Genomic DNA, 125462 nt, shown 5'->3' with positions numbered 1-125462 from the left:
AAAAAGGAAATAACAAGCTGAGAGCAGGGAATCCGAATGTCAGCAGAGGAACAGTGCGGGGGAGTCAGAGCGGAACGTGCATGAAAGGGTTAACCGTTAGAGGACAGAACCTAAGTAGAAAGGATGTTAAATGAATGTTTTTGCAATTGGGTTACATAACTTTTTATTTTCCCACCGCCTATAAGGTCTTGGGTTTTATTGGCGAGTTGAGTTGTAGATCTGAATAACTTTATTCATTTTTGTTATATAATGTACTGAAAAAATGGAATAAGAGATTCCAAGAGCGGTGAAAAGATGAATATAAACTCAATTCCGCTATTGTTTTTAGGGCACTTTAAAAAAAGAGAAACGTTGTATCAAAAATATTGGGGTTTGTGTCGCCATTTTTTAATTTTTCCATCAATGCACCTTTTTGTGCGCTTTGTTCTTGCATGACGAGCTGTAGTTTTTCGTGGTGTCATTTTGTCGTATATGCAAAGTTTTTCTTTTATTTTAAATTCTGCTTTTTTTTTGGGGAGGAGGTTCGGCGCTCAAAATAGGCAATTCTGAAGTTTAACTTTTTTCTTTACAGTGTTTACCGTACAGATTAAATAATGTATATTTTCATAGATCGGACGTTTACAGATGTCACGGTACCAAATGTGAATTATTGATTTATTTGTTTCAAAATTTCTTTTAATCAATTAGGTAAAAGAGTGAGTGATTAATAAAAAAAATTATCCATTTTTTTTAAAAATCCTTTTATTTTGATATTACAATTTTTTATTTTTTTTTCGTTGACTTAGGGGACGTAAACCTCCAGTCGTGTGATCACTAGTTGTGTTACAATACTGCAGTGTTGCAATATATAGTGTAAATTATTATTTCCTATGGGTCCCATAAATGCAGTGACTGTTACCATTGCAACCCTTCCTCACACCGCCATAATATTGTCCAGGAATCCCATGGACGCACCTTAGATATTACCGTCAGTCATTGACTGGGTCACTTAAGTAGCGATCAGAGGTATCTCTGATGAGAGCAGCACTTGCTGGCTGTATAACACAGCTGTCACTTGACCGGTTTACAGAGCGGGCTCACCTCCTGATCCTGCTCCACACACTCCGACCCACACCATGGTGGACAAATAGAAATAAAGGAACATCGAGAGGTCAAACGATCCCCTCAAGAAGGAACGGTGTGCTCCCTTAGGCCGGTTCCACACGTCAGTGGCTCCGGTACGTGAGGTGACAGTTTCCTCACGTACCGGAGACACTGACTCACGTAGACACATTGAAATCAATGTGTCTCTGCACATGTCAGCGTGTTTTCACGGACCGTGTGTCCGTGTGCAAAACAAGGAGACATGTCAGTGTTCGTGGGAGCGCACGGATTACACGGACCCATTAAAGTCAATGGGTCCGTGTAAAACACGTACCGCACACGGACGCTGTCCGTGTGCAGTCTGTGTGCCGTGCAGGAGACAGCGCTACAGTAAGCACTGTCCCCCCTACGTGGTGCTGAAGCCGCCATTCATATCTTCTCTCCAGCAGCGTTCGCTGGAAAGAAGATATGAAAAATCCTTTTTTTTTTTGTTTTTTTTCGTGTTTTAAATAAAGATCCCTGTCCCCACCCCCCTCCAACCCCCTGTGCGCCCGCCCGCTGTTAATAAAATACTCACCCGGCTCCCTCGCAGCGTCCTCTCCTGGCCGCACCTTCTCCTGTATGAGCGGTCACGTGGTGCCGCCCATTACAGTCATGAATATGTGGCTCCACCCCTATGGGAGGTGGAGCCACATATTCATGACTAATGGGAGGCACCACGTGACCGCTCATACAGGAGAAGGTGCAGCCAGGACAGGACGCTGCGAGGGAGCCGGGTGAGTATTTTATTAACAGCTGGCGGGCGCACAGGGGGTGGGAGGGGGGTGGGGACCGGGATCTTTATTTTAAACATGAAAAAAAAAATGATTTTTCATATCTTCTTTCCAGCGAACGCTGCTGGAGAGAAGATATGAATGGCAGCTTCAGCACCAGATGCAGGGGACAGCGCTTATCTCTAGCGCTGTCTCCTGCACGCTCCATGTGGTACCCAGTCGGCACACAGGCGGCACACGTGTGCCACACGGATGGCCTACGTGAGCTCACGGACACGGATAACTCGTACCGATTTTTTCGGTACCGGAATTATCTGGACGTGTGAGACTGGCCTAATGGCGTACTGGCTGCCCGAGTTGGACATTTTTTACCTTCTCGTCGTCCAGGGTCACCTCTGCCATCGCCAGCTCCGGCATTCTGGGTATGGATCCCTTTTTTTTTTTTTTTTTTTTTTTTACTTATTATTCCAGGTTTTATAATCCAGACGACCACTATAACCATCGCCCTCAACTCGGGAAAGTTTCTTCTAACGCATTTTGTGATTTATTTTTTTTTCATGTTCTTGCAGCTGTTACATTTGAAAAATTCCCTTCAATTCTTGTTCTTAGAGGCAATTTTAATCGCCCGGCAATTGTCCTATCCAGAGGGGCTGTAGTCTCGTCTCACCATTATGGATGTCTACGCGTCAATGTCTCGTAATCATCGTTGTAGGTTTTAAAACTCGGTGATTTCTTGCTAAGTGCCTCCGTGCGCGAAAAAAACGCAGCGCTCCCATGGCTGCCAGGATCATAATGATTCGGAGGTAATGTACCTCTGTGTAATTGTTTCCATTTCACCGTGATGATGACTAAATGTTCCCAGCGTAGATAATACCGTAGATTTCGGGTCCCGTAGATATCGCAGTATTCGCAGTAGAAGCCGAGACATAATGTCCCCGGACCTGGAGACAAGAGACTGATACACGGCAAACAGATGGTAATTTTGTACATTTTAATTGAAATCATATTTCACGTCAGATAAAGGAGCGTGAGACTAACTGCTCCCCCTAGCTAAATCTCCACCAGACTGGAGCGTGTACTGTCGATGAGCGATGCTGCGCGCCCAGACTCCGCAATATTCGCGCACTCCGCGGAACTGTAAGGTGCTGCGCCGTCTGACTGATGGCGCCTCCCTCCAGGGCTGCACCTGCCAAAATATAGGACTTTATGTGAATGCGTTCCTTGCAAAATAATTAGTCTGGATACTCTTATGAGCAGATGCACATTCCTGTTATAACTGATGGAAAAGGAAAGGCAGAACTACAATGCGCCAGCTACACGGCATCCTCAAACCTGTCATTTCAGGTGTCTGATCAGAATAAGCTGTGTGCATGAGGGAGAACATCATCTCTGGCCATTATATGACTCGTATTCTGCATTTTCCAAGAGTTCACCGCTCTACAGGCTTTACCTTTAAATGTTAGTTGTCTCTGAGCTACTTGGTGGAGATGAGCTGCTATGGTGTCCCCCATGAATAGGAGGGATTCCAATCCTGCTCTCCTCTATGTAGCACATGTTCACAAACCGCAGCATGAAGGACATTCTACAGAAGTAAGTCCAGCTACACCGTGAGGTAAACACTGAGCATTATAGATGTGAATCCAGCTCTGTAGTGAAGTACAAACTTTACAGAAAGTATCAGCATGAAGGACCCAGTACTGAGCAGTGTAGATGTGAATCCAGCTATGTAGTGAAGTACAAACTTTATACAAAGTAGCAGCATGGAGGACCCAGTACTGAGCAGTGTAGAAGTGAATCCAGGTATGTAGTGAAGTACAAACTTTATAGAAAGTAGCAGCATGGAGGACCCAGTACTGAACAGTGTAGATGTGAATCCAGCTATGCATTACAGTAAAAATTATCTAGAAAGCGGTAGCACCAGGAGGACATTATAAAACAGTACTCAACAGTGGGGATGTGTAGCAAGCTATGCAATGAGATGAAAACTTTCTAGAAAGCAGGAGCAGCATGGAGGACATTATACAACAGTATTGAGCAGTGAAGCTGTGAATCTAGCACATGGGTGAGATAAGATACCTTCTAAGACCAGCATGCAGGACATTTTACAGCACTACTGAGCAGTACAGCTGTAAATTCAGCATATAAATTGGATAAAACACTTGCTAGTTAGCATCAGGACTTATGAAATTATGCAGCAATGCTGAACAGTGTAGCTGTGAGTCCAGCGCACCAGTGAGGTGAAACACTTACTAGAAAGTGGCAGCATGGAGGACATTATATAGCACTACTGAACAAAATAGCTGCGAATCAATCTCTAGGACGAGGCAAACACTTTATAGAAAGCCATTGCAGCATAGTCGCATTAAACTGTAGTACTGAACTGCACAGCTGTGAGAAATACCATTACCGCGAACAATATCAATATGGAACGATAAGGATACTGAACAACAATAACATCAAGAAATATTATTATTGACAGCACCAATATGAATTGATAAGAATATCGCACGATAATAATCCTACATAGACTGGCGAGTCAGGGTCTTCATGTACGGTTAGCAGCAGCCAAGGATTTTATTTTGTATCATTTGTGTTTTCCTGATGTATATACAGGGCCAATAAAATTGGTTGTGGTGACGAGTGTCAAACCTACAACTTACCTGATGTGAACCTGTAAATATTTAGAGAACGGAACGTTCTATAAAACCTTCTGAAGCGCCTGATTTACCTATGTGATAAATTTAGTGCAAAATCGTTCCGTCGTCTGACCGTGCAAAAAAGAATAGGCAGCCAAAATGTATATATATATATATAATTGTAACTTTGCTTATAGTCACCTGAAATGACAGCGACCACTGGAACTATAAGTTTCTCCCGTTTATAATCACCATTAATAGTATCCCATTAGCTCTTAGTCAGTTCCTAATTATGAATGGGATAGACAAACCAAACCCGATGCCAAACTTTGCATGAAAAACTTTATTAAGTTCCACAATATAATTTCATATGTATTTTTAAAGAAGCAATAGGTCCAAAGATGTTTTCTAAAATGGATGTGAATATTTTGGCCCTTCCATGTTTCAAAGTCGTGAGTTGCTCCATGGGGAAGGTACATATAGTGCTGGAGAGACTGTCTGCTCTAGGCCTATAGTGCTGGAGAGAATCTCCACTCTAGGCCTATAGTACTGGAAAGAATCTCTGTTCTAGGTCTGTAGTGCTGGAGAGAGTCACCGCTCTAGGTCTGTAGTGCTGGAGAGAGTCTCCGCTCTAGGTCTGTAGTGCTGGAGAGAGTCTCCGCTCTAGGTCTGTAGTGCTGGAGAGACTCTACTGTAGGTTTGTCGTGCTGGAGAGACTCGGTTCTACGCCTATATTGCTGGGGAGATTATCTGGTCTAGGTCTGTAGTGCTGGACAGACTCTCTGCTCTAGGCCTATATTGCTGGATTCTGCTTTAGGTCTATAGTGCTGGAGAGAGAGAGAGACTCTCCGCTCTAGGTATATAGTGCTGGAGAGAATCTCTGCTCTAGGTCTGTGTTGTGAATTCCGTTCTTGGGCTCCCTCCCGTGGTTGTAAATGGCACTTTTGTGAATTCTGCCCTTGGGCTCCCTCTGGTGGTTTTGAGTGGAACTGCTGCTCCTTGGGTTTAGCTTTAGCAGCTGCTTTCACTAATCGTCTCTCCTGGCTCTGCTATTTAACCTGGCTCTAGTCTTCAGCCTGTGCCACTTGTCAATGTTTTCTGCTGGATTCACATCTCTGCTTGGATTCTCGTGGTTTCCTGACCAGTTCTGCAAAGATAAGTTCTGGCTTTGCTCATTTCAGTCCACATGTTGTGGACTTATTGTTCTGTGCATTCTATATTTGTCCAGCTTGTCAGTATGGATTATTTCTGTTAGCTGGAAGCTCTGGGAAGCAGATTTACCCTCCACACTTTTAGTCAGGTGTGGAGATTTTGTAAACTCTGTGTGGATTTTTTGTAGTTTTTATACTGACCGCACAGTATCCTTTCCTGTCCTATCTATCAAGCTAGACTGGCCTCCTATGCTAAAATCTGATTTCATCTCTGCGTATGTTATTTTCCCCTCCTCTCACCGTCAATATTTGTGGGGGGCTATCTTTCCTTTAGGGATTTTCTCTGAGGCAAGATAGGTTTCCTGTTTCCATCTTTAGGGGAAGTTAGATCTTAGGCTGTGCCGAGGGGTCTAGGGGGCGTCAGGTACCCCCCACGGCTATTTCTAGTTGCGCTGCTAGGTTCAGGGTTTGCGGTCAGTACAGATACCACCTCCTTCAGAGCTTGTCTCATGTTGTTCCTAAACCACCAGATCATAACAGGTCTGTAATGCTGGAGAGACTCTGCTCTAGGTCTGTAGTGCTGGAGAAACTCTGCTCCCTGTCTAAGAAAGTATAGGGCTAAAGTTTACATATAATTTCATTTTACTTCCTAGATAGGCCATAAAATATCTTTACAGGGGTCAGATTCTATATTTGTGATAGACCGCGCCAGATCCTCTGCTTCCATAATGGTGCTAGAAATCTGCCTTTAGACAAGTCAGGACAACAGCTCCCCCCACTGGTGGCTGCAGACAGGACGCATTTTAAAGGGCCACTGTCACCCCCTCCAGCCGTTATAAACTAAAAGAGCCACCTTGTGCAGCAGTAATGCTGCATTCTAACAAGGTGGCTCTTTTAGTTTTTGGTGCATTTATTCCCAAAATAAAGCGTTTTATAACTTCTCCAAAATACCTGTCTTTAGCCAGGGAGGCAGGTCCTCACCCCCCTGCTTGAACCGCCACACTGCCGTCACTCAAATCTTCAGGGGCTCCGGGCGCCGCTCCCTCCGCGCTGTTTTCGCTGTGTAGTACTGTCTGGTGCAGGTGCAGTGAGCTCTGGCCGTCTGACGTCACAGCCAGGCTTGCAGAGCTCCGGCGCAGAGCATCTAGGCCTGGGACTTCTGGGAGCTGCGCCGGGCCTACCGGAAGTCCCAGGCCTAGACGCTCTGCGCCGGAGCTCTGTTGTTTGGGCCTACAGACCTCCTGCATGGCATGCGATCCGATAAAAAAAATCGGAACGGCTTGCCATACAATTTAAGGATGCAATTTCTATGGGGCCGCGGCCGGCGGCCGCGTGTCGCTGAAAATGACTACGCGTGTCAGCACTGACACGCGTGTCATAGGTTCGCCATCACTGCCCTAGTGTAAATGGAGCAATAATGAGCACGTGCGACCACCACTCCTATAAATTCTGAATGCAGAGGTGGTCGCACCTACTCACTGCTGCGCCATTCACATGGGGGCGTTGGGCCCTCTATTCTTGGGATCAGTGAGGGGCTCCATAAAGCTCAAGCCCCTTTGGTACATCATACACTACTGTGACCACTTTACCATCTCACGCTGATCTGATGGGGATAATAACTACATTTATGACTTCCCCTTTAAGTATAAAAAAACAAACTTCCCCTTTAAGTAAGCAATGTGACTATTTCAATGGCAGACACAATCTGTTGTAAGATGTGTCCCCAGAGGAGATGATGTAAACTAAATGTTGGGCAACTTATGTGCATATCTGTGATCTTGTAGCGAGGAGCCAGTAATCCCACACAGACCTCCCGACGAAGCTGTAGCAGACAGCAAAACGCGCGTCGAGGTTCCTTGTGCACACGCACCTTTGCCACCATGTCTACAGGTATGGTTCTATTACAGTGACATTTACTGGGGTTATTTCTTGCATTGAGGCTGGCCGTTTTTTTTCGGTTTATTGAGTGTCATGAGTGTTATATGGTGACAGCCATATATGCAGCCTGCTGTACCTTTGGTATTAGTGTATTTGGTGGATAGCAGGTTAGGTGTATTATTTTGAGCTGTGGGTGGATGTTTTTTGATATTCTATCGTGATATATGTATATCACCCATGCTCTATAGGGAGTCACCGTTGTTAGTATTATACACTGCTGTCCTCCTTTTACTTACATGGTGACATCTGTGTACCGTGCACATATTGGTTTATGTACTATCCCATCTGTCAAGTATCCATATTTTTTTGTACTTGTTATATGTATTATATTTATTAATAAAATGTGCTGTTGAAATATTTTTATATATTGGATTAGTGGTCCTTCTTTGTTCTCCTATTTTTTGAATCCCATACAGTTAGTATGGCCATACACCGTGCTATGAAGAGTGCCCCAATACCAGTGCTATGAAGAGTGCCCCAATACCAGTGCTATGAAGAGTGCCCCAATACCAGTGCTATGAAGAGTGCCCCAATACCAGTGCTATGGAGAATGCCCCAATACCAGTGCCATGAAGAGTGCCCCAATACCAGTGCTATGGAGAATGCCCCAATACCAGTGCTATGAAGAATGCCCCAATACCAGTGCTATGAAGAGTGCCCCAATACCAGTGCTATGGAGAATGCCCCAATACCAGTGCTATGAAGAGTGCCCCAATACCAGTGCCATGAAGAGTGCCCCAATACCAGTGCTATGAAGAGTGCCCCAATACCAGTGCTATGGAGAGTGCCCCAATACCAGTGCTATGAAGAGTGCCCCAATACCAGTGCTATGAAGAGTGCCCCAATACCAGTGCTATGGAGAGTGCCCCAATACCAGTGCTATGAAGAATGCTCCAATACCAGTGCTATGAAGAGTGTCCCAATACCAGTGCTATGGAGAGTGCCCCAATACCAGTGCTATGGAGAATGCCCCAATACCAGTGCTATGAAGAGTGCCCCAATACCAGTGCTATGAAGAGTGTCCCAATACCAGTGCTATGAAGAGTGCCCCAATACCAGTGCTATGGAGAGTGCCCCAATACCAGTGCTATGAAGAGTGCCCCAATACCAGTGCTATGGAGAGTGCCCCAATACCAGTGCTATGAAGAGTGCCCCAATACCAGTGCTATGGAGAGTGCCCCAATACCAGTGCTATGAAGAGTGCCCCAATACCAGTGCTATGGAGAGTGCCCCAATACCAGTGCTATGAAGAGTGCCCCAATACCAGTGCTATGGAGAATGCCCCAATACCAGTGCCATGAAGAGTGCCCCAATACCAGTGCCATGAAGAGTGCCCCAATACCAGTGCTATGAAGAGTGCCCCAATACCAGTGCTATGGAGAGTGCCCCAATACCAGTGCTATGAAGAGTGCCCCAATACCAGTGCCATGGAGAATGCCCCAATACCAGTGCCATGAAGAGTGCCCCAATACCAGTGCCATGAAGAGTGCCCCAATACCAGTGCTATGGAGAGTGCCCCAATACCAGTGCTATGAAGAGTGCCCCAATACCAGTGCTATGAAGAGTGCCCCAATACCAGTGCTATGGAGAGTGCCCCAATACCAGTGCTATGAAGAGTGCCCCAATACCAGTGCTATGAAGAGTGCCCCAATACCAGTGCTATGGAGAGTGCCCCAATACCAGTGCTATGAAGAGTGCCCCAATACCAGTGCTATGGAGAGTGCCCCAATACCAGTGCTATGAAGAGTGCCCCAATACGAGTGCTATGGAGAGTGCCCCAATACCAGTGCTATGAAGAGTGCCCCAATACCAGTGCTATGGAGAGTGCCCCAATACCAGTGCTATGGAGAGTGCCCCAATACCAGTGCTATGAAGAGTGCCCCATTACCAGTGCTATGGAGAGTGCCCCAATACCAGTGCTATGAAGAGTGCCCCAATACCAGTGCTATGAAGAGTGCCCCATTACCAGTGCTATGGAGAATGCCCCAATACCAGTGCCATGAAGAGTGCCCCAATACCAGTGCCATGAAGAGTGCCCCAATACCAGTGCTATGGAGAGTGCCCCAATACCAGTGCTATGAAGAGTGCCCCAATACCAGTGCTATGAAGAGTGCCCCAATACCAGTGCTATGAAGAGTGCCCCATTACCAGTGCTATGAAGAGTGCCCCAATACCAGTGCTATGGAGAGTGCCCCATTACCAGTGCTATGAAGAGTGCCCCAATACCAGTGCTATGAAGAGTGCCCCATTACCAGTGCTATGAAGAATGCCCGTATACCAGTGCTATGAAGAGTGACCCAATACCAGTGCTATGGAGAGTGCCCCAATACCAGTGCTATGAAGAGTGCCCCAATACCAGTGCTATGGAGAGTGCCCCAATACCAGTGCTATGGAGAGTGCCCCAATACCAGTGCTATGAAGAGTGCCCCAATACCAGTGCTATGAAGAGTGCCCCAATACCAGTGCTATGAAGAGTGCCCCAATACCAGTGCTATGGAGAATGCCCCAATACCAGTGCTATGAAGAGTGCCCCAATACCAGTGCCATGAAGAGTGCCCCAATACCAGTGCTATGGAGAGTGCCCCAATACCAGTGCTATGAAGAGTGCCCCAATACCAGTGCTATGAAGAGTGCCCCAATACCAGTGCTATGAAGAGTGCCCCAATACCAGTGCTATGAAGAGTGCCCCAATACCAGTGCTATGAAGAGTGCCCCAATACCAGTGCTATGAAGAGTGCCCCAATACCAGTGCTATGAAGAGTGCCCCAATACCAGTGCTATGAAGAGTGCCCCAATACCAGTGCTATGAAGAGTGCCCCAATACCAGTGCTATGGAGAGTGCCCCAATACCAGTGCTATGAAGAGTGCCCCAATACCAGTGCTATGAAGAGTGCCCCAATACCAGTGCTATGAAGAGTGCCCCAATACCAGTGCTATGGAGAATGCCCCAATACCAGTGCTATGAAGAGTGCCCCAATACCAGTGCTATGAAGAGTGCCCCAATACCAGTGCTATGGAGAGTGCCCCATTACCAGTGCTATGAAGAGTGCCCCAATACCAGTGCTATGAAGAGTGCCCCAATACCAGTGCTATGAAGAGTGCCCCAATACCAGTGCTATGAAGAGTGCCCCAATACCAGTGCTATGGAGAGTGCCCCATTACCAGTGCTATGAAGAGTGCCCCAATACCAGTGCTATGGAGAGTGCCCCAATACCAGTGCTATGGAGAGTGCCCCAATACCAGTGCTATGAAGAGTGCCCCATTACCAGTGCTATGGAGAATGCCCCAATACCAGTGCTATGGAGAATGCCCCAATACCAGTGCTATGAAGAGTGCCCCATTACCAGTGCTATGAAGAGTGCCCCATTACCAGTGCCATGAAGAGTGCCCCAATACCAGTGCTATGAAGAGTGCCCCAATACGAGTGCTATGAAGAGTGCCCCATTACCAGTGCTATGAAGAGTGCCCCATTACCAGTGCCATGAAGAGTGCCCCAATACCAGTGCTATGGAGAATGCCCCAATACCAGTGCTATGAAGAGTGCCCCATTACCAGTGCTATGAAGAGTGCCCCAATACCAGTGCTATGGAGAGTGCCCCATTACCAGTGCCATGAAGAGTGCCCCAATACCAGTGCTATGAAGAGTGCCCCAATACCAGTGCTATGGAGAGTGCCCCATTACCAGTGCTATGAAGAGTGCCCCAATACCAGTGCTATGGAGAGTGCCCCATTACTAGTGCCAGTAGTGAATCCCCCAATACCAGTGCTATGGAGAGTGCCCCATTACTAGTGCCAGTAGTGAATCCCTCATTACCAGTGTGAGCCAGAGAATACCCATTAACACTGCAAGACAAAGAATACATTACCAATGCCAGCAAGAGAAATAATGCACATCATCTCTGCCAGCCAGAGAATGCCCCATTATAAGTATACGTCAGAGAATGCCAGTTACCAGTGCCAGACAGACAATGCCCCATTACCAGGGTCACACAGAGAATGAATGGGCATAAGCTAAGCAGTGCAAGACACAGAATGCCCCATTAGAAGCATCAGAAAACAATATTTCCATTAAAATTGCACAAACTATTCTACACACACTGCTGTCCTCTGTATACACCCCAGGCTGCACACACTACTTTCCTCCACACACACCCCAGGCTGCGCACTCTTCTGTCCTCCACACACTCCCCAGGCTGCACACACTGCTGTCCTCTGTAGGTCTTTTATTAAATAAAATAGAAATACTTTACATGACAATAACTGTGATACATTACAAATAAAACACAACAGAACATAAGAACAAAGCTCCAATCACACGACAACAAACCACAAAAGCCACAAAGTAATAAACCGGAAATGGAACAAAAATGGAGAAAGTTCATGACCTCCAAATCAGGGACGAGAAAGAAAAATTCCAATAACATAAAAAAAAAACAACTAAAAGACAACAAACAAAATACTCATAACTTACGTGAATACCTGTAAAAAATTATAAATAATAAATAGTATAAAATCATGTAAGACCCCCGGCCCAGCTTCATTCATACTACTATATACAACCCCAACTACATTCACACCGTCCTATATACAATATTATATACAATATATACACCATAAACACATTATACTAAACCAAACACTATACAACACCGCAAACACAACAAAACCCTACTGGTCCCACTGCCGAACCTTACAGCCCCCCTTACACCACCACATTCACCCTACAACAAACCTAAATACAATACAGTGTACAACATTAACATTTTTTTGTTTGTTTGTTTTTATTATTATTATTTTTAATTTTTTTTTTTTTTTAAATATATATACACACACCTACTCTAACTATCCCGCCACCCCTGATCCAGCTCTGGCCACAAAGTTCAGGAATCATCCGAGCTAGGATCAGGCCCCAAAGTTTTTCCCCAGGCGGGGCCTGGGCCAGGCCAGATCAGTCTCTTATCACCGCCGTTGAACCCCCCAATCCCCCCACCCAACCTAACTAAGACCCTCTATTAAACACACTATATACACTATATACAATACACTATATACAATATATACATAAACCAACATCACAGAACACAACCTACATTCTCACCACCCGAGGCTCAAGTTCGATGCCTGCAAACCTTCTATTCAAGGAACAGAAATACAAAACAAAAATCTAGGGTGTAAAGACATCAGCCCACCACCAGGACATAGGAGCGCTAACGGACTAAGGCACCCTGAAGGAGAAACCCCTCCAGAGATGGGCCGCCCTCCGGGCACCCAGTCCTCCGCACTCCAGAGAACGCACCTTCACCAGGGCACCTAGGATGCTGCTACAAACTTCATCTACATGGAGGATTTTACTCTGCGTCGAAACTAAAACTCGTGCGTTCCACGTGAAATACCTGACCACTGCGCTGACTAAGAATAAAGTGGCTCGGTCCCTTCTCCCGAGGTCTCTGAACGCTCCATAGGCCAACTCGGCATAGGACAGAGTGGCCAGCCGCGGCCAACCAATGGAAGCGCCCACCCCGTTGTACACCTCTGTATTAAAGGGACAATGAAGCAGGACGTGCTCCATGCTTTCCAGCATGGTAGCGCAAGCCTCACGGGGACAATTCCTGTCCACGGAGCTCCTGTGCTTCAAATTGTCCCTCACATACAACTTACCTTGGAAGCAGCGCCAAGTCAAGTCCCAATACTTCTTGGGGATCCTGCTAGAATTTAACAAACTCAACCCAACCTCTAGATCCCGACTCGGGCAGTCCTTGAGGACCAATGGTCTCTGAAAATGCGAAAGCAAGACCCGCATGTCGAGGAGTTTCCTCGGGAGGGACCTCACCTCCCACATTCCCAGACCCCACCGGCTCATCATTTTCAGAACCGGGGTAACATAAGCCGGGAGATGCCCGTGGGGTGTGCGAAGATCCTTCAATCTTCCCCCTGTCTCCCATTCCTGGAAGAAAGGCTGAAACCATCCCTTGCAGAAGAATACCCACGGAGGAGCCCTCTCTTTCCAGAGGTTTGCCACGTTAACTTTCAAAAAGGTGTTCACTAGAAACACCACGGGGTTCACCATATTCAACCCCCCTAGTCTCCTCGTGCGATAAGTGACCTCCCGTTTGACTAGGTTTAGTCTATTCCCCCATAACATCTGGAAGAACAGACTGTAGACCCGTGTCCAGAGAGGCTCCGGCAAGACACAGACGCTGCCCAGGTAGATTAGCAAGGGGAGCAGGAAAGCTTTGTACAGGTCAACCCTCTCCCTCAGGGTCAAAGACCAACCCTTCCATTGGTCCACTCTTTGGGCGACACCTTTGATTCTGCCTTCCCAGTTTTTCGTGGGGTAATCACCCTGGCCAAATTCGATGCCTAGGACTTTGGCATGTTCTTGGGGTTCGGGGAGGGTGTCCGGAAGATCAAACGTGGGATCCCCGCCTCCCAGCCAGAGACTCTCACACTTGTCCTGGTTGACCTTGGACCCGGATGCCTCCGAGTAGCTCTCCACTTCTGACATCACCACCATCGCCTCCTCTTGCAAAGAAACAAAGACGGTAACCTCACACTGCTGTCCTCTGTATACACCCCAGACTGCACACACTACTTTCCTCCACACACTCCCCAGGCTGCACACACTGCTGTCCTCTGCACACACCCCAGGCTGCACACACTGCTGTCCTCCGCACACACCCCAGGCTGCACACACTGCTGTCCTCTGCACACACCCCAGGCTGCACACACTGCTGTCCTCTGCACACACCCCAGGCTGCACACACTGCTGTCCTCCGCACACACCCCAGGCTGCACACACTGCTGTCCTCTGCACACACCCCAGGCTGCACACACTGCTGTCCTCCGCACACACCCCAGGCTGCACACTGCTGTCCTCTGCACACACCCCAGGCTGCACACACTGCTGTCCTCTGCACACACCCCAGGCTGCACACACTGCTGTCCTCTGTACACACTGCTGTCCTCTGCACACACCCCAGGCTGCACACACTGCTGTCCTTCGCACACACCCCAGGCTACACACACTGCTGTCCTCCGCACACACTGCTGTCCTCTGCACACACTGCTGTCCTCTGTACACACTGCTGTCCTCTGTACACACTGCTGTCCTCCGCACACACCCCAGGCTGCACACACTGCTGTCCTCTGCACACACCCCAGGCTGCACACACTGCTGTCCTCTGCACACACCCCAGGCTGCACACACTGCTGTCCTCTGCACACACCCCAGGCTGCACACACTGCTGTCCTCTGCACACACTGCTGTCCTCTGCACACACCCCAGGCTGCACACACTGCTGTCCTTCGCACACACCCCAGGCTGCACACACTGCTGTCCTCCGCACACACCCCAGGCTACACACACTGCTGTCCTCCGCACACACTGCTGTCCTCTGTACACACTGCTGTCCTCCGCACACACCCCAGGCCGGACACACTGCTGTCCTCTGCACACACCCCAGGCTGCACACACTGCTGTCCTCCGCACACACCCCAGGCTGCACACACTGCTGTCCTCCGCACACACCCCAGGCTACACACACTGCTGTCCTCCGCACACACTGCTGTCCTCTGTACACACTGCTGTCCTCCGCACACACCCCAGGCTGCACACACTGCTGTCCTCCGCACACACCCCAGGCCGGACACACTGCTGTCCTCTGCACACACCCCAGGCTGCACACACTGCTGTCCTCCGCACACACCCCAGGCTGCACACACTGCTGTCCTCCGCACACACCCCAGGCCGCACACACTGCTGTCCTCCGCACACACCCCAGGCTGCACACACTGCTGTCCTCCGCACACACCCCAGGCTGCACACACTGCTGTCCTCCGCACACACCCCAGGCTGCACACACTGCTGTCCTCCGCACACACCCCAGGCTGCACACACTGCTGTCCTCTGCACACACCCCAGGCTGCACACACTGCTGTCCTCCGCACACACCCCAGGCTGCACACACTGCTGTCCTCTGCACACACCCCAGGCTGCACACACTGCTGTCCTCCGCACACACCCCAGGCCGCACACACTGCTGTCCTCCGCACACACCCCAGGCCGCACACACTGCTGTCCTCCGCACACACCCCAGGCTGCACACACTGCTGTCCTCCGCACACACCCCAGGCTGCACACACTGCTGTCCCCTGTGCTGTCTCTCCTCCCCTCCATCCTCCTCATCCCTCCCATTTCCAGCCCCATCAGCTCCTTTCTTGCTGCTCATAGACTGTTGGTGTCAGGCAGAGACCCTCACATGTGTGAGAGCAGAGGAGACCCCTGACTGTGCGGAGACCATCTCCAGCCTGGGGACGATGGGCAGGAGGGGGGGCGCCCACACCTCTCCATTTGGTAAGTGCTCTCTGTGCTGGGTGGGCTCAGCCTGGCTCTGGGGGTCTGCCCTTTCATACATTGTATCCAGTTGTATCTGCAGTGAGGAAGCTGCTGCTGTTTATTGCCTCTGGTGCATTGTGCTGCTTGGCTTCGGGGGTCCTGATGGGGGGGTGTTCTTTGCATCCAGTGCATAGATTGGATGGGGGTGGGGGGTTTGCACTATAGCTGGGCCTATGCCCACATCTCCTGTGTGCCAGTGCCATCCCTGTACCCTCCTGGGCGCCCCACTTGCTGGGCGCCCCCATTGCTGTCGGTGCATCGCTCATTGATGAGGACAATACATTGTGATGCCAGCGCCAGACTGAAATGTGAAAGTTCCCAGCACCACAACAAAGAGCCTGTCTGCTGTCACCGCCGCCGCTGGCAGGACCTGGCACCGGCCTGCCTGCTCCATAGCATTCCATGAAGGATACTATTATTATTCCAAGAAGGGTCCCATTGTCAGGTGCAGCGGGGCGATCTGAGGTCACGTGACGGACTTATAGGAAGCTATCCCTGGGCGCAGAGTATTTCAGATAGGTATCCACTGCCATACTGGACTGAAGAGCTGGCACTCGCAGGAAGAGCTGTAGACGCGTGGAAAAGTCACAGGGACGCGGTGATTGGAGGGGTTGAAGTGTGGCATGTTCATTGTGCAAGGTAGAAACACAAAGCTGTGATGTGGGACTACAAGTCTCAGCAATACGGTGAATTTCGCTCTCAAATGTTTTGTGCTCATTCACATAGCAAAGAGGAATATTCAATATAAAGCTTCAGAAATTTGCTCAAAACATGTAACAATGAAAATAAAAGATAACGTAAGCAATTATCGCCATTACAGCTACAAGAAATACAATGAAGAAGTAAAAAAAAAAGAGGGACATACTGTATATATGTAATTTTTTAAATTTTACAAATTATGAAAAGGAAAATGGGTTGTTGCAAAAGTTTGGACACCCTTGGAGATTTGTGTGTTCAGGTAAATTTGACCAAGGTTTCAGACCTTAATTAGCTTGTTAGGGTTATGACTTGTTCACTATCATTGTTAGGAAAGGCCGGGTGATGCAAATATCTCAGCTTTGTAAAATCTGAGCCTCCTCTAACCTTGTGCCAAAAAGCACTGCAGCCATCGGTACTTCTAAGCAGCTGCCTCGCACTCTGAAAATGGTGGAGGCCCACAAAGCAGAAGAAGGCTATAAGAAGATAGCAAAGCGTTTCAACGTTGCCTTTTTCTCAGTTCAAAATATAATTAAGAAATGGCCATTACCAGGAACAGTGGAGGTCAAGACAAAATCTACAAGACCAAACAAAATTTCAGTGAGAGCTGCTCCTAGGATTCTTAAGGTACCTTCACACATAACGATATCGTTAACGATATCGTTGCTTTTTGTGACGTAGCAACGATATCATTAAGGAAATCGTTATGTGTGACAGCGACCAACGATCAGGCCCCTGCTGGGAGATCGTTGGTCGCTGAACAAAGTCCAGAACTTTATTTCGTCGCTGGATCTCCCGTGGACATCGCTGGAACGGCGTGTGTGACACCGATCCAGCGATGTCTTCACTGGTAACCAGGGTAAACATCGGGTTACTAAGCGCAGGGCCGTGCTTAGTAACCCGATGTTTACCCTGGTTACCAGCGTAAAAGTAAAAAAAAAAAAAACACTACATACTTACATTCCGCTGTCTGTCCTCCAGCGCTGTGCTCTGCACTCCTCCTGCACTGGCTGTGAGCGTCGGTCAGCCGGAAAGCAGAGCGGTGACGTCACCGCTCTGCTTTCCGGCTGCTGTGCTCACAGCCAGACCAGAGAAGCAGAGCGCCGGGGACAGACAGCGGTAGGTAAGTATGTAGTGTTTGTTTTTTTTTCACTTTTACGCTGGTAACCAGGGTAAACATCGGGTTACTAAGCACGGCCCTGCGCTTAGTAACCCGATGTTTACCCTGGTTACCAGCATCGTTGGTCGCTGGAGAGCGGTCTGTGTGACAGCTTTCCAGCGACCAAACAGCGACGCTGCAGCGATCCGGATCGTTGTCGGTATCGCTGCAGCGTCACTTAATGTGAAGGGGCCTTTAGGCAAATCAGAACCCCCGCTTCACTGCAAAAGACCTTCAGAAAGATTTAACAGACTTTGGAGTTGTGGTACATTTTTCTACTGTTCAGAGACACCTGCACACATATGGCCTTCATGGAAGAGTCATCAGAAGAAAACCTCTCCTGCGTCCTCACCCTAAAAATCATCATCAGAAGTATGCAACAAAAGAACATCTAAACAAGCCTGATGTATTTTGGAAACAGGTCCTGTGTACCAATAAGGAAAAAATAGATCTCTGTGGCAACAATGATCAAAGATATGTGTGGAGAAAAAAGGGCACAGAATTTAAGGAAAAGAACATCTCGCCGACCATTAAGCATAGAGGAGCATCAATCATGCTTAGGGGTTGTGTTGCAGCCAATGGCACGGGAAACATTTCATGGGTAGAGGGAAGAATGGATTCGATGAAATTTCTACAAATTCTTGATAAAAATATAACACCATCTGTAAAAAAAAGCTGAAGATGAAAAGAAGGAAGAGGATGGCTTTTACAAATGGATAATGATCCTAAACACGTCACAATGCACAATAGACGACCTCAAAAGGCGCAAGCTGAAGGTTTTACAATGGCCCTCACAGTCCCCTGATCTGAATGTCATTGAAGTGAGAAAAATATAGGCAGAATTCAAATTGTGGGTTGAAATAACTAAAATTTGCCATGTGCATTTTGTATTCATCCCTTTTTCTATGAAGCCCCTAAAAATTTATGGTGCAAGCAATTCCTTTCAATCTAAGTGTCACAAGACTGTCGGTACATAAACTTTACTTTTTGTGAAAGGCCACAGAGGCTGCAGCATCATTAACAAGAGGCATCACTAACCAAACACCATGAAGACCAAGGAGATCTCCAAACAAAACCATGAAGACCAAGGAGATCTCCAAACAACACCATGAAGACCAAGGAGATCTCCCAACAACACCATGAAGACTAAGGCGATCTCCAAACAACACCATGAATAACAAAGAGGTCTCCAAACAAAACCATGAAGACCAAGGAGATCTCCCAACAACACCATGAAGACCAAGGAGATCTCCAAACAACACCATGAAGACCAAGGAGATCTCCCAACAACACCATGAAGACTAAGGCGATCTCCAAACAACACCATGAATAACAAAGAGATCTCCAAACAACACCATGAAGACCAAAGGAGATCTCCAAACAACACCATGAAGACCAAGGAGATCTCCAACAAGTCAGGGACAAAGTTGTTGAGAAGAACAAGTCAGAGTTGGGTTATAAACAAATCTCTCAATCCAGGTGCGGACTGAGGCTGAAAATCAGCCCTGGCATTTGAAATCACACAGGCCCATATTGTCCCCGTCCCCAAGCACCAAATGAAATATATTATTAATATTACTCTGGATGGAGGAAAGGAAGATATTCTACAACACCAATATTTCTAACTAGATGGTGGCCCGATTCTAACGCATCGGGTATTCTAGAATATGCATGTCCACGTAGTATATTGCCCAGCCATGTAGTATATTGCCCAGCCACGTAGTATATTGCCCAGTCACGTAGTATATTGCACAGCCACGTAGTATATTGCCCAGACATGTAGTATATTGCCCAGCCACGTAGTATATTGCACAGCCACGTAGTATATTGCCCAGTCACGTAGTATATTGCCCAGTCACGTAGTATATTGCCCAGTCACGTAGTATATTGCCCAGTCACGTAGTATATCGCCCAGCCACGTAGTATATTGCCCAGCCATGTAGTATATTGCCCAGCCATGTAGTATATTGCCCAGCCACGTAGTATATTGCCCAGTCACGTATATTGCCCAGTCACGTAGTATATTGCCCAGCCACGTATTATATTGCCCAGCCACGTATTATATTGCACAGCGATGTAGTATATTGCCCAGCCACGTAGTATATTGCCCAGCCATGTAGTATATTGCCCAGCCACGTAGTATATTGCCCAGCCATGTAGTATATTGCCCAGCCATGTAGTATATTGCCCAGCCACGTAGTATATTGCCCAGTCACGTATATTGCCCAGTCACGTAGTATATTGCCCAGCCACGTATTACATTGCAAAGCCACGTATTATATTGCACAGCGATGTAGTATATTGCCCAGTCACGTAGTATATTGCCCAGCCACATAGTATATTGCCCAGCCACGTAGTATATTGCCCAGCCACGTAGTATATTGCCCAGTCACGTAGTATATTGCCCAGTCACGTAGTATATTGCCCAGCCACGTAGTATATTGCCCAGCCACGTAGTATATTGCCCAGCCACGTATGTAACAGGTTAAAAAAGACTTAAAATAAAATATAAGCATATACTCACCCTCCGAAGAGCCCCTTGTAGTCCTGGCCCTGTGTGCGGTGCACGCGGCAGCTTCCGGTCCCAGGGTTGGTATGAGCGCAGGACCTGTGATGACATCATGGAAGGTCCTTCTCACATAGCATCTTTGGAACCAAACCTGCCGCCTGCACTGCGGAGGACAGGACGTGACGGCGGAGAGTGAGAATAACCTTTTTTTTTATTATTATTATTATTTGTAACATTAGATATTTTTACTATTGAGGCTGCATACGCATCATCAATAGTAAAAAGTTGGTCACACAGGGTTAATAGCAGCGCAATCGGAGTGCGTTACACTGCGCTCCGGTAATGCTGGCATTAACCCTGTGTGAGCGCTGACTGGAGGGGAGTACGGAGCGGGCACTGACTGCGGGGAGGAAGGAGCGGCCATGTTGCCGCCGGACTGCGCCCGTCGCTGATTGGTCGTGGCAATGGTCATGGACGTTTTGCCACGACCAATCAGCGACTTGAATTCCATGACAGACAGAGGCCGCGACCAATGAATATCCGTGACAGAAAGACAGAAGGACAGACAGAAGGACAGAAGTGACCCTTACACAATTATATAGTAGATGATACCTGTGGTCTGCTAGGGTAAGTGACGTAGTCAGTGACTTTGTGCTCCATTACAACTCTTAACAGTATGGGGGTCTTGGAACACCCATTCTGTTAACAATGTAGCAGACAAGGCAGCCCATGACCACAAAGGCCCTTCTGGCATTTGCCAGAATTGCCAGATGGCCAGTCTGGCCCTGTCTCATTCTCTGAGCACCATCAAATCCTTTATCATCAAATGGAAAGAACATGGTACCACAACAAACCTGCCAAGAGAGGACACCCAGCAAAACTGTCAGCCCGGGCAAGGATTGCATTAATCAGAGAGGCAGCACAGAGACCAAACGTAACCCTGAAGGAGCTGCAGAGTTTCCAGGCTGAGACTGGAGTATCTGTCCATACGATCACAATAAGCCGTACACTCCATAGAGGTGGCCTTTATGGAAGAGTGGGCAGAAAGAAGCCTTTACTTACACACAAAAACTGTAAGGCTGGTTTTCAGTTTGCCAAAAGACATGTAGGATACTCCTCAAATATATGGAGGAAGGTGCTGTGGTCAGATGAGACCAATATTGAACTTTTTGCCCTTCAAGGTAAACGCAATGTCTGGCACCAAACCAACACTGCTCATAACCCCAAGGACATTATACCCACAGTGAAACATGGTGGTGGCAGCATAAATGTTTTGGAGTGGCCAAGTCACAACCCAGACGTTAATCCAATGGATCATCTGTGTTCAGGCATGAAAATTGTTTTTCACCAAAGATAACATCTAACGTGAAGGAGCTGGAGAAGTTTTGCCCTGAGGACTGGGCAGAAATCCCAGTGGCAAATCGTGGAAAACTCATGGAGACTTATCCAAAGTAACTTGCAGCTGTAATTGCCACAAAAGGAGGCTCCACAAAGTACTGACTTTAGGGGGATGAATAGTTATGCACACTGAAGCTTTCAGTTATGCAACAACAATAGAAACAAAACAAAATGTTCCCAGCTGTCGGCATGTTCTTTACTTGAACTGATGCAAAACCTCCCAAAAAAGAAAACCGTGAAATTCCAGGTTGTGAGGTAGCAAAACACAAATAATGCCAAGGGGGTGGGGAGTGTTGTGAATACTTTTGCAAGTCACTGTATGCTGCAATCATTGCAGAAATATTGGCCAACATCAATGTTGTTGCAAGCAATGACTTCACCAGCCACATAGATATATCCTATAGGGCTTATATGAAGTGTTATTTTATTCAAGTTTTTAGTAAAAGTATTGTTTTACAATTTTATGTAGATGTATTTTTTAATTTTGTGACTATACATATAAAAACAACTCTGAAAAATGTGGCACAGACAATCGGCAGCTAATTTTTTAGCCTTGCTGGGTGGACTATCTGGTTAGTCATCTCATTATCAGCAGAGGGTAGGGTCAGCAGAGTCGTCTCATCAATAGAGGACAGAGTCAGGAGAGTAATCTCACTATCATTGCAGAGCAGGGTCATGTATCGTTGGGACACGCTCGGCAGAGTCATCTCATTATCATTGAGGAAGGGTTAGCAGAGTCATCTCATCACTAGGGCAGGGACAGCAGAGACATCTCCTTATTGGGGTGGGTCAGCAGAGTCATCTCCTTATCATTGGGGTGGGTCAACAGAGTCATCTCATCATTGGGCCAGGGTCAGCAGAGTCATCTCATTATCACTGGGGCTGGGACAGCAGAGTCATCTCATTATTATTGGGCCACGGTCAGCAGAGTCATCTCATTATCATTGGGGCTGGAACAGCAGAGTCATCTCATTATCATTGGGGCTGGAACAGCAGAGCCATCTCATTATCATTGGGGCTGGGACAGCAGAGCCATCTCATTATTATTGGGCCTGGGTTAGCAGAGTCATCTCATTATCACTGGGGCTGGGACAGCAGAGTCATCTCATTATTATTGGGCCGCGGTCAGCAGAGTCATTTCATTATCATTGGGGCTGGAACAGCAGAGTCAACTCATTATCATTGGGGCTGGGTCACCAGAGCCATCTCATTATCACTGGGGCTGGCACAGCAGAGTCATCTCATTATTATTGGGCCGCGGTCAGCAGAGTCATTTCATTATCATTGGGGCTGGGACAGCAGGGTCATCTCATTATTATTGGGCTAGAGTTAGCAGAGTCATCTCATTATCACTGGGGCTGGGACAGCAGAGTCATCTCATTATTTTGCCGCTGTCAGCAGTGTCATCTCATTATCATTTGGGCTGGGACAGCAGAGTCATCTCATTATCATTGGGGCTGGGACAGCAGAGTCATCTCATTATCATTGGGGCTGGGACAGCAGAGTCATCTCATTATCATTGCGGCTGGGACAGCAGAGTCATCTCATTATCATTGGGTCTGGGACAGCAGAGTCATCTCATTATCATTGGGGCTGGGACAGCAGAGTCATCTCATCATTGGGTCTGGGACAGCAGAGTCATCTCATTATCATTGGGTCTGGGACAGCAGAGTCATCTCATTATCATTGGGGCTGGGACAGCAGAGTCATCTCATTATCATTGGGGCTGGGACAGCAGAGTCATCTCACCGTTGGGTCTGGGACAGCAGAGTCATCTCATTATCATGGGGCCAGTAACGTTTTACCATCTTCCATCTAATGTATGATATCCCTGATCTCTTCCCGCAGGCCTCTTGTCCCTTACAGAAGGATGCAGAGACTGATGTATATTCTCATGGGACACAGGTCGTGTGTGTATGGGGCAGGGGCGCTGTGTACAGATCAGGGTGTGTATGGGCAGGGGCGCTGTGTACAGATCAGGGTGTGTATGGGGCAGGGGAGCTGCGTACAGATCAGGGTGTGTATGGGGCAGGGGCGCTGTGTACAGATCAGGGTGTGTATGAGGCACGGGAGCTGTGTGCAGATCAGGGTGTGTATGGGGCAGGGGAGTGTGCAGCTCTGGGGTATAATACAGGATGTAACTCAGGATCAGTAATGTAATGTATGTACACAGTGACTGCACCAGCAGAATAGTGAGTGCAGCTCTGGAGTATAATACAGGATATAACTCAGGATCAGTAATGTAATGTATGTACACAGTGACTGCACCAGCAGAATAGTGAGTGCAGCTCTGGGGTATAATACAGGATGTAACTCAGAATCAGTAATGTAATGTATGTACACAGTGACTGCACCAGCAGAATAGTTAGTGCAGCTCTGGAGTATAATGCAGGATATAACTCAGGATCAGTAATGTAATGTATGTACACAGTGATTGCACCAGCAGAATAGTGAGTGCAGCTCTGGGGTATAATACAGGATGTAACTCAGGATCAGTAATGTATGTACACAGTGACTGCACCAGCAGAATAGTGAGTGCAGCTCTGGAGTATAATACAGTAGGTAACTCAGGATCAGTAATGTACTGTATGTACACAGTGACTCCACCAGCAGAATAGTGAGTGCAGCTCTGGAGTATAATACAGGAGGTAACTCAGGATCAGTAATGTAATGTATGTACACAGTGACTGCACCAGCAGAATAGTGAGTGCAGCTCTGGAGTATAATACAGGAGGTAACTCAGGATCAGTAATGTAATGTATGTACACAGTGACTGCACCAGCAGAATAGTGAGTGCAGCTCTGGAGTATAATACAGGATGTAACTCAGGATCAGTAATGTAATGTATGTACACAGTGACTGCACCAGCAGAATAGTGGGTTCAGCTCTGGAGTATAATACAGGATGTAACTCAGGATCAGTAATGGAATGTATGTACACAGTGACTGCACCAGCAGAATAGTGGGTTCAGCTCTGGAGTATAATACAGGATGTAACTCAGGATCAGTAATGTATGTACACAGTGACTGCACGAGCAGAATAGTGAGTGCAGCTCTGGAGTATAATACAGTAGGTAACTCAGGATCAGTAATGTAATGTATGTACACAGTGACTGCACCAGCAGAATAGTGAGTGCAGCTCTGGAGTATAATACAGGATGTAACTCAGGATCAGTAATATAATGTATGTACACAGTGACTCCACCAGCAGAATAGTGAGTGCAGCTCTGGAGTATAATACAGGAGGTAACTCGGGATCAGTAATGTAATGTATGTACACAGTGACTGCACCAGCAGAATAGTGAGTGCAGCTCTGGAGTATAATACAGGATGTAACTCCGGATCAGTAATGTAATGTATGTACACAGTGACTGCACCAGCAGAATAGTGAATGCAGCTCTGGGGTATAATACAGGATGTAACTCAGGATCAGTAATGTAATGTATGTACAGATACTGCACCAGCAGAGTAGTGAGTGCAGCTCTGGGGTATAATACAGGATGTAACTCCGGATCAGTAATGTATGTACACAGTGACTGCACCAGCAGAATAGTGAGTGCAGCTCTGGGGTATAATACAGGATGTAACTCAGGATCAGTAATGTAATGTATGTACACAGTGACTCCACCAGCTGAATAGTGAGTGCAGCTCTGGAGTATAATACAGGATGTAACTCAGGATCAGTAATGTAATGTATGTACACAGTGACTGCACAAGCAGAATAGTGAGTTTAGCTCTGGAGTATAATACAGGAGGTAACTCGGATCAGTAATGTATGTACACAGTGACTGCACCAGCAGAATAGTGAGTGCAGCTCTGGGGTTTAATACAGGAGGTAACTCAGGATCAGTAATGTAATGTATGTACACAGTGACTGCACCAGCAGAATAGTGACTGCAGCTGTGGGGTATAATACAGGAGGTAACTCAGGATCAGTAATGTAATGTATGTACACAGTGACTCCACCAGCTGAATAGTGAGTGCAGCTCTGGAGGATAATACAGGATGTAACTCAGGATCAGTAATGTAATGTATGTACACAGTGACTGCACAAGCAGAATAGTAAGTGCAGCTCTGGAGTATAATACAGGAGGTAACTCGGATCAGTAATGTATGTACACAGTGACTGTACCAGCAGAATAGTGAGTGCAGCTCTGGGGTGTAATACAGGAGGTAACTCAGGATCAGTAATGTAATGTATGTACACAGTGACTTCACCAGCAGAATAGTGAGTGCAGCTCTGGGGTATAATACAGGATGTAACTCAGGATCAGTAATGTATGTACACAGTGACTGCACCAGCAGAATAGTGAGTGCAGCTCTGGGGTATAATACAGGATGTAACTCAGGATCAGTAATGTATGTACACAGTGACTGCACCAGCAGAATAGTGAGTGCAGCTCTGGAGTATAATACAGGAGGTAACTCAGGATCAGTAATGTAATGTATGTACAAAGTGACTGCACCAGCAGAATAGTGAGTGCAGCTCTGGGGTATAATACAGGATGTAACTCAGGATCAGTAATGTAATTTATGTACACAGTGACTGCACCAGTAGAACAGTGAGTGCAGCTCTGGGGTATAATACCGGATGTAACTCAGGATCAGTAATGTAATGTATGTACAAAGTGACTGCACCAGCAGAATAGTGAGTGCAGCTCTGGGGTATAATACAGGATGTAACTCAGGATCAGTAATGTAATGTATGTACACAGTGACTGCACCAGCAGAATAGTGAGCGCAGCTCTGGAGTATAATACAGGATGTAACTCAGGATCAGTAATGTAATATATGTACACAGTGACTGCACCAGCAGAATAGTGAGTGCAGCTCTGGAGTATAATACAGGATGTAACTCAGGATCAGTAATGTAATGTATGTACACAGTGACTGCACCAGCAGAATAGTGAGTGCTGCTCTGGAGTATAATACAGGAGGTAACTCGGATCAGTAATGTAATGTATGTACACAGTGACTGCACCAGCAGAATAGTGAGTGCAGCTCTGGAGTATAATACAGGAGGTAACTCAGGATCAGTAATGTAATGTATGTACACAGTGACTGCACCAGCAGAATAGTGAGTGCTGCTCTGGAGTATAATACACGATGTAACTCAGGATCAGTAATGTAATATATGTACACAGTGACTGCACCAGCAGAATAGTGAGTGCAGCTCTGGAGTATAATACAGGATGTAACTCAGGATCAGTAATGTAATGTATGTACACAGTGACTGCACCAGCAGAATAGTGAGTGCTGCTCTGGAGTATAATACAGGAGGTAACTCGGATCAGTAATGTACACGATGAGTCTTATACTTGGATAGCTGCTCTGCTTCCCGTGAATTGTACCAGCCTTATGTGCGGCCATTTGTTTTCTAGGGAATATTTTTCTCCTTAGTCGGAGACTTGCACATCAGTGAATTCAGCCCTTGTCTTTCTCCCACGCTGTATATGGGCAGGAATTCAGGGCACAGAGTGGGCACAATGTAGAGGATGATGGGTGAGATGAGTAAATGTGTTTTCTGGTCTAGTCGTCAGTGTCAGATTTGCTTTTATACTGTGGATTCACATGCGGCAGATTTCTTGCAGAAGTCACTTTGACTGGAATTAGTTTCTGCTCGTCGGAGGCGGCGCGCTGATTTCTGCACTGAATGTGATGCTTGGGAATCGTCTGCACTGCATTCACACACCGCGGGCCGTGCCGATCTGTATCAATCACATGCAGAATTGTGCATGAATCCCTTGAATTTGATGCAGAATAAACCAGTGGAAAAGAAAAGCTTTGTGTGACTGCCTTAAAATGCAGTGGAAAATTCCATAGAAAAAAAGTGGCAGGTGCAGTGATAATTCTCTCCTGTTCAGTTCTGTGCGGTGTCCTGATTATTTGGTCACTGAGTGCAGTATGGCATCGTCTTGTGTTGTAGATTTCTGAGGATCCTCGATTCTGATGAGGCCAAATGAGCGATGTTTTAGATAAATGACGGTGTAGTACAGGCTTTCGCCAGTAGATGTCGCTGTTCTTGGACTGTAGAATCACTGCCACCTGCTGACTATTATCGGTATGACATGTTGTCCACCTTATAGGAGGTTTACATTTCCTTGCACGTATTATGGGTTAAAAATAAATTTTGCATTTGGGTTTAATAAAAAAATATGCACTGTTTGGCTTTACAGGTTTTTTTGTTTCCCTGCATATTTCTGGCCTCAGAATGAGTTTACTAAAAATTAATCAGTGAGCTCCTGCTTATAAATAGATAGTATCTCTTTTACTAAGCTTCTTGCTGCTGATTTGTGACTACAGATCACATCTAATGTGGTTATGAATCAGCTGAAAAGAGCTCAGAAAAAGACGTTACAAATAATTATCCTGCGAAAAAAAGATAAATCAAAGATTTTGGGGGCATCTTATTACATAACCAGCAATGTGTGTGTGTGTGTGTGGGGACGGGGGGGAGTTTGGGGGGGGAGGGAAGCTGTAAGACAAAAGGTGTACAAAAATAAAAAAAAAAGTATTGAAAATTTATTTTTGTCCCAAAATACATGCAATTAAGTAATAAAATGCCTCCAAAGGCAACGAGAAGCACAGAACAAAGAGATTTATTGGAGGGACCATTGTGATCGTGTGATTGTATCCTGCAAAAAGAATACTGGCTCTTTGGCTTCATTCATTCAATATTGAACAAAAAAAAAAATGTAATAGAAATAGTTTCAGAATTGCAAGATGAAAAGTCCCCGAGTTTTGCATGGTCTCTGAGGCCAGATATGTCCTGACACTTAGGGGGACGGGTATTGGAATCCATGGATTGGGGTATAGACGGGGCGGACACGGACAGAAGACACAAGATATGGGCCCTGTGAAGCCCAACAGCTCCTAATAAATAATAACACAGAATTGCACCTGCTTAGGAGGGAGAAGGGGCCCCCTCTTGTCTTGGGCCCCTGTGCGACTGCACATGTTGACCGGTGATATGTCCGCTCCTGTATGCGGTACTGCAGGGATCGGGCCTGGTAGAGGCGCGAGAAGCTCCGGATTACCGCGGCCCGTTCATCCCAACCTCCTTACCACCCTATGTGTCGTCTTGTTTATCCACAAACATGTCCCTAGATGTGAGATGACAGCAACGCGGTGACATTATCCCGGGGACACTGCAGCTGTGTGTGGAGACACAATGGAGCTCAGTTTAACAATCTGAACCCATGCGGAGTCACAATAGCTCAATTATGTGGCATAATTACCAATTTCAGCACGACGAGCAAATTCAGCGCTCGGAAACCTTCTTCTCGTCTTTGTCTGGGTGGGATTTCTTGTGCTACGATTCTGGCGCTGGATGGAGCAGAATGATATCATACAAATGCTAATTGTATCAGAAGACATGGCGAACGTCCAGTGTTTGGATTGTCATCACCAAGGCATAAAGATGTTCTGCAGGTTCCTCCAAATCTGCAACTGAGCATATACATTAGATGCATGAGTGCACCAGTCTCCTTACCACATCGAACCGCTTTACTTTTCAGAAGGTCTGCACAGAAATTCATCTCATTGCAGGATTATCAAATCTTTATAATATAGAGCTAGAAATCCCTTCTCTTCACAAAGAAGTAAAATTCTGTCTGATTACAGCCACCACTAGGGGGAGTTCCCTGTATACAGAGATACATGATAAGATCCTGTCTGCAGCCACCACTAGGGGGAGCTCCCTGTATACAGAGATACATGATAAGATCCTGTCTGCAGCCACCACTAGGGGGAGCTCCCTGTATACAGAGATATATGATAAGATCCTGTCTGCAGCCACCACTAGGGGGAGTTCCCTGTATACAGAGATACATGATAAGATCCTGTCTGCAGCCACCACTAGGGGGAGCTCCCTGTAAACAGAGATACATGATAAGATCCTGTCTGCAGTCACCACTAGGGGGAGCTCCCTGTATACAGAAATACATGATAAGATCCTGTCTGCAGCCACCACTAGGGGGAGCTCCCTGTATACAGAGATACATGATAAGATCCTGTCTGCAGCCACCACTAGGGGGAGCTCCCTGTATACAGAGATACATGATAAGATCCTGTCTGCAGCCACCACTAGGGGGTGCTCCCTGTATACAGAGATACATGATACTCTGTCTGCAGCCTCCACTAGGGGGAGCTCCCTGTATGCAGAGATACATAAGATCCTGGCTGCAGCCACCACTAGGGGGAGCTCCCTGTATACAGAGATACATGATAACTGCAGTCACCACTAGGTGGAGCTCCCTGTATACAGAGATACATGATAAGATCCTGTCTGCAGCCTCCACTAGGGGGAGCTCCCTGTATACAGAGATACATGATAAGATCCTGTCTGCAGCCACCACTAGGGGGAGCTCCCTGTATACAGAGATACATAAGATCCTGTCTGCAGCCACCACTAGGGGGAGCTCCCTGTATACAGAGATACATGATAAGATCCTGTCTGCAGTCACCACTAGGGGGAGCTCCTTGTATACAGAGATACATGATAAGATCCTGTCTGCAGCCACTACTAGGGGGAGCTCCCTGTATACAGAGATACATGATAAGATCCTGTCTGCAGCCACCACTAGGGGGAGCTCCCTGGATAGAGAGATACATGATAAGATTCTGTCTGCAGCCACCACTAGGGGGAGCTCCCTGTATACAGAGATACATGATAAGATCCTGTCTGCAGCCACCACTAGGGGGAGCTCCCTGTATACAGAGATACATGATAATATCCTGTCTGCAGTCACCACTAGGGGGAGCTCCCTGTATACAGAGATACATGATGAGATCCCGTCTGCAGCCATCACTAGGGGGAGCTCCCTGTATACAGAGATACATGATAAGATCCTGTCTGCAGCCACCACTAGGGGGAGCTCACTGTATACAGAGATACATGATAATATCCTGTCTGCAGTCACCACTAGGGGGAGCTCCCTGTATACAGAGATACATGATAAGATCCTGTCTGTAGCCACCACTAGGGGGAGCTCCCTGTATACAGAGATACATGATAAGATCCTGTCTGCAGCCACCACTAGGGGGGCCCCCTGTATACAGAGATACATGATAAGATCCTGTCTGTAGCCACCACTAGGGGGAGCTCCCTGTATACAGGGAAAAACCAGGGATTCAAGCTTCAGGAGGCTAATTTGCATATTCCAGGTGCCTTCTGGGAGAAGCGAAGTCTCCCTAAGCTAGAAGATCGTTGGGTACAGCCGGGACCAGCTGCTTCGAAAGCATCACCAAACCAGGGATTCAAGCTTCAGGAGGCTAATTTGCATATTCCAGGTGCCTTCTGGGAGAAGCGAAGTCTCCCTAAGCTAGAAGATCGTTGGGTACAGCCGGGACCAGCTGCTTCGAAAACATCACCAAACCAGGGATTCAAGCTTCAGGAGGCTAATTTGCATATTCCAGGTGCCTTCTGGGAGAAGCGAAGTCTCCCTAAGCTAGAAGATCGTTGGGTACAGCCGGGACCAGCTGCTTCGAAAGCATCACCAAACCAGGGATTCAAGCTTCAGGAGGCTAATTTGCATATTCCAGGTGCCTTCTGGGAGAAGCGAAGTCTCCCTAAGCTAGAAGATCGTTGGGTACAGCCGGGACCAGCTGCTTCGAAAGCATCACCAAACCAGGGATTCAAGCTTCAGGAGGCTAATTTGCATATTCCAGGTGCCTTCTGGGAGAAGCGAAGTCTCCCTAAGCTAGAAGATCGTTGGGTACAGCCGGGACCAGCTGCTTCGAAAGCATCACCAAACCAGGGATTCAAGCTTCAGGAGGCTAATTTGCATATTCCAGGTGCCTTCTGGGAGAAGCGAAGTCTCCCTAAGCTAGAAGATCGTTGGGTACAGCCGGGACCAGCTGCTTCGAAAGCATCACCAAACCAGGGATTCAAGCTTCAGGAGGCTAATTTGCATATTCCAGGTGCCTTCTGGGAGAAGCGAAGAGTCTCCCTAAGCTAGAAGATCGTTGGGTACAGCCGGGACCAGCTGCTTCGAAAGCATCACCAAACCGCGCGCCTTACGGAGCGTGAATTTTTGCCTGTAGGACATTATTGCAAGAGAGCTTGGCTGAGTAGATTACACAAGAAGGAAAACACACAGCAAGTCAGCAGGATCTAGGAGCAACATGGCAGATGTGACAACCTACATGGTGAGCTGCAGCATGTGCTACATGTTCACAGATCGACCAGAAGAAGAATCCAATTTCACCTGTCAGAAGTGTAGACTAGTGGCCCTTTTAGAAGAAAAGGTGCGGGGTCTGGAAGAAAGAATAGCAACTTTGAAACTCATCAAAGAGAATGAAGACTTTCTAGACAGAACAGAAGCATCTCTACTGGTCACAGAAGGTGCAAAAAGTGTCAGAGAACCTCCAAAAGCAGATGAGTGGAAGCATGTGACCAAAAGAAGCAAGAAGACCATGGAGAAATCACCAACCACACAACTGAAGAACCGATATCAAATCTTTGTAGAGGATGAAGATGGCACACCTAAAAATGAAGCAATACCAGCAAGCAAAAAAGAAAAGGGCACACAGCAACAAGTGACAGCAAAAAGTACAGCCAAGAAGCAACGAAGAGTGGTGGTGGTGGGAGACTCACTACTGAGAGGCACAGAAGCAGCCATCTGCAGACCGGACATAACTGCAAGAGAAGTATGCTGCCTTCCAGGTGCGATGATCAAGGATGTGACCGATAGGATACCAAAGCTCTTCAGCTCCAAGGACGTCCACCCATTTCTTCTGATACATGTTGGCACCAATGACACGGCAAGGAAGGACCTACCGACAATCTGCAAAGACTTTGAAGAGTTGGGGAAGAAAGTAAAGGAACTGGATGCACAGGTAGTTTTTTCTTCTATCCTTCCAGTAGACGGGCATGGCACCAGGAGATGGAACAGGATCCTTGATGCAAACAACTGGCTAAGACGATGGTGCAGACAACAAGGATTTGGATTCCTGGACCACGGTGTGAATTACTGGTATGATGGACTCCTCGCCAGAGACGGACTACACCTCAACAAACCTGGGAAACACACATTCGCCAGAAGACTCGCTACACTCATCAGGAGGGCGTTAAACTAGAAGAAGAGGGGACGGGAAGAAAAACATTAGACTCGAACAAAGACGACCCAGGAAAACATACTCAGAAGGGAAGTAAGAACATTTCTAAAACAATCCACAGTGAGGAGATTGGAACAAAACAAAATCCTCTGAACTGCATGCTCGCAAACGCCAGAAGCCTGACAAACAAGATGGAAGAACTAGAAGCAGAAATATCTACAGGTAACTTTGACATAGTGGGAATAACCGAGACATGGTTAGATGAAAGCTATGACTGGGCAGTTAACTTACAGGGTTACAGTCTGTTTAGAAAGGATCGTAAAAATCGGAGAGGAGGAGGGGTTTGTCTCTATGTAAAGTCTTGTCTAAAGTCCACTTTAAGGGAGGATATTAGCGAAGGGAATGAGGATGTCGAGTCCATATGGGTTGAAATTCATGGAGGGAAAAATGGTAACAAAATTCTCATTGGGGTCTGTTACAAACCCCCAAATATAACAGAAATCATGGAAAGTCTACTTCTAAAGCAGATAGATGAAGCTGCAACCCATAATGAGGTCCTGGTTATGGGGGACTTTAACTACCCGGATATTAACTGGGAAACAGAAACCTGTGAAACCCATAAAGGCAACAGGTTTCTGCTAATAACCAAGAAAAATTATCTTTCACAATTGGTGCAGAATCCAACCAGAGGAGCAGCACTTTTAGACCTAATACTATCTAATAGACCTGACAGAATAACAAATCTGCAGGTGGTTGGGCATTTAGGAAATAGCGACCACAATATTGTACAGTTTCACCTGTCTTTCACTAGGGGGACTTGTCAGGGAGTCACAAAAACATTGAACTTTAGGAAGGCAAAGTTTGAACAGCTTAGAGATACCCTTAATCTGGTAGACTGGGACAATATCCTCAGAAATGAGAATACAGATAATAAATGGGAAATGTTTAAGAACATCCTAAATAGGCAGTGTAAGCGGTTTATACCTTGTGGGAATAAAAGGACTAGAAATAGGAAAAACCCAATGTGGCTAAACAAAGAAGTAAGACAGGCAATTAACAGTAAAAAGAAAGCATTTGCACTACTAAAGCAGGATGGCACCATTGAAGCTCTAAAAAACTATAGGGAGAAAAATACTTTATCTAAAAAACTAATTAAAGCTGCCAAAAAGGAAACAAAGAAGCACATTGCTAAGGAGAGTAAAACTAATCCCAAACTGTTCTTCAACTATATCAATAGTAAAAGAATAAAAACTGAAAATGTAGGCCCCTTAAAAAATAGTGAGGAAAGAATGGTTGTAGATGACGAGGAAAAAGCTAACATATTAAACACCTTCTTCTCCACGGTATTCACGGTGGAAAATGAAATGCTAGGTGAAATCCCAAGAAACAATGAAAACCCTATATTAAGGGTCACCAATCTAACCCAAGAAGAGGTGCGAAACCGGCTAAATAAGATTAAAATAGATAAATCTCCGGGTCCGGATGGCATACACCCACGAGTACTAAGAGAACTAAGTAATGTAATAGATAAACCATTATTTCTTATTTTTAGTGACTCTATAGCGACAGGGTCTGTTCCGCAGGACTGGCGCATAGCAAATGTGGTGCCAATATTCAAAAAGGGCTCTAAAAGTGAACCTGGAAATTATAGGCCAGTAAGTCTAACCTCTATTGTTGGTAAAATATTTGAAGGGTTTCTGAGGGATGTTATTCTGGATTATCTCAATGAGAATAACTGTTTAACTCCATATCAGCATGGGTTTATGAGAAATCGCTCCTGTCAAACCAATCTAATCAGTTTTTATGAAGAGGTAAGCTATAGGCTGGACCACGGTGAGTCATTGGACGTGGTATATCTCGATTTTTCCAAAGCGTTTGATACCGTGCCGCACAAGAGGTTGGTACACAAAATGAGAATGCTTGGTCTGGGGGAAAATGTGTGTAAATGGGTTAGTAACTGGCTTAGTGATAGAAAGCAGAGGGTGGTTATAAATGGTATAGTCTCTAACTGGGTCGCTGTGACCAGTGGGGTACCGCAGGGGTCAGTATTGGGACCTGTTCTCTTCAACATATTCATTAATGATCTGGTAGAAGGTTTACACAGTAAAATATCGATATTTGCAGATGATACAAAACTATGTAAAGCAGTTAATACAAGAGAAGATAGTATTCTGCTACAGATGGATCTGGATAAGTTGGAAACTTGGGCTGAAAGGTGGCAGATGAGGTTTAACAATGATAAATGTAAGGTTATACACATGGGAAGAGGGAATCAATATCACCATTACACACTGAACGGGAAACCACTGGGTAAATCTGACAGGGAGAAGGACTTGGGGATCCTAGTTAATGATAAACTTACCTGGAGCAGCCAGTGCCAGGCAGCAGCTGCCAAGGCAAACAGGATCATGGGGTGCATTAAAAGAGGTCTGGATACACATGATGAGAGCATTATACTGCCTCTGTACAAATCCCTAGTTAGACCGCACATGGAGTACTGTGTCCAGTTTTGGGCACCGGTGCTCAGGAAGGATATAATGGAACTAGAGAGAGTACAAAGGAGGGCAACAAAATTAATAAAGGGGATGGGAGAACTACAATACCCAGATAGATTAGCGAAATTAGGATTATTTAGTCTAGAAAAAAGACGACTGAGGGGCGATCTAATAACCATGTATAAGTATATAAGGGGACAATACAAATATCTCGCTGAGGATCTGTTTATACCAAGGAAGGTGACGGGCACAAGGGGGCATTCTTTGCGTCTGGAGGAGAGAAGGTTTTTCCACCAACATAGAAGAGGATTCTTTACTGTTAGGGCAGTGAGAATCTGGAATTGCTTGCCTGAGGAGGTGGTGATGGCGAACTCAGTCGAGGGGTTCAAGAGAGGCCTGGATGTCTTCCTGGAGCAGAACAATATTGTATCATACAATTATTAGGTTCTGTAGAAGGACGTAGATCTGGGTATTTATTATAATGGAATATAGGCTGAACTGGATGGACAAATGTCTTTTTTCGGCCTTACTAACTATGTTACTATGTTACTATGTTACTATGATAAGATCCTGTCTGCAGTCACCACTAGGGGGAGCTCCCTGTATACAGAGATACATGATAAGATCCTGTCTGTAGCCACCACTAGGGGGAGCTCCCTGTATACAGAGATACATGATAAGATCCTGTCTGCAGCCACCACTAGGGGGAGCTCCCTGTATACAGAGATACATGATAATATCCTGTCTGCAGTCACCACTAGGGGGAGCTCCCTGTATACAGAGATACATGATGAGATCCCGTCTGCAGCCATCACTAGGGGGAGCTCCCTGTATACAGAGATACATGATAAGATCCTGTCTGCAGCCACTAATAGGGGGAGCGCCCTGTATACAGAGATACATGATAAGATCCTGTCTGCAGCCACCACTAGGAGGAGCTCCCTGTATACAGAGATACATGATAAGATCCTGTCTGCAGCCACTAATAGGGGGAGCGCCCTGTATACAGAGATACATGATAAGATCCTGTCTGCAGCCACCACTAGGAGGAGCTCCCTGTATACAGAGATACATGATAAGATCCTGTCTGCAGCCACCACTAGGGGGAGCTCCCTGTATACAGAGATACATGATAAGATCCTGTCTGCAGCCACCACTAGGAGGAGCTCCCTGTATACAGAGATACATGATAAGATCCTGTCTGCAGCCACCACTAGGAGGAGCTCCCTGTATACAGAGATACATGATAAGATCCTGTCTGCAGCCACTAATAGGGGGAGCGCCCTGTATACAGAGATACATGATAAGATCCTGTCTGCAGCCACCACTAGGAGGAGCTCCCTGTATACAGAGATACATGATAAGATCCTGTCTGCAGCCACCACTAGGGGGAGCTCCCTGTATACAGAGATACATGATAAGATCCTGTCTGCAGTCACCACTAGGGGGAGCTCCCTGTATACAGAGATACATGATAAGATCCTGTCTGCAGCCACCACTAGGGGGAGCTCCCTGTATACAGAGATACATGATAAGATCCTGTCTGCAGCCACCACTAGGGGGAGCTCCCTGTATACAGAGATACATGATAAGATCCTGTCTGCAGCCACCACTAGGAGGAGCTCCCTGTATACAGAGATACATGATAAGATCCTGTCTGCAGCCACCACTAGGGAGAGCTCCCTGTATACAGAGATACATGATAAGATCCTGTCTGCAGCCACCACTAGGGGGAGCTTACTGTATACAGAGATACATGATAAGATCCTGTCTGCAGTCACCAATATGGGGAGCTCCCTGTATACAGAGATACATGATAAGATCCTGTCTGCAGCCACCACTAGGGGGAGCTCCCTGTATACAGAGATACATGATAAGATTCTGTCTGCAGCCACCACTAGGGGGAGCTCCCTGTATACAGAGATACATGATAAGATCTTTTCTGCAGTCACCACTACGGGGAGCTCCCTGTATACAGAGATACATGATAAGATCCTGTCTGCAGCCACCACTAGGGGGAGCTCCCTGTATACAGAGATACATGATAACATACTGTCTGCAGTCACCACTAGGGGGAGCTCCCTGTATACAGAGATACATGATAAGATCCTGTCTGCAGCCACCACTAGGGGGAGCTCCCTGTATACAGAGATACATGATAAGATCTTTTCTGCAGTCACCACTAGGGGGAGCTCCCTGTATACAGAGATACATGATAAGATCCTGTCTGTAACCACCACTAGGGGGAGCTCCCTGTATACAGAGATACATGATAAGATACTGTCTGCAGCCACCACTAGGGGGAGCTCCCTGTATACAGAGATACATGATAAGATCCTGTCTGCAGCCACCACTAGGGGGAGCTCCCTGTATACAGAGATACATGATAAGATCCTGTCTGCAGCCACCACTAGGGGGAGCTCCCTGAATCTCCTGTAGATTGAGGCTGTATAATCCATTTGTTCTATCTTCTTGTGATATTTACAGCAGATATATTTTTCTTTATAGTATCGCTCGGTTCTGCACACGGAGATAATAGTGAAAATAAATAACTCAGGATTTTGGACCTAAAATCTAAATGGTGAAATACTCAAACCTTAACATTCCCTATAAATTAGCCACATACTGCGGAGGACGCCCAGAGGTGAATATCTTGTTGTTTTTTGGATAAGTTGATGAAAACATAAATGATTATGGCTCTCAGAAGGCGGAGAACATAAATTACATGGAATCGTCGCGATATTCGCACATCTGTAAATGGAGACATAGCTGTTATTTACGTGTATAAATATTTGTGCTTTGACCTTTTGTGAATGTTTAATGTTGGGCTCGTAATATGTTCCCGAGACATCAGCGACTGTTCCTGCCGGCGGCGATTCCCGCAGTCCTCAGCTCATGGACGGACGGAGGACGTCGGCGGCCGTCTGGTCTCTTCTGCTGCGCATATTACCAATGTATCAATGTTCTACACTGTGACATGATGAACTGACGGGGGTCTGATACAATAGACCCTCGAGGCTGCAGCAAAGTGATGTCATCGCTTAAAATATCCTGCACAGAATGATGATGTCATCTGTGTCACGAGATACAAGACATTGCTGACAGTCGTCTGAGCTCGCCAGGCCGCAAGTGGTTAAACGTTTGCGCCATTTCAAGTTACGGAAATTTCTGCAACATTTCAGGCAGTTTTACGCCAGAATTCTCCAGAAATTTCCTTGATGTATCGACCCATAAACTGTTTAACTGAGAGCTTTTCGCTGCTTCTTGTTAAATAGTCTGATCCTGTGATCATCGCGGACGGGAATTTTTATTGCGCTTTTTTCCTTGACGAATTGAGCGATTGTTATAAAATGAGATGTATTGTGCAAAGAGATGAGAGGCCTGATATCCCAGATTATATTGATTTGCGATAAAAGCCTTTGAAGAAGAGTTTCCTGGATAAATTTGCTTTTAGTCGCTTTTTCGTACAATTCAGTGGTTTAAGCGATTTTAAAAATGTCGAATAAATCAAGATCTAAAAAATAGGTTGACATCATAATTGTGTAGAGCCAGATCTTATATGGAAGTGAGGTCATATTCTTTATTTCATGCAAGGGTATTATTACCTGTTCATGATGACATTGTTACATGTGACTGGCGCGGTTCATAGTGGGACACTAAATGTGATACTAGAATATCACTACTATAATACTGCCCTCCTGTACAAAAAAATAACTACTACAATACTGCTCCCTATGTATAAGAATATAACTACTATAATACTGCCCCTATGTACAACAATATAACTCCTATAATACTGCCCCTATGTACAAGAATATAACTACTATAATACTGCCCCTGTGTACAAGAATATAACTACTATAATACTGCCCCCTATGTACAGGAATATAACTACTATAATACCGCTCCTATGTACAAGAATATAACTACTATAATACTGCCCCTATGTACAAGAATATAACTACTATAATACTGTTCCTATGTACAAGAATATAACTACTATAATACTGCCCCTATGTACAAGAATATAACTACTATAATACTGTTCCTATGTACAAGAATATAACTACTATAATACTGTTCCTATGTACAAGAATATAACTACTATAATACTGCTCCTATGTACAAAAACATAACTACTACAATACTGCTCCCTATGTATAAGAATATAACTACTATAATACTGCTCCTATGTCCAAGAATATAACTACTATAATACTGCTCCCTATGTACAAGAATATAACTACTATAATACTGCTCCTATGTACAAGAATATAACTACTATAATACTGCTCCTATGTACAAGAATATAACTACTATAATACTGCCCCTATGTACAAGAATATAACTACTATAATACTGTTCCTATGTACAAGAATATAACTACTATAATACTGCTCCTATGTACAAAAACATAACTACTACAATACTGCTCCCTATGTATAAGAATATAACTACTATAATACTGCTCCTATGTCCAAGAATATAACTACTATAATACTGCTCCCTATGTACAAGAATATAACTACTATAATACTGCTCCTATGTACAAGAATATAACTACTATAATACTGCTCCTATGTACAAGAATATAACTACTATAATACTGCCCCTATGTACAAGAATATAACTACTATAATACTGCCCCTATGTACAAGAATATAACTACTATAATACTGCTCCTATGTACAAGAATATAACTACTATAATACTGCTCCTATATACAAGAATATAACTGCTATAATACTGCTCCTATATACAAGAATGTAACTGCTATAATACTGCTCCTATGTACAAGAATATAACTACTATAATACTGCCCCTATGTACAAGAATATAACTACTATAATACTGCCCCTATGTACAAGAATATAACTTCTATAATACTGCTTCCTATGTACAATCATATAACTACTATAATACTGCTCCTATGTACAAAAACATAACTACTACAATACTGCTCCCTATGTATAAGAATATAACTACTATAATACTGCTCCTATGTCCAAGAATATAACTACTATAATACTGCTCCCTATGTACAAGAATATAACTACTATAATACTGCTCCTATGTACAAGAATATAACTACTATAATACTGCTCCCTATGTACAAGAATATAACTACTATAATACTGCTCCTATGTACAAGAATATAACTACTATAATACTGCTCCCTATGTACAAGAATATAACTACTATAATACTGCCCCTATGTACAAGAATATAACTACTATAATACTGCCCCTATGTACAAGAATATAACTACTATAATACTGCCCCTATGTACAAGAATATACTATAATACTGCTCCTATGTACAAGAATATAACTACTATAATACTGCTCCTATGTATAAGAATATAACTACTATAATACTGCTCCTATGTACAAGAATATAACTACTATAATACTGCCCCTATGTACAAGAATATAACTACTATAATACTGCTTCCTACGTACAAGAATATAACTACTATAATACTGCTCCTATGTACAAGAATATAACTACTATAATACTGCCCCTATGTACAAGAATATAACTACTATAATACTGCTCCTATGTATAAGAATATAACTACTATAATACTGCCCCTATGTACAAGAATATAACTACTATAATACTGCTCCTATGTACAAGTATATAACTACTAAAACACTGCTACTATGTACAAGTATATAACTACTATAATACTGCTCCTATATACAAGAACATAACTACTATAATACTGCTCCTATGTACAAGAATATAACTACTATAATACTGCCCCTATGTACAAGAATATAACTGCTATAATACTGCTCCTATGTACAAGAATATAACTACTATAATACTGCCCCTATGTACAAGAATATAACTACTATAATACTGCTCCTATGTATAAGAATATAACTACTATAATACTGCTCCTATGTACAAGAATATAACTACTATAATACTGCTCCTATGTATAAGAATATAACTACTATAATACTGCTCCTATGTATAAGAATATAACTACTATAATACTGCCCCTATGTACAAGAATATAACTACTATAATACTGCTCCTATGTATAAGAATATAACTACTATAATACTGCTCCTATGTACAAGAATATAACTACTATAATACTGCTCCTATGTATAAGAATATAACTACTATAATACTGCTCCTATGTACAAGAATATAACTACTATAATACTGCCCCTATGTACAAGAATATAACTACTATAATACTGCTCCTATGTATAAGAATATAACTACTATAATACTGCCCCTATGTACAAGAATATAACTACTATAATACTGCCCCTATGTACAAGAATATAACTACTATAATACTGCTCCTATGTATAAGAATATAACTACTATAATACTGCCCCTATGTACAAGAATATAACTACTATAATACTGCCCCTATGTACAAGAATATAACTACTATAATACTGCCCCTATGTACAAGAATATAACTACTATAATACTGCTCCTATGTATAAGAATATAACTACTATAATACTGTCCCTATGTATAAGAATATAACTACTATAATACTGCTCCTATGTACAAGAATATAACTACTATAATACTGCCCCTATGTACAAGAATATAACTACTATAATACTGCTCCTATGTATAAGAATATAACTACTATAATACTGTCCCTATGTATAAGAATATAACTACTATAATACTGCCCCTATGTACAAGAATATAACTACTATAATACTGCCCCTATGTACAAGAATATAACTACTATAATACTGCTCCTATGTATAAGAATATAACTACTATAATACTGTCCCTATGTATAAGAATATAACTACTATAATACTGCTCCTATGTACAAGAATATAACTACTATAATACTGCTCCTATGTACAAGAATATAACTACTATAATACTGCTCCTATGTACAAGAATATAACTACTATAATACTGCTCCTATGTGCAAGAATATAACTACTATAATACTGCTCCTATGTACAAGAATATAACTACTATAATACTGCCCTATATATAAGAATCTATGCCTGATGAAGATACCTTAGTAGTCTGGAAGGATTGGAATTTTCTTGCCATCTTTTCAGTTAGCCATTAAAAGGTATCAATCTCTGAAGACTCTCAAATATTTAATGTTTCTTTGAAAACCTATAGATTCTTTCCAATGACTCCTATAAAGAAAGTGACGGTACTGTACAGGTATAATCCATGGAGAGGGAGAACAGGGCTGATGGGAAGATTTCATACTTGGTATTCAGTGCAGCTTTCACCGCAATTTGCAGCAACGCTTGTCTGCGCTGATCATATCGCTGCACTTTCAATCAGACAAGGATTCGCTTCACCAGGAAAACACACATCACCAAAGTCATTTAAAATATACATTAATACAATAATGTTGAATAAACGTCACAAAAAAAAACAGATCTACAACATTGTGAGGAAACTGCATAAATAAAGGCCAACAAAAATCTGAGTGACATAGTAAATCTCATGTGTAGTAATTAGTTAGTCATACAGCCACTACCAATGGGACAAATAGATGGCCAATCATCAAATATAGAACAAAACCCAAAAGAACAAAAAGGATGATCAAAAAGGCCAGAACTTAGTTATAAAAATATCCAACTTTATTAAAGAACATCTTTTTTATAAAACCAGAGTGAAACAGTGGATAAGACCACAGTGCATATAAACAACAAAAACGGGATGGGTGACCAGCGGCCAAAAGAATAATATCAAGCATATATTACTTACAGATCATGGCAAACATTATATAATCCCAGTAAATCATTATGCTCTGTAACACCTATGGCATATATGGTATAATTCAAATAGATCATTATGCTCTGTAACCCCTATAGATAATAGCGATGAAAGAAATGTGCCTATCGGAAACTAGGGCTCGGGTACTAGTATCTGTAAGCCAAATTATACAAAAGTGACGCATACCTAAATCAAGATGAACCCGATCGCCTATAGTAGCCGTAGGAGGGGTACAGGAAGGAGCCGGCGGTCACCACATCCCGACGCGCGTTTCGGCGGAGCCTTCATCAGGGGGCGTGATGGTAACGTAAAGTGTGCAGTATAAAAAGGGAACCGCGACCAATAGTTGAAAACCGGAAGTGAAGTAATGTGTCCGTCACATGACGGTTGATTAAACATGCCGCCGAGTGGTTAAATTAATGTTAATCCCATTTAATAATATAGGTAGGGGTATAAGAACTATAGACGGCACAGTGGAGGCCGGTAGTTAGATGTATCGGGCTGCTACAGGAGCGGCGCATGCGCACAATGAACCCGTACCCCGTGCATCGGCGTCCACGTCAGAGGGAGGCGGAGCCGCCGCACTACGGGAGCACAGCGGGGACCGCATCCCCATGGAGACGCAGAAAGCCGAGGGACGCAGCGGGCAGAGCGCGCATGCGCACATGAGCAACCCGAAGGTAATGTAAATATACCCGACCCTGGCAAATGAAAAGGACACAGCATACAAACAAATTATTATCATACCCATATAGACATATTGCAAAAATTGATATAAGTAATGCGTGGAACAAACATTATATAATACAGAAAGACAAAACAATATGGATAGATGTAAACATTGGCGGGTTTTCGAAATATTGATCCAGCAGATGAGAAGATAACTCAAGGGATGAAATAAGAAGAACGGAACCACAAACTAAAAAATGAAAATAACAAGAAGTTAAAAATGTGAAACACACAAAAATTTAAAAACACAATTGTTTAAAGCACAGATGAAAAGACAATGCAGCAGAACGGCATCACAAAAATGGGACAAAGCTCATTTGTTCATTGAGTCCCCTGGGGTGCAGAGTATCTAACCTCCATATCCAGCGGGACTCAAGCTGAGCCAAACGTTGCGATATTTTACCACCACGAATATTGGTTTCCAATGCATCAATGCCTCTAATCTTTAAAAGGGTGGAATCACAATTATGGCAGAGAAAAAAGTGTCTGGGAATGTTTTTTAATCCAGAGGGATCTATAGTATCATGTACCTAAAACATGTTCTCTAATGCGGATTTTAAAGGGACGGGTGGTGAGTCCAATGTATATCAACCCGCAAGGGCATGTTGCAAAGTAGATGACATTGCGTGTTGTACAATTAATGGATCTCCGTATATCAAATTCCCTAGATCTCTCCGAATTAAAGAAAGAGGTACATTTATCTACATTAGGGCAGGCCACACAGTGACCACAAGGAGTGCAGCCTAATCTTTTCGGATATTGATCTAAAAAAAGTAGTTCTAGTATTGCCAACATAGTGGCTGTGCACCAAAAGGTCACGTAAATTTTTAGACCTCCTTGTGGTGATGACTGGCCTACTTGGTAAATATAGAGAAAGAATCGGATCCATGCACAAAATTGGCCATGATTTAGCAAGGGCCTCTCGAACAGCTGGAAATTGACTATGGTAATCTGTCACAAACCGAATCTTACCATCAGATGGTTTCACAACAGATTTATAAATCAAATCGTGGCGGGAAGCATGCCTAGCTCGCTTATATGCCCTCTTAACCATGCGATGACTATACCCCCTTTGATAGAATCTTAATTTCAAATCATTAGCTTGTTTCTCGAAATCATCCGTATCAGAACAGATCCTCCGAAGACGGAGGAACTGTCCCGTGGGTACTGACTGAACAACATGTCTAGGATGGGCAAAGGAGGCGTGTAAGAGAGAGTTCGTGGAGGTAGGCTTCCTAAATATATCAGTCTGTAAAAGGTTAGAGCTGTCACGCTTAATCAAGACATCCAAAAATTCAACACTATACATATCGTGATGGTAAGTGATATGAACATTGATAGAATTATTGTTAAGGGAACTCATAAATTCCTGTAAAAGGTGAGTGGCACCCTGCCAGATCAAAAAGACATCATCTATGTACCGTGTCCAAATAGGGACACGGTCCATAGATGAGGCAAGATCTGACAGGGAGAGGTCCCTCTCCCACAGCCCCAGGAACAGATTGGCATAGGACGGCGCAAAGGCCGCACCCATGGCTGTTCCCTGGAGCTGCAGGAAGAAGGACCCCTTAAACGTAAAAAAATTGTGGGTCAAAGCAAACTCCAGTAACTCAAGAACAAAATTTTCAAAAGAAACAGGGAAATTAGACATATTGAGAAAATATTTGGTGGCCCTAAGTCCGTCATGGTGCCTAATGCTGATATAAAGGGATTCAACGTCAGCCACCACCATGACGGACTCAGGGTCAATTTCAATGCCGTCAATTAATTTGAGGAAAGCACCTGTATCTTTAAGGAATGATGGAAGACTCTCCACGCATGGTTGCAAGATAGAATCGATCCATCGACTGACATGCTCCAAGAAGTTCCCCCCTCCAGAAACAATAGGCCGACCGGGTGGGATGGTATTATTTTTATGAATTTTGGGCAGTAGATAAAGGGTAGGAATGGTAGGTTCGATAACAACCAAAGCGGTTGCTAATTCTTTTGTAATGACCTCCGTCTCTACTGCCCGATCCAAAATCAATTGTAACTGTGTTTTGAATGTTGATAGGGGATTGTACGTCAACTTTTTGTAACACACCTTATCATTGAGCTGACGATAGGCTTCTTTTTCATACATAGATCTTGGCCATACAACTATATTGCCACTCTTATCGGCTGGTTTGAATTCAACTTCGGGTAATTGTTGAAGTGATTTAAGACAGTCACGCTCACGGCGTTTGTGAGGAAACTGGAAGAATGTTCATTGCCGGACTGCGAGGCTGAGGAACATTGAATATTCTATACATATTGTACATAGGGGCAGTATTATAGTAGTTATATTCTTGTATATAGGAGCAGTATTATAGTAGTTATATTCTTGTACATAGGAGCAGTATTATAGTAGTTATATTCTTGTACATAGGAGCAGTATTATAGTAGTTATATTCTTGTACATAGGGGCAGTATTATAGTAGTTATATTCCTGTACATAGGGGCAGTATTATAGTAGTTATATTCTTGTACATAGGGGCAGTATTATAGTAGTTATATTCTTGTACATAGGAGCAGTATTATAGTAGTTATATTCTTGTGCATAGGAGCAGTATTATAGTAGTTATATTCTTGTACATAGGAGCAGTATTATAGTAGTTATATTCTTGTACATAGGGGCAGTATTATAGTAGTTATATTCTTGTACATAGGGGCAGTATTATAGTAGTTATATTCTTGTACATAGGAGCAGTATTCTAGTAGTTATATTCTTGTACTTAGGGGCAGTATTATAGTAGTTATATTCTTGTACATAGGAGCAGTATTCTAGTAGTTATATTCTTGTACTTAGGGGCAGTATTATAGTAGTTATATTCTTGTACATAGGGGCAGTATTCTAGTAGTTATATTCTTGTACATAGGGGCAGTATTCTAGTAGTTATATTCTTGTACTTAGGGGCAGTATTATAGTAGTTATATTCTTGTACTTAGGGGCAGTATTATAGTAGTTATATTCTTGTACATAGGGGCAGTATTATAGTAGTTATATTCTTGTACATAGGGGCAGTATTATAGTAGTTATATTCTTGTACATAGGGGCAGTATTATAGTAGTTATATTCTTGTACTTAGGGGCAGTATTATAGTAGTTATATTCTTGTACATAGGGGCAGTATTATAGTAGTTATATTCTTGTACATAGGGGCAGTATTATAGTAGTTATATTCTTGTACATAGGGGCAGTATTATAGTATTATATTCTTGTACATAGGAGCAGTATTCTAGTAGTTATATTCTTGTACTTAGGGGCAGTATTATAGTAGTTATATTCTTGTACTTAGGGGCAGTATTATAGTATTATATTCTTGTACATAGGAGCAGTATTCTAGTAGTTATATTCTTGTACTTAGGGGCAGTATTATAGTAGTTATATTCTTGTACATAGGGGCAGTATTATAGTAGTTATATTCTTGTACATAGGGGCAGTATTATAGTAGTTATATTCTTGTACATAGGAGCAGTATTATAGTAGTTATACTCTTGTACATAGGAGCAGTATTATGGTAGTTATATTCTTGTACATAGGAGCAGTATTATAGTAGTTATATTCTTGTACTTAGGGGCAGTATTATAGTAGTTATATTCTTGTACTTAGGGGCAGTATTATAGCAGTTATATTCTTGTACATAGGGGCAGTATTATAGTAGTTATATTCTTGTATATAGGAGCAGTATTATAGTAGTTATATTCTTGTACATAGGAGCAGTATTATAGTAGGAAAAAGCAGAAGTCCAGCGCAGGTGATGTCCATAAAAAATATCTTTTATTCCATATTCGTTAAAAGCACATAAATCCAAAGTCCATCTTCATATCCATAGACACAAAAACGGGTGATTCCTACCAGTGACAGTCACAGGCTTAAAGTGCATTAAAATCATACGCGTTTCAACGGTCGTGCCGCCTTACTCATTGTGATAAAAATAAAATGAAAGAGGGCTGCCATATAGGACTAGGCCCATTAGGTTACACCCCCTGATCTTGCAGACAACAGAAACAGGGCAACACCTACAGGTAATTAATGAGTTTAGCCTGAAATTTGCATGTATAAATACTAAGCTTAAGGCAGGAGAAAGAGAGAGGGGGAAAAAAAAAAAAAAAAAAAGGCTATGGACTTTTCTATGGATGTTATATATACAAGAATTATAACTTATCATTCATAATAATTCATAAGATCCTGCCGGATATTCATGCCTAGGGGGGCTCTGGACTTAAGCTGATACATCCACCATATCTCTCTGTTGGTTATTTTTCTTTTTATATCTCCCCCTCGGAATGGAGCTTTAACCCTTTCAATCCCGCGGACCTCCAATGAGCTGACATCCCCATTGTGTTTATGGATGAAGCGTCTTATGGGTGATTTTATTCACTGCATCAGACAGATGCCTCCTTATTCTCACTTTCAGGGGACCCCCTGTGCACCCCACATATTGCTGCTCACAGGTGGTGCAATTCATCAGATACACCACATTGGAGGTGTTGCAGTTAATGTAGTGGTTCATTTTGTAGGTCTTTTTGGTGACAGATGAGTGGAATTCCTTACTGTTCACCATGTATTTACAGCAGGTGCAGATATTATATATATATATATTGTGCCCACACTTGTATGTGCCTTTAGTACTGAGCCAGTTTTCTTTCTCTTTTAACCTTTTGTCCTCACTAACAAAGAGGCTGGGGGATAAGATGTTGTTCAGACTAGGGTTTTTTTTAGCGATATAGCGCACTGGTTTGCACAGGATTTGGTTCAGCTTTTTATCCTGGCTCAGTATAGGGATTCTTTTTCTGATGATATCACTGAGGGCTGTATGTAGTGGTGAAGGTGATGTGCTCCTCACTGGACACACGGTCACTGCTCGCCTTATTCAGCATAGTCTCCCGATCTATATCCTCCACAATGCAGCATCCAGCTGGGATAGCCTCTATGAGCCAGCCTGCCCCTCACCTCCCTCTTACTCCGGTCATATACTGTTCCTCTTAAACCTGTAGAGTTCCCCCACAGGTAGGTTTTTTATTACATGTCTCGGATGACATGATTTGGCATGTAATATGGAATTAGTCGCGGTATTTTTCCTGAAAGGGGAGATTGTGATGATTGAATCTGAATTTAGATCTAAAGTAACATCTAAAAAATTAATGTTTCTACCACCAATTGTATAGGTGAATTTCAAATTCATTTCATTATCATTCATATAAATTTCAGGCTAAACTCATTAATTACCTGTAGGTGTTGCCCTGTTTCTGTTGTCTGCAAGATCAGGGGGTGTAACCTAATGGGCCTATTCCTATATGGCAGCCCTCTTTCATTTTATTTTTATCACAATGAGTAAGGCGGCACGACCGTTGAAACGCGTATGATTTTAATGCACTTTAAGCCTGTGACTGTCACTGGTATGAATCACCCGTTTTTGTGTCTATGGATATGAAGATGGACTTTGGATTTATGTGCTTTTAACGAATATGGAATAAAAGGTATTTTTTATGGACATCACCCGCGCTGGACTTCTGCTTTTTCCAGTATTATGGTAGTTATATTCTTGTACATAGGAGCAGTATTATAGTAGTTATAATATTCTTGTGCATAGGGGCAGTATTATAGTAGTTATATTCTTGTACATAGGAGCAGTATTATAGTAGTTATATTCTTGTACATAGGGGCAGTATTATAGTAGTTATATTCTTGTACATAGGAGCAGTATTATAGTAGTTATATTCTTGTACATAGGAGCAGTATTATAGTAGTTATATTCTTGTACATAGGGGCAGTATTATAGTAGTTATATTCTTGTACATAGGAAGCAGTATTATAGTAGTTATATTCTTGTACATAGGAGCAGTATTATAGTAGTTATATTCTTGTACATAGGGGCAGTATTATAGTAGTTATATTCTTGTACATAGGAGCAGTATTATAGTAGTTATAATATTCTTGTACATAGGGGCAGTATTATAGTAGTTATATTCTTGTACATAGGAGCAGTATTATAGTAGTTATATTCTTGTACATAGGGGCAGTATTATAGTAGTTATATTCTTGTACATAGGAAGCAGTATTATAGTAGTTATATTCTTGTACATAGGAGCAGTATTATAGTAGTTATATTCTTGTACATAGGGGCAGTATTATAGTAGTTATATTCTTGTACATAGGAGCAGTATTATAGTAGTTATAATATTCTTGTACATAGGGGCAGTATTATAGTAGTTATATTCTTGTACATAGGAGCAGTATTATAGTAGTTATATTCTTGTACATAGGGGCAGTATTATAGTAGTTATATTCTTGTACATAGGAAGCAGTATTATAGTAGTTATATTCTTGTACATAGGAGCAGTATTATAGTAGTTATATTCTTGTACATAGGGGCAGTATTATAGTAGTTATATTGTTGTACATAGGGGCAGTATTATAGTAGTTATATTCTTGTACATAGGAAGCAGTATTATAGTAGTTATATTCTTGTACATAGGAGCAGTATTATAGTAGCTATATTCTTGTACATAGGGGCAGTATTATAGTAGTTATATTCTTGTACATAGGGGCAGTATTATAGTAGTTATATTCTTGTACATAGGAAGCAGTATTATAGTAGTTATATTCTTGTACATAGGAGCAGTATTATAGTAGTTATATTCTTGTACATAGGGGCAGTATTATAGTAGTCATATTCTTGTACATAGGGAGCAGTATTATAGTAGTTATATTCTTGTACATAGGAGCAGTATTATAGTAGTTATATTCTTGTACATAGGTGCAGTATTATAGTAGTTATATTCTTGTACATAGGGGCAGTATTATAGTAGTTATAATATTCTTGTGCATAGGGGCAGTATTATAGTAGTTATATTCTTGTACATAGGAGCAGTATTATAGTAGTTATATTCTTGTACATAGGGGCAGTATTATAGTAGTTATATTCTTGTACATAGGAAGCAGTATTATAGTAGTTATATTCTTGTACATAGGAGCAGTATTATAGTAGTTATATTCTTGTACATAGGGGCAGTATTATAGTAGTTACATTCTTGTACATAGGGGCAGTATTATAGTAGTTATATTCTTGTACATAGGAAGCAGTATTATAGTAGTTATATTCTTGTACATAGGAGCAGTATTATAGTAGTTATATTCTTGTACATAGGGGCAGTATTATAGTAGTTATATTCTTGTACATAGGGAGCAGTATTATAGTAGTTATATTCTTGTACATAGGAGCAGTATTATAGTAGTTATATTCTTGTACATAGGTGCAGTATTATAGTAGTTATATTCTTGTACATAGGGGCAGTATTATAGTAGTTATAATATTCTTGTGCATAGGGGCAGTATTATAGTAGTTATATTCTTGTACATAGGGGCAGCATTATAGTAGTTATAATATTCTTGTGCATAGGGGCAGTATTATAGTAGTTATATTCTTGTACATAGGAGCAGTATTATAGTAGTTATATTCTTGTACATACGGGCAGTATTATAGTAGTTATATTCTTGTACATTGGAGCAGTATTATAGTAGTTATATTCTTGTACATTGGAGCAGTATTATTGTAGTTATATTCTTGCACATAGGAGCAGTATTATAGTAATTATATTCTTGTACATAGGAGCAGTATTATAGTAGGTATATTCTTGTACATAGGGGCAGTATTATAGTAGTTATATTCTTGTACATAGGGGCAGTATTATAGTAGTTATATTCTTGTACATAGGAGCAGTATTATAGTAATTATATACTTCTACATAGGGGCAGTATTATAGTAGTTATATTCTTATACATAGGGGCAGTATTATAGTAGTTATATTCTTGTACATAGGAGACAGTATTATAGTAGTTATATTCTTGTACATAGGGGCAGTATTATAGTAGTTATATTCTTGTACATAGGAGCAGTATTATAGTAGTTATATTCTTGTACATAGGGGCAGTATTATAGTAGTTATATTCTTGTACATAGGGGCAGTATTATGGTAGTTATATTCTTGTACATAGGAGCAGTATTATAGTAATTATATACTTGTACATAGGGGCAGTATTATAGTAGTTATATTCTTGTACATAGGGGCAGTATTATAGTAGTTATATTCTTGTACATAGGAGACAGTATTATAGTAGTTATATTCTTGTACATAGGGGAAGTATTATAGTAGTTATATTCTTGTACATAGGAGCAGTATTATAGTAGTTATATTCTTGTACATAGGAGCAGTATTATAGTAGTTATATTCTTGTACATAGGGGCAGTATTATAGTAGTTATATTCTTGTACATAGGGGCAGTATCATAGTAGTTATATTCTTGTACATAGGAGACAGTATTATAGTAGTTATATTCTTGTACATAGGGGCAGTATTATAGTAGTTATATTCTTGTACATAGGGGCAGTATTATAGTAGTTATATTCTTGTACATAGGAGCAGTATTATAGTAGTTATATTCTTGCACATAGGAGCAGTATTATAGTAGTTATAGTCTTGTACATCGGAGTAGTATTATAGTAGTTATATTCTTGTACATAGGGGCAGTATTATAGTAGTTATATTCTTGTACATAGGGGCAGTATTATAGTAGTTATATTCTTGTACATAGGGGCAGTATTATAGTAGTTATATTCTTGTACATCGGAGCAGTATTATAGTAGTTATATTCTTGTACATAGGGGGCAGTATTATAGTAGTTATATTCTTGTACATAGGGGGCAGTATTATAGTAGTTATATTCTTGTACATAGGAGCAGTATTATAGTAGTTATAGTCTTGTACATCGGAGTAGTATTATAGAAGTTATATTCTTGTACATAGGGGCAGTATTATAGTAGTTATATTCTTGTACATAGGGGCAGTATTATAGTAGTTATATTCTTGTACATCGGAGCAGTATTATAGTAGTTATATTCTTGTACATTGGAGCAATATTATAGTAGTTATATTCTTGTACATTGGAGCAGTGTTATGGTAGTTATATTCTTGTACATAGGGGCAGTATTATAGTAGTTATATTCTTGTACATAGGAGACAGTATCATAGTAGTTATATTCTTGTACATAGGAGACAGTATTATAGTAGTTATATTCTTGTACATAGGAGCAGTATTATAGTAATTATATTCTTGTACATAGGGGCAGTATTATAGTAGTTATATTCTTGTACATAGGAGCAGTATTATAGTAGTTATATTCTTGTACATAGGAGCAGTATTATAGTAGTTATATTCTTGTACATAGGGGCAGTATTATAGTAGTTATATTCTTGTACATAGGGGCAGTATTATAGTAGTTATATTCTTGTACATAGGAGACAGTATTATAGTAGTTATATTCTTGTACATAGGGGCAGTATTATAGTAGTTATATTCTTGTACATAGGGGCAGTATTATAGTAGTTATATTCTTGTACATAGGAGCAGTATTATAGTAGTTATATTCTTGTACATAGGGGCAGTATTATAATAGTTATATTCTTGTACATAGGAGCAGTATTATAGTAGTTATATTCTTGTACATAGGAGCAGTATTATAGTAATTTTATACTTGTACATAGGGGCAGTATTATAGTAGTTATATTCTTATACATAGGGGCAGTATTATAGTAGTTATATTCTTGTACATAGGAGACAGTATTATAGTAGTTATATTCTTGTACATAGGGGCAGTATTATAGTAGTTATATTCTTGTACATAGGAGCAGTATTATAGTAGTTATATTCTTGTACATAGGGGCAGTATTATAGTAGTTATATTCTTGTACATAGGGGCAGTATTATGGTAGTTATATTCTTGTACATAGGAGCAGTATTATAGTAATTATATACTTGTACATAGGGGCAGTATTATAGTAGTTATATTCTTGTACATAGGGGCAGTATTATAGTAGTTATATTCTTGTACATAGGAGACAGTATTATAGTAGTTATATTCTTGTACATAGGGGAAGTATTATAGTAGTTATATTCTTGTACATAGGAGCAGTATTATAGTAGTTATATTCTTGTACATAGGAGCAGTATTATAGTAGTTATATTCTTGTACATAGGGGCAGTATTATAGTAGTTATATTCTTGTACATAGGGGCAGTATTATAGTAGTTATATTCTTGTACATAGGAGACAGTATTATAGTACTTATATTCTTGTACATAGGGGCAGTATTATAGTAGTTATATTCTTGTACATAGGGGCAGTATTATAGTAGTTATATTCTTGTACATAGGAGCAGTATTATAGTAGTTATATTCTTGCACATAGGAGCAGTATTATAGTAGTTATAGTCTTGTACATCGGAGTAGTATTATAGAAGTTATATTCTTGTACATAGGGGCAGTATTATAGTAGTTATATTCTTGTACATAGGGGCAGTATTATAGTAGTTATATTCTTGTACATCGGAGCAGTATTATAGTAGTTATATTCTTGTACATTGGAGCAGTATTATGGTAGTTATATTCTTGTACATTGGAGCAGTGTTATGGTAGTTATATTCTTGTACATAGGGGCAGTATTATAGTAGTTATATTCTTGTACATAGGAGACAGTATTATAGTAGTTATATTCTTGTACATAGGAGACAGTATTATAGTAGTTATATTCTTGTACATAGGAGCAGTATTATAGTAATTATATTCTTGTACATAGGGGCAGTATTATAGTAGTTATATTCTTGTACATAGGGGCAGTATTATAGTAGTTATATTCTTGTATATAGGAGCAATATTATAGTAGTTATATTCTTGTACATAGGGGGCAGTATTATAGTAGTTATAGTCTTGTACATAGGGGGCAGTATTATAGTAGTTATATTCTTGTACATAGGGCCAGTATTATAGTAGTTATATTCTTGTACATAGGAGCAGTATTATAGTAGTTATATTCTTGTACATTGGAGCAGTATTATAGTAGTTATATTCTTGTACATAGGGGGCAGTATTATAGTAGTTATAGTCTTGTACATAGGGGGCAGTATTATATTAGTTATATTCTTGTACATAGGGCCAGTATTATAGTAGTTATATTCTTGTACATAGGGGCAGTATTATAGTAGTTATATTCTTGTATATAGGGGCAGTATTATAGTAGTTATATTCTTGTACATAGGAGCAGTATTATAGTAGTTATATTCTTGTACATAGGGGCAGTATTATAGTAGTTATATTCTTGTACATAGGAGCAGTATTATAGTAGTTATATTTTTGTACATCGGAGCAGTATTATAGTAGTTATATTCTTGCACATAGGGGGCAGTATTATAGTAGTTATATTCTTGCGCATAGGAGACAGTATTATAGTAGTTATATTCTTGTACATAGGGGCAGTATTATATTCTTGTACATAGGGCAGTATTATAGTAGTTATATTCTTGTATATAGGAGCAGTATTATAGTAGTTATATTCTTGTACATAGGGGCAGTATTATAGTAGTTATATTCTTGTACACAGGGGCAGCATTATAGTAGTTATATTCTTGTACATAGGAGCAGTATTATAGTAGTTATATTCTTGTACATAGGAGCAGTATTATAGTAGTTATATTCTTGTACATAGGAGCAGTATTATAGTAGCTATATTCTTGTACATAGGGGCAGTATTATAGTAGTTATATTCTTGTACATAGGAGCAGTATTATAGTAGTTATATTCTTATACATAGGAGCAGTATTATAGTAGTTATATTCTTGTACATAGGAGCAGTATTATAGTAGTTATATTCTTGTACATAGGGGCAGTATTATAGTGGTTATATTCTTGTACATAGGAGCAGCATTATAGTAGTTATATTCTTGTTCATAGGGGCAGTATTATAGTAGTTATATTCTTGTACATAGGGGCAGTATTATAGTAGTTATATTCTTGTACATAGGAGCAGTATTATAGTAGTTATATTCTTGTACATAGGAGCAGTATTATAGTAGTTATATTCTTGTTCATAGGGGCAGTATTATAGTAGTTATAGTTATGTTATGTTCGTTTCTTGTTCTTTGTGAACTCCTTAAGGGAAATCTTCTGAACTATTATTTAAATATGTATTCACTTATTTTTTACCCCACCGTCTTCTTCTTTGTGATTTCCCATCGCTGTAGGAGTTTGTGCAATCACATATTGCAGATAACGCATTGTGCCATGTTACAGCTTCAGCTCTGCTTCTTCTCCTAATCCTTCGTCTGCGCTGTGTATTGTGTCACTCGTTTGTTGTATTCATCCAACTTCTCTTTTTCTCGTATTTTTTCCCACATTGTGAATCTTGTAATCCTGTGATAATGTGATCCGTGGTCCTTCCTCAGCTTTTAGAACCGACATTATAGTAATTCTGATGCTTCCTCTACTTTTCTTATTTTAAACTTGATGAATTGCGGAAAGTCCAATTTTTTTGGCATTGTTAGGAGAATTTGGAGAGTTTCTGCCGTGAAAGCTCCTAAAAAAAAAACCCAACAAACAACTCAATGTGAACACACCCTTACAGACGAACCCTATGATAAGTTTTCTAATAGTAGGAGTTTGCTGTTGTACTGGTTTCTCGTCCTCCGCTTTGTCGCTGCGGTGGATGAGAATTTCTGCTACAAGTGATTACAGTTTGGAAATAAAAAGGATTGTTTTCTTCTCGGTTTCACAAAACACTCATTTGTCACAGTCCATAAATAGCGGAATGTAACTCCGGGCAGAAATACGCCGCGATCCGCAGCTTCATCTTATTGGTCACTGGTCTGGATCTGATGGAGGTCTCCTGAGATAATGTCTCATTGTGCGCACTGGATTCCGAGTCGCTCTTGGCACATGTAGCAGGAATCATCGCGACCTTTGCGGAGACGCTGAGGCTGAACTTCTTGCTCTTAGGACGAGGACACATGGCGTTTATTTGGATTAATCACACTGGATACATTGTAGCAATCGATTATCTGTGAGAAATATCAGGCCTGTCCTCCTCTGGGTGTAAACGAGAATATTCCCATTCACTGACCACAAGCAGAGATCGTAAAAATGGCGGATCAGTGGGATAAAAGAACCACACGAAAGAAAGATGAGGATTGAGCCCCATGTATGTAACAAGCTTCCTTTCTTACACAATTACTTTCTGAACAACTCTCTGAATCTGTTGGCCCTCACTGAAACCTGGATCCAGGACTCTGACACTGTCTCCCCCGCTGCCATTTCCCATGGTTAACAATTCTCCCATTCCCCGAGACCCACAAACAGACCTGGTGGTGGAGTCTGCATACTCCTGTCCCCACAATGCACTTCTCAGGTCATCCCCCCAGTTCCATCACTCTCATTCCCTTCTTTTGAGATCAACACCATCAGGCTCTTTCGTCCCCTCTCCCTCAGAGCAGCGGTCATAAACCAGCCCCCAGGCTCACCCACCCACTTCCTGGACCATTTCTCTGCCTGGCTGCCACACTTCATGTCCTCAGAACTCCCAACCCTTATCCTGGGAGACTTCAACATCCCCATAAACAGCCCCACTTCTACGTCTGCATCCCAGCTTCTATCACTAACCACTTCTCTAGGCCTCTCACAGCTCTCAACCTCTGAAACACACAAAGACGGTAACACCCTTGACCTGGTCTTCGCCCAGCTCTGTTCAATCTCCTACCTAGATAACTCACAGCTTCCCCTTTCTGACCACAACATTTTCTCCTTCGCGCTCACATTTCCTCGCCCACCCTAGCACACTCCTACCTACCATTCAGTCAGAAATCTACACGCCATTAACCCTCATACACTTTCAGACTCCCTACACTTATCATTGTCCCCAATCTCCTCATTTTCCTGTCCTGATCTGGCAGTACATCACTTCAATGACACTCTTAGAAGCACCCTTGACCAAGTAGTGCCCCTCACCATCAGAACCTCCAAACAGAGTAAAACAGTCCTGGCTCGCTCTCTACATTCGATCCCATCACAGAAGAAGAAATCTCCCAGCTCCTCTCTTCTTCTCGTCCGACTACATGCACTACTGACCCCATTCCCTCTCATCTCCTCCAGTCTCTCTCTCCAGTTGTCACTACTCACCTAACTACAGTCTTTACTCTCTCCCTCTCCTCTGGCATTTTCCCATCCTACTTCAAACACTCAATCATTTCTCCACTACTAAAGAAACTCTCTCTTGACCCATCCTGCACAAATAACTACAGACCAGTGTCTCCAATCTCTCCTTCATCTCTAAACTCTTGGAGCGCCTGGTCTACTCCTGCTTTACCCGTTACCTCTCCACTCTCTCCCTCCTAGACCCCTCACAGTCCGGTTTCCTCCCCCTACACTCGACAGAAACTGCACTCATCAAAGTGACCAATGAACTTCTGACAGCAAAACGTAAGGGTGACCACTCTCTGCTCATTCTTCTCGACCTTTTCGCAGCCTTCGACACTGTTGACCACCCTCTCCTTCTCTCTAGGCGCCAGTCACTTGGCATTAAGGACACTGCTCTCTCCTGGTTCTCCTCCTATCTTTCTGAACGCTCCTTCAGTGTTCTGTTCTCCGGCTCCACTTCATCTCCTCTTCCTCTCACTGTCGGGTACCTCAGGGCTCAGTCCTTGGCCCCCTTCTCTTCTCCCTAAACACGGCCCCAGTTGGACAGACCATCAGCAGATTTGGCTTTCAGTACCATCGTTATGCCGATGACACAACTATACACGTCATCCCCTGACCTTACCCCCGCTGTACTACAGAACGCCACTGACTGTCTGTCCGCAGTCTCCAACATCATGTCCGCTCTCTATCTGAAACTCAACCTCTCCAAAACTGAACTTCTTCTGCTCCCGCCATCTACTAGCCTCCCTAAATCTGACATTTCCCTCTCCGTGGGTGGCACCATAATAACACCCGGCAGCAGGCGCGCTGTCTGGGTGTTATGTTTGACTCTGGTCTCTTCTTCACCTCCCACATACAATCTCTTGCCCGCTCGTGCCGCTTACACCGAAAGAACATCTCTAGAATCCACCCTTTTCTCACCATGGAGACAGCTAAAACCCTCACTGTCGCCCTGATCCACTCCCGCCTGGACTACTGTAACGCTCTATTAATTGGCCTCCCCCTCACTCGACTTTCCCCTCTCCAGTCCATCCTTAATGCAGCAGCCAGGGTCGCCCATCTGGCTAATCGTTACTCGGACTCTTCCATTCATTATAGAATCCAATTCAAAGTACTTGTTCTCCCCCACAAAGCCCTCCACAGTGCGCCCCCCCTTACATCTCCTCCCTCATTTCAAAGCAGATGATTTGTAGGGAACTTCCAGGTTCTGACACTTCGGATCAGTGGGTGATATATGACGGCTGGGGTAGATGCCGCGCGTCCTATAACTTCTTCCCCGGCTTCTCCTCATTGGCCGTTCTGCGGTTTATTTTAGCAATTCTATATAGAGATCGTCGAGGATATGAATATTTAATAGACATTTCTCAAATCGTGGAAAATGTCTTTACAGCACAATTCTCATCTGCTCCAGTTATTTCAGAAAATGCACTGAAACGCAAAACTAACACCAAGGGTGGGAGAAGGGGGCTGTAGTCAGGATCCGGACAACCCACCTAACCTCCATGCTCGCCTGCCCTAACTTTTGGTGCATGGCGGCAATGCCCAGGCAGTATGTACTCCATACAGTATTATGGGCCCCACATAGTCCTCCATAAAATATTATGGGCCCCACATAAAGCTCCATAAAATATTATGGGCCCCAGATAGTGCTCCATACAATATTATGGGACCCACATAGTGCTCCATACAGTATAATGGGCTCCACATAGTGCTCCATACAATACTACGGGCCCTACGTAGCACTCCATACAGTATAATGGGCTCCACATAGTGCTCCATACAATACTACGGGCCCCACATAGTGCTTCATACAGTATAATGGGCCCCACATAGTGCTCCATACAATATTATGAGCCCCACATAGTGCTCCATACAGTATAATGGGCTCCACATAGTGCTCCATCAAATATTATGGGCCCCACATAGTGCTCCTTACAATATTATGGGCCCCACATAGTTCTCCATACAGTATAATGGGCTCCACATAGTGCTCCATACAATACTACGGGCCCTACGTAGCACTCCATACAGTATCATGGGCTCCACATAGTGCTCCATACAATACTACGGGCCCCACATAGTGCTTCATACAGTATAATGGGCCCCACATAGTGCTCCATACAATATTATGAGCCCCACATAGTGCTCCATACAGTATTATGGGCCCCACATAGTGCTCCATCAAATATTATGGGCCCCACATAGTGCTCCATACAATATTATGGGCCCCACATAGTTCTCCATACAGTATAATGGGCTCCACATAGTGCTCCATACAATACTACGGGCCCCACGTAGCACTCCATACAGTATAATGGGCTCCACATAGTGCTCCATACAATATTATGGGCCCCACATAGTGCTCCATACAATATTATGGGCCCCACATAGTGCTCCATACTGTATTATGGGCCCCACATAGCGCTCCATAAAATATTATGGGCCCCACATAGTGCTCCATACAGTATTATGGGCCCCAGATAGTCCTCCATACAGTATTATAGGCCCCACATAGTGCTCCATAAAATATTATGGGCCCCACATAGTGCTCCATACAATATTATGGGCCCCACATAGTGCTCCATACAGTATTATGGGCCCCACATAGTGCTCCATACAGTATTATGGGCCGCACATAGTGCTCCATACAATATTATTGGCCCCACATAGTGCTCCATACGGTATTATGGGCCCCACATAGTGCTCCATACAGTATAATGGGCTCCACATAGTGCTCCATACAATACTACGGGCCCCACATAGTGCTTCATACAGTATAATGGGCCCCACATAGTGCTCCATACAATATTATGAGCCCCACATAGTGCTCCATACAGTATTATGGGCCCCACATAGTGCTCCATCAAATATTATGGGCCCCACATAGTGCTCCATACAATATTATGGGCCCCACATAGTTCTCCATACAGTATAATGGGCTCCACATAGTGCTCCATACAATACTACGGGCCCCACGTAGCACTCCATACAGTATAATGGGCTCCACATAGTGCTCCATACAATATTATGGGCCCCACATAGTGCTCCATACAATATTATGGGCCCCACATAGTGCTCCATACTGTATTATGGGCCCCACATAGCGCTCCATAAAATATTATGGGCCCCACATAGTGCTCCATACAGTATTATGGGCCCCAGATAGTCCTCCATACAGTATTATAGGCCCCACATAGTGCTCCATAAAATATTATGGGCCCCACATAGTGCTCCATACAATATTATGGGCCCCACATAGTGCTCCATACAGTATTATGGGCCCCACATAGTGCTCCATACAGTATTATGGGCCGCACATAGTGCTCCATACAATATTATTGGCCCCACATAGTGCTCCATACGGTATTATGGGCCCCACATAGTGCTCCATACAGTATAATGGGCCCCACATAGTGCTCCACACAATATTATGGGCCCCACATAGTGCTCCATACAGTATAATGGGCCCCACATAGTGCTCCATACAGTATAATGGGCTCCACATAGTGCTCCATACAATACTACGGGCCCCACGTAGCATTCCATACAGTATAATGGGCTCCACATAGTGCTCCATACAATATTATGAGCCCCACATAGTGCTCCATACAGTATTATGGGCCCCACATAGCGCTCCATAAAATATTATGGGCCCCACATAGTGCTCCATACAGTATTATGGGCCCCACATAGTCCTCCATACAGTATTATAGGCCCCACATAGTGCTCCATACTGTATTATGGGCCCCACATAGTGCTCCATACAATATTATAGGCCCCACATAGTCCTCCATACAGTATTATAGGCCCCACATAGTCCTCCATACAGTATTATAGGCCCCATATAATGCTCCATAAAATATTATGGGCCCCACATAGTGCTCCATACAATATTATGGGCCCCACATAGTGCTCCATACAATATTATAGGCCCCACATAGTGCTCCATACAGTATAATGGGCCCCACATAGTGCTCCATACAATATTATGGGCCCCACATAGTGCTCCATACAGTATAATGGGCCCCACATAGTGCTCCATACAGTATAATGGGCCCCACGTAGTGCTCCATACAATATTATGGGCCCCACATAGTGCTCCATACAGTATAATGGACCCCACATAGTGCTCCATACAATATTATGGGCCCCACATAGTGCTCCATACGGTATTATGGGTCCCACATAGTGCTCCATACAATATTATGGGCCCTACATAGTGCTCCATACAGTATTATGGGCCCCACATAGTGCTTCATGCAGTATTATGGGCCCCACATAGTGCTCCATACAGTATTATGGGCCCTACATAGTGCTCCATCAAATATTATGGGCCCCACATAGTGCTCCATACAATATTATGGGCCCCACATAGTGCTCCTTACAGTATTATGGGCCCTACATAGTCCTTCATACAATATTATGGGCCCTACATAGTGCTCCATCAAATATTATGGGCCCCACATAGTGCTCCATACAGTATAATGGGCCCCATATAATGCTCCATACAGTATTATGGGCCCCATATAATGCTCCATACAGTATTATGGGCCCCACATAATGCTCCATAAAGTATAATGGGCCCCATATAATGCTCCATACAGTATTATGGGCCCCACATAATGCTCCATACAGTATAATGGGCCCCACATAGTGCTCCATACAGTATAATGGGCCCCATATAATGCTCCATACAGTATTATGGGCCCCATATAATGCTCCATACAGTATTATGGGCCCCATATAATGCTCCATACATAACAAACAAAAAGTAAAAATGAAATGCTCCCCTCTCCTCTCTGGCCGCAGGTCCGGACTCCTCATCGTCCGGGTCTCTGCACTGTGACTGTTCAGATCAGACAGCGCGCACACTGGTGACGTCATCGCGCCCTCTGACCTGAAACGCCACAGAGTCAGGAGAGGCGGAAGACGCAGGACCGGAAGAAAAGGAAGAGGTAAGTATTGCATATAGCGGGGCCCTGAGCAAACATGGGGGGCCGCTTGTGGACGCTGACATCGGGCCCCCATAGCGCGCTGGTGTCCCCATCGGCGAGTTGGCCTCTCCGCCCGCTCAGGGCCGCACCTCTTGCCCGGGTGCTGACATCTGACGCTGATTCAGAGCCAGAACTCTTAATAATGGTTGGTAGGGGATCAAATACTTATTTCTCACTGCAAAATGTAACTAAATTTATATAATTTATACAATGTGATTTTCTGGATTTTATTTTTGATATTCTACCTCTCAATGTAAAAATTAACCTGATAGACGTTCATGTCTTTGTCAGGGGGCAAACGTACAGAATCAGCAAGGGATCAAATACTTATTCCCCCCTTAGGCCGGCGTCACACTTGCGAGTTTTACGGACGTAAGAGTGCAGAAACTACGTCCGTAAAACTCGCAAAAAATACGGCACAATTATTCTCTATGCCCCTGCTCCTATCTGCCGTATTAAACTGATCCGTATTATACGGCTTTCTACGGCTTGTCACCGTATTGCGCAAATAAAACGTCAATGAAAGTCTATGGAAGCCCCAAAAATACGGATTCCACACGGACCAGCAGTGTGACTTGCGAGGAATACGCAGCGCTGTTAGAGAGAAAAGCCGGTAATTCAATTACCGGCTTTTGCTTTCTCCTTCCCAAACCCGACATGATATGAGACCTGGTTTACATACAGTAAACCATCTCATATCACCATTTTTTTTTGCATATTCCACACTACTAATGTTAGTAGTGTGTCTGTGCAAAATTTGGCCGTTCTAGCTAGTAAAATAAGGGGTTAAATGGCGGAAAAAATTGGCGTGGGCTCCCGCACAATTTTCTCCGCCAGAGTAGTAAAGCCAGTGACTGAGGGCAGATATTAATAGCCTGGAGAGGGTCCACGGTTATTGGCCCCCCCCCCCCGGCTAAAAACATCTACCCCCAGCCACCCCAGAACAGGCACATCTGGAAGATGCGCCTATTCTGGCACTTGGCCACTCTCTTCCCATTCCCGTGTAGCGGTGGGATATGGGGTAATGAAGGGTTAATGTCACCTTGCTATTGTAAGGTGACATTAAGCCAAATTAATAATGGAGAGGCGTCAATTATGACACCTATCCATTATTAATCCAATACCATGAAATGGTTAAAAAAACACACACACATTATAAAAAATTAATTTATTGAAAAAATCACAAAGGCTGTTGTATTAATTTATTCTACTCTCAATCCACTCACTGAAGACCCTCGATCTGTAAATTTAAAAAAATAATGCCTGTTCTGGGGTGGCTGGGGGCAGATGTTTTTAGCCGGGGGGGCCAATAACCGTGGACCCTCTCCAGGCTATTAATATCTGCCCTCAGTCACTGGCTTTACTACTCTGGCGGAGAAAATTGTGCGGGAGCCCACGCCAATTTTTTCCGCCATTTAACCCTTTAATTTACTAGCTAGAACGGCCAAATTTTGCATAGACACACTACTGACATTAGTAGTGTGGAATATGCAAAAAAAATGGTGATATGAGATGGTTTACTGTATGTAAACCATGTCTCAAATCATGTCGGGTTTAGGAAGGAGAAAGCAAAAGCCGGTAATTGAATTACCGGCTTTCTGCTATCTCGCGCTGTATGAAGCAATAATATATGCGGTATACATATATGTGTCTACTGACATATATATATAGAGAGAGAGAGAGAGTATATATGTTTTTTGTTTTTTTTTAACACATGGATCCCTTGTATAGCGGTATGACGGTTTTGCAAGCCTGCGAGAAAAACACGCATTACGGCTGCCATACGGATCACATACGGAGGATGCCATGCGCAAAAAACGCTGACACACCCTGCCTACGGAGGAGATACGGACCACTATTTTTGGGACTTTTCAGCGTATTACGGCCGTAATATACGGACCGTATTTTCATACGCTGTGTGTGACGCCGGCCTTAGAGGTGACATTTGGAGCGTAGCAGTGTTGTGCTAATATTGATGATCTGGTCGTGTCGCAGAGACGCCGCTCTCGATTACTGGATCAGTTCCGCGGATCAGGTCTTCGGGGAGAGATCGCTCCGACATTTTCAGACATTTGAATAATTATACACATTTTGTAAAATAAATAAAATGAAGAAATGATTTCAGATGTGAGGTTGAGGTGAATCGGAGGAGGGCGTTAAACTAGAAGAAGAGGGGACGGGAAGAAAAACATTAGACTCGAACAAAGACGACCCAGGAAAACATACTCAGAAGGGAGGTAAGAACATTTCTAAAACAATCCACAGTGAGGAGATTGGAACAAAACAAAATCCTCTAAACTGCATGCTCGCAAACGCCAGAAGCCTGACAAACAAGATGGAAGAACTAGAAGCAGAAATATCTACAGGTAACTTTGACATAGTGGGAATAACCGAGACATGGTTAGATGAAAGCTATGACTGGGCAGTTAACTTACAGGGTTACAGTCTGTTTAGAAAGGATCGTAAAAATCGGAGAGGAGGAGGGGTTTGTCTCTATGTAAAGTCTTGTCTAAAGTCCACTTTAAGGGAGGATGTCGAGTCCATATGGGTTGAAATTCATGGAGGGAAAAATGGTAACAAAATTCTCATTGGGGTCTGTTACAAACCCCCAAATATAACAGAAAGCATGGAAAGTCTACTTCTAAAGCAGATAGATGAAGCTGCAACCCATAATGAGGTCCTGGTTATGGGGGACTTTAACTACCCGGATATTAACTGGGAAACAGAAACCTGTGAAACCCATAAAGGCAACAGGTTTCTGCTAATAACCAAGAAAAATTATCTTTCACAATTGGTGCAGAATCCAACCAGAGGAGCAGCACTTTTAGACCTAATACTATCTAATAGACCTGACAGAATAACAAATCTGCAGGTGGTTGGGCATTTAGGAAATAGCGACCACAATATTGTGCAGTTTCACCTGTCTTTCACTAGGGGGATTTGTCAGGGAGTCACAAAAACATTGAACTTTAGGAAGGCAAAGTTTGAACAGCTTAGAGATGCCCTTAATCTGGTAGACTGGGACAATATCCTCAGAAATGAGAATACAGATAATAAATGGGAAATGTTTAAGAACATCCTAAATAGGCAGTGTAAGCGGTTTATACCTTGTGGGAATAAAAGGACTAGAAATAGGAAAAACCCAATGTGGCTAAACAAAGAAGTAAGACAGGCAATTAACAGTAAAAAGAAAGCATTTGCACTACTAAAGCAGGATGGCACCATTGAAGCTCTAAAAAACTATAGGGAGAAAAATACTTTATCTAAAAAACTAATTAAAGCTGCCAAAAAGGAAACAGAGAAGCACATTGCTAAGGAGAGTAAAACTAATCCCAAACTGTTCTTCAACTATATCAATAGTAAAAGAATAAAAACTGAAAATGTAGGCCCCTTAAAAAATAGTGAGGAAAGAATGGTTGTAGATGACGAGGAAAAAGCTAACATATTAAACACCTTCTTCTCCACGGTATTCACGGTGGAAAATGAAATGCTAGGTGAAATCCCAAGAAACAATGAAAACCCTATATTAAGGGTCACCAATCTAACCCAAGAAGAGGTGCGAAACCGGCTAAATAAGATTAAAATAGATAAATCTCCGGGTCCGGATGGCATACACCCACGAGTACTAAGAGAACTAAGTAATGTAATAGATAAACCATTATTTCTTATTTTTAGTGACTCTATAGCGACAGGGTCTGTTCCGCAGGACTGGCGCATAGCAAATGTGGTGCCAATATTCAAAAAGGGCTCTAAAAGTGAACCTGGAAATTATAGGCCAGTAAGTCTAACCTCTATTGTTGGTAAAATATTTGAAGGGTTTCTGAGGGATGTTATTCTGGATTATCTCAATGAGAATAACTGTTTAACTCCATATCAGCATGGGTTTATGAGAAATCGCTCCTGTCAAACCAATCTAATCAGTTTTTATGAAGAGGTAAGCTATAGACTGGACCACGGTGAGTCATTGGACGTGGTATATCTCGATTTTTCCAAAGCGTTTGATACCGTGCCGCACAAGAGGTTGGTACACAAAATGAGAATGCTTGGTCTGGGGGAAAATGTGTGTAAATGGGTTAGTAACTGGCTTAGTGATAGAAAGCAGAGGGTGGTTATAAATGGTATAGTCTCTAACTGGGTCGCTGTGACCAGTGGGGTACCGCAGGGGTCAGTATTGGGACCTGTTCTCTTCAACATATTCATTAATGATCTGGTAGAAGGTTTACACAGTAAAATATCGATATTTGCAGATGATACAAAACTATGTAAAGCAGTTAATACAAGAGAAGATAGTATTCTGCTACAGATAGATCTGGATAAGTTGGAAACTTGGGCTGAAAGGTGGCAGATGAGGTTTAACAATGATAAATGTAAGGTTATACACATGGGAAGAAGGAATCAATATCACCATTACACACTGAACGGGAAACCACTGGGTAAATCTGACAGGGAGAAGGACTTGGGGATCCTAGTTAATGATAAACTTACCTGGAGCAGCCAGTGCCAGGCAGCAGCTGCCAAGGCAAACAGGATCATGGGGTGCATTAAAAGAGGTCTGGATACACATGATGAGAGCATTATACTGCCTCTGTACAAATCCCTAGTTAGACCGCACATGGAGTACTGTGTCCAGTTTTGGGCACCGGTGCTCAGGAAGGATATAATGGAACTAGAGAGAGTACAAAGGAGGGCAACAAAATTAATAAAGGGGATGGGAGAACTACAATACCCAGATAGATTAGCGAAATTAGGATTATTTAGTCTAGAAAAAAGACGACTGAGGGGCGATCTAATAACCATGTATAAGTATATAAGGGGACAATACAAATATCTCGCTGAGGATCTGTTTATACCAAGGAAGGTGACGGGCACAAGGGGGCATTCTTTGCGTCTGGAGGAGAGAAGGTTTTTCCACCAACATAGAAGAGGATTCTTTACTGTTAGGGCAGTGAGAATCTGGAATTGCTTGCCTGAGGAGATGGTGATGGCGAACTCAGTCGAGGGGTTCAAGAGAGGCCTGGATGTCTTCCTGGAGCAGAACAATATTGTATCATACAATTATTAGGTTCTGTAGAAGGACGTAGATCTGGGGATTTATTATGATGGAATATAGGCTGAACTGGATGGACAAATGTCTTTTTCGGCCTTACTAACTATGTTACTATGTTACTATGATATAATTTTCCCCATCACTCTTCTATAATGACTCCATGTAATGACGCTTCTTGCTCCGTTCGTGGATTTTCCATTTTCTGGGGAATTAAGATGAATATACAGTGGGGCAAAAAAGTATTTAGTCAGTCAGCAATAGTGCAAGTTCCACCACTTAAAAAGATGAGAGGCGTCTGTAATTTACATCATAGGTAGACCTCAACTATGGGAGACAAACTGAGAAAAAAAAATCCAGAAAATCACATTGTCTGTTTTTTTAACATTTTATTTGCATATTATGGTGGTAAATAAGTATTTGGTCAGAAACAAAATTTCATCTCAATACTTTGTAATATATCCTTTGTTGGCAATGACAGAGGTCAAACGTTTTCTGTAAGTCTTCACAAGGTTGCCACACACTGTTGTTGGTATGTTGGCCCATTCCTCCATGCAGATCTCCTCTAGAGCAGTGATGTTTTTGGCTTTTCGCTTGGCAACACGGACTTTCAACTCCCTCCAAAGGTTTTCTATAGGGTTGAGATCTGGAGACTGGCTAGGCCACTCCAGGACCTTGAAATGCTTCTTACGAAGCCACTCCTTTGTTGCCCTGGCGGTGTGCTTTGGATCATTGTCATGTTGAAAGACCCATCCACGTTTCATCTTCAATGCCCTTGCTGATGGAAGGAGGTTTGCACTCAAAATCTCACGATACATGGCCCCATTCATTCTTTCATGTACCCGGATCAGTCGTCCTGGCCCCTTTGCAGAGAAACAGCCCCAAAGCATGATGTTTCCACCACCATGCTTTACAGTAGGTATGGTGTTTGATGGATGCAATTCAGTATTGTTTTTCCTCCAAACACAACAAGTTGTGTTTCTACCAAACAGTTCCAGTTTGGTTTCATCAGACCATAGGACATTCTCCCAAAACTCCTCTGGATCATCCAAATGCTCTCTAGCAAACTTCAGACGGGCCCGGACATGTACTGGCTTAAGCAGTGGGACACGTCTGGCACTGCAGGATCTGAGTCCATGGTGGCGTATTGTGTTACTTATGGTAGGCCTTGTTACATTGGTCTCAGCTCTCTGCAGTTCATTCACTAGGTCCCCCCGCGTGGTTCTGGGATTTTTGCTCACCGTTCTTGTGATCATTCTGACCCCACGGGGAGGGATTTTGCGTGGAGCCCCAGATCGAGGGAGATTATCAGTGGTCTTGTATGTCTTCCATTTTCTAATTATTGCTCCCACTGTTGATTTCTTCACTCCAAGCTGGTTGGCTATTGCAGATTCAGTCTTCCCAGCCTGGTGCAGGGCTACAATTTTGTTTCTGGTGTCCTTTGACAGCTCTTTGGTCTTCACCATAGTGGAGTTTGGAGTGAGACTGTTTGAGCGTGTGCACAGGTGTCTTTTTATACTGATAACAAGTTTAAACAGGTGCCATTACTACAGGTAATGAGTGGAGGAAAGAGGAGACTCTTAAAGAAGAAGTTACAGGTCTGTGAGAGCCAGAAATCTTGATTGTTTGTTTCTGACCAAATACTTATTTTCCACCATAATATGCAAATAAAATGTTAAAAAAACAGACAATGTGATTTTCTGGATTTTTTTTTCTCAGTTTGTCTCCCATAGTTGAGGTCTACCTATGATGTAAATTACAGACGCCTCTCATCTTTTTAAGTGGTGGAACTTGCACTATTGCTGACTGACTAAATACTTTTTTGCCCCACTGTATTTACAATTGCTCAGTAAAATCATATAGAAAATTGTTAATTGAAATCCGAGCTCCATTTCTCATCATTTTCTACCAAGGCATTTATATGTGAGGTCCTGGGAGCCGAGGGGTTAACCTGCTATGTCTTTGTAATCCAGATCTGCTTCAGTTGGTTGAAGACATCACTGCTGGATTATTGGAATCTGTCGGCTGCGATGTTTTATGAGGAGTCTGTGGATTGTGGATTTTCCAGCAATAAGCGCGATTTATGTGGAGCGTAATAATATGTCCGTTGCAGCCGGCGGAGCGCTCAGGATCAGCACCACCGACTCCTGCCTGTACAGACTTATTACCGCGCAGGATATAGGGCAGTGTGTATGGTGTTACCGCAGGGATAATACGGCCGACAGGTCTGAGCGAGCGCCGCCGAGCATCCGCCTGATGTACTGGACTCAATGTGGTATTATATTACTGTTAGTGGTTCTCACCCGATCAGATTTCATTGCAATGAACTGATATTACACAAGAAACTTAAAGACGGACTCCTGTGAAATGAATCCAAAATTACCCATTTTGTACCAAATGTACCTAAATTCTGCCCATTCCAGAGCTGCGCTCACTATTCTGGTGCAGTCACTGTGTACATACATTACATTACTGATCCTGAGTTATATCCTGTATTATACTCCAGAGCTGCACTCACTATTCTGCTGGTGCAGTCACTGTGTACATACATTACATTACTGATCCTGAGTTACATCCTGTATTATACCCCAGAGCTGCACTCACTATTCTGCTGGTGCAGTCACTGTGTACATACATTACATTACTGATCCTGAGTTACATCCTATATTATACCCCAGAGCTGCACTCACTATTCTGCTGGTGCAGTCACTGTGTACATACATTACATTACTGATCCTGAGTTACATCCTGTATTATACCCCAGAGCTGCACTCACTATTCTGCTGGTGCAGTCACTGTGTACATACATTACATTACTGATCCTGAGTTACATCCTGTATTATACCCCAGAGCTGCCCTCACTATTCTGCTGGTGCAGGCACTGTCTACATACATTACATTACTGATCCTGAGTTACATCCTGTATTATACCCCAGAGCTGCCCTCACTATTCTGCTGGTGCAGGCACTGTGTACATACATTACTGATCCTGACTTACATCCTGTATTATACTCCAGAGCTGCACTCACTATTCTGCTGGTGCAGTCACTGTGTACATACAGTACATTACTGATCCTGAGTTACATCTTGTATTATACTCCAGATCTGCACTCACTATTCTGCTGGTGCAGTCACTGTTTACATACATTACATTCCTGATCCTGAGTTACCTCCTGTATTATACCCCAGAGCTGCACTCACTATTCTGCTGGTGCAGTCACTGTATACATACATTACATTCCTGATCCTGAGTTACCTCCTGTATTATACCCCAGAGCTGCACTCACTATTCTGCTGGTGCAGTCACTGTGTACATACATTACATTACTGATCCTGAGTTACATCCTGTATTATACCCCAGAGCTGCCCTCACTATTCTGCTGGTGCAGTCACTGTGTACATACATTACATTACTGATCCTGAGTTACATCCTGTATTATACCCCAGAGCTGCCCTCACTATTCTGCTGGTGCAGGCACTGTGTACATACATTACTGATCCTGAGTTACATCCTGTATTATACTCCAGAGCTGCACTCACTATTCTGCTGGTGCAGTCACTGTGTACATATAGTACATTACTGATCCTGAGTTACATCTTGTATTATACTCCAGATCTGCACTCACTATTCTGCTGGTGCAGTCACTGTTTACATACAATACATTACTGACCCTGAGTTACATCTTGTATTATACCCCAGAGCTGCACTCACTATTCTGCTGGTGCAGTCACTGTGTACATACATTACATTCCTGATCCTGAGTTACATCCTGTATTATACCCCAGAGCTGCACTCACTATTCTGCTGGTGCAGTCACTGTATACATACATTACATTACTGATCCTGAGTTACCTCCTGTATTATACTCCAGAGCTGCACTCACTATTCTGCTGGTGCAGTCACTGTGTACATACATTACATTACTGATCCTGAGTTACATCCTGTATTATACCCCAGAGCTGCACTCACTATTCTGCTGGTGCAGTCACTGTATACATACATTACATTACTGATCCTGAGTTACATCCTGTATTATACCCCAGAGCTGCGCTCACTATTCTGCTGGTGCAGTCACTGTGTACATACATTACATTACTGATCCTGGGTTACATCCTGTATTATACTCCAGAGCTGCACTCACTATTCTGCTGGTGCCGTCACTGTGTACATACATTACATTACTGATCCTGAGTTACATCCTGTATTATACCCCAGAGCTGCACTCACTATTCTGCTGGTGCAGTCACTGTGTACATACATTACATTACTGATCCTGAGTTATATCCTGTATTATACTCCAGAGCTGCACTCACTATTCTGCTGGTGCAGTCACTGTGTACATACATTACATTACTGATCCTGAGTTACCTCCTGTATTATACTCCAGAGCTGCACTCACTATTCTGCTGGTGCAGTCACTGTGTACATACATTACATTACTGATCCTGAGTTACCTCCTGTATTATACTCCAGAGCTGCACTCACTATTCTGCTGGTGCAGTCACTGTATACATACATTACATTACTGATCCTGAGTTACCTCCTGTATTATACTCCAGAGCTGCACTCACTATTCTGCTGGTGCAGTCACTGTGTACATACATTACATTACTGATCCTGAGTTATATCCTGTATTATACTCCAGAGCTGCACTCACTATTCTGCTGGTGCAGTCACTGTGTACATACATTACATTACTGATCCTGAGTTACCTCCTGTATTATACTCCAGAGCTGCACTCACTATTCTGCTGGTGCAGTCACTGTGTACATACATTACATTACTGATCCTGAGTTACCTCCTGTATTATACTCCAGAGCTGCACTCACTATTCTGCTGGTGCAGTCACTGTATACATACATTACATTACTGATCCTGAGTTACCTCCTGTATTATACTCCAGAGCTGCACTCACTATTCTGCTGGTGCAGTCACTGTGTACATACATTACATTACTGATCCTGGGTTACATCCTGTATTATGCTCCAGAGCTGCACTCACTATTCTGCTGGTGCCGTCACTGTGTACATACATTACATTACTGATCCTGAGTTACATCCTGTATTATACCCCAGAGCTGCACTCTCTATTCTGCTGGTGCAGTCACTGTGTACATACATTACATTACTGATCCCGAGTTATATCCTGTATTATACTCCAGAGCTGCACTCACTATTCTGCTGGTGCAGTCACTGTGTACATACATTACATTACTGATCCTGAGTTACCTCCTGTATTATACTCCAGAGCTGCACTCACTATTCTGCTGGTGCAGTCACTGTTTACATACATTACATTACTGATCCTGAGTTATATCCTGTATTATACTCCAGAGCTGCACTCACTATTCTGCTGGTGCAGTCACTGTGTACATACATTACATTACTGATCCTGAGTTACCTCCTGTATTATACTCCAGAGCTGCACTCACTATTCTGCTGGTGCAGTCACTGTGTACATACATTACATTACTGATCCTGAGTTACCTCCTGTATTATACTCCAGAGCTGCACTCACTATTCTGCTGGTGCAGTCACTGTATACATACATTACATTACTGATCCTGAGTTACCTCCTGTATTATACTCCAGAGCTGCACTCACTATTCTGCTGGTGCAGTCACTGTGTACATACATTACATTACTGATCCTGAGTTACATCCTGTATTATACCCCAGAGCTGCGCTCACTATTCTGCTGGTGCAGTCACTGTGTACATACATTACATTACTGATCCTGAGTTACTTCCTGTATTATACTCCAGAGCTGCACTCACTATTCTGCTGGTGCAGTCACTGTGTACATACATTACATTACTGATCCTGGGTTACATCCTGTATTATGCTCCAGAGCTGCACTCACTATTCTGCTGGTGCAGTCACTGTGTACATACATTACATTACTGATCCTGAGTTACATCCTGTATTATACCCCAGAGCTGCACTCTCTATTCTGCTGGTGCAGTCACTGTGTACATACATTACATTACTGATCCCGAGTTATATCCTGTATTATACTCCAGAGCTGCACTCACTATTCTGCTGGTGCAGTCACTGTGTACATACATTACATTACTGATCCTGAGTTACCTCCTGTATTATACTCCAGAGCTGCACTCACTATTCTGCTGGTGCAGTCACTGTGTACATACATTACATTACTGATCCTGAGTTACCTCCTGTATTATACTCCAGAGCTGCACTCACTATTCTGCTGGTGTAGTCACTGTGTACATACATTACATTACTGATCCTGAGTTACCTGCTGCATTATACTCCAGAGCTGCACTCACTATTCTGCTGGTGCAGTCACCGTGTACATACATTACATTACTGATCCTGAGTTACCTGCTGCATTATACTCCAGAGCTGCACTCACTATTCTGCTGGTGCAGTCACTGTGTACATACATTACATTACTGATCCTGAGTTACCTGCTGCATTATACTCCAGAGCTGCACTCACTATTCTGCTGGTGCAATCACTGTGTACATACATTACATTACTGATCCTGAGTTACATCCTGTATTATACTCCAGAGCTGCACTCACTATTCTGCTGGTGCAATCACTGTGTACATACATTACATTACTGATCCTGAGTTACATCCTGTATTATACCCCAGAGCTGCGCTCACTATTCTGCTGGTGAAGTCACTGTGTACATACATTACATTACTGATCCTGAGTTACATCCTGTATTATACCCCAGAGCTGCGCTCACTATTCTGCTGGTGCAGTCACTGTGTACATACATTACATTACTGATCCTGAGTTACATCCTTATTATACTCCAGAGCTGCACTCACTATTCTGCTGGTGCAGTCACTGTGTACATACATTACATTACTGATCCTGCATTATACTCCGGAGCTGCGCTCCTTCGGTGCAGTTGATATTAGGTCAGTGTGTTGCTCAGTGCGAGGACATGAGTGGAAGGTGTGATTTCTCGGTGTGGGCCGGGCCGCTGGCTCCCTCAGTCGCTGACTCTTCCTGCAGCAGACGGAGCCTCTGAACAGGTTTATTTTTAACCTAGTTAAAGAGTGTTTTGTTCGCCGTCTCATGTGCTGGAATCGCGGCTTATTACCTTCACTATAAATATCCCGGAGGAGAGAAGGCGCTGCAGAGACATGGCCAGTGACAGCGGCGAGGAGAACTACTACGGGAAACACGGTAAATGAGGCCCTTCAATACCTGTCAGGTCGCGGTGTAAAGTTCATCATGTAAATATCCCGTACGTGAGCGCGACACTAGGAACTGAGCGACATTCAGCGAGAGGCGCCATGTAACGACACCACCCAAACAGACGGGTGCACACATAGGGTGGAACTATACATAGACTGTCAGGCTACGGTCACACTATCAGTATTCGGTCAGTATTTTACATCAGTATTTGTAGCCACAACCAGGAGCGGGTGATAAATACAGAAGTGGTGCAGATGTTTCTTTTATACTTTTCTTCTATTTGTTCCACTCCTGGTTTTGGCTACAAATACTGATGTAAAATACTGACCAAATACTGATAGTGTGACGGCAGCCTTACAGACAGAGGTGTAACGACAACAGGTGCAGGGGTGGCAATCGCACCCGAGCCTTGGAGCCTAGGGGGCCCTAAAAGTCCCTTTGGCCTATAGAAAAAGACTTACTATTAAAGATTTAAAATATTTGGGGACCCCGTTGGAGCTTTCGTATCCGGGCCCATGAGTTTCAAGTTACGCCATTGCACACAGTGTTTTACTGCTGTTATTTTGTGCGAAAAAAATGCCATAGAAAATGATAAAATGTGTTTTATAAAGTTATTTGTGCCAATATTAGATAAAAATTAACAAAGTTTTGTCAACTTCTGTTTTGCACAAACATTTGCACCTTTTATTTTATGTCGTTCACACTACTTTTCTATGTTGCGAACAGGGGTAGGGCAGGGGCTGGGGAGGAGCAGGGGCTGGGGAGGGATAGGGCTGGGGCTGGAGAAGAGCAAGGCTGGGGGAGGGCTGGAGTAGGGGGACGGCAGGGCCTGGGGAAGAGCAGGGGCTGGGGGAGAGCTGGAATATTGTAGGGCAGGGGCTGGGGGAGGGATTGCACTGGGTCTGAAGTAGGGGTAGGGTTGGAGTAGGGCAGGGCCTGGGGAAGAGCAGGGGCTGGGGGAGGGCTGGGAAAGAGCAGGGGCTGGGGGAGGGCTGGGAAAGAGCAGGGGCTGTGGGAGGGCTGGAGTAGGGGTAGGGCAGGGGCTGGAGTAGGGGTAGGTCAGGGGCTGGGGAAGAGCAAGGACTGGGGAAGAGCAGGGGCTGGGGGAGGGATAGGGCTGGGGCTGAAGTAGGGGTAGGGCTGGAGTAGGGGTAGGGCAGGGGCTGGGGAAGAGCAGGGGCTGGGGAGGGATAGGGCTGGTGCTGGAATAGGGGTAGGGAAGGGGCTGGGGGAGGGCTGGAGTAGGGCAGGGGCTGGGGAAGAGCAGGGGCTGGAGTATGGGTAGGGCAGGGGCTGGGGAAGAGCAGGGGCTGGGGAGGGCTGGAGTTGGGGTAGGGCAAGGGCTGGGGTAGGGCAGGGGTTGGGGAAGAGCAGAGGCTGGAGTATGGGTAGGGCAGGGGCTGGAGTAGGGTTAGGGCAGGGGCTGGGGAAGAGCAGGAGTAGGGGTAGGACAGGGGCTGGGGGAGGGCTGGAGTAGGGGTAGGGCAGGGGCTGGGGGAGGGCTGGAGTAGGGGTAGGGCAGGGGCTGGGGGAGGGGTAGGGCAGGGGCTGGAGTAGGGGTAGGACAGGGGCTGGGGGAGGGCTGGAGTAGGGGTAGGGCAGGGGCTGGGGTAGGGCAGGGGTTGGGGAAGAGCAGAGGCTGGAGTATGGGTAGGGCAGGGGCTGGAGTAGGGGTAGGGCTGGAGTAGGGGTAGGACAGGGGCTGGGGGAGGGCTGGAGTAGGGGTAGGGCAGGGGCTGGAGTAGGGGTAGGACAGGGGCTGGGGGAGGGCTGGAGTAGGGGTAGGGCAGGGGCTGGGGTAGGGCAGGGGTTGGGGAAGAGCAGAGGCTGGAGTATGGGTAGGGCAGGGGCTGAAGTAGGGGTAGGGCAGGGGCTGGAGTAGGGGTAGGACAGGGGCTGGGGGAGGGCTGGAGTAGGGGTAGGGCAGGGGCTGGAGTAGGGGTAGGGCAGGGGCTGGAGTAGGGTTAGGGCAGGGGCTGGGGGAGGGCTGGAGTAGGGGTAGGGCATGGGCTGGAGTAGGGGTAGGACAGGGGCTGGGGGAGGGCTGGAGTAGGGGTAGGGCAGGGGCTGGAGTAGGGGTAGGGCAGGGGCTGGGGGAGGGCTGGAGTAGGGGTAGGGCAGGGGCTGGAGTAGGGGTAGGGCAGGGGCTGGAGTAGGGGTAGGACAGGGGCCGGGGGAGGGCTGGATTAGGGGTAGGGCAGGGGCTGGGTTAGGACAGGGGCACGGTAAGGGCAGGGATTGGGTAGGGCAGGGCCAGTCTCAGGGGCAGGGTCAGGGTAAATTTGTGCTTACATCTACATTTTCAATTGCTGGCGTACAATCAGTCACAGGCGGCACAGTTATTAAGGAGCGCGCTCCTCTTCATGAATTCATCTTCTCTTTCACCAGATGCATCTGTATAAGATCAATACTTGAAATGTCAGTCAGCAAATTCTCCCCAAAGTGTCTCAGTTTGAGGTTTTTTTGGGGGGTCCGCAGAATTTTCTTTGAGATTCCTGATGGGCGCAGTGCGGGGGGTTTCTGGCAATTTGTGGCCATTAACTTCAATAGGAAACTGTGAGACATGAATGAAACTGTCTGAAAGAAGACGTCATCCGCACATTCCATGCGACGCATCTTGCTGGAGTTTTCTGTGTAGTTGACATTATTTATTTTCCAGCACTTCTCTGTTTTTTTTCTATATAGGAAAATGGCAAAATAAAAAAAAAGCTCTGGAGAGAAAATTCTTGAAATTTATAGCAAATTTTTTTTTTGCAATAGTTTTAAAAAGAAGTGTTGTAAAGGAGCTCTGCAGAAATACATCGAAAACTTCATTAAAAAATGGTCACTCCGGTCTCCCCTTTGACTGAGGGGTCGGGAGTGATGGTTTCTGGAGAAGCAGAGGATGCAGATGTATGGGGCAGTCAGTAGGGATAGTCTGCCTTATTACCATATAATGGGGACGGGTACCTTTAATAGGAAAGTGTCTCTTACTCGAGACCTCAGTAGAGAGAGCGCCTCTCACTCTGGACCTGCCCTGTCCTGTATTACATTCAGCATTGCAATACTTCCCTACTCCAGTGGTGGCGCTGCAGCAACATTGAACACTCACTGCCAGGCTCTTACACCGATCACAGCCGATCGCCTGTGGTCAGCGGAGAATTGGGTAAATCTTTTAACAAAGGGAGGTTTTCCAAAGAGAACAACCCTTTCACCGGGGATGAGCAGTTGGAACAAGCCAGGTGTAAACTGTTAGGTCTGACTGCGAGGACCCCACTGATTGCCAAGATGGGGCACTTTTATCCCTGCTAGAATGCCGCAGTTGCACATGCTCGACCACCGTACCATTTATTTCCTACATACTTGCCGAATAAAGCAAAGTCCCTTTAGAAAATGAACGGAGCATTGCTCCAACATTCGCACTACTAAAGGGGATCAAAGTGCCTCTTTCGTGCCATCGTTGGGGGACACTGCAGTCCGGACCCCCACTGATCTAAAAGTTATTGCCTATCCCCTGAATAGGTGATAATTTACTACAACTGGGTTGAAAGTTTCCAGTTTTTGTTTCTATTTAATTCCCTTTTCTCCCCTGATAATTCAGTTATTATTTTTGTTTTATAATCCGCCACATGGTCCCCGACGTTGTTGGCCTTTATATTTATTGCTATTTTTCATGGTCCTTTACAATGGTGCGTGGCTCACAGTCATTCTGGGGGTTTGTAATTAGGCTGCTCTGCGCATAATTACAGATTTACTTTTAATTAATGCTGTAAATTACAGGGTCCAGTCTCCGCTGCCCCTTAATAATTTTGTTGGCACTTTCTTCTTTGTCACCAGAGGTGTAAATATCTCACCTGATCGTCAGTTACAATCTTTGTTACTTTGCTTTGTTAGTTCTTTGTGTTGCACCATTTCAAATATTCCCTTTCAGCAAGCAGAGATTTTGAGAGTTTTCTTTCTGCAAGAACGAGTTACCGTAATCCCGATAAGTAAATGTCTCACGCTCCTGGTATTCTCCGCACCCACATGGGATTTGTTGTCACACTGCGGAGACTGATAAGGGAACACTAATACAACAATGGGGACGAAGTCCTGTAGTTACCGTAGTAGGTTAAATATTTAATCCCACACATTACATGGCAGACCAACAAAATCAACATCCAGGGCTGGCATTCATCTGAAAAGGACTGTGTTGTAGTCATCTACTATCAGCCAATCAGCATTTTTGGGTGTGTTTTCAGCTGGCGAAGGGCGGGTCTATCTTACAATGCTCCTCCTCCCACATGTCCTCTTCAGCTCTATGCCAGGCTTGGAACCCTGCTTCTTGGAATTGTATATTGGGTTCTGTTAGCGCCCCCTTGTTTAACCCTTTACAAGCAGTACCTTTTTCTCTCATGCATTCAGGTAAATGTTCCTAGCTTGGACCTATAATATATTTATAGAATGGCACTGAGTCTTTCCAACACCTTGTGTAACAGGTTTATTACTGGGTTCCTGTCATCGGCTGCAGCCTGCGGTGCAAACATGGGAAGTGATAACTATAACAATGACGGGGATCACCTCCGAGACCCCCACACAGAATAATATGAACTCTGTTCAGGGTGTGTTGGAGAGAGTGGCTTTTGCCTAAGGGACCATTTTTTTATGGGGACTCCAAGGACTGTACTCCCAGGAGCAACCTGAGAATGGAATACTTGAACTTTCAATGCCCTGGATCACAGGGACTTTATCATTAACCCCATCAATGTCTAGACCTCCAGTAACATTATGATATACTCTTTTATTATTTGGTTGTATGGCGGTGTTATTTGGACACAGAATGGCAGCGTTGTGTTAAAATTATATGGCAGTGTTATATGGGTAATATCCATACACTATCTAAACAATACTACCATATAAGATAGTGTATGGCGGTATTGTTTGGACATAGAACGGTCGTTTCATTTATTTTTTAAATGACAAATAAACAATGAATGCGATATATGCGGTATTATTATGTGGTTAATATATGGTGGTATTATTTTGATACTATATGTAAGTGTTAGGCACTGTATGGTATGTGGAAAGTATGAAGCAGTGTAATGTGGGCAAAAAATGGTAGTGTTATTTGAATAATATATAAAGGAACTATTTAGACAGTGTATGTCAGTATTATTTAGACAAAGAATTGCAGGATTTTGTGGGTAACGTATTGCAGTATTATTTTGGTACAGCATGATGTAGAAAATATTTACACAGTGTATGGCAGTATTATTGGGACATTAAGTGGCGATATTATATGAGAAGTATGTATAGCAGTGTTATGTGGGTAATATATGATAGTGGAATTGCAGCACTGTACTTTGGACAGTGTATGGCGGCATTATTTGGACATGTAATAATAGTTTTCATTTTTTTTAATGGTGCAATGCTGAAAATATGTCCAAGAACTGTTATGTTATGGGACATAGCAGTATTTCCTACAATTTTGGATATTGCATGGATTTTATGTCACCATTTCTGTTCTGTGTTGCAGGTGAGCCGAGGAAGTTTGATCCAAAGTTTAAGGGACCCATTGGAAACCGGTAAGTGTGTCCCCATACTCCATCCCCATACACCAGACTCCATAGCTTTACATTCAGCATCTGGCATCTTACTACATTTTGCACAGGACTTCATCTTTTCGGTTCTACATGGTTTGTTGCAGGAAATATAATTCTATAATTGTTCTTTATTTTGATGGCGAACGTTTATCCCTTTGCCCCACAAATTTTAATAAGACGCTCCCTGAACCTATGGCATTGCAATAAACAATAGCTCATATAACCATATTCATCACATCACAGCACATCCGACAACAGGCCCCCCAAACCAATACAAACTATGGACTAAAGCCCCTCAATATATACAGACCCCAGACAAGACCTCCAAAAATAATACAGAACTCACACCAGGCCCCGAAGACAAATACAGACTACTGACCCAAGCCCCTCATTATATACAGACCCCAGAACAGACCCCCACAACTTATACAGACCCAGAAGACAAATAGAAGCCCCTCAAACAAAATATTGAGACTATACAACCTGATACGGACACTAGATGAGTCTCCTAAATATATACAGACCCCAGATGAGACCCTCTAAATCAATACAGAATCAAGACTAAAGCCCCTAAACATGTACAGACCCCAGACCAATCCCCCTAATTAAATGCAAATCCCAGACCAGACCCCCTAGAGTAATATAAACACCTGACAAGACCCAAAATCAAAGCCCATAAATGAATACAGGCCTGAGACCAACCCCCCTAAACATATTCAGACACCATGACAAGCCCCTAACCAAAAAAATCGGACCCCCATAGAGTAATGCAGACCGTAGAATAGACCCCCAAAATAAATTAAGATCTCAAAACAAACATGACAAATAAATGCCGACCATGGAGAACCCCTTGATGAATACAGACCCCAGACCAGATCATCCGGAATAATACTGACGCCATAAATAAATGCAGACCCCCAGACCAGACCCCCTCAATGCAGATGTGAAGGGGGGCTTACTGTGCATTCTGGGAACGTTTGTGAGAATGTCTTTATCTAATGAATGTAATTGTCTCGGTGGAGACAGCTGTGTCAGTGCCAGTGTCATCTCGCAGCCCCGACGCGCGTCGTGGTGTCACTTTGCTCCCGGGCATTTGGTCTTTCTGCTTCTATAGAATATTAAAATGAAGCTAATTAAGAGAGAAACACTTTTCCATCGCTTGATACGCGGCACAGAAAAGGGCTCTTTTTTTGGCAGCGGATGAAGCTTTTTTGACTAACGCGTCCCCATCTGACCACTCTCGGTGCCCCGCGCGTTCTTCATAAACAGCTATCAAGCTGTCTGACTCGTCTTCTGTGCCAGCGTGGTAGGATTGTGCGAAGCTGACAGATGCCACCATTGAGAAAGATCCGGAAGAATTCCAGAAATGTATCTGTGTGCACATTACCATAGATGCCCCCACATTCTCCGCAGCCTGACAGCCGCCTTCACTCCTCTCCCGGGAGCGCGGTGAATGTGTCGCTTCCGTGTCATTCTCCAGAATCTCATGAATACAGAGCGGCCTCATCTTCTGGCTTTACAGCCCCGTCCATCTAAGTGCTCTGAGGCTCAGAAGTCTATGGAAGTTGCAAAAATTCACCCCAAATCCACCTGTGGAATTCGCTGCAAAACCGGCATGTGTAAAGTGCGGAAAATTCTGCAAATTTGTGCCAAATTTCCATGGAATAAAGATGATTTGTTTTCCCAAATTGTCCTCAATGTTCCAGTTTATGATGATGTTACCATCTTATCTGTTCCCTGCAGATGAGAAGACTTCATCCAGGTCCTTAAGTAATCCAAGGCTATGTTCACACTGATGTCCTAAGAAATTTTGGGGTCGGATCCGCTCCAGAATTTTTCTTGAAAAACTTTTTTCAAGAACCGTTTAGAAAAACCTTCCTGTTCAATTCAATGGAAAATCCACTTCGCTGTTTATATGGCAAATTTTGTAATAATTTGGTTTTTGAAAAACTTGTAACAGTAAAAAAAAAAAAAAAAAAAGGAGCAACTTCTTGGATGTAGATTCACTTGACACCTGACCAATCAAAAGTCTGTAAGACACGTCTGTAGGAAAAAGAAAAAATTCTTAAAGAAACTTCTGCTAAGAATTCCACACAGAAAAGGAAAAAAGTCTCTAAAAAACCAAACAAACAAAAATAGAAAAACAACTAAAAAAAAAGGACGTAGGTGATTCTGCATTGTTCTCAGGATAAATGGGGGGTTGAGGAGGTCGGACCCCCACTCACCATAAAATAATACCATGTCCTAGCGATATTCCATCACTTTATAAGATGGGAAAACTCTGTTAGTAAAGGACTACAAACATTCCCTTTAGGCTATGTGCACATGATGCGGAAAACGCTGCGGATCCGCAGCAGTTTCCCATGAGTTTACATTACAATGTAAACCTATGGGAAACAAAAAACGCTGTGCACATGCTGCGGAAAAAAACGTGCGGAAACGCAGCGGTTTTCATTCCGCAGCATGTCACTTCTTTCTGCGGATTCCGCAGCGGTTTTACAGCTGCTCCTATAGAAAACCACAGTTGTAAAACCGCAGTGAAATCCACAGAAAAACCACGGTAAATCCGCGATAAATCTGCAGCAAAAACGCTGAGTTTTTGCCCTGCAGATTTATGAAATCCGCTGCGGACCATTATACGTGTGCACATAGCCAAAGGAATCATTCCAGCTCTAGGGATTACACCTATTTTGTCAGGAACATTCCTTTAATCCGGCATCATCACATTTTGTGGATTTTCGGACTCGCCAGGACGCAGCCGCCATTTACTTCTACTTTCAGTGTCCATTTGCACTGTGCACCTGCATTACATAATCCCTTAGATAAAACGCAGAATTATCAGACTTTCTGCCTTCTCAGATGCCAGATGAAAGGAATTTTGATTAAGTGAAATAAGAATATTCCGGGCCGGGTTCCCTTTAAGTGCATAAAGCGGTGACTGCGTCTCGTTCCGGCGGTGTTGACTTAGATCTGCTTATCTGGCAAAGGCGTTTCAAGGGGAAGTGAAATGTCAGGAATAATTGCGGAGCGGCGCTGCGCCTTCACCTGGTGATAGCATCTAATCACCTCTCTCCATGTTCCGGCAGGTTCTAGACGCAGTCAGATCTCCGCCTGTCAGTCCCTCACACCGCGGCTGCTGAGCGCCATCTCAATAGTCCGTTCTGCAGCCGCGCTGCGTTTCCCGCGACTCTGGATTTAGAACCTGAGGGTAATTAAGGGAGGCTAGGAATTAAGTGCGCAGAGACGAGATGTCAGAGAGCGGGAGAATAAGGCGAGGGAGACAGACGTCTTATTAAAGCCTCCGCTGTGTAAAGATCTGACTGTCAGGAGGCAGAAACGTTCAGCGTCTCGTAGTGCAGCGCCCCAGGGTCCTGGTCGTTGCAGTAATATCATTTCCTCTAGGGGGGAGTGATGTTACGTTTGAAGGCAGTAAAGGAGATCTCTTTACCAGGTATCACAAACATCCAACACACTTCACACTCCAGTCCACCAGGGGGAGCTATGCTCCTATTTAGTAGGGCACTCTTCACAATTAGGTAAAACTGGTGGTCTGGATAGGAAGTTAGGCAGATGCTGGCTGAGCTTCACTGAGTCAGTTCCTGTCAGGCAGACAGAGAGGAAGGAGGAACATCCAGGAGTTGCCGACAGAGTTGGTCCCTGACAGGGGTGGGAACCTGTCAGAGGCATAGACAGAAGGTCTCAGAGCTGCACCTGCCCCACGTGCGGCAGCATCCTAAGAAAGGACACGAACAGCGAATTGTATTGTAGCGGGTGAGAAATGAAGTCATAGCAAAAGGAGAGGAAACCAGAAGGAGTTCTGCCCTGCACAGGCTGCCTCCTTCTGAGGCGCAGGATCCGGTAGCCGGAACACCGAGGGAGCAACAGTCTTTATGCCTTGCTCCAGAGAGCGGCAGGACAGCTAATTCCAAGTTAATGATCCGACCTATACCCAGGAGGCACGGTGGCAACTTGTGGGGGCCAGGGCGTGCTAGAGTCCCGTAAAAAACCTCAGGCCATCAGTCATACGGGTTGTTCCTATCCATCTGGGAGACAGAGAGAGACACAACATCTAGAACATTCTACAACGGTTGTGAGGACCTTATGAGAGGCTCAGCAGTAAGGTACTACAACACCCAGGCGCTAGAGGAAGGCTACTGATTTCTACCTGGATAAGGGGACTCTGGATTTGCCTTCAGACCGGCCGGACTCTGCCTGCCCTGTGATCTGGTGCTCTGGACTGTGGATGCTGAACCTTCAGTAAAAAGGTAAAGAGACTGCAACCTTGTGTCCTCGTTATTCACTGCGCCTCTCACCATCCACCATCTACACACTGGGAAGCCCTGGGGACACACTTCACCTGTGGGAAGGTATACCATCCAGCTGCCATAACATCACCCCAGCGGACCCCTTAAAGCAGCGTCGGTCACCCTGACCGAATACCACAGGTGGCGTCACAAACATTTCCCCTTTAAAGACCTTTCTCTTTTACAACGGACCTCCCTAGGGCCATGGACCGTGTCAGCCACCGTGACATCCCCCTGAAAACCGAAGGGCCCGGTACCCAGTACCCCACTGCCCTACGGGGGCGATCCAGTGACGTCTCACATCCAGCGCGTTTCACATTACAAAGTGGACATTTTCATTTTATGGCAGCCATCGCTTTGGCGGTCAGTCATGGGTTTGTGTCAAGCTGATGCGATGCAGGCAATACTGTATGTGTAAGCTGGGGGCTTCTGTAAAGGAGCTGGGGGCCTTGTATGGAAGTGGGAGTCCATGTAAAGAAGCGGGAGACCCTGTAAGGAAGCGTGAGTCCCTGTAAAAAAGCCGGGGTCCTGTAAGGAAAGGCAGGGGGCCCTGTAAAAAAGCCGGGGTCCTGTAAGGAAAGGGAGGGGGCCCTGTAAGGAAGCGGGGACCCTGTAAAGAAGTGGGGGACCCTGTAAGGAAGCGGGGACCCTGTAAAGAAGTGGGAGGTCCTGTAAGGAAGCGGGGGACCCTGTAAGGAAGCGTGGGGCCCTGTAATTAAGCCTGGGTCCTAAGAAAGCATGGGATCTTGTAAGGAAGCGGGCGGTCCTGTAAGGAAGCGGGGGACCCTTTAGGGAAGTGTTGGGCCCTGTAAAGAAGCGTGAGGCCCTGTAAGGAAGCAGGGGTTCCTGTATGGAAACGGGGGGGCCCTGTAAAGAATTATGGTTCTCTGTAAAGAAGTGGAGATCCTGTCAGGAAGTAGGGGGCTTAAAAAGAACTATGCTTCTCTGTAAGGAAGTGAGGGGTCATGTATGGAAACGGGGACCCTGAAAGAAAGCAGAGGGCCTCTAAGGAAATGCGGGTCCGGTCAGGAAGCAGGGGTCCTGTAAGTAAGAAGGTTCTGTATGGAAGCGACTGGCCCTGTAAGAAAGCGGGGTCTCTGACTCCCACAGTCTGCTCCATTAGATTCGTGTAAATTCCGCCCGCTCTTTTCGGCTGGACAGCGCGCACTCTCCTCATTCCATCCACTCGTCAGGTCGATGCCTGTTCACATGGATCGCATTTGTTGCAGTACATTTACAGAAGGCCGTGGGGAAATCTGCAGCAGCAAATCGGGGATTTTGGTGCAGTTTTTCTGACGGATTTGCCAAGTGATCACTTTCCGCTTGACATGATGATTTTTTATTGATGTTAATTATTAACCACCATCATGCTCTTCGGCCTGACAGGATGATGAGCCTCCTAGTTCTCTGCACATTAGACGTCTTTGACTTGCAGATCCATTTTTACCATTGAAGTCTCCCATAGACTTGGATGCAGCAGCGTCCCCCCTTCTAGTATTAGTTTTAAGAAATCTCATTTAAACCCACTGAAGTCTGTAGAAATAGGTGGGAAGAAACTTCTGCAAAGACTTTTTTTAAAACTTTGTGAGAAATCCCATGTAAATGTACTGATAGATGCATCACTATAATGCTCGTGTTATTTGTGTCCTTTTTTAGGCACTGCACGGACGTCCTTTGCTGCATTATTTTTGTGGTGGTCATTCTGGGCTACATTGCTCTGGGCATTGTTGGTAAGTGCTGACTCTAGATATATACCGCTATATACTGATTACACGGTCCTGCCAGCACCGGCGCCCCCTGCAGTTGGACCATGTTCAGACACATAGCTGCAGTGTCCTTGCAGCTTTGCCATAAGCGGCTCGTTACAGAATATTGCAGTCCTATGTAATGGCTGATCATCTCTTATGGAGCAGGTGGTGTTTCCCGGACTGGTCATTAGCCGGCCGGTCGCCATCGGCTGTGTTCTCCGTTATATGCTTTATTAGTTTGCAGACGGGCTGTTATTTGGCAGCGATAAGTCTGCAGTCTGGACACACGGCCAAGATTCCTCTGTTAGGATAAGAAAGATAATGATTATGAGCCTTCTGTAGTTACTCCTGGCAGCCATCGACTGATTCTCCCGGTCAGTGCCATGACGGCGTCACCAAACTTTTTTGTTTTATTTTATTGCTTTTAAATAAATTAAGCTGTTTTTATGGGATAAACTGATTTTTTTTTGTTGTTGCTCATAACAACCAATCACAGCGCAGCTTTCATCTTCCTAGAGGAGTTAAAAAAATTAAAGCTGAGCTTTGATTGGTTCTTATGGGCAACAAAGACTGATTTTCATTTTGAGTTTTGATCAGTGAGACCCGATTATGTTTCATTCCCGCCCAGACATATCAACATATTTCTGTTTTGTTGTCGCAGACATTTTTCTGAAATTGGAAACAGGAAGTGCAGCCATAATGCCTGTTTTCTTTGAATCATTAACAAGAGATAATCTGTTGTATAAATGACAACCAATATGGCCGCATTCCTGTGATTAATAAATATGGCCGCACTTCCTGTGATTTATAAATATGGCCGCACTTCCTGTGATTTATAAATATGGCCGCACTTCCTGTGATTTATAAATATAGCCGCAGTTCCTGTGATTTCTAAATATGGCCGCACTTCCTGTGATTTATAAATATGGCTGCACTTATTGTGATTTATAAATATGGCCGCACTTCCTGTGATTTATAAATATGACCGCACTTCCTGTGATTTATAAATATAGCCGCGCTTCCTGTGATTTATAAATATGGCCGCACTTCCTGTGATTTATAAATATAGCCGCAGTTCCTGTGATTTCTAAATATGGCCGCACTTCCTGTGATTTATAAATATGGCTGCACTTATTGTGATTTATAAATATGGCCGCACTTCCTGTGATTTATAAATATGTCTGCACTTCCTGTGATTAATAAATATGGCCGCACTTCCTGTGATTTATAAATATGGCCGCAGTTCCTGTGATTTCTAAATATGGCCGCACTTCCTGTGATTTTTAAATATGGCTGCACTTATTGTGATTTATAAATATGGCTGCGCTTCCTGTGATTTATAAATATGGCCGCACTTCCTGTGATTTATAAATATAGCCGCACTTCCTGTGATTTATAAATATAGCCGCACTTCCTGTGATTTATAAATATAGCCGCACTTCCTGTGATTTATAAATATGTCTGCACTTCCTGTGATTAATAAATATGGCCGCACTTCCTGTGATTTATAAATATGGCCGCACTTCCTGTGATTTATAAATATGGCCGCACTTCATGTGATTTATAAATATGGCTGCACTTATTGTGATTTATAAATATGGCCGCACTTCCTGTGATTTATAAATAAGGCTACACTTCCTGTAACATATACAGTCATGGCCGAAAGTGTTGGCACCCTTGAAATTGTTAAAGAAAATTAAGCATTTCGTCAAGAAAATTACTGCTATTACACGTTCCGTTATACACATGTTTATTTCCTTTCTGTGTATTGGATCAACACAAAAAAGAGAGAAAAAAGGCAAACTGCAATCACTCACTTCCTATAATCATCAACAAGCTTCTTACACCTCTCAGCTGGAATTTTGGACCACTCTTCTTCTTTTGCAAACTGCTCCAGGTCTCTCATATGTGAAGGCGCCCAACAGTAATTTCAAGATCTCACCACAGGTAATCAATGGGATTTAGATCCAGACTCATTGCTGCCACTTCAGAACTCTGCAGCGCTTTGTTTCCATGCATTTTTGGGGGCTTCTTGAAGTATATTTGGGGTCATTGTCCTGCTGTAAGACCCATGACCTAGGACGCACACCCAGCTTTCTGACATTGGGCACTACATTGCCACCAAAAATCCTTTGGTAATCTTCAGTTAAGGGACCTAGTACCAGAGACAGCATAAAACCCAAAACATCTTTGAACCTCCGCCATATTTGACTGTAGGTACTGTGTTGTTTTCTTTGTAGGCCTCATTCTGTTTTCAGTAAACAGTAGAATGATGTGCTTTACTGAAAAGCTCTATCTTGGCCTCATTTATCCACAAGACTCTTTCCAAGAAGGATTTTGGCTTACTCACGTACACTTTGGCAAACTGCAGACTAGCTTTTTAATGTCTGTTTCAGCTGTGGGGTCCTCAGTGGTCTCCTACCATAGTTTTTCATTTCATTCACATGTGGACAGATAGTTCACTCTGACACTGATGCACCCTCAGCCTGCAGGACAGCTTCAATTTCTTTGGAACTTGATTGGAGCTGCTTATCCACCATCCGGACTATCCTACGTTGCAACCGTTCATCAATTTTTCTCTGCCGTCCGCATCCAGGAAGATTAGCCACAGTGCCATGGGTTGTAAACGTTTTGATATTTTGCACACCATGGGCAAAGGAACATCAAGATATCTGGAGATGAACTTGTCACCTTGAGGTTGTTGGTATTTTATAACCGTTTTAGTTCTCAAGTCCTCAGGCAGTTCTCTTCTCCTCTTTGTGTTCTCCATGCTTAGTATGGCACACACAGACACACAGTGCAAAGATTGAGTCAACTTCTCCCCCTTTTACCTGGTTTCAGGTATGATTTTCATATTGCCCACTCCTGTTACTTGCCACAGGTGAGTGTGAACAAGCATCACATGCTTGAAACAAAGTTGTTTCCTCACAATTTTGGAAGGACGCCAACAATTTTGTCGTTCTCATTTTGGGGGTTTTGTATGAAATTATGTCCAATTTTCCATTTTCTCTGTTTTTGTGTTGTTCCAATACACACAAAGGAAATAAACATGTGTAGAACAAAACGTGTGTAGTTGCAATAATTTTCTAGGAAAAATACTTAATTTTCTGGAAAAATGTCAAGGGTGCCAAAACTTTCGACCACGTCTGCATGTATGGGTGCACTTCTTGTGACTGACCGATGTTTCTTTTGTTTCGTGTCTTAGCGTGGATTCATGGGGATCCCAGGAAGATTGTGTATGCGACTGACAGCTACGGGCAGTTCTGTGGACAGAAGGGGACCGCCAATGAGTGAGTGATAGTTTACCGCGACTCCCAGCACGGAAGGAGAGTCTACACTTACAGATGTAAAAAGACCAAGATGGCTGCCCACATTCAGTATCTGTCCGCTGTCCCTTCTGACTCCTCCGTACACATGCTCGCGCCTGAAACGGCTTATCTCCCTGGAGAAGATCCATCTCATTCCTCCCATTAGATTGTTGTCTATGGTCATCTTTACATGATTCCATTTTTTATTCTATGGACACAAGGAGGTCACAATTGTCTGTATGTTGCCATACTCTCCCCACTCGCTGCTCCAGCGCTGCCTCTGACGCCGATGGACTGCAGCGGTGATGTCTCATGGCTGCATCTTCTGGCTGTACCATTATCATGGGAAATCTCTTTAAGTTAATGAATCAGATGTCATTTCACTTGCTGGTTGATAGCTAGAAATCATGCTGTGACTGTGCTGCTGAGAGAGGGAGAGAAAGAGCTGCATCATACAGAGTGTGCACCCTGCGTGGTGGTCTCGGTATACCTACCTCATACTTGGAGGGGTCATATGGAGGGATAGGTAATATTTAGGGAGGTAGGGACAATGAATGTGAACGCCAGTGGACACTGGCCCTTTAACTCTTCGGTTTTCTTATTCATTCTAGGAACAAGACCGTCTTAATGTATTTTAATATCCTAAAATGTGCAAGTCCGGTGGTGCTGATAAACCTGCAGTGCCCCACGACCCAGGTGAGCTCTGTCGTCTACAGCTGACAATGACTGTCAGGTTACAGAGTGCACTGGTCCTCTTTTATTCCTCCTGGAAACGTACACGTTACTTGATCATTTGTGGTTATCACCGCCTTTTGTTTTCAGCTTTGCGTTTCCAAATGCCCGGATAGATTTGCCACGTACCTGGATATGAAGGCCAACTGGCACAACAGCAGCTACTGGGAGTATTACCGACAGTTCTGTAAACCGGGGTTTAACAACCCCCAAAAGGTGAGTGAGGATTAGTGACGTTTGGCGAACATTAGCATTAGGATTGTGATCCGCAGGGTGTGACCTGTGCTCTGCCGAAAACTCTGCTCCGATCCACCCGGAAACCAGCTCTGCCCACTGGGGTGAAGCTGCTCGAATGTTAGGTGTTAGGCTGTGTGCACATGGAGGCTTTTTGCAGAGTTTTCGGAGCAGAAACTGAACAGAACCTCCCCATTCTTTTAGCAGTTTTTACTTTTTGAGAAGGATTTAGATCATTTCCCCAGTTTTCGCTTTAAAAACTCCTAAAATAAGCTCTTGTGCACATATCCTGAGGCTGTTTATACTACTTTTTTCAGGAGTTTTTAGAATAAAATGTTACGTGCACACAAAGTTTTTTTGCTATGTTTTCAGAGCAGAAATAGAATGAAAATTCAAAGTTTTCCTGAGGAGTTTTGAGATTCAAGGAGTCTCCGCTCAGTTTGTGCTCCAAAAACTCCTTGCAAAAGTCCGTGTGCACAGAGACTTTCTATTCTGAAGCCTCCTGACAAGAAAAGCAGCGAGAACAACCTGTGGCCGCGTGCACACAGAGCTTTTCAAGGAGTTTTTGGAGCAGAAACTGATCGTCCCCTTAGTTTTGGTGCAGGTGGTGTATGCGGATTACACAGTCACAAGGTCTTACATCCAAGAGACGTTTCCGGCCATTTGTAAGTTCCACTCATGAAGATGTTTTACCTGATCTGTGATTATCTCAGTCTATTACAGAAGTTCTACGGGATGAAGACTGTCCAGCTATGATCATTCCAAGCCGGCCGTGTAAGTTATTATCTAATCTATCATCTATCTGTTATCTATCTATCTATCTATCTATCTATCTATCTATCTATCTATCTATCTATCTATCTATCTACTGTATTATCTATCTATCTATCTATCTATCTATCTGTCATCTATCTATCTATCTATCTATCTATTATCTATCTATTATCTATCTATCTATTATCTATCTATTATCTATCTATTATCTATCTACTGTATTATCTATCTATCTATCTACTGTATTATCTATCTATCTATCTATCTATCTATCTATCTATCTGTCATCTATCTATCTATCTATTATCTATCTATTATCTATCTATTATCTATCTACTGTATTATCTATCTATCTATCTATCTATCTATTATCTATCTATTATCTATCTATTATCTATCTATCTATCATCTATCTATTATCTATCTATCTATTATCTATCTATTATCTATCTATCTTTATCCATCTATCATCTATCTATTATCTATCCATTATCTATCTATTATCTATCTATTATCTATCTATCTATTATCTATCTATTATCTATCTATCTATCTATTATCTATCTATTATCTATCTATAAGCTGTCGATTATCTAAGAAATAGAGAAATAGAGCAGCACATTCAGCATGGAAAGAATCTGGGTGCAAAAAAGCTTCCACAGGCATATAGCAAACCTTGCATGTAGTAGTCCAAAAAAGGAAGCAGCACACCACTGTCTGCGAATAAGGAGCTATTTTATTTAGCCCAAGATGGCGACATTTCGGAAAAAGGTTCGCTACACTGAACCGAAACGTCACCATCATGGGCTAAATAAAATAGCTCCTTATTCACAGACAGTGGTGTGCTGCTTCCTATTTTGGACTACTATCTATCTATCTATCTATCTATCTATCTATCTATCTATCTATCTATCTATCTATCTATCTATTATCTATCTATCTATCTATCTATCTATCTATCTATCTATCATGTATCTATCTTCTTGCCATTTCAGTATTGCTTTGCGCTGCTATAGATAAATCTTCTAGATACAAGGATACAGATGTATGTTCTGTTGTCCTCAGTCCTGCAGAGATGTTTCCCAGACTTCTCCACCAGGAACGGTGTCCTGACTGTCGCTAACAAGACTCTGTTTAAAGATGGAAGTGGCGACGTGAGGAACGTAACTGACCTGAGAGAAGCGGCTAAGTAAGGATTTGGGTGTTTTCTGCTGTGGATCGTGGCTCCTGGAAAAATTATATTTGGATTCTAAAGCAAGGAGACATGATCAATTGAGTCTGAGAACAGCAAACTCCAGAAGAAGGCTCTGCACAGATTTACTGAGGCTCTGCACAGATTTACTGAGGCTCTGCACAGTTGGGCTGAGGCTCTGCACAGTTTGGAGTAGACTCTGCACAGTTTTGCTGTGGCTCTGCACAGATTTACTGAGACTCTGCAGTTTGGCTGTGACTCTGCACAGGTTGGCTGAGGCTCTGCATAGTTTGGCTGAGGCTCTGCACAGTTTTACTGAGGCTCTGCACAGATTTACTGAGACTCTGCAGTTTGGCTGTGACTCTGCACAGGTTGGCTGAGGCTCTGCATAGTTTGGCTGAGGCTCTGCACAGTTTTACTGAGGCTCTGCACTGTTTGGCTGAGGCTCTGCACAGTTTGGCTGAGGCTCTGCACAGTTTGGCTGAGGCTCTGCACAGTTTGGCTGAGGCTCTGCACAGTTTTGCGTAGACTCTGCACAGTTTTATTTATCTCCCTCATGGAGTCCGGTGCACTTTACGCCATTCTCCAGGACTGATCTCTACACAGTTTAGGGGTCCGGACATTTTACGTGTGGCCCTCCAGGGACGGGCGTACCGTTGGGGTCCTCGTCCCACCTTTAAGCAGGATGTGGCTTCTGTCGGAGACGCGCTATTGGACGGCAGAGGGCCCATATACTGTTTTTACCCAGGGGTCCATTCTTGTCCTAGTCGGCCCCTGCTTGCGCGTTTCTCCTAATGACGGGCCCTGATCTTCTGCCCTGTGTTACTGGCACCGTAGATTTCCTTCCTCGGGGTTGTGGAATTGCAGGATCTGTCTAATTCCGGTTTATTTCATCCTCATAACCACTTTCATTTTGTTTTATAGCCATGTAACTACCATTCAACATGGAACTACAAGGTTACAAGTCCCATTCTCTAACGTTTTGTGTTTGGCTCGTACGTGCTCAGCGAGAACATAGCAATACTGACGCGGAAGATTCATGCGTCAATTAGAGGAGCCGAAATGTCAGAACTCGGCCCCGAGGACCAACATAGAACTGCAAATTATCCCTTAGTTATTAATTGTTCACACACAATAAAAAAGAATAAAAAATAAGAACAAAAGCCCAATGTAGATGAACCGCCTACCTCCCACCCATCCTGTGGGACAGTCCAGAGTTTAGGGAGCGGTCTGAAGGCCTGAGAGGTCGGAGTACGTCCCATCTTCATCTGTTCTGTGCCCAGGACATTCCCACCGAGTCACCTAACAATGTAACCGCGGTACATCAAACACCCAGACCTCCCACCACATCCAGGCGCGTTTCGCCACACTCTAGCCTCATCTGGTGATCACAGATTTTTGTAACCTTATTCCAAGTTCCTTTAATTCGAAATCATTGGATTATCCAGTATTTCTCTTACTTAATGCAGCCATTAGCCCAATGTCAACTGTTATCCAGAAATCTGATCTCTTGTTGGGTTCTCAAAATGTCCCATAATATTATGTCAGATGATCAGACTCTTTGGATTATCGGATGCAGGCCATAGCATTACAACACTACAGACTTTCTTGTTAACTTCCTTTATAACTTCATAGTGGCAGATACTGTATATTATATAAGAAAAATAAGCCGCCTCTCAGGTTTTGCCCCTTAGGCACAGGCCAGCAGTGTCTCATTGTAATCCTGGCCTCGGGCAGATATTGCTATGTTCTAAGGCTGAATACATAAATGATGCATGGAAGCCAGCACTGAACATGTGGATGACATGCCATCTGATTTAACCCATTAATAATCGCAATGATGTGTTGTCCTCCCCGAGGAGACACATCTAATGCTGCAGGGGGTAACGCCTCGGCTGCTTTTACGCATGACATAAGAACATAAGACTTTTTTTTTCCAAGTTATTATTTTATAGCATTGGGCATGTTGGGATTTGGGCTTATTCACACATGGGGAGACATTTTATAGGCTGTATACTGCCTCGATCTATAAAATGTATATTACCCAAGTGTGTGACCGGTACCAGCTATATGAGGGGCCCTAATCAGTGATGGACTTTTCATTAATGCACTCAACTTAATAGCATATAATATAGACTGGAGCTGAAGTATGAAGTTAATAGGCCCCAAGGTAAAGCGAAAGCGAGGTCTGCGGATAAGATAGGTAAAGGACAGAAGAGTATGGAGGGAGGAGTACAGAAGAGTCTGGAGGGAGGAGGAAAGAGGAGTCTGGAAAAGAGGAGTCTGGAGGGAGGAGGACAGAGGAGTCTGGAGGGAGGAGCATAGAGGAGTCTGGAGGGAGGAGCATAGAGGAGTCTGGAGGGAGGAGGACAGAAGAGTCTGGAGGGAGAAGTACAGAGGAGTCTGGGAAAGGGGAAAAGAGGAGTCTGGAGGGAGGAGGAAAGAGGAGTCTGGAGGGAGGAGGACAGAGGAGTCTGGAGGGAGAAGTACAGAGGAGTCTGGAGGGAGGAGGACAGAAGAGTCTGGAGGGAGGAGGACAGAGGAGTCTGGAGGGAGGAGGACAGAGGAGTCTGGAGGGAGAAGGACAGAGGAGTCTGGAGGGAGAAGTACAGAGGAGTCTGGAGGGAGGAGGACAGAGGAGTCTGGGAAAGGGGAAAAGAGGAGTCTGGAGGGAGGAGGACAGAGGAGTCTGGAGGGAGGAGGACAGAGGAGTCTGGTGTGAATAATACAGAGGAGCCTGGAAAAGAGGAGTCTGGAGGGAGGAGGACAGAGGAGTCTGGAGGAGGAGTACAGAGGAGTCTGGAGGAGGAGTACAGAGGAGTCTGGAGGGAGGAGGACAGAAGAGTCTGGAGGGAGGAGGACAGAGGATTCTGGAGGGAGGAGGACAGAGGAATCTGGAGGGAGGAGGACAGAGATCTGGAAGGAGGAGGACATAGGAGCCTTGAAGGAGGAGTGTGGAGAAGGGGAACAAGAGGGAGGAGTACAGAGGAGTCTGGAGGGCGGAGGACAGGGGAGTCTGAAGGGAGGAGGGCAGATGGTGTGATGAATGCAGCGGAGTCTGGAGGAGAAGGACAGTGGAGTCTGGAGGGAGACAGTGCAGTTTGGAGGGATGAGGGGGGTCTGTAGGAGGACAGGGTGGTCTGGAGAGTATGGAGTATTTTGCAGGAGGGTAGATGAGTGTACAGAGGTGTTGGGTATTGGCGCACTCCTCTCTCACCATAGCGCATAATGACACCTATAGTAATGGAGCACTCGGGTGCATCGGTCGGGGGTCGGTAGAGATGATCCAGGATAAAACACATATATGGAGTAAAGCGTGCGGCGCCGGGTGCTACACACAGAGATTTGCTTTCCAGTGGCACAACCCCCATCACCCCACAGCTGATACATTATAGCGCTCTGCATTGATTACGGCCCCATCATTCTTATTTTTATCATATTTCTAACCTTCACCTCTAATAATTGTTGTATCTTCTTCCATATAACATTTATTTCGTAGATGTAACATGGCTGATGTCGGCTGCACTAATTTCCTCTATAACCGTCTGTGCGCAGAATTTGTCTGATTTCTGATAGATTCATTACTTTTTCTCACCAGTGGGATAAACGCCGTCCTTGATGCCAGATCCATCGGGATGAAGATCTTCGAGGACTATGCAAGTTCCTGGTACTGGATCCTAATGTAAGAGACCAGGTGATATGTGCAGAATCTGAGGCTCCGGGACCCCTGAATGATCTTCTGATGGGTCACAAGCTCTATATCCCATTAGTGAAGTCTCGGACCACCACTGAGGACCCTACAGAAGTCTCTCCCCTTTACTACTATTCAATAATTTCTGTTCCTGTTCTGTTCCTGAGCCTTTAAAGGGGTTTTCAGATTTTAGCCATTTTTTTTCCCCAGTGAGTAAACAATAAAGGACAGCAAGCAGAGCATTTATAAACTTTGGAAACTGATGTAGAAAGTAAATGTAAAAATGTTATTTTAAAGAAAATAGAAATATAATCTCATGAAGATGGAATATCCCTTTAAGTTGAAGTTGAGTCCAAGCGAGTGTTGTTCTGACGGCTATCACATCGCGGCTTTACTATCTGAGTGTCAGTGGCGGTAAAAGGTCAAAGAATTTACTATGTATCTGAAATTCTGACAGACAGGTCGTCTTTATAGAGGAATTCCATTTACCAAAAATGTATCACTTTTGTATCTGGTGTAAATGCCGCTGTTCTCCTGGATCCGGCGATGTCTTTCTTTCGTTCCTGCTCCTCTACGTTCCGCTTCTTCAATGTATATAAATCTTGTCCCTTTTTTGTCAAATGGGCGTGGTCGAGAACTCCTCTCACACCCACTTGGCTAACAAGTCTTGATTTATATTCAGGGAAGATGGGACAATATCTCAGGAACGGAGAGGAGGAGGAAAAAAAGAAAAACATTGCTGGATTCAGGAGAACAGCAGCTTTTACAGCAGGTACAATAATGACTTATTTACGGCGAGTGACCGGTCCTATTTAAAGGGACTTTATTCCTAGATCAGTTCAGTGGGGGTCCCAAGCTGTCAGACGAACCCCGACCCCTTCACTCCGCTGATCGGCCCGAACGCTCTGCTATTGATGCCCTCTCGGAGATTATCAGTATGAAGACCCCCTGTAGGAGCGCCCACTGTGCTGTGCACGAGACCCTAAATAGTTAAAAGCTCCGTCTTAATTAGTTCCAGCTCGGGAGCGTTTCTTGAAATCCTTTTTTTGATCTCCTATCTGCAGCTTTTATTATGTCAGGTCAGCAAAGAGCGAATAATCTAATTTACCCCGAGTGATAAGGAATCTGGTAGGTGCCGCGCACTCGCTCCGTCCGAGGGTCCTAATTCTAAACAAACATGCAATTTTCCCAATTTGCAATGCAAAAAAAAAAGAAAAGAATCCTTTCTTCCTGTGCTTTCCTTCCAGAGCGCTCTTTATTGCTATGGTCGTCAGCCTCCTCTTCCTCATACTGCTGAGATTCACCGCTGGGGTATTTTTCTGGATTTTTATATTCGGTGTCATTGGAGTTGTGGGGTACGGTGAGTCTTATATATAAACCTCCTTTGTGGTGGTTGTAGGGTCCTGATTGACAGGTGACTCCGCTCTGTCTGCTGTCTGGTCCCCCCACCCTGGTGGGCTCTGCCGTATTATTACCCCCCATGAGTGGACTGCGGAGGGTCTGTAAAGTGATCACTTTGTGACTCCCTTTTTCTTTAGGCATATGGCATTGCTTTTGGGAATATAACAACTTGAAAGGAGTCCCGGGATCCGACCTAACGATCTATGACATCGGCCTGCAGACGGACTTCAGGGTCTATTTACAGCTGAGGGACACGTGGCTGGCGTTTAGTGAGTATTAACGTAACGTCCCTGACTGACTGTATTATACTCCGGAGCTGCATTCATTATGCTAGGCTGCAACATATACAGTAAGTTCCATTGCTTAAATAGTTAGAATAGCAGAATAGTGAGTGCAGCCCTGGGGTATGTAACTCAGGATCAGTAATGTAATGTATGTACACAGTGACTGCACCAGCAGAATAGTGAGTGCAGCTCTGGAGTATAATACAGGATGTAACTCCGGATCAGTAATGTAATGTATGTACACAGTGACTGCACCAGCAGAATAGTGAGTGCAGCTCTGGAGTATAATACAGGATGTAACTCAGGATCAGTAATGTAATGTATGTACACAGTGACTGCACCAGCAGAATAGTGAGTGCAGCTCTGGAGTGTATGTCGCACAGTGTAGATAATACGCCGCCCTGTTTAGAAACTATCCTGTGCTGTGTAGAGCATACGCCGCCCCGTGAAGGACATGTGCTGCTCTGTGTAGAGGATGCGCCGCTCTGTGTAGAGCATACACCGCTCTATGTAGAGCATACGCTTCTGTGTAGAGCATACGCCACCCTGTGTAGAGCATACGCCGCTCTATGTAGAGCATACGCCGTCCTGTGTAGAGCATACGCTGTGCTTTGTAGAGCATACACGGCTCTATGTAGAGCATACGCTTCTGTGTAGATCATACGCCACCCTGTGTAGAGCATTCGCTGCTCTATGTAGAACATACGCTTCTGTGTAGAGCATACCTCACCCTGTGTCGAGCATACGCCGCTCTATGTAGAGCATACGCCGTCCTGTGTAGAGCATACGCTGTGCTTTGTAGAGCATATGCCGCTCTATGTAGAGCATACGCTTCTGTGTACAGCATACGCCACCCTGTGTAGAGCATACGCCGACCTGTGTAGAGCATACGCCGCTCTATGCAGAGCATACGCCGCCCTGTGTAGAGCATACGCTGTGCTGTGTAGAGCATACGCCGATCTGTATAGAGTATACGTCGTGCTGTGTGTACCGCCAGCTGTCCGTGGTTCGTCACATGGTGTAGCGCAGTACGTAGACTTTCAACCAATGCACTGTCTGCAGTTTTCTCACAGTCACTGTCTCTGTTCTTCTTCCCAGTGATCATTCTCTGCATTGTTGAAGTTATCATCATCCTTATGTTGATCTTTTTAAGAAACCGCATCAGAATCGCCATCGCGCTCCTACAGGAGGGGAGCAGGTAATGAACCCTGGACTGCACACAACACCCGAGGCTTCATGCATGTGAAAGTATTCAGGATCCACATGACAGTACTGATGCATATCCGAACCGCCGTATACAAAAATTACCGCTGTGAACGGTGTGTTTTTTCCAGGGCGGTGCACATAGTAGAAATCATATACTAAAAATAATGAAAAATCAGTTTGTGGTGCAGCGTCCCACATGATGTCTGCAGGATGCAGTAAATTGTGGCTCCACGCTGCTCAGTGTATGATGGATGGAATACACAACTCCATGCAGGAGGCGCCTTCACATTTCAGTGTCTCCCGTACGTGTGGTGACAATTTTCACATGTACCGGAGACACTTACACACGTAGACAAAGTCCAATGAATGGTGTTGTGCACACGTCGGTGTGTTTCCACGGATGGTGTGTCCGTGGGAAAAACACTCTGACATGTCTGTTTAACAGCAGCACGGGCCGCAAAACACCCCGTACACGTACACATTGATGATATCAGTGTGACACGTACCGGCGCCTGGGAAAAAGGGTACAGTTCACGCTGTTCCCAGGTGCCGGGTGCTGGTGGCAGCTCTGGTCTCCCTGCTGTCCGTCGACCACGAGACAAGGATAGATGTTGTATTCAGCACCCACTGTGTACACTGTGAATTAAATAAATGTTAATTTAAAAAATGGCGTTGGCTCCCATGTAATGTTCATAACCAGCTGAGGGAAAGCTGACTGCTGGGAGCTGATGTTAATAATGAGGGAAAGGGGCCAATATCCCAAAATGTTCCCAGGCTTTTAACAGCTCGCAGCTGCTTGCTCAGCCTTCACGGATTAGTTTATGGGGGACCCCAGGAAAAAAAACGACGTAGGGATGTTTAATGTGGGTTTATAGCTCCTGAAATCTTCCCTGAGATTGTCGTATCCTTTTCTGTCTTCACTTCTGCAACCTCATAACGAGAATGAGCGCTGTATAGAGGCAGTGGATCCGCCACACCACGGGTTTTATCCTGGGGGCTCTTATCAATGACCCAGGTCCAGTAGAAAACAGCAAAATATAAAAGTAGTAGAGAAACAAGATGTTGTGCGCAAATTATACAGATATTATTAAATGAAATCCAAAGAAAGAACAAGCTGCCAGAGCAGACGTCCCATCCCCTGCGAGAGCATTGTCATTTAGGGCCAAAACGCTCTGGTTGTTAAGGGGTTAAAATAACTGGAAGATCACAGAGGTGCAGTGTGTACAGGGCTATAGACTGTATTGATGCCCTAGTCTGACCACAAGGTGTAGGAAACAATACTGTGAGAAGCCACTAGTGGGCGACGTACCACACTAATAATCCTAGTCCCAAAAAGTATCTCCTGTCCTGTACAGGCGTATACCGACTGTCTCCAGGGTGCCGTGTACTTACCATAGAGAGCTATAGAAAGATCAGATAGCGGGATAGATACATACAGGATAAATGTAGGGAGCGATAGGTGGATACATAAAGATGCTACAATGTGCCCGGGATCAATACCGTGTATCATATATGGATAGTTATACAGATACAGATATCAGATAGAATGTAACAATGTTTCACTTTCTTCCTCAGAGCTATTGGATACATCATGTCCACCCTGTTTTATCCAATCATCACTTTCATCCTTATCGCCATCTGTATCTCGTACTGGGCCGTCACCGCTGTGTATCCTTTCTGTCGCCTCAATATTCCGGAGCTTTCATTATGGAGCTCGGATCGGGGCGCGGAGGCGAGGGGTAAATATGAGAAAGATCACAGAGAAGGAGGAAATGTTTGTCCTTAACTCCAAGTCCAAGATTCCTGGCCACCTCCGGAGAGGCTGTCTATAAAGTGATGGCCAATAAGACCCACTGCCAGTATGCGGGCATGGAGTGTGCCCCGGAGGTGAGTGATCCTACTGTTGAGGTCCTGGGACAGTGCTCTGGGCGCAGCCATTTTAGTTAAATGATCTTGGTGTTGAGGTCCAGGTGCAAAGGATTCGGTGCTGAGGTCCTGATACAGTGGTTTTGGTGCACTGGTCTTTGTGCTGGGGTTCGGGTGCAATGGTTTTGGTACTGAAGTCCAGGTGCAATGTTTTTGGTGCAGTGGTCTTGGTGCTGAGATCTGGGTGCTTTGGTCTTGGTGCAGTGGTCTTGGTGCTGAGGTCCAGGTACAATGGTTTTGGTGCAGTGGTTTTTGGTGCTGAGATCTGGGTGCTTTGGTCTTGGTGCTGAGGTCCAGGTACAATGGTTTTGGTGCAGTGGTTTTTGGTGCTGAGATCTGGGTGCAGTGGTCTTGGTGCTGAGGTCCAGGTACAATGGTTTTGGTGCAGTGGTCCTGGTGCTGAGATCTGGGTGCAGTGGTCCTGGTGCTGAGATCTGGGTGCAGTGGTCCTGGTGCTGAGATCTGGGTGCAGTGGTCCTGGTGCTGAGATCTGGGTGCAGTGGTCTTGGTGCTGAGATCTGGGTGCAGTGGTCCTGGTGCTGAGATCTGGGTGCAGTGGTCTTGGTGCTGAGATCTGGGTGCAGTGGTCTTGGTGCTGAGATCTGGGTGCAGTGGTCTTGGTGCTGAGATCTGGGTGCAGTGATCTTGGTGCTGAGGTCCAGGTACAATGGTTTTGGTGCTGAGATCTGGGTGCAGTGGTCCTGGTGCTGAGATCTGGGTGCAGTGGTCTTGGTGCTGACATCTGGGTGCAGTGGTCCTGGTGCTGAGATCTGGGTGCAGTGGTCTTGGTGCTGAGGTCCAGGTACAATGGTTTTGGTGCAGTGGTTTTGGTGCTGAGATCTGGGTGCAATGGTTTTGGTGCTGAGATCTGGGTGCAGTGGTCCTGGTGCTGAGATCTGGGTGCAGTGGTCCTGGTGCTGAGATCTGGGTGCAGTGGTCCTGGTGCTGAGATCTGGGTGCAGTGGTCCTGGTGCTGAGATCTGGGTGCAGTGGTCCTGGTACTGAGATCTGGGTGCAGTGGTCTTGGTGCTGAGGTCCAGGTACAATGGTTTTGGTGCTGATATCTGGGTGCAGTGGTCTTGGTGCAGTGGTCCTGGTGCTGAGATCTGGGTGCAGTGGTCTTGGTGCAGTGGTACTGGTGATGAGATCTGGGTGCAGTGGTCTTGGTGCAGTGGTCCTGGTGCTGACATCTGGGTGCAGTGGTCTTGGTGCAGTGGTCCTGGTGCTGAGATCTGGGTGCAGTGGTCTTGGTGCAGTGGTACTGGTGCTGAGATCTGGGTGCAGTGGTCTTGGTGCAGTGGTCTTGGTGCTGAGATCTGGGTGCAGTGGTCTTGGTGCTGAGATCTGGGTGCAGTGGTCCTGGTGCTGAGATCTGGGTGCAGTGGTCTTGGTGCTGAGATCTGGGTGCAGTGGTCCTGGTGCTGAGATCTGGGTGCAGTGGTCCTGGTGCTGAGATCTGGGTGCAGTGGTCTTGGTGCTGAGGTCCAGGTACAATGGTTTTGGTGCTGAGATCTGGGTGCAGTAGTCCTGGTGCTGAGATCTGGGTGCAGTGGTCTTGGTGCAGTGGTACTGGTGATGAGATCTGGGTGCAGTGATCTTGGTGCTGAGGAGCACGTGCAATGGTTTTGGTGCTGAGATCTGTGTGCAGTGGTACTGGTGCTGAGATCTCGGTGCAGTGGTCTTGTGCTGAGATCTGGGTGCAGTGGTCCTGGTGCTGAGATCTGGGTGCAGTGGTCTTGGTGCTGAGGTCCAGGTACAATGGTTTTGGTGCTGAGATCTGGGTGCAGTGGTCTTGGTGCAGTGGTTCTGGTGCTGAGATCTGGGTGCAGTGGTCTTGGTGCAGTGGTACTGGTGCTGAGATCTGGGTGCAGTGGTCTTGGTGCAGTGGTCTTGGTGCTGAGATCTGGGTGCAGTGGTCTTGGTGCAGTGGTCCTGGTGCTGAGATCTGGGTGCAGTGGTTTTGGTGCTGAGATCTGGGTGCAGTGGTCTTGGTGCTGAGATCTGGGTGCAGTGGTCCTGGTGCAGTGGTCTTGGTGCTGAGATCTGGGTGCAGTGGTCTTGGTGCTGAGATCTGGGTGCAGTGGTCCTGGTGCAGTGGTCTTGGTGCTGAGATCTGGGTGCAGTGGTCTTGGTGCTGAGATCTGGGTGCAGTGGTCTTGGTGCAGTGGTCTTGGTGCTGAGATCTGGGTGCAGTGGTCTTGGTGCTGAGATCTGGGTGCAGTGGTCCTGGTGCTGAGATCTGGGTGCAGTGGTCTTGGTGCTGAGATCTGGGTGCAGTGGTCCTGGTGCTGAGATCTGGGTGCAGTGGTCCTGGTGCTGAGATCTGGGTGCAGTGGTCTTGGTGCTGAGGTCCAGGTACAATGGTTTTGGTGCTGAGATCTGGGTGCAGTAGTCCTGGTGCTGAGATCTGGGTGCAGTGGTCTTGGTGCAGTGGTACTGGTGATGAGATCTGGGTGCAGTGATCTTGGTGCTGAGGAGCGCGTGCAATGGTCTTGGTGCTGAGATCTGTGTGCAGTGGTACTGGTGCTGAGATCTCGGTGCAGTGGTCTTGTGCTGAGATCTGGGTGCAGTGGTCCTGGTGCTGAGATCTGGGTGCAGTGGTCTTGGTGCTGAGGTCCAGGTACAATGGTTTTGGTGCTGAGATCTGGGTGCAGTGGTCCTGGTGCTGAGATCTGGGTGCAGTGGTCTTGGTGCAGTGGTTCTGGTGCTGAGATCTGGGTGCAGTGGTCTTGGTGCAGTGGTACTGGTGCTGAGATCTGGGTGCAGTGGTCTTGGTGCAGTGGTCTTGGTGCTGAGATCTGGGTGCAGTGGTCTTGGTGCAGTGGTCCTGGTGCTGAGATCTGGGTGCAGTGGTTTTGGTGCTGAGATCTGGGTGCAGTGGTCTTGGTGCTGAGATCTGGGTGCAGTGGTCCTGGTGCTGAGATCTGGGTGCAGTGGTCCTGGTGCTGAGATCTGGGTGCAGTGGTCTTGGTGCAGTGGTCCTGGTGCTGAGATCTCGGTGCAGTGGTCTTGGTGCTAAGATCTGGGTGCAGTGGTCTTGGTGCAGTGGTCCTGGTGCTGAGATCTGGGTGCAGTGGTCTTGGTGCAGTGGTCCTGGTGCTGAGATCTGGGTGCAGTGGTCCTGGTGCTGAGATCTGGGTGCAGTGGTCTTGGTGCAGTGGTCCTGGTGCTGAGATCTCGGTGCAGTGGTCTTGGTGCTGAGATCTGGGTGCAGTGGTCTTGGTGCAGTGGTCCTGGTGCTGAGATCTGGGTGCAGTGGTCTTGGTACTGAGGAGTGGGTGCAGTGGTCTTGGTGCTCAGATCTGGTTGCTTGGCTTTCGGTGCAGGTGAAGTGTCCGCTGATATCCCCGTTATGTTGCATGTATTTAGCTGCTGCCAGTTTATAAGGATCCGTCCTGATTTCAGGGTGCCCGTGTCCTCTGTATCAGTGGGGTGCAGCCAATGTCTGTAATCGCGGCACGGTTTCTCCCTCTCGTGCCGCTCACTACAGAACTGTCCGCACGTCTCCATCATTGATCCCTGTGTGTATTTATCATCTTCTAGACATTCAACACGAGCAATGTGAGCCGCCTGTGTCCGGGGGCCCAGTGCACATTTGCGCTGTACGGGGGTGAAAGCTTCTACTATCGGTACATCCTGATCTTCCAGCTGGGTAACGTCTTTGTGTTCCTGTGGTTGGTGAATTTCTCCATCGCTCTGGGGCAGTGCACTCTGGCCGGGGCATTCGCCTCCTATTACTGGGCCTTTAAGAAACCCGCCGACATCCCTACGTGTCCTCTCTTTTCATCCTTCGGACGAGCAATAAGGTAAAATCCGACATGAGCGACCTGAAGCCGCGGATTGTTCTCCAGCGGCCGATCCCCAGGATTCCGCGTCACATTCCGTATCCCTGACATCTCCGTCTCCGCAGGTATCACACGGGATCGCTGGCCGTCGGCTCCCTCATCCTGGCCCTCGTACAGTTTATACGGATCATATTGGAATATTTAGACCATAAACTTAAAGGTAAAGTTCCTGAGACTCCTGCGAGGCCGGGATGTACATCAGTGTTCTGTACGTTATACACGGGGCATTAACCCCTTCCGTTTTTGCGCTTTCATTTTCTCCCCTTCTTCTTGAGGTTTCTTTTTCCCCAGGTCAGTTTTATTACAGTGATATTAAACTTGTATCACGTTTTTCACCTTTTTTTAAATGTCTAAATATTTTTAGCTTTTTATTAAAAAAAATGCTATTGGGAGATGCGTCGATTACAAAAAAACGGCAACCTTGGCTTTTCCATTTTTTTTTCTTTATGATGTTGGCCACATAGGTTAAACATAGAAGCTTATATTTTGTTATCAAACTTTTATGGATGCAGCAGTTTCCTATAACGTTATATTTTTCTCTTTTTTTAACTGAAAAGAAGAGTGGGGGTGATTCCATTTTTTGTTATTTTAATATATTTTTTTTTAATAATATATATATATTTTTAGTTTACATTCTATTTTTTTAGTCCCCATTGGGAACTTGCGTGTTCTCTGTACTGCAATGCTCCGGTATTGCTGAGTCTATAGGACATGTCGCGACCTCCTATGAAGCCATCGGCACCTCGTCACAGAAAAGTGGGGGCAATGGGAACTGAAGCCCAAATCTAATGCATGGTGGTGAAGGGTTAGTGGTATTTTCCCTGGTGGTCCGAAGTAGTGAAACGTGTGGTGGGGGCACAATGAATAGATACTAAACTGTCTTATGATTGATTTTCATTTTTTTAAACTTCCTTTTTCCTTGCAGCATCCCAGAATTCCTTTGCTAAATTCCTATTGTGCTGCCTAAAATGCTGCTTTTGGTGCCTGGAAAAGTTCATAAAGTTTATAAACAGGAATGCGTATATCATGGTGAGGATATATACAACTCTATACAATCGCATGCAGTTATCTGTCTTTGCCATTGCTTTGCTCTACAGCTGGAATTACTCTTTTTTTTTACAAACAATAATAGAAGTCTAAAATGAGAACTGGCAGTTCGAGAGGCAGAAACACTAACAGTGAGCCTCAGACTGCACCACTGGGAGCCTCTGCTTTAAAATCTCAATATTGTTTTCAGACATAGCGTGATAGTATATATGGATAGTGTGTTAGTTTGTCATTCATTTTAGGATATGTCAAGGTGTAGCTTTGTTATTTGGCGTTCTTTTGACATTATTGTGGCATATTATACTGGGGGAATGAAGTTGAGGCATTAAGGGGCCCAAGGATCCTCATAAGCATTGAGTTCAATCCTTGAGAGCCAAATCTTCTGCATGTGCTGTAAATGAATAGAAGCATTCTGGCTGCTGCAGTCGCCACTAGAGGGAGCTCATGGCTCCAGTACATACTGGTAATTATCCAGTTCACTGTGTAACGTAGCTCCCTCTAGTGGTGGTCAGGAGGATTTTTGTTTTTCTTTTTAATTATTCAGGTCTGAGATATGAGCTTCTTAAGATAAAATAAAATGCTATTAATTAGTGATGTGCATCTACTGTGACCTGATTACACACAACCAATGATCACTTTCTGTTTCAGATTGCCATCTATGGAAAAAACTTCTGTACTTCAGCTAAGGATGCGTTCTTTCTATTAATGCGGAATGTTGTGCGGTACGTTGACAATTTCCATTTTGAACCTAATTATTGTTTTTGGATGATATCGCCTCTCTGACAGAATTTCAGATCTCCATGGAGTTAACCCCCACCTTGGTTCCATCTTGGAAATCCAGTGTAAATTATCCCTCCATACAGCATCCAAATAACTCTGCTACGTACTGAGTAAATAACACCGCATTCTGTGCTGAAATAATACTAATATGCAGAACCTAAATAATAACATAATACACTGCCTAAATATGAGTTCCTAAATAATACCGCCATACTGAAGAGACACAATGTCATATAGTCCCAAATAATGCCAGCATACTTTGTATAAATAATATCACTACATGTCCTAAATAACACCACCATACAGTTCCTAAATAATATCCACATACAGAATCTAAACAACATAATACACTGCCTAAATATGGCGCCTCGATATTTCCTAAATATAAATGTATAGAAAAAGTCACTATACATTCCCTAAATAACACCACCACGCACAGCCTAAGAATTACCATCATACTGTGCCCAAATAATACCGCCATACAAAGTCTAAATAATACTACCATATAGTCTGTACATAATGCTGCTGTAAAATACCTAAAGAATAGCATCATACAGTCATCATTCCCTAAATAACACCACCGCGCACAGCCTAAGAATTACCATCATACCGTGCCCAAATAATACCGCCATACGAAGTCTATATAATACTACCATATAGTCTGTACATAATGCTGCTGTAAAATACCTAAAAAATAGCATCATACAGTGCCAAAATAATACCACTGTACAGTATGTAAATAATGTGTGCGTAAAGCGGGATGAGCGGACCCGTGAAAGTTCGGGTTTTTCTGAACTGTAAAACAGAATTCCATGTTCGGAGTTCAGCCCTGGACACTAGATGTCCGGTACGAACCCCAAATGATATAGTTTTGGTTCACTTATCTCTATGCCTAAATAATGCCGCCACACGGTGCCCAACTAAAACCACCGTACTGCAGCTAAACAAAAAGTTACATTAGAATTCTAATGTATCACTCGATCCTTCAGGAAATGTATAATCGGGGCCCAAGCCCCTCTGGCCTTTGTGATTACATGGTGGGCTGGGGCAGACGGAGACAAAAGGGGGCCCCTGATCTAGAGCAGTATATGGGCCCTTTGCACTACACTGTCTCCTGATAATGCGTCTGTGACAAAAGCTGCTTCCTGCTTTGGAGGTGGTAGCTGGACCACCATGTGGCGGCACAGGTTGCACTAGTGGTATGTCCACCACTGATGGTGGGTAGTAAAAGGTGGAGGCCCAGGGACAGCTGCCCCTTTAATAATCCAGCTGTAGTTCTGAAGTAGCATGGAAAGTATCGGATATAATAAAGGAAATGTTTTAGAGCTGGATTGTGTGACTGGACCTGCACCCACCACGCGTGGTTCATGCTGGTGGCTCAGGTGCAGCGCTGCACCCCTGCTCGTTATAGGGCAGGCAATCCTGCACAAGCCACCGCCGGAGGTCTTCACAGTCCAGCCTCACCATGAGTGGGTGCAGTCTACAGACCAGTGACTGACAGGCCTGACCCTTCGCTGTCTTCTGCCCCCAGGGTCGCTGTTCTGGACAAAGTAACCGACTTCTTGCTCTTTCTTGGGAAGATTCTTGTTGCGGGTTCTGTAGGTAAGTGATTCATACGGTCGTACCTCGTTCCTACACTCGATATATGAGCTCTACCTCACCTCGTCTTGTATATTTCATGCCCAGGTGTCCTGGCGTTCTTCTTCTTCACGAGGAAAATACCAGTCATTACCGATGAAGCTCCCGCACTGAATTACTACTGGGTGCCGCTGCTGGTAAATTTGTTTTCTAGAATATTATAATAATCTATATCATTCCTTTATTTGGGAACTCAACCAGAAGTTACTTTTCTAATACAAAGCTCCAAATCCCCAGCGTAGATATAAAGGTAAATGATCCAATTCTGGCTTCCTGCAGCTGCCACTAGGGGGAGCTCAGGAGTTCACTGCATACACGGAACTCAATGATAAGACAGTCTGCAGGGAGCGCCCACTAGTGGTGGACTCATGAAACTACAATTTTCTTTATCTTTGCAGGGAGCTTTGTGTAAGGATACACAATTTGTATTTATTTGGATTAGAAAAAACTCTTACTTTTTTCTCTTTTGACAGATTGTTTTAGAATGATCAGTTTCTTAGTTTTCATCTTGTTTCCCATAGACGGTGATCATCGGATCTTATCTCGTTGCACATGGATTTTTCAGTGTCTACGCAATGTGTGTCGATACACTTTTCCTGTGTTTCTGTAAGTATTGCCTCTTCATGGTTTAATGGCTTTTATTGAAAGTGGTTGTCCAAGAAGGGTGCAGAAATACTGTTAAAATCCCCAGTGGTGCCTCCCAATGCTCCTCACCGCTATACTGTTTGCACTGGCTGCGGACATCACAGCCCGTATACCCCACGTATGGTCCAGAGCCAACCTGTCGCCAGAATTTACCTCTATAAACCATTGCCTCCACTTTGTTATAGAGCTCACAAACCTTGTGTGAATAAGCTCCTGCGCTGTAAATGACCACTCAAGGGTCTGCTGAGTCTATCTGGATACGCTAAGTGTTATTAGTTAGTCGGTTTTTCAGACCTGGGCTCATTTTCATCATGCGCTGCACCTTACGGTATAGCATAAGAGTCACAATGTTAGCATTCGGCTCTGCTTGCTGATTCGATTAGTTATCACTCCAGTTGGTGGCGCTATATTCTCCCCGGCTCAAGGACTCCATAGCGGCTGTGAAGTCTGCCGCTATGGATGCTCCTGAAGGAGAAGCCAGGGCCCACCGGAGGATTCTCCGGATATCTGGTGGGCCAGTCCAGCTGCCACTGTAACTATTTTTGATCTGCGGATGCTACATTTTTTTTAAAAAGACAGAAGGTACTGTGCATAGGCAGAATAAAATAAATTATCACTATGCCCATAAAAGATCAAACATACTGCGCATGCACAGGACAAAAAAATGATTGCTCTGCCCACCGGAGGGCAAACGTATTGCTCATTAATAGTGATGAGGAAACTTGCTCGGTAAGGTGTCATCCGGGCATGATTGAGTGCTAAATGAGTGATTTCGGTGTGCTCGAATAATATGTCCGAGTCCCCGCAGCTGCATGTCTCCTCATGGCTGTTAGACAGACGCAGCACATGCAGATATTGCCTGTCAAACAGCCGTGAGACATGAAGCCGCAGGGACTCGGACATGTTATTTGAGCACTCGATTAGCACCCGAGCATGATCGCTCATCACTACTCATTAAATGTTTTTGGGTGTTTGCTCTGTAAGTGTGAGATATGAGACCTGCGCATGCGCCAGTACCAAACTCAACCTCACTTTCGATAGGGAAACACAGCAAAAATATTATGACTCTGGCCATGCAAGTGAAAACATTGTGCATGCCCCGGTCCTGCTCACTGGCAGGTAGTTGTTTCCCCATTCATTCTTTATGATTACTTTGCTCACAGAACAGCAAACCTACCGCGAATGCTCCATTTTTTGGCTCTACCGTGCAAGTGAGAGGTGTTTGTCCTCCACATGCGCCAGTCCCAAAGTCCCCTGCAGGTGGTTGGCCACTACTCTGCACACAGACGGGAAAAACTGCACAAGTCTGAGATTGTGATGCCTGTGGGTGATGCCGAAGATGAGTGAATATTCACCCGAACTCGCCCTTCACCCGGACTCGCTCTTCACCCGGACTCGCCCTTCACCCAGACTCGCCCTTCACCCAGACTCGCCCTTCACCCAGACTCGCCCTTCACCCAGACTCGCCCTTCACCCGTACTCGCCCTTCACCCGGACTCGCCCTTCACCCGTACTCGCCCTTCACCCGTACTCGCCCTTCACCTGTACTCGCCCTTCACCCGGACTCGCCCAAAGACACTTAAGAGGTTATTTGCAATCAGTGCGGGAGATTTTCAAGCTTTAGTTTGTAAAAGGATAATCAGCGCTGCCCTTGACTAATCTCTATAACCTTAGAAAAGATATTTTCAGTTCAGACTAAGTGGTGGCGTTGGCTTAAAAAGGTAAATCTTGGTGACAGGTTACTTTTAATGCCACTTTCACATGTTCAGTATTTGGTCAGTATTTTACATCAGTATTTGTAGCCAAAAGCAGGAGAGGAACAATCAGAGGAAAAGCATAAAAGCAACACGTCACCATTTCTGTATTTATCACCCTCCTGGGCTCGGCTTGCAAACATTAATGAGAAATACTGACTGTGTGACCGTGGCCTTAGTCACCTGTCAGGAGGAGTAAAAATAACAGGATTTCAGCCCCTTTTCTGATGGGTTGTCTGTTGATCAGACCCCTCCGGAGCTGAAAGCAACCATTTACATGAGTGATGTCCTCTGTTTATATGAGTATTGTGGAACACAATTTATGTTGCCATTTCCACAATGAAAACTTTTTTAAATATGTTGTCTTTTTGTTATAAGATCTCTGCTTGCTTCCAGTGAGTGAGAACCCTCAGAGGCTGAATCCTGTCCTGCTGCTTTTGCAGGATCCCTTCTGATTTCGTGTAGCAGAGCTTTTCCAGTAACAAGCCGTGCTGCTCAGGGTTAGGGCAGTCTCACACGTCCAGATAATTCCGGTACCGGAAAAATCGGTACCGGAATTATCCGTGCCCGTGCGTTTCTGTGGCACATCAGTGTGGCACACATGTGCCGCCCGTGTTCCCACTGGGTACCACACGCACCGTGCTGGGTACCACACGCACCAGCATCTGGTGCTGAGGCCGCGATTCATATCTTCCCTGCAGCAGCGTTTGCTGTAGAGAAGATATGAATATTCCTTTTTTTTTTGTTTTTGTTTCTCGTGTTTAAAATAAAGCTCTATGTCCCCACCCCCCTCCCGCCCCCTGTGCGCCCGCCCGCTGTTATTAAAATACTCACCCGGCTCCCTCGCTGGCGCTGCTTCTTGTCCTGGCCGCACCTTCTACTGTATGCGGTCACGTGGGGCCGCTCATTTACAGTCATGAATATGCGGCTCCACCCCTATGGGAGGTGGAGCCGCATATTCATGACTGTAATCGGCGGCCCCACGTGACCGCTCATACAGTAGAAGGTGCGGCAGAGATCTCATATAAGAAGCGAGGACTGCAGCGAAAATGTGTTAGAAAGTTACCGAAGTTAATTTCTCAGCAATGAACTTTATTGTATAAGATTGGAAGGAAAATGATCTTCAGGTCCAGTCGACAACAGCCGAGCTGTCACATTGCGCCCATTCTCCGCTGCCTGTCTCTTTGCTTTTTCGCGCATGCAATGATTTTCTTACTTGAGGCTCTTTCTCATTTGATGCAATTAATCTGCAGACCCTGGGGCTCATTTACTAACACAACCCTTATTTTGACCTGTACAGTGCCGGCAAAAAAAAATCTTTAAAAGTTCTACATTGGCTTCCATTGTTAGTAAATGAGCCCCCAGAAATCAATTGTCATAGAAACTGAAGCGTTTCACGGCCGACTGGTCAAATCCTTGGATTCAAAGGCCGAGAACTCGCCCAATCTTCTATGTTACAATGAGCTTCTGTCTGCAGATCTTCTGGAAACCTGCTACTCATTTTCTTCCTTCTTCTCCCCCTTTTCTGTCCTTTCACTTTTGCTACTGCAACTTTTACCTCCAGGCGAAGATCTCGAGAGAAATAATGGATCCGCATCCAAACCTTACTACATGTCCCCGGAACTCCATAGGATCCTAAGAAAGAAGGAACTTGTCTCTAAGAAGGCAAAGCGTTAACTTCTTGCACTTGCTTTCTCTAAACTAATGCTCCTTCTAACCCAATAACTAAGCATTGAAGAGGTACCTCGTGGAGGAGAGAAGATACTTTTCCATGTGAGGTCCGGAGATGTCTGTGAGAATCTTAGGAGGTGACGGGTTGCTTGGGGGAAAAGAGATGAGAACCTACTAGTGTGAGGGAAGCAAGGAACACCCATCTGGCGGCAAAGTTTTCAAGTTTTGCAGCAACTTGTGAGGGAGATTCATTGAGCGAGGATCTTCTATTGAGGCAGAGTAGCTGGAATCTGGTCTTGGGAGATTGAGGAAGGACCTTCTAACCTTGGATGAGGAACACTATGGGAAGTGCATCTGGCATTGTAGACCTTGACGTAGAGACCTGCCGGTGAGGAAGGTCTGGACTACCCAAGAGTATGACCCTCCTGGTGGAGGAAGTCCATCTCCACCAACCGAGACCTATTAAGAGAGTCCTTGATGCAAATCATGAGAAACCGTATTACATTTTAGTGCCTATGAACAGGAAAAAAATGTCAATATTATAGCTTTTCCTAAAATTGCTTTTAGGGTTTTACTATTTTTCTAGAGCCGGCGTCTGTACGAAGGGCCGGCACTTTTTATAAATATAACCTTTCACTTTTCATAGAGGGCGATAACAATACTTGATATTATGGTACATCGATAGAATTAGCCATATCTGCTTTTCTTTCCTATTTTTGTCGTTGCTTGAATTTCTTGCTTTTTATCGAATGAACATTTGGCTTACGCAAACTTTGACTTTTTCTCCGAACATTTGGTGCTAAGTAATATTTGCACTTCACAGTACAACCATTTAAACTGTGATTTCACGTCCTCCGGTTGGGTATCTGCAGTCGGGGGAATCGTACGGCGTGTGCTACATGATCTGAGGGCTTCTCTGAAGCGTCCACGTTGTGTCCGTGTGGTTGGGGGCAGCCGTTTTGTATGCTCGGTTGCAGCCTATTAGGACCTTGGTCATCGATCAGCGTCCATCACAAACCAATGACATTTCTCTTTTTTTACTGGCTTTGACCAATCTAGAAAAACCCATTTCTATACGCCCGATTAGTTATTAGGGAGGGTCCTCAGGATCCTCATCTCGTGGCCAGAGTGGAGAGCGTTTGTGAGCGTCTCTCTCTGGAGGACCCGTCCTGTCCTGCACCCATTGATAGGAATGAGCACAGTGTAATGCTTCATGTCTCCTGTGATGGCGCTGCATGAAAATTGGACACTTACTGCCAGGTTTTTCCACCGATCATCGCTGATCAATGGAACGTTCACAAGCCAAGGTTACGGGCTCCATACCAAGCGGTATTGCCATAGTACACTGGATTTGGGGAAATAAAGGGTAATGTTACAAACCCTGAACTTAGTTATGAATAAGTGCTACGACTATTGTCGAAAAACAAGCGCCTGTCAGGTAAGCACTTGCTCTTGCCCATGCTTTATACCGCAGCTCTGATTTTGCATATCGGCTACTGTGTTTGAGCAGGAGCCCACCATAAGTTGACAGTGTTAGGGCATGGAGGGCTGAAGGTAATGACAGAGTGACTATGAGTAACAAAGATCTGTGATGTGGGTCATTTCTTGTTAATTGATAGACTGAGGCATAATAGACCACCTGTAAAACTGGCTGCCGCCACCGTACGTGAGCAACAGGTACAAATCCAAAAAGGTGCAGTCAGATTGTTTGGGTTTTTTTTTTTTACTTAGGCCTTAAACTACTCTGATGTCTATTACATTTTGCCATAATTACAAGGGGAAAAAAGGCAAAATAAATGTACATGAATTGGACAAGTTACAGACAAAAACATATTTTTCAAATTTACCGAGCAGAGTACAGGCTGCAGATTACAGTCTACAGTCTGTAACGCGACCCCTGCAGGGCAAGTCTGGTATTACCTGCCAGCCACGTGCATCCTATCGACAGGCCAAGTCCACAGAAGAAGAGACGGGAGTACCACTGTTTATTAGGAACTCTCTGCAAAGGCTAGTATGGATGGGAAGACCCCACCTCTATGGCACCCGGGTTACTTACACATATAGATAGAGGCCCAAATATATTTCATTTTATGCGCCATAATAAATATTTTAGTACACCATGAATGCAGCACACAAGTGTAATAAAGAGACTTTGTAATATTGAAAAAGTAGACACAGCAGGCAACAAGAAAAAGAAAGTAAAAATATTTGAAAATGTGCAATAAATGAATAAACCCTGGCGCAAACTTATGTTCAAGTTAAGACCCCCCACGTGGAAGCGTAAAACAGGTAAAAAAGAAGTAATCGGTTGGTGTAAAAAAAAAATCCAAAATACTAAATGGAAATAATAAGATACAAACTAGAAAGCGAAGTCTACCCAGGAGCAGTAATGGCGGGTGACGGGCACCTGCTATGTAGGGCACAGAGCTGCCTTTGTTTTTTTTCTGCTTTATGTTTATTTATTTTTTTCATTTTATTTTTGTATTTCTCACTTTTTTCCCCATATTATTAATTTGTTCTTTATTATTACGTTGCATGTATCGATTGCTTCACTAATTCCTACATTTATGTTTCCATGTGGAGATTCCGAAGCTGACCTAACGTTTCCTAGTTTATGTCTATTTTGTGCATGTTTAGAGGTTTTGACTTTTTTTTTTGCCTCCTGATGTGTCTAGTTTTTACTAATATAGGGCAATCTGAGTGTCTGTGCTGCCTTTATTTTTGGTGTCTAGGATGGTTTGTTCCCAAGCATTGTTGTGTACTCCATTGAATTATTAGTGGAGCTCTCTTTTAATACAGTTGCATATTAATTATTTTATTCTGGAAAGTCCTGCATGTGGTTTTTTTTTCTAATGAAGACTTTTCATAACATTCATACACGAGATCGCTGCACGGAAAATTTTGGCGAAGAACTTTCATAACGTCATATTTTTCTAGCGCGTTTAGTTGGTTCCTACGATTGTTTGTTCTACTTTCTTGGTCACCTGCTCTGGCACGTTGGGCTCACAAACCTTTGTCTATGATGCAATGACTTTTTTTTTTTTTCTTGGTGCGATGTAAATTTTTCTTCTCACAGTCTTGAAGGCTTTTTTGTACATTTTTGTATCCAGGAACATGATGTATGACATTTTTGTGAGGCTATTTACATCGCTTTACGTGGGCTCCCTAAAGGCTTAATAATTGGTTATGAGATATTACCAGCCCATTAAAAGATAAAAAAAAGACAATTTAAAGGAGAACTCTGGCAAAAAATTTTTGCGGACATATAATGCTAAGTCACAAGCAATATCCTAGTGGCATCATTTGTTTCATCCCAGCTCAGTTGCTTCTCTACATTTTCCCGCTTTCATTTTAGGCAGCTGTGTCATCTGATAACTAGTGATGAGCGATCATGCTCGTGTGCTAACCGAATGTCTTCGGCATGCTCGAAAAATCTGTTCGAGTCCCCGCAGCTGCACGCCTCGCGACTGTTCGGCAGCCGAAACACATTCATGAATTTCCTGTTTGCTCGAACATATTTTTCGAGCACGCCGAAGACAATCGGTTAGCACACGGGCATGCTCAGATAACACCTTATCCGAGAACATTCACTCATCACTACTGATAACCCATCCAGTACATGACCTAATGGGTAAACAGGAAACCAGTCTCTGACTTCCTGTGAACTACAGGATTAAGTCATCACCTATTAGATCCCTCCTGGCAGCTCTCAGTCTCTTCTTCTTCACTTTAGCTCAGCCATTTTTACTCCTCTGTAGGATAATTTCCTAATTTGTTTTTATAGGAAACTGTGACATAATTGTTGGATTTCTACAATGTTTAGCTACAGAGTTATTAAACTCTGCTAACCCATGCAGCCAATCTATATCACTGATAATTCCTGTGTGCTGATTCTTCAGTGTGTCCAGCTGATGCAATTTTAAACTCCTCTCCTCTGCCTCCTGCTTTTAAGAGCTGACTGCGAGAAACCTATTACAAGTGGGAGGCAGAGGAAACAGGCTAAAGTTGCATCACATAGAATACACTGTGGAATCTGAGTCAGTACATTATTATTTAATAGCCTAGAAATAGGAATAACCCTTTTCCCCCTTTCTAGAAAACCTGGTATTACCAATTATTTATTTTCTAGTTTGCAAGCAAATATTGCAATACATTTTGTAGCAAAAATTAAAAAAAGAATTGTTTTAGGATTTAGTTATAATTAATTTCAATGTTTGCCTATGTATCGTATCCACATCTTAAGGAGCAATGTTTTTTTCTTTCCAAGTAAGCCTGACTATTCAGTGTATCCCGACATGGTTCTCTTTAGCAACTTTATTCTGACATGATAAGTGCACTTAGGAAATTGTATGACGTTTCAAGTGACACAAATGTAGAGCTCTATGGAAAAATATAGGTGATTTGTAGGAACGCAGTTCTGCCAAACAATTTTTATGCAAGCTTCAGATCTCACATTTTCATAATAATGGTAACATTTTTATAACTTGTGGTTAAAAAAAATGTAAAAGAAATAAAAAATTAAATTATCGGAAAATTTTGTACTTTACGGTGTAAATAATTAGGACATTACTTTTATTGAATAAAATATTGGATGGATTTATTGTTTCAAATTTTATGAAATAGGGATTAATTGTACAAAAAATGTTTAGAATAGAAATCTATGAATGTCAGGAATGTATTTTTAATCTATATTTAAAGCAAACATTCCGCTTTGGCAAATTCTGTGTAACTTGGTGGTAAGTTGGATTGAAATTTATACAAAAAAAGATATAGAATTAGTTCAAATTTCTCAGCACTTTGAAAAAAGAGGTTTTATACAGTAAAATTAGAATAAAATCAATCATTTTTATAGCTCTCTATGTCTTACTATATCTGTCTACTTATTGTATGTCTTTATATATAATAAATCATATTGCTCAGCAGAGTTTTTAGAAGTTAGAGCTCGGATCAAACTTTTTTAAGTCTTGAGAAAATAGTCTGTAAACACATAGAGACTTTTCTATATAAGGCTATAGCTGGAGAAGCTTGAATTATATCAAAATCATTCTACTATTCCTCTGCAACACACCCATTTAAGTGAATGACCTTTTGGTGCAAACACTTTTCTCTAAGGCTCTTTTCCAACATCCGTCATATATGTACAGCAATGTTAGGAAGTATGTGCCACACATGCATGGCACTGAGCCTGCACCTCCGACAAGTGTCAGTTGTACATTATGGCTGTATAAAGAGAACCTTTCATCAAATGTTTCATTTTGAACTGGACACACGATGTACAGTGGCACTGGCATGTAAAAGTTTGGGCACCCCTGGTCAAAATTGTTGTTGTGAACATTTCAGCAAGTTGAAGATGAAATGATCTCTAAAAGGCCTAACGTTAAAGATGACACATACGGTATTTCCTTTGTATTATAGGTAAAATATATAGTTATTTTCTCCCTTTTTAAAAATTGCAAAAATTCCTCCAGTTCTGTAAGATTCCTGGGGCGTCTTGCTTCTTCTATTTTGAGGTCACAGATTTTCAATGATGTTCAGATGAGAGGACTGTGAGGGTCATTGTAAAACCTTCAGTTTGTGCCTTTTGAGGTCGTCTATTGTGGATTGTGACGTGTTTAGGCTCATTATCCATTTGTAGAAGCCATCCTCTTCCTCTTTTCAACTTCAGCTTTTTTACAGATGTTATGTGTGAATCAATAATTTGTTGATATTTCATTGAATCCATTATTCCCTCTACCCGTGAACTGTTCCCGGTAACATTGGCTGCAACGCAACCCCAAAGCATGATTGATCCACCTCCATGCTTAATGGTTGGCAAGATGTTCTTTTCCTGATAATATGTGCCCTTTTTTCTCCACTCATACCTTTCATCATTGTGGCCAAAGATTTCTAAATGTTTCTGAAGGTTCTTTGCAGTGAAGCGGGGGTTCTGATTTGCCTCTATAGCAATCCTATGAGCAGCTCTCACTGAAATTTTGCTTGGTCTTCCAGACCTTATCTTGATCTTCACCGTTCCTGGTATTGGCCATTTCTTAATTACATTTCAAACTGAGGAAAGTTTAACTTGAAAACACTTTCCTATTTTCTTATAGCCTCCTCCTGCTTTGTGTGCCTCCATCATTTTCAGAGTGCTAGGCAGTTGCTTAGAAGATCCCATGGCTGCTGTTTTTGGCACAAGGTTAGAGGAGGCCAGGTTTTTATAAAGCTGGAAAATGTGCATCACCTGGTCTTTCCTAACGATGATAGTCAAGGAGCAATAACTTTAATAGGCTAATTAAGGTCTGAAACCTTGGTCAAAATTATTTGAGCACATAAATCTCCAAGGGGCCTAAACTTTTGCATTGGCCCATTTTCCTTTTTGTGATTGTTAAAATGTAAAAAAAAAATCAATTTTTTTTTCAACCATAGGAAATGTGTCATCTATAACTTTAGCCCTGTAAGACATCATTTCATCTTCAACTTGCATAACTGTTCACAATAACAATAATCTTGACAGGGATGCCCAAACTTTTACATGCCACTGTAATAGCTGCTGTAGAGCAGAATAAAACTTTTTTTATTTTGCCTCTCTATTGTGTAGGTATTAGCAATCAACATTTTTTTTTAAGCAAAGTGGGTATGACCAGAGAGATTTCACTGGGGGCGTGTACTTCTTCCTCTTTCTGATGCTGTCTACTTACATAACTATCAGAAAGAGGAAGTGAAATCTCTCTGGGAATTAACGGTTTAGGTTCCAAATACTTTGATATCTCTGTAATAGTCTACATTTTTCAATAGATTCTTTAAAAAAAATCCCCAAAACATTTATATCTGCTTTGCAGCCCCTATTATATCATATGTCCAGTTCAATTTGAAAATTTTGGTGAAAGGTCCTCTTCAATCCCTTAAAATGCTGCTGCTTATAGTCACCACAGCAGCTAAGTGGTTAGACATACTGAGGGTACTCCCGTCACTCTATCAGCCCCTTTCTGACACAATCATGGGCCAACAGGCTGCTGTGGCCCCAACACTGGTCCAAGGTCTGCCACATTGGTGCACCTGTTTGGCTCTAAAAGTTCACAAAAATAATTATTTTTTAAAACATTAAAAAAATCCCTTTACATAACTGTTCCTGTTCTTAACCGCTCAAACTAAACAAGTATGGTAACTTAGTTAAGTGTGTTAACATCAACTGAAGGTCTTTTAAGTTATGGAAATGCCCATTCTAAAAGACAAAACAGGTGGAGTGCCAGGAACTTTATGGTCTTCCACTAGTGCCATCTTCTGACATGCGTTTCCCGCTTCTTCCTCTTGTTTTTGCAATAATTTTATATTATCCAACCACAGGAGAGAAGATAGTTGCTAGATTGGTTAGTTAGACCACTCTGATACTCAAGGGAAACAAAGGATCCCCAGTAAAGGACCCATCACTAAAGATCTGGTGCAAATTCAGCCACTTTTTATGAATGTGGGCCACAGTCTCTACAACAATATTATATAGGGGCGGTCCTCCACGACCTAAAATACTCCTGTATAACTGCTGCAAATCCCAACTCCACCACCAACCTTAGGGATATAAGAGTTGTACATGTAGTCGGCGATCTCTTTCACTGGAGACTCTTAATGAGATGGCAGCACATTGCCAGAAAAAAAGGGGTGAAAATCAGTAGGCGTTCCTGAGATCTGACTCCCATAGGTTACTGTGAGGGGAGAGGTGGCCAAAGGCATGATAACAGTGGAGCATACTGTGCTCCCGTAGCAGTGGCTCAGAGTCCTGGAGGCCCTGTGGCCCTGTCATCTCTGCCGTCACTCCCACTCACTTCTATGGGAGCAATCCGTCCTGTATCTCTCTCTTCACAGCGTCCTCAATATGGAGGTCAGGAGGCCATAGTCTTTAGATTTGTGTGGATCCCAGGCATTCACGATTCACGAATATTTATTTATCCTATATTATAAATGTCTAGGATCTGAATACCTGTTTTTAGTCTTCTTCTATACATTGGATATGGAGCTCTGTGGGAGAAAACCGGAGCTCCGACCATAATAAATATATAGAATTCAGATGCCACAAAACACAATGGATTTCTAGGACAAACATTCACTCCAGGGGACAGGGACATTTTACAAATTGAGGACCTGTTTTTGTGTCACCTGGTCACTTATTGTGTATTAACTTTTTACTCCTAGTGGAAGATATAGAGAGACACGACGGCTCCGCAGAAAAGCCCTATTTCATGAATAAATCCTTGATGAAGATCTTGAACAAACACAATGTACCGGCCAAACTGCAGTGACAGCCACAGTCCATAATCAGAATGTATACCAAAGGTGAATGCTACCATATATGACAGAAAAATCCTAAATACCATCATGTATACAAGGGCTAAACTGATGGACTAGGCCTCAACCATGAAATGGGCCTTGTTGTCCATAGCAACCAATCACAGCTCTGCTTTCATTTCTAAAACTGCTGTGGAAAATTATAAGCTGCTCTGTGATTGGACAAGACCAGATAGGATTCAGTATACTGTCAGGTCACCACCACCATAGACTTATACTGTTTAATCATGGAGGCCAAGAAAAGGTCCTGTTCTTCCTTGATCAGTGTAAATAATGTACATACAGCGCTGTTCCTGCAGGGTTATGCTTTAGATATTTGCACATAATGATTATTTCTTAAAAAGGGTCAAGTACAGGTGGATTGGTTTACCTTCAGTGTGGTATTTTAATGTATCCAAGTGCCTTCTCACTTTAAAGGAATTAGATTTTAAATGAAAAAAAGTACACAGGTTTTTTTTATTATTGTTACTTAACCCAAGATTTCTTTTTTTTTTTTTTTAATTATTTATATTGTATTTTTTTTTTGTTTTGCACAAAACAGCACCACTCATAGCCACAGACCGTGCCTAGTATTGCAGTTTTGCCTATTTCAAATGCATGGGTAAAAGTGATTCTATATCTTGGAGAAAAAAAAATAAAGTTTTTTTTTTCTAAAACTTCAGTAAAAATTGACCCTGAATTAATGAGCAGATATTTCCAAATATTCACCTTTGATGCCAACATGTGGGGAATATTTACCATTGCATTTGCACAGATGGCAGCATTTTAATTGTCATGAATGCCTAAGCCAAAGGTATCAATGTTTTAGACCATGTTCACACGTTCAGTATTTGGTCAGGATTTTGCATCTGTATTTTTAAGACAAAATCAGGAGAGGAACAATTAGAGGAAAAGTATAATAGAAACATATTCACCGCTTCTGTATTTATCACCCACTGCTGGTATCGGCTTACAAATACTGACCGTGTGAACGTGGCCTTACACCATTTATACTACTTTTAGTACCTAGCTTAAAAAAAAAAATATATATATATATATACAGTGGGGCAAAAAAGTATTTAGTCAGTCAGCAATAGTGCAAGTTCCACCACTTAAAAAGATGAGAGGCGTCTGTAATTTACATAATAGGTAGACCTCAACTATGGGAGACAAACTGAGAAAAAAAAAGCCAGAAAATCACATTGTCTGTTTTTTCAACATTTTATTTGCATATTATGGTGGAAAATAAGTATTTGGTCAGAAACAAAATTTCATCTCAATACTTTGTAATATATCCTTTGTTGGCAATGACAGAGGTCAAACGTTTTCTGTAAGTCTTCACAAGGTTGCCACACACTGTTGTTGGTATGTTGGCCCATTCCTCCATGCAGATCTCCTCTAGAGCAGTGATGTTTTTGGCTTTTCGCTTGGCAACACGGACTTTCAACTCCCTCCAAAGGTTTTCTATAGGGTTGAGATCTGGAGACTGGCTAGGCCACTCCAGGACCTTGAAATGCTTCTTACGAAGCCACTCCTTCGTTGCCCTGGCGGTGTGCTTTGGATCATTGTCATGTTGAAAGACCCAGCCACGTTTCATCTTCAATGCTCTTGCTGATGTAAGGAGGTTTGCACTCAAAATCTCACGATACATGGCCCCATTCATTCTTTCATGTACCTGGATCAGTCGTCCTGGCCCCTTTGCAGAGAAACAGCCCCAAAGCATGATGTTTCCACCACCATGCTTTACAGTAGGTATGGTGTTTGATGGATGCAACTCAGTATTCTTTTTCCTCCAAACACGACAAGTTGTGTTTCTACCAAACAGTTCCAGTTTGGTTTCATCAGACCATAGGACATTCTCCCAAAACTCCTCTGGATCATCCAAATGCTCTCTAGCAAACTTCAGACGGGCCCGGACATGTACTGGCTTAAGCAGTGGGACACGTCTGGCACTGCAGGATCTGAGTCCATGGTGGCGTAGTGTGTTACTTATGGTAGGCCTTGTTACATTGGTCCCAGCTCTCTGCAGTTCATTCACTAGGTCCCTCCGCGTGGTTCTGGGATTTTTGCTCACCGTTCTTGTGATCATTCTGACCCCACGGGGTGGGATTTTGCGTGGAGTCCCAGATCGAGGGAGATTATCAGTGGTCTTGTATGTCTTCCATTTTCTAATTATTGCTCCCACTGTTGATTTCTTCACTCCAAGCTGGTTGGCTATTGCAGATTCAGTCTTCCCAGCCTGGTGCAGGGCTACAATTTTGTTTCTGGTGTCCTTTGACAGCTCTTTGGTCTCTTCACCATAGTGGAGTTTGGAGTCAGACTGTTTGAGGGTGTGCACAGGTGTCTTTTTATACTGATAAGTTTAAACAGATGCCATTACTACAGGTAATGAGTGGAGGAAAGAGGAGACTCTTAAAGAAGAAGTTACAGGTCTGTGAAAGCCAGAAATCTTGATTGTTTGTTTCTGACCAAATACTTATTTTCCACCATAATATGCAAAAAAAAATGATAAAAAAAAAACAGACAATGTGATTTTCTGGATTTTTTTTTCTCAGTTTGTCTCCCATAGTTGAGGTCTACCTATGATGTAAATTACAGACGCCTCTCATCTTTTTAAGTGGTGGAACTTGCACTATTGCTGACTGACTAAATACTTTTTTGCCCCACTGTGTGTATATATATATATATATATATATATATATATATATATATATATATATATATATATATATATACATACATACATACATACATACATACACACACACAAGAAAATTGGGCATGGATAGCAGTTTCCATGTGAAACATGACATATGTATGACTGCATTTCTACATAAAAGGTGCATATTTTAGAGGGACTATAGAAAACCTAGAAACAATGGAGGAGCAAATATGTTACAAAACGTTTTTAATCTGCATAAAGTCTCAATTTTCCCCAAATTCTACACATTAGCAAATGACGTCACACATTGGTCTCCTGCACTTTTCTAACATTGGGTAGTGTTCTGAACATGCTTAAACATTTGCATCGGCGTCTTTTGTGCCAAATTTATCATTAAAGTGTGATATCAAACATGGAGCTGTGTAGTCAGAATGAGTTCACTAAAGATTTGGTGCAAATTGAGACATTTTTGATGAATGTGGGCCACAGTCTCTATAGTATTGTATAAGGGTGGTCCTGCACGAGCAAAAAAATACCCCTGTGTTATAGCTGAAAATCCCAACTCCACCACCAACCATACGGATATATATATAAGTAGGGACGGGTTCAGATATCGCAGTAGGACCTGGAGCGTAGGAGGCCCAAACACCTCATAGGGAGACAAGTATGAAACATGGTAGGTGAGAGTCATTACACATTTCAAATATAAGATCAGGAGCTTCTCGTTCACCTCTTATTTGGGTGTCATTAGTCCACCAACTTAAATTTGGCTGTTATTTACACAGGTTGTCTCCTCTATCTCCAGAACATTGCCATCCGATCCATCAGTGAATGGAGAATTGGCCCTGCATGCACCAAAGGATAAATGTATGATCACGGGGAAGACCGTGCTGGAACTCCCACCTATCCTTATAGCAAGAGTCTCAATTACTTATTAGCAGAACAGCGTGGTCATGCAGATGCTTTACCGCTTCATTCATGGTCCATGGGCTGGATGGCAATAGACTACTGTCCTCTTCTGCACAAGCGCCACCTTATGCAAACCAAGCAAACGGGACCTTCATTTCTGAGGGATCCCCAATGGTGAAACAGTTATCACAAGAGATGATCCAAATCAATTTGCAGAACCCAATCCAGCAGCCGCATCGGTAATGGGAGGCGACTGGACGGGAGCCATCAGAATCATCTCTCACCTGACCGCATAGCTCCTTGTTGGATTAGCCAACTTGGCAGGATGGCGTAGATACAAAATGTCAGGTCTCTCCAGGCGGCTAATGACACAGAGCTGCGATGGTCGAGGATCCAGGTCACATAGGCAATGTATTTAAATTGTCTGACCCAAGTTAACTCCCACAAAAAAATACTCGTTGCCAACACTTTCATATTATGTGCGCATTTACTGTGCAGAGGTTTGTTGTTTTTTTTTCAGAAAAATTTAAATTGGAAAAAATGAAAAAATTAAAATTGGAAGTTCTGTACTTTTTCCAAATATGCATTATTTTGTAAGTTTTTGCTGCTGTTGTACTTGTTTAATAAAAAAAAAAAAAAAAATATTTGCTTTGAAATATTTTCTATGAATTCTTCTTCGACCAAGACAAGTCTACCATTTATATAAAAGACAACAGGTTGTGGGCAACCTGTATTTTAATATTTATCAATAAAAGTTTATCTTTTTGGAATTTAAATGGTTCTCTTTGGTTTGTCTGTCTAATCACAGTTGGACATTTTGTTGTTTA

The 125462-nt window shown here is 43.8% G+C and overlaps 1 protein-coding gene across 4 annotated transcripts; it reads left to right on the top strand.

Moving 5' to 3' along the window:
* Positions 1 to 15770: 15770 nt before the first annotated feature.
* On the top strand, positions 15771 to 122097 carry SLC44A5 (solute carrier family 44 member 5). Of its 4 annotated transcripts, none has more exons than XM_069738297.1 (22): positions 15771 to 15934; positions 80523 to 80571; positions 86550 to 86623; positions 89847 to 89931; positions 90561 to 90645; positions 90772 to 90897; positions 91629 to 91689; positions 92755 to 92878; positions 96480 to 96563; positions 97820 to 97932; positions 98111 to 98242; positions 99356 to 99455; positions 101039 to 101131; positions 101263 to 101350; positions 104933 to 105195; positions 105300 to 105394; positions 106160 to 106263; positions 106930 to 107003; positions 108593 to 108663; positions 108748 to 108836; positions 109221 to 109305; positions 120933 to 122097. In XM_069738297.1, exons 1-22 carry the CDS (start codon positions 15898 to 15900, stop codon positions 121037 to 121039), a joined length of 2139 nt encoding a protein of 712 aa, XP_069594398.1. In that variant the 5' UTR covers positions 15771 to 15897; the 3' UTR covers positions 121040 to 122097. The 4 variants fall into 4 exon arrangements, with proteins under 4 accessions (XP_069594398.1, XP_069594397.1, XP_069594396.1 ...); XM_069738296.1 differs by lacking the exon at positions 120933 to 122097 and adding an exon at positions 112663 to 117620; XM_069738295.1 differs by lacking the exon at positions 15771 to 15934 and adding an exon at positions 74798 to 75016.
* Positions 122098 to 125462: the final 3365 nt, after the last annotated feature.

The sequence above is a fragment of the Ranitomeya imitator genome, chromosome 8 (assembly GCF_032444005.1).
Source record: "Ranitomeya imitator isolate aRanImi1 chromosome 8, aRanImi1.pri, whole genome shotgun sequence".
Lineage (NCBI taxonomy): Eukaryota > Metazoa > Chordata > Amphibia > Anura > Dendrobatidae > Ranitomeya > Ranitomeya imitator.
Note: the sequence above shows the minus strand (reverse complement) of the source record. Positions and strands in the feature narration are given on the sequence as shown.

Excerpts from the sequence above, each read along its gene's own strand:
- SLC44A5 (XM_069738294.1), top strand. The coding sequence starts at position 74,974 with ATGGCCAGTGACAGCGGCGAGGAGAACTACTACGGGAAACACG. Across the intron at positions 90,646-90,771 it reads TGCAGTGCCCCACGACCCAG|CTTTGCGTTTCCAAATGCCC; the intron begins GTGAGCTCTGTC and ends TTTTGTTTTCAG. Across the intron at positions 105,395-106,159 it reads TTTAGACCATAAACTTAAAG|CATCCCAGAATTCCTTTGCT; the intron begins GTAAAGTTCCTG and ends TTTTCCTTGCAG.